The 144,179-nt window shown below is 44.0% G+C and overlaps 1 long non-coding RNA gene and 1 other non-coding gene across 2 annotated transcripts; one reads left to right on the top strand and one right to left on the bottom strand.

The window, feature by feature from the left end:
- Nucleotides 1-32,467: 32,467 nt before the first annotated feature.
- Nucleotides 32,468-102,935, top strand: LOC139186865 (uncharacterized). The gene is made up of 3 exons (XR_011570473.1): nucleotides 32,468-33,281; nucleotides 96,319-96,473; nucleotides 97,419-102,935. It is a non-coding gene; the product is annotated as an uncharacterized lncRNA (long non-coding RNA).
- Nucleotides 102,936-119,966: 17,031 nt separating this feature from the next.
- Nucleotides 119,967-120,039, bottom strand: TRNAY-AUA (transfer RNA tyrosine (anticodon AUA)). Its single transcript has one exon. It is a non-coding gene; the product is annotated as a tRNA-Tyr (tRNA).
- Nucleotides 120,040-144,179: the final 24,140 nt, after the last annotated feature.

The following is a 144,179-nucleotide window of genomic DNA, read 5'->3' as shown; positions in this document are numbered from 1 at the left end:
CAAAATCAATGTGTTTTCTCTACATTTCTTCACAGTGTGTGTTCTATGAATATGTTACCACGTGCTAGGCATCTAGAACATACTCACGTTATTGCCTAGTTAAAGAATGTAAATAAAAGAAATGTTGCTTGGTTGGGAAGTCCATTTTATTTTTCTCTAGGTGGCTGCAATGTAGTCTAACACATCCTAAGAAACTTTATATGATTTATTTTTTTTATCCAGCATGACTTTCTGACTTTTGACTCTTTGTGACCCCATGGACTATAGCCCACCAGGCTTCTCTGTCCATGGGACGTTTTTTCAGGCAAGAATACTGGAGTGGGTTGGAATTTCCTCCTCCAGGAGATATTACTGGCCCAGGGATCGAACCATCATCTCTTGCATCTCCTGCATTGGCAGGTGGATTCTTCAATACTGAGCCACCTGGGAAGCTTCCGAAGACACTTTGTACAAGTGCAACATCAATTTCCTTTTTCGTCTGCCTAATCCTCACATTTCCTGGACATCACGAGTGTTATCGATTCTTGGCCCTGTGCAAATGTAGATGGGATGTGTCGTACTCTAACGAAATGCCATTTGAGAGAATAGATCAATAAGGCTGATAATTCACGTTACAAAGGAATCCGGAAGAGTGCATTGGAATAATTGGTTGCAGAGAATGAACATCTGTAGAGGGGCAATGTGGTTTGGTGAGAAAAGTCTCAGGCTTCTGATCCAGCTCTGTCTTTCTGTTTGGAGTATCTCTCCACTCTCTTTACACAGTAATGGCAGAAATGGCAGGAGTAGCTGTGGGAGTAGAGATGGTTACAGTGACAATGATGAAGTCAGTTGAAGCTTATGGGTTTGCTTTGTGAAGTAATTGAAATGAATTAAAAAAAAAAAAAAAAAAACAATTGCCCAAACAAAGAATGGAGGTCTAGACCACTCTTGTCATGGAAATAAATAGCAGTGTTATTGTTGTTGCTTAGTTGCTAAGTCACGTCCAAGTCTTTTTGACCTCATGGACTGTAGCCCACCAGGCTCCTTTGTCTATGGGATTTCCCATACTGAAGTGGGCTGCAGTTTCCTCCTCCAGGGAATCTTCCTGACCCAGGGATTGAAACTGCATCTGCTACATTGAAGGCAGATTCTTCACCACAGAGTCTCCAGGGAAACCCCCAAAACAGTATGGATTATAATTATAACTCTGGGAAACCCTCAACCAAGAAGAAAGAGGAAGTGCTTTGAGGAGTAGATATAACATGGGAAGACCTCACCCTTGGAGTGTGAGCCGGGGAAGACTCAAGAGAAAGTATTTGACTTGGAAAATTTTCTTTCCTGTAAATTAGACCCAGGCTCTGGCCATCTTCGCCCCCTTTGGACGCCAGCGCCTTATTCCTGGTGGTCCAGGTAGATGTAAACTTTGGGGGAACACTCTTGGGCCCACCACCCCCTTCTTCTGCCTTTCTTGGACTCACCATTGTCTGAGAGAATCTCCATTCAGTCATTTTCCGACCGCCAGTTCAGGAATGCCAGCTGTGAAACTGCAAGGATCTGAGTCTGTCTGTCCCTGCTGTTGCTCCTTCAGTGGTCCTGATGCCTAACAGGGGCTCCCTAACCATATGTGGGCTGGAAACTAGAGTCCTGGATCCCTTTGGGGCAGCCTCTGCCTCTGTGAGGGACTCCCTGAGTCAGAAGCACTCCTTTAGACTGAGGATTCTCTTAGTCCCTGGAGTCTGAGCCCTGATCCCTATGGGCACTGCCCCAGGGAGCAGCCAAGGGGGCATTTCCTAGGGTTGTTCCACCAGCCAACCCAGCTCAGCAGGCAGAGGTGCAGGCACTCCTTCCGCGCAGCAGTTTTTATAAGAATTACCTTCTCTCTCTTTGCTTGCTTTGATTAAGAAGGGAAAGCATGGCATGAACTGGATCAGCTGGATGGGCCATTATTAATGGCCTTTGCTGTATTTTAGGATCTGTTACTTGCTTTTACACTGCTTCTGGAGTTCTAAAGAGCCAACCAAATCAAATAAAAGAATAAGCAAGGCTTCCCCAGTGGTCCAGTGGTTAAGAATCCACCCTGCAGTGCTGCAATGTAAGGAGATGGGGGTCCAATCCCTGGTCAAGGATCTGAGATCCCACATGTGGTGGGACAATTAGTCCTGGACACTGTAGCTGGAGAGTCCTTATGGGGCAATGAAGATCCCACATGCCAAAACTGAAACCTGATGCAGCAAAATAAAAAATTTTTTTCAAGTAATGCATGATCACTGAAGAGAAAAAAGTCAAAGATGGAAGAGTAAAATGTGAAAAGGAAAAAAAAAACATGTTAGTCTATACCTGTAGGCAACCATCTTTGGTTTCTTCTCAAATAATTTTTTATGCTGTATGAATAGTGGTTTCAATCATACCCTACACTCAAGTTTAAATCATGCTCTTTTTTCCCTTAAAATTAGGCCCTGAGCATTTAATCCCACATCATTGGAAGTGTTAGTCGCTCAGTCATGTCCAACTCTTTGTGACCCCATAGAGTGTAGCCCGCCAGGCTGCTCTTCCCATGGAATTCTCCAGGCAAGAAGAGCAGAGTGGGTAGCCATTCCCTTCTTCAGGGAATTGTGCTGACCCAGGGATCAAACCTGGGTCTCCTGCACTGCAGGAGGATTCTTTACCAGCTGAGCCACCAGGGAAGCCCTTCCACACCATTAGAAATTAATACCAGTTATGGGTCGTGCAAGAGGTACCCTGTGCCGGACTCAACCTACTCCTTTAATTTTCACAGTGGCCACAGGCGCTGAGACATGAGGCAGCAGCTGAAGTGCTGGGCTTTGGCGCGAGGTGTCAATCCCGGGGTTATGGTCCCGGAGCTGCGCGAGTTTGGCAAAGCAGGTATGTTCACCTTCCGTGGGAGCTGTAGCAAATTACGGGGTCTCTTGAAACAACAGAAATGTATTCTCTGACAGTTTTGGCCAAAAGTCTGAAGTCAAGGCAGGCCCATGTTTTGCTGATATCCGTCACTTTGTAAGGTAGTTCAGTTCAGTTGCTCAGTCATATCCGACTCTTTTCGATCCCATGAATCGCAGCACACTAGGCCTCCCTGTCCATCACCAACTCCAGGAGTTCACTCAAATTCACGTCCATCGAGTCAGTGATGCCATCCAGCCATCTCATCCTCTGTCGTCCCCTTCTCCTCCTGCTCCCAATCCCTCCCAGTGTCAGAGTCTTTTCCAATGAGTCAACTCTTCCCATGAGGTGGCCAAAGTACTGGAGTTTCAGCTTTAGCATCATTCCTTCCAAAGAAATCCCAGGGCTGATCTCCTTCAGAATGGACTGGTTGGATCTCCTTGCAGTCCAAGGGACTCTCAAGAGTCTTCTCCAACACCACAGTTCAAAAGCATCAGTTCTTCAGCGCTCAGCCTTCTTCACAGTCCAACTCTCACATCCATACATGACCACAGGGAAAACCATGGCCTTGACTAGACGAACCTTTGTTGGCAAAGTAATATCTCTGCTTTTGAATATGTAGGCGGGGTTTAAATTATTGGGTTGGTCAAAAAGGTCATTTGGGTTTTTCATAAAATCTTATAGGAAGACCCGAATGAAATGTTCGACTAACCCAATATACTGATGTGCTTCCACGATGACCATAAATCTTTCCCTTTTGTTATTTCCTTCCCTCCTCTCTTTTATACATGCTTATTGGCAACCTAAGTAGCTCTGTGAATTCTTATTTTTCAGTATTAATCTTATGGAAGTAAATTGATATTGCTTTACATTAGTTGATTTTCAGTAAGTTCCAATGGTTTTGGAGAGTGTTCATTTCTCTTATTTAAATCTTGTGGTCTCAATGTGCTACATTTCTTGCCAGTTTTCATGAGTGCAGTGCTGGGTCAAGAAGGTAGTTACCAAAAACCTTAGCTGTGATTTTTCCCCAAACCCAAACCCTTTTTTTTTTTCATAGTAGTTAAGTGCTTATTTTGATAAGTTTTGCATTTTTGCATGTTTTACAGTCATTTTACATTCTTTTTTTTTTTTTTTCTTTCCTTGAGACTACTTCAAAAACTGTAAAGTTTAGCAGGTCCTCTCTGTTAAAGAAATTTGACAAAAAGGTAACGTAACTTAGGATAGGGTTTTATGTTTTAATTCTGATAGTCTGCTTTTTAATTTATCTGGAGGTTATTCTGATATGCAGTGAGAGTCCAAGCTCACTTTTCTTCCCAAATACTAAAATCAATCTTTTAATTTCCACTTATTGGTTCACCTTCGCCATCCATACACACACACAGAGACACAGAGACACAAATTCCTGTATATAGTTCTACAGATAAGAACATTGAGACATAGAGAGGCAAAATAATTTTCACAGAGTCCCCTGGTTAAAGGAAAATCTAAGACACCGTCCCATTTCTGAGGATTCCAATTCAGTGCTGTTCCATCCATCCCATAATACTCTGTCTCTTATCTCATTAAACACCACAGTTATGACATCACTTATTTCCACTATCCTTCCAAGTAGACCCATACGGTATGGCAACCACCAATCACATGGAGCTACTGAGGACTTGAAACGTGGCTAGTTCCACCTGGGATTTGCTGCAACGGACAAACATACCCTGGGTTTTAAAGACTAAGTGTGAAAACAATATTGTAAAACGCCTCATTAATAAGCTTTATATCAGTTACCTGTTGAAATGAAAATATATCAGAAATATGGGATTAAAAAATATATCATTAACATTAATTGTACCTATTTCTTTTCACTATTTTAGCAAAAATTTTATCGGAGTGAGTTCATTTGCTCTGCTGTGTTAGTTTCAGGTGTACAGCAAAGTGGATCAGTTATACATATACTCACTTTTCTTTTCTTTTTTAGGTTTTTCTCCCATATAGGCCACTGCGGAGTATTGAGTTCCCTGTGCTGTCCAGTAGGTCCTTTTTATCTATTTTATATATAGCAGTGTGTGTGTGTCAGTCCCAATCTCCCTCCTCCTCCCCATCCCCTGGTAACCGTAGCTTTTTTTCTACATCCATGTCTCTACTTCTGTTTTGTAAATCAGTTCATTTATACCCTCTTTTCATATTTTCAATATGGTTATCAGGAAAATAAAAAATTACATGTGTGACTTGTATTATGTTTCTTTTAGACAGTATTAAGACTAGGTGGTCAACTCTATGCAGGGACTGCATTTTGCTTGCTTTTTCTTACCATCTTATCATGAAACCAAGAAGGATCCTGTGGGGTCTTCCTAGGGACAGACTCCCATCTCTCCTGCCTGCCTCTTGTCTGTAGAAAACTTTTAGCCTCCTAGGTCTCCTCAAGTTCCAAAAAGCAACTTTAATCAGAGCAGTGAGAAAATGCGGAAACAAAGGCAAACAGTTAAGCAAGACAAAGCCATAATCATTTAGCTATAAAACAAAGTCTAGGACCTTCAGTTCCTCCTTAAGGGCTATAGATAATATCCCAAGACACATCCTCAAGTTGTTTTGCAGATAACAAAATCCACACCATGTGGAAGAAGTTAATTGCTGACCACAAGCAGGTGGACTCTAGGTGGGTTGGAACTAGAAAGTTGATGATGCTTACTCTAGAAATACCACCTGGTTAATTCACCACCAATCAGAAGAATGTCCAAGAGCTGATCAGGTACCCTGCAACCCTCTCCTTGCCTTTCAAAACCCTGCACCAAAAGCCACTGGTGTGGAGCATGAGATGTCCATTCTCCTTGCGTAGCCTTGCTTAACACTGTACTTTCCTTCACTACAACCTGGTGTGTATAGTGTGGAAGGCCGGTTTCCCGAGGTGGGGGAGGGCAGTGGGGAAATGCAGAGTTAATGTTTAAGGGGACAGAGTTTCAGTTCTCAAGGATGAAGAGTTCTGATGTGGGTGGTGGTGATCGTTGCACAACAACACAAATGTACTTCATGCCCCTGAACTGTATGCTTAAAAGTGGTTAAGATGGTAAGTTATATTATGTTATATACACTGAACCACAATTTTAGAATTGAAATTAAAGTTAAATAAAGAAGGGGAAAACATAGCATCAAATATTTATCGTATATCTCCAGAGAGTAGGACATCAATAAAGGACCAAGGCACATGGGATCTCTCCAGGGCTGTGCCTACCTTCTCATGGGGAGGACCAATGAATGGGGGAAGCTTTGTGATCCCGGAAGAGAGGTGTTCTTGGACAGACTCCCAGGGGTTGTGCAGACACAGACATCTGATTTTGGGGGTGGTGGTTTTCCTGAAACACCCCCTGATCATCAGCCAGGTGGGGCGGCGGGGCGGGGGTGAATTTGGTTCCAGTAGAGGGCAAAGCGAGCCTAGAGGGTGAAGGATGAGAGAGCCCAGGACACACATGGGAGCTGGAGACAGATGCAGGTGGGCAGTGGAGGAGAGCATGAGAGATGAGGACCGGATGGTGGAGCTGGAAAGTGAGAAGCTGTCAGATCAGCAGGGCTGGGTGAGTCATTTCCTCCAAGGGCACCGGAGAGTTTTTGGGGAGTGACACATTCAAGTGAGCCTTTCTGACAGCAAACTGGGGCAGCAGCACAGAGGATTGGTGAGGTGACAGGAGAAAGATCGGAAACGGAGAGGACGCTCAGGAGTGGCTGCGATGTCAAGGTGGCTCCCTCTGCAGCCGTGGTAGTGTCCACAGAGCCAAGTGAGCAGATGGCAGAGAGACCACGGGTGAAGGACGGAGGAGGAGTCATGGATGGAGCACAGAGGCCTGGCTTGGACAAGTGGGTAGATGGGGAGCTGAATAACTATTGGCTGCCTGGATGTTTGGTGGATGGATGGATGTGTTAATACTGTGATTCCTTTGAAACTCTGCCTTTGAACACATTGTTCACTTCAAAATGTTCTAAATCCTTTTAAGTCCTTGAAAATACATCTCAAGTCTCCTCTGACCCCTTCCTTCCAAGCTCCTTCCTTTAGGTTCCCATGGCATCCTGCAATTTCCTTTTCTAAGCACTCTATTAAACTTGTCAGCTTACGTCTCTGCTTCTATACACTTTAATCAAAAGAGGGACTACATCTCCCTTCTCTGTGCTCCCACTGTCTGCCTAATAGAGGATGTTAATTAATACATGTTGAATGAAAGGACATGTCCCACAAGACTTCCAATCCACCAGATTATAAGCCCCCTGAGAGCAAAGTAGTGCCTGTCTAATTCTCCATCTCATTCTCTAGTCTACCTGCGACTCAAGAAGTATCTGGTCTTGAATATTTGGTCCATTTCAAGGCTGACCGCATGGCGAGGTAGAATATGGATTTTCTTAAAGGATCAGATATGAAAAATGTATGTAAATAAACCTTCGCACCTAGGAAACTTGCCTAATACGGTGTGTGTGTGTGTGTGTGTGTGTGTGTGTGTGTATTAGTTGCTCAGTTGTATCTGACTCTTTGTGATCCCATGGGCTGTAGCCCAGCAGGCTCCTCTGTTCAAGGGATTTCCCAGGCAAGAATACTGGAGTGGGTTTCCATTTACTTCTCCAGGGTTATCTTCCCAACCCAGGGATTGAACCTGGGTCTCCCACACTGCAGGTAGCTGCTTTACGATCTGTGCCAGCAGGGAAGACTTCGTAGTATCATAGGACTACCAATTGTAGCATTCTTTCTCTTTCTTATATGTATCACCTATGAGGAGGAATTTTTCCCTTCAGGGCTTTAGGGCTTAGCACATAAACGTATATACTTTTTCACTCATTCATTCATTCATATAATCATTCACTCATTTATTTATTCTTTCAACAATGTCTTTCGATCTGCTCTGGTCACAAAAGCCTGGAGGCGGGCTTGCTGTTTCTAGGCACTGTTCTTTAACAGTGAAGTGACGCTATGGCAAAGATGAGGATTGTCTTAAGGATGTGGTCCTTGTCCAGATATTAATTAGGAAAAACAAATAGGAGGTCCAAGATCTTTTCCTTCATACTCTAATGACCTATGTGAGATGGAATAGTCTAGATGAGTTATGGGAAGCAGACATCAGCTCCTCAATAAAGTGGCCCAACCCAGCTGGGAGTGGCTTCCTATGAGCTGGGGCCCCTGCTTCCTGTGTGGACAGAGCATCCCAGCGGCTGGGTGTGAACCTGGCTGAGATACTGTGTGGTCCTCTCCCACATGCAGTCACAGACCTGGACAGGTGAACTCCGAATTCCATTTTAAGTTCCTAGAATCCAAAGACTGAGTCCCTTGCCGTCTTACTTTCCTTTAATCCATCCGTGATGTTTTTCCAACTAGTTTGCTCACATCTTGAACAGACGAACCACGTCTCATTAAGCCAGGGCCGTGGCCCCAAATATAGCAGGTTTGAATTTTGCTTGACTGTCCATTAGCTGTGTGACCACAGGATAGCTACATAACCTCCGACTCTCAATGTCCTCCTATAGTAAGGAGCTCTATACCTGCCTCATGGGTTGTCATGGAAATTACATGTGATAGTGTATGTGAAACTCCCAGGACCACCTCTGGTATAGAATGTAGGGAGAGGATCATCATTCATTGCTATTTATTGACAACCAACCCTGTCATTTTTGGCATATGACCTTGGAAAACCATAGAATGTAGGGAGAGGATCATCATTCATTGCTATTTATTGACAACCAACCCTGTCATTTTTGGCATATGACATATGAGGCACAAAGAGCCTCATGTCAACACTCTCATGGCCAAATAGAGCCCGCCTTCATGATTCTGTTAGTTGATAGTTGCAGGGCTCATAGAACAACAGCTGCTATATGTAAAGCACCGACAGCATATAGATGTTAGCAACAGTGATTACTTGTAGGTGCCCTCCAAGCATCCTGCACATCCTCCAGCCTAGTTCTCATTGGAGTGTCTTGTAATCGCCGGTCTTGTCCGCCCCCTGCAGTAGGATCTCCCTGCTCCTGCCCCACCCCGAATCCCACCTCTGAGCAGAGCCTGTGCTCAGTCCCTTCAGTCGTGTCTGACTCTTTGTGGCCCTATGGACTGTAGTCCGCCAGGCTCCTCTGTCCACGGGATTCTTCAGACAAGAATACTAAGTGGGTTGCCCTTCTCCAGGGGATCTTCCCAACCCAGGGATAGAACCCACATCTCTTAGTCTTGTGCATTTTTGGCAGGCGAGTCCTGTATCACGAGTGCTGCCTGGGAAGCTCCAGTGGGTCATAACAAAAGTTCAAGTCATGCATGGAAATGAAAGAATGCAGAGCTCACTGTGGCCTGATGCTTAGATCTGCAGCGCTGTGTTCAGCTCACTGGCTGGATTTCCCAGGAATACTGAGGAGTCCTGCCCCCAGGCCAGGGCTCCACACTGCACAGCGCGGGGGTTCCAAGTACTTTGGCCGATGGCCCCACTGGGCACACTGCGTGTGTATGCTTTCCCTGGGATCTCAGTGTACCAGGGGCACTGGCACGCAACACAGGGCCTGGGTAATTAGCGCTTATCTGTGAGATATGAGGAATTCCTGGGAAGCCATAAACACTTAATCTATGTGTTGATAAAGTATTCCAGGAAAACATAAAGTTCTGGCAGCCATGTCTCATTTCTGACTCTGCACCTAGTGTTAGGACAGATAAGAAAGGGAATGCTTGGGCAGTATCTGGAATTCCAATTAGTTCTGGGCTTCTCCGAGGCTAGACGTCACAACTCAGGACCGAGTCTGTTGTGAAATATTTGGTGACATGAGTGTTGACGTGAGGCTCTTCGTACAGTTTTCCTGCAGGAACCAAGGCCTTAAGGCGGGTCTCAAAAGGGCTATTTCTTCTCCCTCATGTGACATCTCATGCTGGGAAACAGTGGACCTCTTCTGGAAAGAAGCTGTGAAATACACGAAAGAGTGCACATGGCGGTGGGGATGTAGGGTGGGAGGAGGCCATGTATCTGAAGTCATTTGGATTGAATGCAATATAAACAGACCCCAATTTGCTTAATTGAGACTAAAAGAGACCCATTTGTGGGAAGAATCCTGACCAGCTCAGGAATTGAAAGAAGAGTTGAATAACAAAGATGTCCAAAGGAAGCGTCTAGAGTGTTTCAGGACACCGGAGCCCCTGGCGTTCGGGGTTCTGTCAGAGCAGGAGGTGGGCAATCTTTCTCTGTAAATATCTTCTGTTCTGGGAGCCACACTCAACTTCTACTTTGTAGAGCAAAAGCAGCCACAGATCGTATATAAACGAAGGAGCATGCCTGTGTTCCATTATTTTAAAAAGCAAGCACGTGGCAGATCTGATCGTCAAGTAGTACCTGGTGGGTGGGGGGCGTAGGGGGCGTGGCCTGTGAAGCTGTAGAGAGGGGCGTGGCTTTCTCCCCCAACCATTCCCACCTCTAACTCTCCAAGTGTGAGAATACTTGGTTCTCATCCCTGCAAGGCTGATCCTGATTCGTTCAGTACCCCAGGCCTAAGTCAACAAATTCACTGACGCACAGCTGGACCTCAGTGAGTGGGCCAATCAGAGTAGAGCAGGGCTTTTTTGCTCACTGAAAGGAGAGATGGTCCCCCATCTTTCCCTCCATCCTTGCTACTCTACCTTTCCCCTCCTCTGCCTCCTCTTCCTCTCGCCCTCCCTCACCTCTGTACTTTTTCTCTCTCCATATTTTTACTCTCCTTCTCTCTTTTCCTCTATTACTCCTGTACAGAAGCGGATGATACCTATGAAGAAACTTATGGAATTTAAGGTTTCCATTAGCCCAGGATCCAGGAATTTTTCCCCACGTCACTTTCCAGTTCAGGTTAGATCAAATTAAGAAAATTTGGTGTCTGGAGTCATAACTATGTACCAGGCGGTAGTGAGTCCTAGGCCCTGGGGGTAGAGAAATGAATAAGCCATTCCCCACTTATGAATAAGCAAGCTCATGGCTGGTAAGGGGGATGAACACGCAGTCAATAAAATCTCAGTACCATATGATGCAGCAAACATTAACATGAGCACCAGGAACTGTTATTGTGCAGAGGGTGGCTCATGGTTGAGAGAATGCGGAGGGTCCAGGTCAGCAGAGGCCATGTCTAAACAGAGACTGGAGGGATCCAAAGTGTGATGGGGAAATACAAACACACACACAAACGCACACACACATACACAGGGGCAAGCAAATGCAGTCACAGAAAGTAGAGAACCCAGGCGTGTATTGGAGTGAGTGAAGTGAAAGTCACTCAGTCGTGTCCAACTCTTTGTGACCCCATGGACTGTACAGTCCATGAAATTCTCCAGGCCAGAATACTGGAGTGGGTAGGCATTCCCTTCTCCAGGGGATCTTCCCAACCCAGGGATTGAACCCAGGTTCAGCTGAGCCACCAAGAAAGCCCAAGAATGCTGGAGTGCGTAGCCTATCCCTTCTCCAGCAGATCTTCCCAGCCCAGGAATCGAACCAGGGGTCTCCTGCATTGCAGGTGAATTCTTTAACAGCTGAGCTACCAGGGAGTGTATTGGACTCTTCAAATATATCCTCCTCCAACTGCTTCGTGAGACCTGGGCCTCTTTAGAATGATAGATCCCTAGAGGAACCTCAACATCATCACTCAGCAGCTGGTGGAACCCCTAGTTGGCAGAGCAGAGCCCAGAGGTGGCAAAATAAGGAGCTGGCCCTCCAGCACACAGGTCTCCAGGCCTCTCCCTGCACCACTGCCATGCATATCTGCAGCCCCCTGAACCCTTTAATCTGTGGTCTGAAGCTTGATTGAGGTCACATAGACTTGCCTTCCAATTCTGACTTGGAAACTTCCCCCCACTGTACCTCTCTGTGTGTAGTTATCTTGTTTGTTCACTGGATCTATTTTCCAGGAACCATTGTGTGTTTGGCAAGCATGGATATAGAGTGTCTGGCACTTGGTAGGCATTCAGTAGACATAAGACTAACTGTGATATTATCAGTTCAAAAGGCAAGTTCCAGGATGCAAAGGGGACCCATGGAAGCAGAGGATGTTGGAGGTAGGCAGGGATGGAGTGAGAAATGTGGAATGAAAAAATATTGGCACAACCTCAAAGTTGAGAATTATGTTTTATTCAGCAGGCTTACTGAGGACTATAGCCTGAGACGTTTCAGATAGTCCTGAGGGACGGTTACAAAGCATTAAGGGAGGAAACAGGATCTATAGGAGTTTTCTTGAAAATAAAAAAATGTAGTCGAAATCAAAAGATGACTGCTAATTACAAAACCAGACATCTGAAGTTAAAGGTTTTAGTGCTTTTCAGTGTATGAGAAGTTGCACTAGTCTAGGCTCACTGAAATCATTCCTTTGCTGCTGATCTTGACTATCTAAGGCCCGTATCCTGCTTACATCTTGAATGCCCCATGGGGTACAACCTTAGGGGCAGCTGCTGTGGCTGAGTGTTTTATACTCACAATATCCCTTGTTTACTGATATGGTGGGTAATATTCTTTGTCCCACAGAGGATAGACCATGTGGAAAAAAATGGAGACTCCTGTCTACCTCCCTGGGCTGCTCGAGTCATCATCAGTTGACCCAGATGTGCCCTCAACTTGGTGATTTTCTCTTCACAAGTCAGGACCAACCTCTGACATTTGGGCTCCTGCCCATGTCCTTTCACTCACCCGCCCCCCCACCCAGAGGCCTCAGCACTGGAGTTTCACCCACTCACTGTGCCTATCTGTTTAAAAAAGAGATCTGTTTAAAGTTTTTAATTACTCATTATAAGGATATTAATGAACATACTTTTTTTTTTTTTTAAATAAGCCTGATACTAGTTTTAAAAACAGCCTAGAGGGCCCAGGAGGGTCTGTGCTTTGCAGGAAGACTTTGTCAGGCATGATTTGGATGGTAGTTTTCACCAAACTTTAATTTCCTTTTCTTCCCACTGCATCCAGATTGTCAATGAATGGACCCTTGGAGCAGACATGTCTTGAGCCTCTTTGGGCACTGATGGTTTGAGGATCAAGAGCGGTATTTGATGTTTGAAAGAGGAGAGCTCCCAGATGGAGATTTGTTTGCATTGCTGAATCTAACTCCTGCCCTTGTGGGTGATTCATCTTCACAGCTTTAGGCTTCCCAGTAGCCTTTGCAATTGGCAGGCGCCTGTGTTCCTTCTAATGAATGAGCCCAGAAAGGGAACTAGGCCTCAGCTGCCCAGGTGGATTGGAGCAGAGAGAAATATCTTCATCAAAACCTTTGGCTCATCATGGAGGGCTCCCTGGGGAACATTGAGAGAGCCGCCTTGGGTGACCTTGTAAGCAGCCTTCCTTCCCTCCCCAAGTATTTATTCCATGTGCAGAGCCGTAGACAAGGCCCTGGAGACACAGAGAGGAGCCAGCCACAGCCCTTTCTCTTACAGGCCTCTCAGTTCAGTGGTTGCCTTACTTTAGCTCTCTGGGCGTCTGAAAGCCCAGAGTAAAGTCCCCCTGTCCTAAATTAACCAGTGAGATGAATACTCGTGTGGAAAAGATACTCTTTTGGGCACCACTTGTTGTTGTTTAGTCACTAAGATGTGTCTGACTCTTTGTGACCCCGTGGACTGTAGCCCGCCAGTCTCCTCTGTCCATGGGACTCTCCAGGCAAGAATCCTGGAGTGGGTTGCCATTTCCTTCTCCAGGGGATCTTCCCAACCCAGGGATTGAACCAGAGTCTCCTGCATTAGCAGGTGGATTCTTTACTGCTGAATCACCAGGGAAGCCCCCTTTTGGGCATTAAGGCCACAATAAACAAGGTCCACTCCCTGCCCCAGAGGTGCTCCCTTTGCTGGGGCACAGGTGGCCACTGCAAAGGAAGACATTCTCCTGGGAAGGACGAAAACCACCCCTGAGAAGAGAAGCTTTTTGCTGCGACACCTGCTGTGAGCTCAGCTCTGGGTTCAGCCTTTCAGATCTAATTAGTGGTATTAGATGGTTCATAAATGAGGCAGCATCTGATCTAACAACTAGAAGAGCTCTCCAAGAGGTTGTGCAAAATGGAAGGTTTTTATAGGAAGAATGGTGAGGCAAGGGAACTATTAGCATGACAAGAGAAATGAAGTGTGTCTAAGGTCAGAACCCTTGGGGGAGGAGGAACGAACTCCGTATTATTATTATTATTATTATTAATATTTAGTCTTGCAGACTACCTTTTCTTCCTCTAGGGGATGGAAATGTCCACGTGGCAGATTACTTCATTGGTGGTGATTTAGTTGCTAAGTCAGTTGTGTCCGACTCTTGCAACCCCATGGACTATAGCCCACCAGGCTCCTCTGTCCATGGGATTTCCAAGGCAAGAGTACTGGAGTGGATTGCCGTTTCCTTCTCCAACATCATTGGTGCTGAGCAGAAAATTCCAGACTGGCAGATTAAGATTGCATTTCAGGTTCAGGTCAAAACTGCAATGAGTTTAGATATTAAATCTAGGTTTGGTAACATGTAACATAGGCTTTAGCACAGGTGACATCACTTGAGGCCTGTGGTTTCTCTCTTTAACAGGTATCAAGCCAGTGACCACTGGGAGGGCCAGGGGCTCTGTCTGCTCAGGGCCTCTGAGAGGTGGTGTGGAAGGGTGAGGAAGGTTATACAGGGGACCACAAAGGGCTGGATGCCCTTTTAGATGTCTAATCTCCAGAACTGTAAGATGCTCCATTTATGTTGGCTTAAGCTACTATGTTTGTGGTAATGTGTTACAGCCACCATAAGACACCAGGACAGTAGGTGACGCGTCCCATCTGCCTAGTACAAGTCTGGGTTCCCCACATGACAGATGGACGGGCAGATGCTCCAAGGACAGTTCCACTGCAGTGAAGAGAGCCTTGAGTGAGACGGGAAGGTGAACAGAGCCGGGAACTGCAGGAAGCCTTGTAGAAAGTGAACTCTCAACCCTGGGCGCCATGTTCAAGGTCCTTAACCATTTGGCTGAACCTACACTTCCTGTCTTCCTTGTCTCAATCTCCTGCAGTCCCTGTGCTTTGGCTCCGCCTGATCGGCCCTCACTCTCCCAGGCCTGGAATGAGCAGACCGAAAGCTCTGTCCTGCTGGTCCCTCTCCTGGGGGACAGCTTCTACTCAGATGCATCTATTCCCCGGTCTCCACCTACCCTGCCCGTTCTTGCTGTTCAAGGTCAGTGGGGGATGCAGGGGGTTATTGCACATATTGTACAGTGGGGCTCAGTCCTTGGAGAACCTTTGAGCTTCCATCAGTATATGGGGATGTAGAAAAATGTGTTCCTGTCCAGCTACTGTGTTGGCACACACCTGCATTTTTTAAAATTTGTATTTTAATTAGAGTATAATTGCTTTATAATGTTGTGCTCGTTTCTGCTATATATAAAGCGAATCAGCTGTAAATATTGCCTCCCTTTTGAGCCTTTCTCCGACATCCCTGTCCCACCTTTCAGGTCATCACAGAACACTGAGCTGGACTCCCTGTGCTATACGGCAACTTCTCACTAGCTATCTGTTTTACACATGGTAGTGGATATATTGTCAACACTGCTCTCTCAGTTCATCCCATTGTCTCCTTCCACTGCATGTCCACAAGTCTGTTACGCCTGCATTTTAGATTCAAAGTTAGTCTAGGGTCTTCGCAGCCAGGGTGGCAGGCAGCTAGGAGGGAGTGCGAAAAAGAAGGAACTCGCTTTCATTGAGTACAATCTTCCTGCAGACACTGCAGGAACCCTTTTCCTTTTTATTCCTCAGAGCCACGAGGCCTTTCCAGTGTTTCCAAGTGTGAAGTCCAGAACCAGAAAGCTCAGGTTCAGATTCAGGATTTGTCAGCTTCTAGCTATGTAACCGTGGTCAATACCTTAAAATCTCTATTCCTCCATCGCTTGGTCTGGAACACGGGGAGAATAGCAGCAGAGGCCTCGTGAAGGTGCATTTTTCGCATTCCTAGATGGTCTTTGGCACCTGGAAAAAGTGACAGAGGTGCTGGTTGTTATTAGAACAATCGTCAACTTCACAGCATCCTCATTTTTCACTCCTCTAAAGATGTTTCTTCTCCTCTCTGTTTTGCGGCAGGTAATACAGGCTCATAGAGGCTGGGCACACGTCCAGAGTCGCACGGAGGGCCTGGCAGGGCTGAATTTCAAAGCCAGAGCCCTCTGTGCATTGTGACACAGACCACTCAGGCTGTCTGTTCCCCGAGTCCAGCTCCTGTGCCCTCGGGCTCTGTCAGTTCAGATTCCCCGCTTTGCTCCCGCTCTCGCTTCCATAATGAGCTCTCTGTCAATTACCAGCTCCTGCCCCGGCTGTCTCCAGGGCAGTGCAACCTGATTGTTCTGTCAGGCCGGGCTCTGGGCAGGGCGTCTCAATTTGGGCAGCTATTCAGTGGTCAATCACCATCTAAAACAGAGACAGCAGGGTGGCCTTCCATCCAGGGATTTCTGGAAAGCAGCCAGCCCCTCTCCCCAATAAGGCACTCAATTTCTCAGCATGGAGTTTCCATCAGACATTTCATGCTAAGCCAGGCTAGTCCTAATTATAATTGGTTCTGGCGAATTTTTGTCGGAGCTATTAAATTCTTTATTTGCCCACCCTCTGAGGCTGTTTTTGACGTTGGGGAGAGAGCCCCGTGTGTCCCTGAAAAAAGGTGTTCTCCCCCAATCTTTGCTAAATCTCACTTTTGCTCCACTTCACTCCGGCCATCAGCAGTCTCTTTAAGTGGACTTTTTTTTTTTTAATTTTCTAGAATATTAGTGCTGGTTATTGCTGCAGTAGTTGGATGGTTTGTCTCCTGATTTCCTTGATAGACTTAAAAAAAAAAAAGTTACTCAGTCATGTCCAACGGTTCTCTGTAGGGAATGAAAGAAAAGTAAAAGAGAAAGTGAAGTCGCTAAGTCATGTCCGACTCTTTGTGACCCCATGGACTGTAGCCTACCAGGCTCCTCCATCCATGGGATTTTCCAGGCAAGAGTACTGGCTGCTACTGCTGCTAAGCCACTTCAGTCATGTCCGACTCTGTGTGACCCCACAGACAGCAGCCCACCAGGCTCCCCCATCCCTGGGATTCTCCAGGCAAGAACACTAGAGTGGGTTTCCATTTCTTTCTCCTATGCATGAAAGTGAAAATTAAAAGGGAAGTCGTTCAGTCATGTCCGACTCTGAGTGACCCCATGGACTGCAGCCCACCAGGCTCCTCCGTCCATGGGATTTTCCAGGCAAGAGTACTGGAGGGACTGGTAAATCAACCTTCTCTTCAATAAGGACTAGCCAGTGGAAGTCCTGACAAATTATCCTTGTGGTTTCTAAATACAAATTTAATCGGAAGTTTATGGGGTTCAACATGTGCCGTCACCACGTTTAAATGTGTTGATTTAGGGTCTACCTTTAGCTGGCTATGGTTTGTCATCAGCCAGCATTTTAGCTTCCATGGGGTAGCGGGGAGGGTAGGCGGGGGCAGGGCACATCCATTATTCTTTTTGGTCCCGAAAGCAAATCTAAAAACTGAAGATTATCATTTTCTCTGTCTACCGGATGAAGAAATGAGGCTCAGAGTGGTTAAGTACTTTGCCCCAGGCCACACAGCTGGCACAGGCCCAGGATACGAATCTCATGTCAGTTGGGTGACAAGCCTCTTTTCCTTTTGCCCACTTTCAGTTGTTTATTCATTTATTCCAAACCTATTTATTGGGAGCTTGCCAGACAGTAATCTAGGCATTTGGGAATCCAGCAGCAATGAATCGCTTCTTGCCCTGGGGGGAGACAGCCACCAACAACAAACACTCCTGAAAAGTGGTGATTGCTCTGCAGAGGATTAAACTGAAATGAGGCTGGTGGAAGTGTGACCTGGGATGACTTCTATGGAGGGCAAGGAAGAGTAGCTATGAAAATGTAAAATGCACATTCCCTTTGACTGCTGGTTTGATCCCTGGGTTGGGAAGATCCCCTGGTGGAAGAAATGGAAACTCACTCCAATATTCCTGCCTGGGAAATCCCATGGACAGAGGAAATTGGCAGGCTACAGTCCATGGGGTTGCAGAGAGTCAGACACAACTGAGCACGCACGCACAATTTATCCCACAGGCATGTTAGTGCTTATGGAAAACAAGGATATTCATGGCATCATCGAGCTAGCAGATGAGTGGAAACAACTTATATGTCCACCAATAGAGTGATGATTAAATAGAATGGTGTGTGTCCCGACAGTGGAGCATTTTGTAGCCATTAAAAAGAGGGAGACGGTTTACAGATGAATGATTGACAGATGCCTAGATAGCTAGTAGGTGAAATGGCATCGAAGATATTTTGTCAAGTGAAAAAAGCAGCTTGTAGGGGAGTACATTTAGTGTGCTCCCATGGAATTATGGGAAAAAATCAAACAAAAGAATATGTGTTCTTAACTGCATAGGGAAAGTAGGAACAACAGTTACCTCCAGGGAAACTGAGTTGGCTGCAGAAAAGGAAGAAAACTTTTCTCTTTTTTCCGCTGTAGAGACTTTTGATTCATTTAATGTACATATTCACATATTCTGGAAACTATTTTATTTTTAATTATTTTTAAAGATGTTTGTTTGTTTTTGATGTGGCCCATTTTTAAAGTCTTTACTGAATTTGTTACAATATTGCTTGTTTCAGGTTTTACCTTACTGGCCTCGAAGCATGCAAGATCTTAGTTTCCTGACCAGGTATTGAACTTGCACCCCTTGCACTGGAAGGCAAAGTCTCAACCAGTGGACTTCCAGGAAAGCCCCGGGAAAATATTTTAAATTTAAAAAGGAGCTATGTGAGAGTGAAGAGTGGTTAGTCAGTTAAAGTCTCCAGGTAGAGTCTCTATTTAAGCAGAGGTGATTTGGTTACCTATAGCAATACTGAATTGCTTGGATGTAGGTCAAGGAATAGGTGAAGAGGGGAATTGATGGCCAGGTAAGAATGATGGGTGGGGAGGAAGACATTAATACTGCCCTCAGGAAGGGATTTCTTTCTTTCTTTCTTTTATAAATTTATTTATTTTAATTGGAAGCTAGTTACTTTAAAATATTGCAGTGGTTTTGACATACACTGATATGAATCAGCCATGGGTGTACATGTGTTCCCCATCCTGAACCCCCCTCCCACCTGCCTCCCCATCCCATCCCTCCGGGTCATCCCAATGCACCAGCCCCGAGCATCCTGTATCATGCATTGAACCTGGACTGGCGATTCATTTCACATATAATAATATACATGTTTCAATGTCATTCTCCCAAATTATCCCACCCTAGCCCTCTCCCACAGAGTCCAAAAGACTGTTCTATACATCTGGGTCTCTTTTGCTGTCTCACATACAGGGTCATCGTTACCATCTTTCTAAATTCCGTATGTGTGTTAGTATACTGTATTGGTGTTTTTCTTTCTGGCTTACTTCACTCTGTATAATAGGCTCCAGTTTCATCCACCTCATTAGAACTGATTCAAATGTATTCTTTTTAATGGCTGAGTAATACTCCATTGTGTATATGTACCACAGCTTTCTTATCCATTCATCTGCTGATGGACATCTAGGTTGCTTCCATGCCCTGGCTATTATAAACAGTGCTGCGATGAACATTGGGGTACATGTGTCTCTTTCAATTCTGGTTTCCTCAGTGTTTATGCCCAGCAGTGGGATTGCTGGGTCATATGGCAGTTCTATTTCCAGTTTTTTAAGGAATCTCCACACTGTTCTCCATAGTGGCTGTACTAGTTTGCATTCCCACCAACAGTGTAAGAGGGTTCCCTTTTCTCCACACCCTCTCCAGCATTTATTGTTTGTAGACTTTTGGATCGGAGAAGGCAATGGCAACCCACTCCAGTACTCTTGCCTGGAAAATCCCACGGATGGAGGAGCCTGGTGGGCTGCAGTCTATGGGGTCACTAAGAGTCGGACATGACTGAGCAACTTCACTTTCACTTTTCACTTTCATGCATTGGAGAAGGAAATGGCAACCCACTCCAGTACTCTTGCCTGGAGAATCCCAGGGACGGAGGAGCCCGGTGGGCTGCCATCTATGGGGTCGCACAGAGTCCGACATGACTGAAGCGACTTAGCAGCAGCAGCAGCAGCAGCAGCAGCAGCAGCAGCAGCAGACTTTTGGATAGCAGCCATTCTGACTGGCGTGAGATGGTACCTCATTACGGTTTTGATTTGCATTTCTCTGATAATGAGTGATGTTGAGCATCTTTTCAAGTGTTTGTTAGCCATCTGTATGTCTTCTTTGGAGAAAGGTCTGTTTAGCTCTTTGGCCCATTTTTTGATTGGGTGGTTTATTTTTCTGGAATTGAGCTGCAGGAGTTGCTGTATATTTTTGAGATTAATTCTTTGTCAGTTGCTTCGTTTGCTATTATTTTCTCCCATTCTGAAGGCTGTCTTTTCACCTTGCTTATAGTTTCTTTCATTGTGCAAAAGCTTTTAATTTTAATTAGGTCCCATTTGTTTATTTTTGCTTTTATTTCCATTACTCTGGGAGGAGGGTCATAGAGGATCTTGCTATGATTCATGTCAGAAAGTGTTTTGCCTATATTTTCCTCTAGGAGTTTTATAGTTTCTGGTCTTAAGTTTAGATCTTTAATCCATTTTGAAACCTGGAAAATCCCATGGATGGAGGAGCCTGGTGGGCTGCAGTCCGTGGGGTCGCTAAGAGTCGGACACAACTGAGCGACTTCACTTTCACTTTTTACTTTCATGCATTGGAGAAGGAAATGGCAACCCACTCCAGTACTCTTGCCTGGAGAATCCCAGGGACAGGGGAGCCTGGTGGGCTGCCATCTATGGGGTCGCACAGAGTCGGACACGACTGAAGTGACTTAGCAGCAGCAGCAGCAGCAGCAGCATGGTGTTAGAAAGTGTTCTAGTTTCATTCTTTTACACATGGACAAGGAAGGGATTTCAATGATGAACCAGAGTCCTTAAGGTGGGAAAGAGGAAGGTGTAAGACAATACAAGGTAACACTGTTGCTAAGTCGCTTCAGTCGTGTCCGACTCTGTGCGACCCCATAGATGGCAGCCCACCAGGCTCCCCTGTCCCTGGGATTCTCCAGGCAAGAGCACTGGAGTGGGTTGCCATTGCCTTCTCCAATGCATGAAAGTAAAAAATTAAAGTGAAGTTGCTCAGAGGACAATTAATCATGATGCAGATTTCCAAGGAACTGAGAGTTTTGAACATGAATTTTAAAGATACTGAAGAAATAGTTAGGGAGCAAAGAGGACACCTGCCCCACCTCTCAGAACTACGTGAAATACTAAAGAGCATGGCAAAAATATTGCCTGGCCTCTTGGGGCTTACAGTCTAGTATGATTTACACAGAACTGGAAATTACTAGACTGTTGACTGTTCCAAACCACAGGGTGCCATAAAGGGTTGTAACAAGGGCACCTGTGCTTGACTCAGTTTTGACCTTCAGTATTTGTTAAATGGATGGGCTTCCCTGGTGGCTCAGGTGGTAAAGAATCCGCCTGCAACGCAGGAGACCCAGGTTAGACCTCTGGGTCGGGAAGATCCCCCGGAGAAGGGAACGGCTACCCACTGCAGTATTCTTGCTTAGAGAATTCTATGGACAGAAGAACCTGGCAAGCTACAGTCCATGGGGTCGAAAGAGTCAGACATGACTGAGAAACTAACACATTCACTTTTCACTTCATTTGTTAAATGGATACTTCTTAGCCTTTTATTGCAAACTCTCTTATCTTATCTCATTGATTCATGCGTATTTTTCTTCCTTCTCCAATAAAATAGAAAGCTCTTTAAGGGTGGGGAAAGTATGGATATGATTTTGGTTTCCCTACAGAGCCAAGTGTACTGTGAACCATGGTGAAGTGTGAACTTTGGTGTTGGAGAAGACTCTTGAGAGTCCCTTGAACTGCAAGGAAATCAAACCAAGCAACACTAAAGGAAATCAGTCCTGAATATTCATTGGAAGGACTGATGCTGAAGTTGAAACTCCAATACTTTGGCCACCTGATGTGGAGAACTGACTCATTGGGAAAGACCCTGAGGCTGGGAAAGATTGTAGGCAGGAAGAGAAGGGGATGACAGAGGATGAGATGGTTGGATGGCCTCATCTACTCGATGAACATGAATTTGAGCAAGCCCTGGGAGTTGGTGATGGACAGGGAAGCCAAGTGTGCTGCAGTCCATGGGGTGGCAAGTAGTCGGACACGACTGAGCTACTGAACTGAACTAACAGAGCCAAACCCCACAGGTTCAGGTATAAAGGCATATTTTAAATTGGTTTATTAACCATGATTTTGGTTGCAATTGACAGAAAGCTAACTCCATCTGCCTTAAATGAAAAATGGAATTAACTTCCCCAGAAGACCAGAAATTTCACAGGGTGAACCTGGTTCCTGGCACACCTGTATCCTTGGGTTCTTTACGACTTTCCCTGGGATTCTGTCTGTGCTGCTCTCTCCGTCCACTTTGTCCATGCTGGAGCATTGCCAGATAGCTCCTCCTGAGTGGATGCAAAGGCCATGGCAGCTCTAGGCTGCGGCATCCTTGACCACAGTGAGAGGAATACCCTCTTCCGTGGAATTCCCATGGTGGACGTGATTCATCTGCCTTGGGTCCACATGTCACGCCAGACTAGAGAGAGGGGCTTCTTTAATGGGCTGTGTCATGAGCTGATTTTGGAGCCAGGGAAGGGGTCAAGCCTATTAAATCTCATAAATAGACCATGGAAGAACCACATTTTCTCAAAGGAAAGTTGGGATGCTGTTACTGAAGAAAGCAGAGGAGTCTGGCTGGGCAGGCGAAAACGCCAAGGATCTAAACACCTGGGGAGTGCACCAGAAGCTGCTCACCAGGTTATTGGGAAGATTAAATGAGATCCAGTGTATAAAGACCTGCCATGGTGCTAAGTAGGGGTGCACTACATTTATATTCTCTGTAATGCTCGTGTTGTATTTTGGGCTCTGACTATGCCTTGTTGTGTGACGGCAGATAAAATCTCTGACCTCTCGGGGTCCATGAGATCTGAGGATGTTTCTTTGTCTGAGGTTCCTCGTGGTCCATCTCAACAAAAATGGCCACAGTTGTTCTCTCTCTATCACACTCCTTGCCATGTGACTGGCAGCTCCTTCCATCAGAAGTACTGTCTACTCTCACACATCTTGAATTGAGGTGGTGACATGTTTTGACAGCGGAAAGTGGCAGAAGGAACAGTACGTCATTCCGAGCTGGGCCTCACCTTTCCTGTGCCGTGGATCCTGAGCCTGCACTAGCCTGCTAGAGGGTTTCCCTGGTGGTTCAGTGGTAAAGCATCCGTCTGCCAATGCAGCAAGTGCTGGTTTGATCCCTGGGTCAGGAAGATCCCCTGGAGAAGGAAATGGCAACCCACTCCAGTATTCTTGCCTGAGAAATCCCCTGGAAAGAGGAGTCTGGCGGGCTGCAGTCCATGGGGTTACAAAAGAGTCGGACATGACCTAGTGACTAAACAACAAAAACAGCAAAGCCTGCTGGAGCTTGAGACCACATGGACACACTGTTCCCAGCCAAGGCTCATCCTAGACTAGCCAGATCCCAGCTGACCTGCCATCCATGCAGACTCTGAATCAAGCTGGGATCCGTAGGACTGCCCAAGTGGACCCACAGACAAGTGAGCTAGATAAACGACTGTGACCTTATGCCAGTAAACCTTGGGGTGGTTTGTTCTGCTGAAAAACAATTCCACATGAAAGTGAAGGCGCTCAGTCGTGTCCGACTTTGCGATCCCATGGACTGTAGCCTACCAGGCTCCTCTGTCCATGGGATTTTCCCGGCAATAGTACTGGAGTGGATTGCCATTTCCTTCTCCAGGGGATCTTCCCGACCCAGGGATCGAACCTGGGTCTTCCGCATTGTAGACAGACGCTTTACCGTCTGAGCCACCTTTGTAGCCCAGGTCTTCTGTATATTCAAATCTTGTTAAATGCTACTTTCTGCTCACTCCCTGAATATATTTGGGGAGATAAAGACCCTTTGCTCCCTGCAAAGCTGAGCCCCTCTGCATATTAAACAGCTCTCTTTCCATAGCTTCCATTCCCAGGGTTTAGATCGACAAGTGTTGGGCAGAAGTCTCTGCCCAACACAAGCAGTTTCAAAGATGCTGCTCTTGATCATGTCAGCTCCATGTCCAGAAGGATGTTTTTCTGGCCTTCCCACGGTGTATGAGAAAACCAAGCCTCTGAGAAGCGCTGTGACTTTGTGGCATGTTGACTTTCCTTGTTTGCTGAAGTCGTGCGTGTTTTAATGAGGAAGCCTATCCTTTCCCCTGGTTGCTGTATGGTTCCTGTCTGTGGTTTTTAGAAGTTTACTCTTTTACACCTTTGTTTTCAATGCTTTGCTAAACAAGCCTTTGGCGTCAGACATCAGAAGACGCAGGCTGAGTCCCCTTGAGCAGATCTGCTCCGAGGTTTCCTCAGGGGCAGCTTTAGAGGTCGTCGGGATTGACCTCAGAGGACTTCAGAAATGATGAAATAGAACCAAATGCCTGAAGGTGTTAGCACAGAGTTTGACATGTGGAAGGGGCTTGACACACAAATAGTTCTTTTCCTTCCTAAAGCTTGTCATCCTCATGAAGTCCCTGCCAAGTGACAGGTCCCGTGATGATAGCTAGGGATACAGTGACAAAGAGGGTGTCAAAGAGGCTATGTTTTAATTAGGGTGATTATTTTTTAAAAAACATGGTAAAGAAACAGCCTGGGCTTTTCAGGTTGCTCAGTGGTAAAGAATCTGCCTGCCGATGCAGGAGGCACAGGAGATGTGATTTCAATCCCTGGGTTAGGTAGATCCCCTGGAAAAGGAAATGGCAACCCACTCCAGGATTCTTGCCTGGAAAATTCCATGGACAGAGAAGCCTGGCAGGCTACAATCCACGGGGAGGCAAAGAGTTGGACATGACTGAGTGACCGAGCCCAGAGGATAAGGGAGCACGTAGGAGGATATTTACTCTCCTCTGTAGTGTGGAATGGCCGTGGAGGAAAAATCTCAGATCTGCCTGTTGGGTGGTGCTCAGGAACGAGGACTTAGGCTTGGTCGGCATGCCTGGTTTCAAAGCCTCAGATCAGATCAGATCAGATCAGTCACTCAGTCATGTCCGACTCTTTGCGACCCCATGAATCGCAGCACACCAGGCCTCCCTGTCCATTACCAACTCCCAGAGTTCACTCAGACTCACGTCCATTGAGTCAGTGATGCCGTCCAGCCATCTCATTCTCTGCCGTCCCCTTCTCCTCCTGCCCCCAATCCCTCCCAGCATCAGAGTCTTTTCCAATGAGTCAACTCTTCACAGGAGGTGGCCAAAGTACTGGAGTTTCAGCTTTAGCATCATTCCTTCCAAAGAAATCCCAGGGCTGATCTCCTTCAGAATGGACTGGTTGGATCTCCTTGCAGTCCAAGGGACTCTTAAGAGTCTTCTCCAATACCACAGTTCAAAAGCATCAATTCTTCAGCGCTCAGCCTTCTTCACAGTCCAACTCTCACATCCATACATGACCACAGGAAAACCATAGCCTTGACTAGACGGACCTTTGTTGGCAAAGTAATGTCTCTGCTTTTGAATATGCTATCTAGGTTGGTCATAACTCTCCTTCCAAGGAGTAAGCGTCTTTTAATTTCATGGCTGCAATCAACATCTGCAGTGATTTTGGAGCCCAGAAAAATAAAAGCCTAGTTTTACAATTTATGACAGGTGTGACTTCATGTAAATGACTTCAACTGCACTAAGCCCCAGCTTCTTCATCTCCAAAAATAGTGAAATGATGCTACCCAGTTCACGGGGATTTTGTAGCAGTGAAATGAGAGGAAGTGGTCACCTCTGAGCAGAATGCCTGCTCCATGTCCAGAAGGATGTTTTTCTGGCCTTCCCACGGTGTATGAGAAAACCAAGCCTCTGAGAAGCGCTGTGACTTGCTGAGTTTGTGCTGACATGGAAGGGCAGGGCCAGGCCTCCCGGTTCCCAGATCAAATTTTTTTTTTCAAATGCCACACTCATTGTAAGTTTAAATAAGTGGTTATTGGAGTGGAAATCTTCCAGGGTATAAAATGACAAAACAGATTCTCAGAAGGGAGAAAGGCTTTCTTCCAATTTCTAAATCAAATAGTTATTTTTCAAGTTTTGAAAGAGAGTTGATTTTCTTTCTTTTTTTTTTTTTTAATTTTGAAAAAGAACAAGTTAAAAGGTAGCACTTTATTTTCTTTTTAAAAAATTTTTTTAATTGAAGGATAATTGCTTTACAGAATTTTGATTTCTATCAAACCTCAACATGTATCAGCCACAGGTGTACATATGTCCCCTCCTTTTGAAACTCCCTCCCATCTCCCACCCCATCCCACCCCTCTAGGTTGATACAGAGCCCCTGTTTGAGTTTCCTGAGCCATACAGTGAATTCCTGTTGGCTGTCTATTTTACATGTGGTAATGTAAGTCTCCATGTGACTCTCTCCATACATCTCACCCTCTCATCCCCTCTGCCCGTGTCCATAAGTCTGTTCTCTTTGTCTGTTTCTCCATTGCTGCCCTGTAAGTAAATTCTTCAGTCAATTTTCTGAGTTTAAGAAAATTGATTACAAATTAAGCCAGTAAACCATCAGAGCTTTTAGGGAGTTTAGAAAACAGCCTGTTAGCCAGAGGGATTGATTTGGTTCCTGGGATGGGCCTGCTATCCTGTTACACCAGGCACCGTGGAGAAGGTAGGAAAGCGAACACCTAGGAGCCTCCATCCAGCTCACACGAAGAAGAGTGTCGAGAAGCGAGGGGCTGCGTGGGGGTGGCGTAAGACAGACAGGGCACTGGAAGTGAAGGGAGCAGGACAAGCTCCGTGTATTCCAGGAGGCTTCCACCAGAAGTTCATCCACCTGGTGACAGCCAGGCCTAGAAAGGCCAGACTGAATTAGCAAATCAGACAACATACATACAGGCTGAGCAAGGCAGCTTCTGGGTGGTACCAATACAGAACAAGTACTTAAAGGAACAAGAGTGAACTTCATCAGACGCTGTCTTTTTTTTTTTTTTTGTAATATTTATTTATTTGACTGTGCTGGGTCCCAGTTACAGCATTTGACCTCTTAGTTGAACATGCACATTCTTAGTTGCAGCATATGGGATTTGTTTCCCTGACCAGGGATCAAACCCAGGCCCCCTGTATTGAGAGCTCACAGTCTTAGCCACTGGACCACCAAGCAAGTCCATGACCTCTTTTCCTGAGGTGAATGAATTCCCTTGTTATTGGGAAAATCCTATTTTATAAACACAACCATTAGGTTGTGTAGCTGTGTTGATTAGGGTGACTAATGTCAGTTGTTATAGCAAACAACCCCATAATTTCAGTGGCTTAACACAATCAAAATTTGTTTCTTCCAACATAAAGTTCAGTGGGGTTGGATTGCTTGATTTCCTAAGTCCAGATGACTCAGTAATCCAGGTGCCATTCGGTCAAGGCCCCAGATGTCTGCAGAACATCAGAGTCCCTCTGTAGGCTCAGAATTCGATATGAGAAATTTTACATTCAGGTAGCACATAATCAATAAGAAAGAGTAGAATAGTTGATAGTTTGGAAGCAGCCATGAGATTAGGATCACAGAGTCTGGGAAATACAGCTTGACTGTGTGCTCAGAAAGAGGAAGGTGGGTCTGGTGACCACTTGGCCAGATGCTGCCTTAATATCAGAGGCAAGAGCAGCAGTTGGATGAACTGGGAGGGTGCATTCACGTCACCTGTGTGTCCTTTCTTCAATCCAGAGTGCTTTGGTCTCTTCCTTCTTCTTAAATAACTCCAGCTCTTAAGGAAAGTGAATAGAATAGAAAACTTCAGGTGTGTTTAAAGCTGGCTTCATCCTCTATTTGGTTTTGTGCCAGACGCAGGGGGCAAAGGGAAGAATGACAATGGGGTGCTGATGTTCACAGCTAACAGAGGACACAGGCTCTTGTTTCAGCATATGTGCTAAGTCACTTGAGTCATGTCCAACTCTTTGCCACCTTATGGACTGTAGCCCACCAGGCTTCTCTGTCCATGGGATTCTCCAGGCAAGAATACTGGAATGGGTTGCCTTGCCCTCCTGCAGGGGATCTTCCCAACCTCGGGAGCAAACCCTTGTCTCTTAGTTCTGCTCTGGCAGGCAGATTCTTTACCACTAGCCCCACCTGGGAATCCAGTTTCAGAATAATCCACGAAAGAATCCATGTACATATCAGACACTAAGACTTTGGTTTCCTTGTCTAGCCACTTGCTGGGTTGGTCCAGGCACAATTGGTCTGTTATTCCTGGTAGTGTGAGTGCATCTTTAAGATCTTCAAACTTTCCTGGGGGGAAAAAACGTGCTGTACAAGGCAAAGTTTAGGAGGGCAAGAGAGATAATTAGGGGTATGTGAAATAGGAAAAGGAGTACGTCAAGGCTGTATATTGTCACCCTGCTTATTTAACTTCTATGCAGACTACATCATGAGAAACGCTGGGCTGGAAGAAGCACAAGCTGGAATCAAGATTGCTGGGAGAAATATCAATAACCTCAGATATGCAGATGACACCACCCTTATGGCAGAAAGTGAAGAGGAACTCAAAAGCCTCTTGATGAAAGTGAAAGTGGAGAGTGAAAAAGTTGGCTTAAAGCTCAACATTCAGAAAACAAAGATCATGGCATCTGGTCCCATCACTTCATGGGAAATAGATGGGGAAACAGTGGAAACAGTGTCAGACTTTATTTTTCTGGGCTCCAAAATCACTGCAGATGGTGATTGCAGCCATGAAATTAAAGGACGCTTACTCCTTGGAAGGAAAGTTATGACCAACCTAGATAGCATATTGAAAAACAGAGACATTACTTTGTCAACAAAGGTCCGTCTAGTCAAGGCTATGGTTTTTCCTGTGGTCATGTATGGATGTGAGAGTTAGACTGTGAAGAAAGCTGAGAGCCGAAGAATTGATGCTTTTGAACTGTGGTGTTGGAGAAGACTCTTGAGAGTCCCTTGGACTGCAAGGAGATCCAGCCAGTCCATTCTAAAGGAGATCAGCCCTGGGATTTCTTTGGAAGGAATGACGCTAAAGCTGAAACTTCAGTACTTTGGCCACCTCATGGGAAGAGTTGACTCATTGGAAAAGACTCTGATGCTGGAAGGGATTGGGGGCAGGAGGAGAAGGGGACGACAGAGGATGAGATGGCTGGATGGCATCACTGACTCAATGGACGTGAGTCTGAGTGAACTCTTGGAGTTGGTAATGGACAGGGAGGCCTGGAGTGCTGCAATTCATGGGGTCACAAAGAGTTGGACACGACTGAGCGACTGAACTGAACTGAACTGATGGAGGGTAAAGGTCTCTTCTCTTGTGTTGTTGGAAGAGGGTGTTTGTTATGACCAGTGCATTTTCTTGGCAAAACTGTTAGTCTTTGCTCTGCTTCATTCCGTATTCCAAGGCCAAATTTGCCTGTTACTCCAGGTGTTTCTTTACTTCCTACTTTTGCATTCCAGTCACCTATAATGAAAAGGACATCATTTCTGGGTGTTAGTTCTAAAAGGTCTTGTAGGTCTTCATAGAACTGTTCAACTTCAGCTTCTTCAGCATTAGTGGTTGGGGCATAGACTTGGATTACTGTGATACTGAATGGTTTGCCTTGGAAACGAACAGAGATCATTCTGTCGTTTTTGAGATTGCATCCAAGTACTGCATTTCAGACTCCTTTGTTGACCATGATGGCTACTCCATTTCTTGTGAGGGATTCCTGCCCACAGTAGTAGATATAATGGTCATCTGAGTTAAATTCACCCATTCCAGTCCATTTGAGTTTGCTGATTCCTAGAATGTCGACATTCACTCTTGTCATCTCTTGTTTGACCACTTCCAATTTGCCTTGATTCATGGACCTGAGCTATTCCAAATCCTGAAAGATGATGCTGTGAAAGTGCTGCACTCAATATGCCAGCAAATTTGGAAAACTCAGCAGTGGCCACAGGACTGGAAAAGGTCAGTTTTCATTCCAATCCCAAAGAAAGGCAATGCTAAAGAATGCTCAAACTACCTCACAATTGCACTCATCTCACATGCTAGTAAAGTAATGCTCAAAATTCTCCAAGCCAGGCTTCAGCAATATGTGAACCGTGAACTTCCTGATGTTCAAGCTGGTTTTAGAAAAGGCAGAGGAACCAGAGGTCAAATTGCCAACATCCGCTGGATCATGGAAAAAGCAAGAGAGTTCCAGAAAAACATCTATTTCTGCTTTATTGACTATGCCAAAGCCTTTGAGTGTGTGGATCACAATAAACTGTGGAAAATTCTGAAAGAGATGGGAATACCAGACCACCTGATCTGCCTCTTGAGAAATCTGTATGCAGGTCAGGAAGCAACAGTTAGAACTGGACATGGAACAACAGACTGGTTCCAAATAAGGAAAAGGAGTATATCAAGGCTGTATATTGTCACCCTGCTTATTTAACTTCTATGCAGACTACATCATGAGAAACGCTGGGCTGAAAGAAGCACAAGCTGGAATCAAGATTGCTGGGAGAAATATCAATAACCTCAGATATGCAGATGACACCACCCTTATGGCAGAAAGTGAAGAGGAACTCAAAAGCCTCTTGATGAAAGTGAAAGTGGAGAGTGAAAAAGTTGGCTTAAAGCTCAACATTCAGAAAACGAAGATCATGGCATCTGGTCCCATCACTTCATGGGAAATAGATGGGGAAACAGTGGAAACAGTGTCAGACTTTATTTTTCTGGGCTCCAAAACCACTGCAGATGGTGACTGCAGCCATGAAATTAAAAGACGCTTACTCCTTGGAAGGAAAGTTATGACCAACCTAGACAGCATATTCAAAAGCAGAGATATTACTTTGCCAACAAAGGTTCGTCAAGGCTATGGTTTTTCCTGTGGTCATGTATGCGTGTGAGAGTTGGAGTGTGAAGAAGGCTGAGCGCTGAAGAATTGATGCTTTTGAACTGTGGTGTTGGAGAAGACTCTTGAGAGTCCCTTGGTCTGCAAGGAGATCCAACCAGTCCATTCTGAAGGAGATCAGCCCTGGGATTTCTTTGGAGGGAATGATGCTGAAGATGAAACTCCAGTACTTTGGCCACCTCATGGGAAGGGTTGACTCATTGGAAAAGACTCTGATGCTGGGAGGGATTTGGGGCAGGAGGAGAAGGGGAAGACAGAGGATGAGATGGCTGGATGACATCACTGATTTGATGGACGTGAGTCTGAGTGAACTCCGGGAGTTGGTGATGGACAGGGAGGCCTGGCGTGCTGGGATTCATGGGGTCACAAAGAGTCGGACAGGACTGAGTGACTGATCTGATCTGAAAGTTCTCTTATCAGTCAGTGGGAGAGGGAGATTTGAAACTGAGCTTTATTCTTTATCAATTGAGCTCTGTTAGCCTAAATTAATTATTTCTACAGTTTATCTTCTCATTCACATGCTTATCTTAAAGTCCAACAGCTCTTTATTCAAATTCATTCTTTTATGCTTTGAGCTGTTTGACTTTTGGAAACCCCTTTAACCATTTTAAACTTCTATTTTCGTATTTCTAAGTTGGATTTGATAATTTCTAAAACCACTCTGGACTCTCATCTTTTATGTTTCTCTTTTGGAAAATCCAAAAGGGAAGAAATGGAGGTGAATGGCTAAGAGTCCCGGTATCCATCTTCATTGAGATCTCAGATTTCCTCTCTGAGATTCTGGTAGGTGTTTCACAAATATTCTCACAACTTACAAGAGAGGTATAATTATTACCATTACATAGCTGTAATCATTACAATTCTGCTAGGCTCAGTAACTAGACCCAGACTGAATTGTTTGTAAGTGGTGGAGAAGAGATTCAAATTCACTTCTGCTTACACCAAATACCATGGGCTTGTCACTCTGACTCTCCTGTAGGGAGGAGCTGATTAAACATGCAGACAAAGAGTAGTCTCAGACAATAGAGTTTATTTAGATATCCACATTGTTGAAAGGAAATACCATCAAAGATAGGATATCCGGGAAAGGGGTTATTGTTAGAGGAAAGAAAAAGATGGGGAGACAACAAGCAAATAAAAACAACCTAACAACAACAAAACAAGCGCAACTTGCAAACAGCACTTTTGCTGGATGGAAAAACTGAGAGTTGGCTGGGTTTCCCAGGTAGTCCAGTGGTAAAGAATCTGCCTGCCAGTGCAGGAGATGCAAGAGATCTGTGTTTGATCCCTCACTCAGGAAGATCCCCTGGAGGACAAAATGCAACCCACTCCAGTGTTCTTGCCTGAAACAACATTCCATGGACAGAGGAGCCTGGCCGGCTACAATCCATGGGTTCGCAAAGAGTCAGACTGAGTGACTGAGTACACACACACGCAAGAGTTAGCTAAGGTTTATTTTGTGTTTAACATATGATTGGGTCTTTCTGGTGCATGTAATAGTAGCACACTGGAACTAATGTGTTACAAGGATATAGTCGTACAGAGCTCAAGGTCATGGATTTAGCAACCCACTGAATTTGATTTAGCAACCCACTGAATTTGGCAACCCACTCCAGTACTCTTGCCTGGAAAATCCCATGGACAGAGGAGCGTGGTAGGGTACAGTCCATGGGGTCGCAAAGAGTTGGACACGACTGAGCAACATCACTCACTCACTTAAGAGGTTTGGAAGTGGGGATCCGAAGGGTCTCAGGCTTCTAACTATTGTCTCTACTTCTCTCTTCTGGTTTATTTTAACCTTTTATTCCTCCATGACAGACAGGCTTCCCCTGATCTACAGTCTTTAGGGTAGGACCTGGCTGTCCCATGAGTTCCTGGTTGGCATGCTTCACAGAGACCCAGCCACCCACAGAGGCTGACTTTCTCTCTTAACTCCCACTTACTGCCACGTCCAAGTTCCTCCAAAGACAGTGATTGGCCTGGTGTATTAAGGAAGCTGTCCACTTGGTCCAGTCAATCCTGGGTCTCCACTGTTTTGAAGCAGAGAGCAAGCAGTGACAGGCTGTAGAGGTTAGGAGCCTGGGAGGGCCCTGTGGTGTCCTGCCCAGGTGTCTGACCAGGAGTTGAAAATCTATCAGCCCTCTTCTGACACTGCCTTGCCTGCAATATTTTCCATTTTATAGGAGGAACATAGGACCTCTCGAGCCGATACGGTCTTCAGACAGGGCATGTCCACCTTCCCCCATCTAGGACATGTCTGAAGATCCTCTTGGCTCCTGACGTCCTTTTGGGCTGGTGTTGGCCTGTTTGGGGCTTGAATCACAGCTTAACTTCTTCCTCTTCTCTATTCTACATCCTTCCCATCTACCCTGCAAAGTTACCCTTCATTAAATTTTCTGTGTCCAAATTTCCATTTGCATCTGCTTCCTGGAGAACAGAACACATGGCAGCTGGCTCCCTGAGGTGCCTAGGAAAGAAGATGCTAAGGTGAGATTTGGAACTGCTTATCGGTGATGAGGTCTCCATCCTCATCCTCTGGGGTTCAGAGGAGCACAGAGGCCTGCAGCACCAGGCAAGAGAAGATTCACTGCTGGTAAGCTCGGATGGCTATTGCTGGGAGGGGACGCATTCATTGGTGTCATGTATCAGACGTCTTGTAAATATGGGGCAAAGAGTAAATAGAAGGGCAATGAAATAGAGTGACCATTGCTAAGCTCAAGAGATACTCTGGAAAACCATGGTGAAAAGGAAAGAGTGACTAAATTGGCAAATAAGAGCTAAGAAAGCAGGGATCTCCTGATCAGCATTGCAAAGAGGCTTTCAAGTACACAACAATAAAGCAGAGAAAGCTGAAGACATGTCAGAATTCTTGAAAGAAAAAGTAACAGATATTGTATATTAATGCACACATGTGGAACCTAGAAAAATGGTATAGGTGATCTTTTTTTAGCTTTTTCTTTTGTATTGGGGTATAGCCAATTAATAAACAATGTTGTGATAGTTTCAGATGGACAGTATCTATTCTCCTCTAAACCCCCCTCCCATCCAGGCTGCCACAGAACATTGAGCAGAGTTCCATGTGCTATCCAGTAGGTCCTCGTGATCCATTTTAAATATAGCAGTGTGTTCATGTCCATCCCAAACTCCCTAAGTATTTCGTGCCCCCTCCTTCCCCTTGGCAACCATAAATCCACTCTCTAACTCTGTGAGTCTCTTTCTGTTTTGTAAGTTAGTTCATTTGCATCATTTATTTTTAGATTCCACAGAAAAAGGAAGTCATAATGATATTTCTCCTTCTCTGTTTCACTTACTTCACTTGGTATGTTAGCTTCTGGGTTTATCCACGTTGCTGTAAATGGCATGATTTCATTCTTTTTAGTGGCTGAGTAATATTGCATTGAATATATGTACCACATCTTCTTTATCCATTCCTCTGTCGATGGGCATTTAGGCTGCTCTCATGTTCTGGCTATTGTAAACACTGCGGCAATGAACACTGTGGTGCATGGATCCTTTGGGATCATGTTTTTCTCCTGATAACATGCCCAGAAGTGGGATTGCAGGTCATATGGTAGCTCTATTTTTAAGTTTTCTTTTTTTTAAAGGAACCTCCATACTGTTCTCAACAGTTGCTGCGTTAGGGTACACTGGGTACCTTAATTTTTATTTCAAGGTCTGTTGCTAGGGTAACCATCATGCTACAGACCCCATCCTCCTGATGGGCAGAAGACCCCAGAATATAGTTACTGGACATCTACTCCCTAGACTCTCTCTCTATATACAGCCTGGAAGAGCAAATGATTTTCCTGAACCATATTAACAGTGCCACCAAGTTTCAGATGCAACTTCGTCTATCTTCAAAGCCATTGTTCTTCCTTTTATATCCCGCTGTTTTCCTATTTAATGCATATTTTTTAAATAATCAGTCTGTTGGCAAAGTGTCTAGATTTACAGGCAGAGAAAAACCAAGCTGATAGACAACAACTGCAGCGTGTAGCTGGAAACAGTTGGAACACTGTGTGTAAGACAATGAGCTGAGTGTTTGTGATTTGTTCATTCATTCTTTGATTTATTATCTAACAAGCCTTTATTAAGCCCTTACACCATGCCAGGCCCTAGGCTAGGTACTGCAGATACAGCAAGGATTAAAGCTTAGATTCTGAGTCCAAAAGTTTATGATCCAGCAGAACAGAATGGCTTGTAAACAAGTTAAGTGCAATAAATCATTTAAAGGCAGATAAAGGAAGGTGAAAGCTTCCATTTATAACCTATGAGAATAACCGAGCACCGTGTTTTGAAGTTGGAAGCCTGCAGGACTACTGTGCCCACCAGGATCAGGTAAATGCTGGAATTATCTGGTACAGAACAGGCGATTAAACTGATAACCCTCTTTCCCTTGTGCAACTGATCCCGGTGTGAGCCCGAATACCAGGAGGCATCCGGTGCCCCATGTTACAGAAAATCACAGCCAGGGCTTTGTGTGGGGTAGCTCGAGCAGGTGTGGCCCACTGACAACTTTTGAGCGACACAGAATGTGTTGGCAACATCGCCACTTTAATTTCTCCATTCGATGATGATTTCTAGTGCCAAGCATCATTTTTTTGAAGTCAGAAGCCTGCAGGACTACTGTGCCCACCAGGATCAGTTAAATGCTGGCATTATCTGGTATCCTTCCACTCAACGTTGGAAAGAGCACTGTTGTGTTAGGTGCTAATAAAACAAGAACACATGATCCACTTTTTTTTTTCTAGCACTGATTTCTGTATGTCCTGTGTTTCTATGTTTCTATATGCCCCACAAACATATGTGAATGTTTCTATAGTCTACAGCCGCTCTCCTACTTACTGGGCACCTATCAGAGCTTCCAATAGTAAAAGTTCAGGAAAGAAGAGCTGTTGGTTGCGTGGCAGGGTCCTCATGGAGAAAAGTCAAAGCATCCATATGCCCTCCCTTCCGTTCCACCTCCCCCACCCATACAGGTGGCTGGATGATGAGTTCAGGCTCCACTGTGCACAGCTCCAGCACGCCAGCTCCCTGGGCTCCATCCCCCTCCAGTGTGCATCCTCCATGCAGCCAGAGGTTGATAGGCGCAAGCTTTAGATTTCAGTTGGTGCAGGATTCCTCTTGGCCTCAGATGGCCCATCTATGCTGTTACTGTAGCATTCTGCATTCGTGACAGGGCCTCAACTTCTAAATCAAGTGATACTTTGCCTTTCATTCTGCTATCGTGTCTTGTATTTTGAACTTTTAATTTTGTATTGGGTATAGCCGATTAACAATCTTGTGATAGTTTCAGGTGAGCAGCAAGGGGACTCAGACATGCATATATGCACATCCATTCTCTCCCATACCCCGATCCCATCCAGGCTGCATGTAACATTAAGCAGAGTTCCATGTGCTATACAGTAAGTCCTCGTTGGTTATCCATTTAAAATGCATCTGCTATTATGTGTTTTTTTTTTTTAATTTTAATTGGAGGCTAATTACTGTACAATATTGTAGGGGTTTTTGCCAAACACTGACATGAATCCGCCATGGGTATACATGTGTCCCCATCCTGAACCCCTCTCCCATCTCCCTCCCCATCCCATCCCTCAGGGTCAACCCAGTGCACCAGCCCCGAGCACCCTGCCTCATGCATCGAACCTGGACTGGCAATCTATTTCACATATAATATTATACATGTTTCAATGCCATTCTCTCAAATCATCCCACCCTTGCCCTCTCCCACAGAGTCCAACAATCTGTTCTTTACATCTGTGTCTCATTTGCTATCTCTCATACAGGGTTATTGTTACCATCTTTCTAAATTCCATATATATGCGTTAGTATACTGTATTGGTGTTTTTCTTTCTGGCTTACTTCACTCTGTATAATAGGCTCCAGTTTCATCCACCTCATTAGAACTGATTCAGGTGTATTCTTTTTAATGGCTGAGTAACATTCTGTTGTGTATATGTACCACAGCTTTCTTATCCATTCGTCTGCTTTTGGACATCTAGGTTGCTTCCATGTCTTGGCTATTATAAACAGTGCTGTGATGAACATTGTGGTACACGTGTCTCTTTGAATTCTGGTTTCCTCGGTGTTTATGCCCAGCAGTAGGATTGCTGGGTCATATGGCAGTTCTATTTCCAGTTTTTTAAGGAATCTCCACACTGTTCTCCATAGTGGCTGTACTAGTTTGCATTCCCACCAACAGTGTAAGAGGGTTCCCTTTTCACCACACCCTCTCCAGAATTTATTGCTTGTAGACTTTTGGAGAGCAGCCATTCTGACCAGTGTGAGATGGTACCTCATTGTGGCTTTGATTTGCATTTATTATGTGTTGTGTCTACAAATTTTTTAGAATCCAAGGGAGAAAGAGGGGTCACTGGCGGGGCAGAAATCAGGTACTAATGCCTGAGTGCTCTTAGTACTACAGAAACAATTTCATTCTTGCAGCCAAGGCAAGAGCACATGAGTTGAGGGGGGAAACAGGCATGCTTCATCAAAACTGCTCCACATGCCAAGACAGGCATGCCAAACGCTCACATCCACCAACAGGCACTGGGCTCTGTGCCGGCCTGGGCACACTCACGAACCTCTAGCCTGGATGGACTTGTCCTTGTTATAGCCAAGACTGCATGGGTCTTACTGCCATGCTTGGCACAAATTCACTCCCAAATAAACAAAAGTGTTGATGCTTAATGTGGTTTAAGAATGGATACTCAGTAGACTGTCCCAAAAAGGATGATCACATATGTGACTCAGATGGATCCTCTATCATTCTCTGGGGGCTTCCCTCGTAGCTCAGTTGGTAAAGAATCTGCCTCCAATGCAGGAGACCCCAGTTCGATTCCTGGGTTGGGAAGATCCGAAGGAGAAGGGATAAGCTCCCACTCCAGTATGCTTGGGCTTGCCTTGTGGCTCAGCTGGTAAAGAATCCGCCTGCAATGTGGAGACCTGGGTTCGATCCCTGGGTTGGGAAGATCCCCTGGAGAAGGGAAAGGCTACCCACTCCAGTATTCTGGCCTGGAGAATTCCATGGACCATACAGTCCATGGGGTCACAAAGAGTCGGACACGACTGAGTGACTTTCACTTTCACTTATTCTCTGTGTGTGTTTTCACACATGTGCACACACACACATGTATCTGAGGTTTCCAGCAGAAGGGAATTACTCCTGCAGAGAAGGAGGCTGGCATTGGCATTTCTGTGAGTCCTGGGCTATCAAGAGAAGTACCAATTTGGAAAAAGGTCTAGAAATATCCTCTAAGAACAAGCTAGAAGAAGTTCCATGCAAAGAGGGGAGTAAGGGTCCATCACTGGGAAAGCTGAGCCCTGCTTCCTCCAGCCTCAGCCTCCTGCCATCTGGCCTCGCCCACCGCAGTGGCTCTGCCCACGGACCTGTGTATCTCCCATACCCGACTCCTCTGTCTTTCCTTGGCTCATGCCATCTCCCTTCCTGGAAAGCTGCCATATAGCCTCGCCTCAATTTGACGAGGGCCCCCTCCCCTGTGCTCCAGAGGCTGTGGGTGCCCCCCGGTCCCATCCCATCTCAGCTCGTCTGCAGCAGCAATAAGCAGCCACACCTGCTTCCAGCCACCGGCCCTTCCCTCCTGCTGCTTCTCTGCCCCACGGCTGCTTTTGGCAGAAGCCAGCTTCACAGAGCACAGGGCAGGTGTGAAGACTTCACACCTCCCGGAACAAACCCCAGTCAGCAAGGGGAAAGAGCATGTGAACATATGCCCAGCTTCCTGGGCCCTTGAGAGGACAATTCTGGGATGCATTTTACACAGTTGTCACCTGTGGGTACAGGGTCACCTGCCCACGAATGCCTCTTGAGTGGCTTTTGTTCCTCTGGAATCACCTTCCCCTGGATCTCACTTCCTCAGGGTCAGCTGGGTTGGGGGAAGTCCTGAGATGCCAGGTAAGATCTTCAAATTCCTCACAGCCTTAGCTGGTGGTGGCACCTGACAACTGGTGAGGGTCCTCTCCTCCAGGTGCTTCCCAGGCGATGCTAGGGGTGAAGAACTCACCTGTCAACGCAGGAGGCATAAGGGATGTGAGTTTGAACCCTGGGTCAAGAAGATCCCCTGGAGGAGGGCATGGCAACCCATTCCAATGTTCTTGCCTGGAGAATCCCATGGACAGAGGAGCCTGGAGGGCTACAGTCCACGGGTCACAAAGAGTTGGACAAGACTGAAGAGACTTAGCAGGCAGGCCTTTCTCAGAGCACTGCCCATCACAGCACGTAGCTCCATGCATCACAATGCCCTGTTTCCTGCCCTGCCCTCCCCGCTTCCCCAGACCCTGCGTTCCTGGCGGGGAGGCAGCTATGTCTTTGTCCCTTTAGACTCCCAGTACTTGGCAGATAGGAAAATCTAGTAAATATTTGTTTTTTAACTCAAGGATTCACCAACCACAAGGCTTAATTACTTCCTTTACAAACACGCCTATAATCCCCCTGACCTTTAAGAGTTTCCGAGAGGACAACAGGGTCTCATAAAGCTCCAGGCACAAGGGGATGTCCTGACATATTATGACCACGTGTTATGGCCTGAACCGCACCCCCTCCCCAGATGTGTATGCTGACGCCTAAGCCCCAGCATCTCAGAATGTGACTGTATTTGTGGACAAGGCCTTGAAAGAGATGTATTTAAGGTAGAAGGAGGTCACAAGCTGGGCCCTAACCCAATGTGACTGTTCTCCTCAGAAGAAGAGGAAATGGGAGCACAGAGTGCCACCAGGCACGGACGCAGAGAAGACAGCCGTCACTGCAAGCCCAGGCCAGCCGCCTCGGGAGAAACCAACCCTGCCCGCATCTAATCCCGGATTTCCAGTGTCCAGAGTCATGAGAAGACAAATCTGTTATTTAGGCCATCCAGTCTGTGATATATTCCTACCGCTGCCCTGGGAGACTAATACACTGGTTATCTGAGGTTATAATCTTAGATGCGGGAAGAGTGTATCCCAGAACCAGAAGAGCTGGCTTACATTTCTTAGATATAGGGGCTTTGATCTTGCTCAGATTTTTTAGTGATCTTTTCGTATAAATGCTGCTTCCAAGGCAGGATTAAGATGCGATTAAAAACAATCTGGGTCATAATACATAAACACACACATGCTGGGTCTGCCTTCCTGATCCTAAAACCCTTTTCCCAGACTCACGGGCCAAGTAGTGTAGCTGTAACCCAAGTGAGCACCCCCACTGCCGCTCAGGGGAGTGGCGACAAGGCCAAGATGCAGCCAGATCAAAGCTCGAAGACAAGCCGTGGCGACAGGGACAGAGGGCACCTTACCCAACGCAGTGCCCTCCTGTGATCCATCCAACCAGCCCCCCGCCCCCCAGCATCATGGTTCTCCCAGGAAGAAGCCTGGTTTCCAGCCCCGTGTTCACCCTCATCCAGGAGAGAAAGAGCAGCTAGATTCATCGACACCACCTCACAGATCTTTAATGTGTATCCAGGTTCAGGGCCAGTTATATTTTACAAATAGATTTCTTGCAGCATTAAATTGCATGCCACAACACCCATCCATTTTAAGTGTACAGGTCAGTGATTTTTCACAAGTATATTTACAAATTTATGCAGCCATCACCTCATTATAATTTTTGAACATCTTCATCCCTCCAAGAAGAATCATCATGGTCATTCATGGTCCTCTTCCACCCTCTTCCATCCCTCCTTCCACTCAAGGTAAACATGAATTGACTTTCTGTCTCTGTAGATTTTCCTTCCCTGGACATTTCTTATCAATGGAATCAGGCAGCCTGTGGTCTTTTGCATTTGGCTTCTTTCACGGAGCATCACGGCTCTGAGGTTTATCCATGTTGGAGCATGCATCAGTACTTTGTCCTTTTTAATTGCTAAACTGTATATAATTAATTGCATACAGTAATCAGAGCTTACTGCTTTAAGTTATATTGTGTGTGTGTGTGTGTGTGTGTGTGTAGGGCTAATAGGAGTTGCGGACATGTGGGGTGGGTGGGGGTGGCTTGCTCTATATTAAGTTATTTTAGTGTCTGTCCATTCCTAAGACTTACGTGACCCTTTTATGGGGCTCTAAGCTGGGGCTGGACAGGGAATCTAGCTGGTGGCTGCTTCTATCGTGAAGGCAAGGGCTGGCCAGAACAACCTGTTTTTCCCTCCTTCCCAAGCCTTTGGCACAGTTCCTCTGAAATCAATAGGATTCCCGATTGCTCAAGGAGTAGGACCTTCTCCCTCATAACTGAATTCTTTTCATGCTTGACTTGTCTTATTTCAAAAGTTGATCTCCTCATTCTCTTCAAGACTAAGGTCAAGGTCATAATGACCTCATTAGCCTTTGTCCCATGAGGAAAGATCTGGGGCTTGAGTTGATAGGGAGCTCGGCAAAACGCCACCTTGAGAAGCACCTGCCAGAATCCTCCTGCCCTGTGGTTGGCCTCATGGGATGTGTTAAGTGGTACCCAGCCCAGGCTCCGTGCCGACCTCAGCGAGAGGATCCAGGCACTGCCCAGAGGGATGCTGACAAGCTGGAGCTTATCCCAGTGCTGTTGTTGTTTAGTTGCTAAATCCTGTCCAACTTTCTGCGACCCCATGGACTGTAGCCCACCAGGCGCCTCTGTCCATGGGATTTCCCGGGTAAGAATACTGGAGTGGGTTATCATTTCCTTCTCTGGGGATCTTCCTGATCCAGGGATCAAACCCATGTCTCCTACATCTCCTGCAAGGGCAGGCAGATTCTTTATTGCTGAGCCACCAGGGAAGCCCTTATTCCAAAGAGGCCAGCCTAGTAGGCAGAGTATCTACCATACTCATGCAGCATGTTCGTACTTGTGTTCAAGAAGGGCCATCATATGGGAGGAATGAGCTGGGAGCTCCTCTCTGAGTGTCCAGAAGGCTAGGAAAATCCTGTGTGTGTGAGTCACAGTGTGTGGGCCATGGGAGGGTGACCGGGAGGAGTCCCGTGGGCCAGGGGCTTGCGGTCCGGCTGGGACACCAGTCCCGATAGGTGGTGTGGATCCCCATTCGGAGTTTAGATAGAATTCTGGTTGTGTCAGCTGGGAAACTCAGCTTGGGCTGGGAGGGGAAAGCTGCCATCTGTGCCTCGGACTCTCTTCTGCTGAAGGCATGGGGATGCCAGCATCCTGCCTGCCCTTGGCCAGGACTGTTGAGTTTCTGGGCATGGCTGACCCTTCTCAAGAAGAGCCTCTGGGTACTGCCGAGCGGGTAATTTCTTTTTTGTCACTGTAGGCTTTTTCCCGTTTTCTGGAGCTCTGGGCTTTGGGGTTAAATGGCAGGGGTTAAGTAATGAGAAAGAAGAAAATCCATGAGGGATTCCCATGTAGCCTATTGTCCCCAGTAAGTCCTCCTTAATATTCCCAGAGTTACTGAGGCAGTTTAATGGCTCCTGTATTTAAGAGGGACAGCGAACTCACCCAGCAGACATTTTTTATAAAATCCTTTATGAATCGCAACAATGTCCACATTATGATTTTACATCCCGCTTTAATAAGGATCGAATTGCCACGGGCGATTTTGAATGAGAGGGTCTTGTCTTCTAACTGCAGTAGGTCTTCTGGCAACAGGCCTGATTTACTTCCTGGCTCCGCACCAGATTAAATTAACTTTCTCCACAGTTCATCTCTTAACCCTCTTTGGGCAGCAATCTACATGGACAGATCAAATTTTACAGAATTTCTGGCTCTCAGGGGGCCTTAGAAGCTTCTCAACAAAGCGTAGGCATCCAGGAAATAGCAGGACAGATCAGTGAAGGGTCCAATCTCTGCAGGATAATGTCAAGGGTGGGCTTTCCCTTTATAGCAGTGGGCAGTTCTTGTGTTCAGTGATTCCACAGAAATTCCTACTGAGCAGAGAAACGTACACCAGGCAAAGTGGTCTTGGAAGCAAAAAGATCTGAGTTCTGTCTGAATGCAATGGTTAATTTTATGTTACTTGACTGGGCTGAGAGATGCCCAGATTAACAGGTAAAATATTATTCCAGGTGAGCTGATGGGTGTTCATTGGAAGGACTGATGTTGAAGCTGAAACTCCAATACTTTGGCCACCTGATGTGAAGAGCTGACTCATTTGAAAAGACCCTGATGCTAGGAAAGATTGAAGGCAGGAGGAGAAGGGGATGATAGAGGATGGGATGGTTGGATGGCATCACCGACACAATGGACATGGGTTTGGGGTGGACTCCGGGAGTTGGTGATGGACAGGGAGGCCTGGCGTGCTGCAGTTCATGGGGTCGCAAAGAGTCGGACAAGACTGAGTGACTGAACTGAACTGAACTGAGCTGATAAGGATGCTTCTGGAAGAGACTAACACTTGAATTGGTAGGCGGTAAAGAAGATTGCCCTCTCAGTGTGGATGGACACTGACCTGTTGGGGGCCTGCATAGAACAATAGGGTGGAGGAAACATGAATTTGCTCTCTGCTTGAAATGGGACAGCATTTTTTCTTGCCTTTGAACAATACCACTCCTGGTTCTTGGGCCTTTGGACTTGGACTTATAACTTTGGCGCTCTGGGTCCTTTTATCCACAAACCATACTTCATGGATAGATGTGCTGGTTGTTGCTTGTGTGTGTGTGTGTGTGTATGCTCAGTTGTGTCTGACTCTTTGGGACCTCCATGGACTGTAGCCCACCAGGCCCCTCTGTGGTTTTCCCAGACAAGAATACTGGAATGGGTTGCCATCTCCTTCTCCAGGGCATCTTCCAAACCCAGGGATCAAATTGGCATCTTCTGCGTCTCCTGCATTGGCAGGACGATTCTTCACCACTGAGCCACTTGGGAAACCCCAGTTCTCACTTACTAGGTGAATAAACCAAGGCTCAGAGAGGTTGGCCAACTTCCCTAAGGCCCCACAGCTAAGACATGATATATCCAGGACACAAATCCAGATTTGTTGAATTCTAATTTGTATTTTCTCCATGCATTAGTACACTCTGCACCTTCTGTTCTTTAGCAGATGCTGAGTTAAAATTATTACAGGTATGTGTATATCTTTAAAAGATCCAAAACCAGTAAATAGAAAATTAATTTGAAATTATTTTTAAAGATATTTCTCAGCTAAAGAATAAAATTCCTGCCTTGAAAATTGAAGTCATAGAGTAATTACAGGGGCACTCACAAAGCCCTTCTGTATTTGGTCCTGAACTTGAACGGGAGAATCTATTGAGAGCTGGTGTAAATTCCTGAAAAGGTGACCTGGGGTCTGAGATTAGCCCAAAGCAGATAAGGATAAATGTTTTCTTCAAAGCTGTTAGTGCTGGTGGGCTACGTACGTGTCTCTAGTGGTAAAGAATCCAACTGCCAATGCAGAAGACGCAAGAGACATGGGTTCGATCCCTGAGTTGGGAAGATCTCCTGCCATAGGAAGTGGCAACCCACTCCAGTATTCTTGCCTGGGAAATCTCATGGACAGAGGAGCCTAGTGGGCTATAGTCCATGGATTTGCAAAGAGTTGGACCTGACTGAGTGACCAAGGACACACCACACACACACACACACACACACCTACATACACACACAATGTATGTAGGTCAATCCCGATCTTCCAATTTATCTCTTCCCCCTGGCTTATCCTCTAGTAACCATAAGTTTGTTTCCCCATCTGTGACTCTATTTATGTTCTTATCATCTTACCTGAACATCTTTAGGCAAGAAATGCAATATTTCTCAATTTTTTCATTTACCAAAGTAAGAATAAGGACATCTATCTATTTACAAAGATAATTTGATGAGATCACTTACATCAATGCCAGGCACATAGTAGACAATAAATGCTTATTATAAATAACTGAGAGGCTTCCCCAGAGCCTCACCAGTAAAGAATCCACCTGCAATGTAGGAGATGCCGGTTTGATCCCTGGGTCCTGAAGATCCCCTGGAGGAGGGCACAGCAACCCACTCCAGTATTCTTGCCTGGAGAATCCCATGCAGGAGCCTGGCGGGCTACTGTCCATGGGTTGCAAAGAGTCGGACACGACTGGAGCGACTTAGCATGTATGCCTCAATAACTGAACTAACTTTGTAATGTGAGTCTCCAAGAATTTACAGAGGAAAAGAAAGAAGAAAGGAAGACAGCATCAAGAAGTACCCCCCACCCCCCACCACACACACACACACACACACACACACACACACACACAAACACATCCCTGACACCTAATGCTTTCCCCACATTTCCCATCGCTTTCTAAAGCCAGTCACATCCAGGAGAGATAGGTTTTCTTGCAGTGGACAGTTCCCAGATATTTTCAACTGTGACTTAAACATCAAGAGATGCTGAGTTTGTGAAGCTGCATGTGTATCCAGCTGTGCTGCCTCCCAACAGACAGTGAACAAGTGCCTGCTTTCTGCCTCTGCCTTGGATCTGGTACCCTCAGCTCCACCACGTGTAGCCCAGAGTAGGTGCCATGTGCTGGTCTGAGCTCGGGAGCAAGAAAGAGAAGAAGCGAAGGGAGAAAGCGAGGGAGGAAGGGGAGAGAGGTTGGTGTACGTGTCCATACACATCCAGGCACATCTCCCACCAGGCGTGGGTGGCAGGAGAGTGTGGTTCTTGGGTAGGTGTCAGAGCACTCGCTGTTTGAAAGCACCGTCACACTTCTAATTTACCGTGAATACCATGGCATGCCCCCAGATGTTGGCTCGGGATGGTTCCATGTGGCCTGCTCTGCTGAAATGTTGATCCTGCAGCTGTTGCTGAAGTACCAGGGGATTGTGGTCACTGGTAAGTTCAACACTTGCCAGATTCTGTTAATAGATGCAAGAATTCGATGATCTTCTAACATATGGTGATCTAACAAAGGGTAAGAAGTATTTCCAAGTGGCATTAATGGTAAAGAATTCTGCTAATGCAGAAGACACAAGTTCCATCCCTGGGTCAGGAAGATTCCTTGGAGAAGGAAATGGCACCCCATTGCCTGGAAAATCCGATGGACAGAGGACCCCTGAGGGTTACCACTCCCTGGGGTTGCAAAGAGTTGGGCATGACTCAGCATGTGTGCACACTAACACAATGGCAGCTTTTGCCTTTGCACAGCACTCTGGAGTTGAACACTTTCTCTGTAGACCACTGCCCTCTATGCCCCAGGTCTCTGTCTTGACCCTCCTCCTACACCACCCAGCTTGTCAACTGATAAAGCTGTTGGCCCCTGGAATTTAGAAGTCATTCCAGAGCAGTTGGTTTCAGGCTGACCTGGATTCAGATCCTAGCTCTGCCCCTTGTCAGCTGTGTGACCTTGAGCAAATGACCTAACCTTTCTGAGCCTCAAACGTTCCCATATGCAAAATGGGAAAGAATGGACCTTACTCATTCATAGTTGTTGCAAGAATGGTAAAGGGTGATGCTTGCAAAAGGTCCAGTCTCGTAGATATGAGATGATCCGTGAGTCTTCTCCCTCCTCTTCTCATCTATGGATGTGTCCCAGAAATGTATAAAACATTCCGGGGTGGCCATTTTTCTTTGTGTTTCTCTCAGGATCCTAGCACATAATAGGGCAGCAGTTCTCAAACCTCTGTCCATCAGTGTGAGCTGGGGCTTGTTACAGACACAGGTTCTCAGGCCTGTGTGTAATGATGCTAATGTTGCAAGGTTGCAGAGCCTAGGAGTCTGCTTCTAAAGAGGAGCCTTGGGGGATATAGGAATGTCCCCTTGAGAAAACCTCATATTCCATAAAGACCCAGGGTTTCACTGAAGCTCACCTGACAGGCTGTGGGTCTGTGAGGCAGAGGAAAAAGGAAAAGGGGGATTGAATTACCACCTCACACCCATCGGAATGACCATTATCAAAGAATGTCCAAGTGATAAGTGCTGGAGAGGGTGTGGAGAAAAGGGAACCCTCTGGCACTACTGGTGGGAATGCCAATTGATACAGCCATTAAGGAGAACAGTATGGAGAGTCCTTAAAAAACTAGGAATAAAACTGCCACATGACCCAACTATCCCACTATTGGGCACATACCCTGAGGAAACCGCAATTGAAAAAGATACCTGTACCCCAACATTCATTGCATCACTATTTACAATAGCTAGGACATGGAAGGGAGAAGGCAATGGCACCCCACTCCAGTACTCTTGCCTGGCAAATCCCATGGATGGAGGAGCCTGGGAGGCTGCAGTCCATGGGGTCACTAAGAGTTGGGCACGACTGAACGACTTCACTTTCACTTTTCACTTTCATGCATTGGAGAAGGAAATGGCAACCCACTCCAGCGTTCTTGCCTGGAGAATCCCAGGGACAGAGGAGCCTAGCGGGCTGCCGTCTGTGGGGTTGCACAGAGTTGGATACGACTGAAGCGACTTAGCAGCAGTAGCAGCAGGACATGGAAGTAACCTAGAGGCCAGAGGACAGAGGAATGGATGAGGAAGTTGTGGTACATATACACAGTGGATTATTAGCCATAAAAAAGAAACGCATTTGAGTCAGTTCTAATGAGGTGGATGAACCTAGAGCCTATTACACAGAGTGAAGTCAGTCAGAAAGAGAAAAATAAATACGGTATATTAACACATACACGTGGAGTCGAGAAAGATGGCACTGATGACCTATTTGCAGGGCGGCAGTGGAGACGCACACAGAGAACAGACTCGTGGGCGCAGGGGAGTGTGAGAGGACGGGACGAATCGAGAGACTGGTGCTGAAACGTACACATGACCATGTGTAACCATGGATTGTCAGTGGAAACCTGCCGTGTGATGCGCGGAACTCAAACCTGGTGCTCTGTGACGACCCAGGGAGGTGTGATGGGGTGGGAGGGAAGTTCAAGAGGACGTGTGTCTACCTACGGCTCATTCATGCTGCTGTATGGCAGAAGCCGACACAGTACTGTAAAGCAATTGTGCACCAATTAAAAATAACTAAATTTTAAAAAGAAAGAATGCATTTCTGTTGCTTTAAGCCAAAAAAAGGGGGTGTTTTCAAAGATTGAGGACAGAGAGGGAGGGACCCTTCACAGCCATCTTTCTCTAGATGGGGAAGGTTTACAAAGCTCTGTCTCTTGTTGCCCATAAAACAGCTATTGTGCTTAAATTGGCAATGTTTAGCAAAAGAGGAATGCCACCTTGGCTCCAAGTGACTGTAATCACAGCACTTAATTAAAGGCTGCCGGCGGGAAGGCCTTCTTGGCATCAGAAAACTCCCTCTGGGGCAGCCGCCCAAATGCCAGCAGTTGGTAGCTGGAACTCTGGGAGGATGGCTCCCTGGGGGTTCCTAAGGAACTTAGTTCTGAAAGCGTCTTTGCACCTCCCCATCAGCATCAGGGAACCATAGTGGGGAGACCAAGTGTTTTTCAGCATCAAGATCCACCTGGTCTTCAACGACTTGTGATGCCGAGAGAATGAATTACTCCCATTTCTCCTCCTCTCTTCTGCTTTCACCTGAAGACAGTTTTCAGGAGGGGAATAAAGTGGTCCAGGGGGGTGAATCAGAGGTGAGGGCTGCAGACACCAGTCCCCAAGCCCAGGGCTCAGTTTGGTTCCTGCCCTTGTTTCAGCAATTTTGTTCTTTCATGAGCCTGATGAAAGTGACCGCAAAGTCCAACAGGCGATTTCATTGGCTGCCTGTTTCAAAGTTATTTCACAGAAGGCTTCCAGAGAGGGTAAAGTTTTAAAATAAGAAACTAAGCCAGCCTCTTTGAAACCTCAGGAAAAATAATCTAGTAAAATATATACATATGCAAAGAAATATATGTACCTGTAGAAGAAATGGAACTACACTGGTTTTCTTGAATCCACGTGTAAGCTGAAACAACTCAATTCAAGGGCAAAAAGAAAAATGAGGTTTAGGGAATATTCAAGAAGGGAATAAGCCACTTCTGAGCTAGATTGCGGTGTAATAGAAAAGCTAATTTGAGAACTTAACTTCTATGAAAACAATCTAATTAAAATACCAGTTGTTTTGTACATGTCAGAAGAGTTCTGACTCCTCGGTTAAATAGCAAATGGACATTCTATTTCTGAATGGCCAGAATGGCCACATTCTCTGGATGTGTGTCCAGAGAGTAAGACGGAGGCATTGGACTGTCTAATTCCTCAAAACGTCCCTCTGTGGAAATAAAATGGATTGCAGTATCTGCCCTGGCTAAACATATGTCATTTATGTTATTGTATGTTGGACCTGTTAAAGAAATGAGCCAAGATGTTGGCTCATCTGAGAGTACTTTTAAAATTTTCTCATTGCTATCACTTTTTTTAATCGGCATGATATTGAGAAAATAAATGTAATATGCGAGGTGCCAGGCTTTAAAAAAAGGAGAGGTTTGGGAGTGGGAGAGCTGGGGTTGTGGTCCAAGGCTGCACACGCGTTTTCCAAGGCTGCTGTAGGCGCGGTCCACGGCCGTCACCCCTTCATCCAGACTATCCCCGCCTGTGACACGGCGCTACCCTCTCCTGGAGTTTGGGTAGAGATGAATCATCCTTCCTCTCTTCCAGCAGCACAACTCCAGCCATAACAATTAATCACCAAGAAACATAAACTAAAGCAGGAGAATATACATGTGTGATTCCTTTCCATCTGGGCCTCAGTTGCTGTATAAAGAGAGGTCTTGTGTGCATTTCTGATTCCATCTCCTGGATGGTCCCACACCTGAAGAGCAGGATGGGAGGCCCACTTTCAAGATTCCTAACTCTACCTTGAACACCTCCCTAAGTGGTAAGACACACAAAGGCTTTTTAAAAAATAATTTGTCATTTATTTTTAAAATTAAGATATAATTGACATATAACTTGGTATGAGTTTTAGGTGTACAACATAATGCTTTGTTATATGTATATATTATGACATGAATACCATGACCAGTCTAGTTAATATCTATCATGCATGATTATAATTTTTTTTCCTCCTAAGAACTTTTAAGATCTCCTCTCTTGGCAACTTTTAAATATGCAATACTGTGTCATCACCCTGCTGTACATTATGTCCCTAGGACTTGTTCATTTTATGAAAGGAAGTACATGTCTTTTGATTACTTTCACCCATTCATTATAAACGCTTTTTAGTTTCATTTATTATATAACTATATCTTAAGTGTTAGTCGCTCAGTTGTGTCTGACTCTGAGATCCCAAGGACTGTAGCCCACTAGGCTCCTCTGTCCATGGAATTCTCCAGACAACAACACTGGAGTGGGTAGGCATTCCCCTTCTCCAGGGGATCTTCCCAACCCAGGGGTCGAACCCGGGTCTCCTGCATTACAGGCAGATTCTTTATGGTCTGAGCCACCAGGGAAGCCCCCTTGATCCTAAGGCTCAATGTAAATATACACATGTACATGTATGTGTGTATATACATGTATAAGCCCATGCATACATACTTACATGCATATTCTAATAAATAGAAACACAGGGATATATATTTTATATACATATATACATATACACACAGGCACTTATACCTATATACACATACTCATAGACATGTATATAACATTCACCCACTACGTGTACACATATGCACACAAGCACATACACGTGCACACACATATATGCACATATGATCAGTATGTGATGGGGAGTCCAGCTGTTCCTCAGGTGTCTAGAGGGGTCAGCAGGGCTCCTGGGCTCTCTGAATTCTAGGCCATCACCTGGTGAACCTCTGAAGTGTCCCTGTCCCCGCTGGCCTCCTGGCTTCTGCCCGGCCCCCTAGTCCCTTCACCTCACCTGAAGCTGCTCCCTTCAGGCCCACAGAGCTTGGCGGGAGACCAGCACGGCCCCTTCTCAGTTGCTCCTGACCTTGGTGAGACCTCACAGCAGAGCTGCCTGGGCTCCGGGAGACTCTAGCTTTTCTCCCAGCCTGTCAGGGGCAGGTAAGGTGAGCTGATGTGTGCCTCTGTCCCCGCCAGGCCGGGCCCTGCTGAAACCCTCACCACAGGGCCCCTTGGCCTCCTGCCGTGCCCTCTCCCCCGTCCCCCAAACATGCAGCATCACAGGTCTCCATGAAGGCCTGGAGGTATCTAGATCCCGACTTAGCATCTGTTGTTGGTTTTTTCCCTGGGCTTTCTCTTGGCCTCCACATCCATAGCACAGGGAAGTGGAACCTGGCAGAGATACAGGGAGGATGGGAGCCAAGGATGCAGGGGCCAGGCAGAGCGTGCGGCACATAAAGTGGGGATGGCGCTGTCCTGAGTGAGCCGCTGGTGGTGAAGAATCATCGGGAGTGATGTGCCCCACGTCACCCTGCTGAGCAAGTGGGACACGGAGAGCCCAGGATGCCGGCCTGACTCAGAGGCCTGTGGTCTCTGCTCAGCCTGGCCCCGCCGTGCAGGGGCAGGGCCGGGGGACCCACTGATTCCCGTGGCTCCAGGCCCAGTGTTCTCTGTGCAATTCAGAGTTGAAACCAGAGATCAGAAGTACAAAGTCTGCAGGGTCCAGAAAGCCGATGGTATCTGAGGCCCAAGAGACCACAAGTGAGGAACAGGAGCTGAGACCAGCCCTGGGGAGTGGACGGAGCCTGGCCGGCTGCAGACACATACCCCACCTGAAGGGAGAGCTTCCCCTCGACCCCCGGCCCATGGACCTGCTGGGAAGAGGGCCCAGAGTTGCCAAATCTGCCGAAGCCTTTAAATATAGGGGATTTTAGGAAAATCTCCCAAGGGTCAGCAGCTAATTCACATAAATGGCTCAAGATAGCATATATGTTCACAGAACCTTGCCGGCAAGCTACCCCTTGGCCTATGCTAGCAATCATTTTACAATTTAATGAAGGCATTTTTTAAGTTTTTTTCTGATGCAGATGACCCTAACATACCTATTCCAGCTTCTGCAGACCTTTTCTGACCAGCCTCAAGCTTTCAGTCAGGCATACCAAGGCCAAAGCCTCCGGGGTTATTACTGAGAAAGATCGGGGTAAGGAATTGGGGGCTGGGGGACACTCCATCGGCCGAACCTCATCTGTGCAGACTGAGCTCCTAGGTGGAGTGGGTTAGGAGTTCAGCTTCCTCCTCCGTAACCTGGAGAGCGCCAGGCTTGTGAGACCAAAGAGACATCCTCTGCTGGATTGGTGTTTGTGAAGTCCCTAGGTGGCTCCTGGGACAGAGGGAACTCAATAGATGGTAGTCACAGGACCAGCGTAGTTTGTGCGACCCCATGCAAAATAAAGATGTGAGATCAGATTTTGGAAAACTTATTCAGAGTTTCAGTATAGTGACAGTAGAATAGGAAGGGCTTCGCTGGTGGCTCCGTGGGAAAGAATCCGCCTGCCAACGCAGAAGACACAGGAGAAGCAGATTTGATCCCTGGGTCGGGGAGGTCCACTAGAGAAGGAAATGGCAACCCGCTCCAGTGTTCTTGCCTGGGAATCCCACGTGCAGAGGAGCCTGATGGGCTACAGTCCGTGGGGTTGCAAAGAGTTGGACTTGACTTAGTGACTAAATAACAAGGATATGAAACCAAGCCAGGGCTCTGCTAAGCGCTCGGCCCTACGAGGCCATACGAGGCTCCTAGACCCATGCCGTCATCAGACCTAACACTTGAGAACGTACTGGGTACTGGGTACCATTCTAAGTGCTTGTCATGTTTATGTGGAATCCTCAAAGTGGATTAGCTACATTCCCATTTAACAGGTGAGGAAAATGAGGCACAGAGGGGCTAAGCCACTTGTCCACCATCACGCAGCTCGAGAGAGGCAGAGCTGGAGTTGGCTGTCTGGTCCTGAAGCTGTCCTATTTTCATCCTCCTTCTTCTGGACTTGAACTGGGAGCTCTGTCCAACTGGGATGGAGTATCCAGAACTCCCCGGGCCCATGCACAGTGGCCAGGACCAGAATCTTCTCCCACAGTTGGACACAGGTGGCAGGACAGGTCCTCCCAGACACACTGCCAGCTGCGCTGAGGTCTGGGACCCAGAGGGGAAGGGACCGGAGTTCACCTGAGGACACTCAGAGCCGAGGCCTCCACGAGGCTGAAAGCACTGGGCTTTATTCTTTGATCCAAACTGTGGATCAGGGCTGATCGGCCTTAGGGTCATTACTCACATTACAGCTGCGGGCTGACTCAGCACTTTCCGAACCCACCCTGATAACAGATCCTCCCCATCCAATGCCACTTAGAGTTTCCAGGGCATGGGGCTGGGGCGGCTTAGGCAACTTGAGGCTGCAGCAAATTCCCTGGTCTGCCTCTGAGTCACAATGGTGCTTTTCTGTGGCTTCTCCTCCTGCCAGGGGGCAGCACCTGAGTGGTCCCGCTTGTCCAAGTCATCCCAAGAATTCAGGATTTTACACTGTAACACAAAGGATGACATGTCAGTAATATCTGTGAAAATGAGAAAAATGGAGCAAAGATATATCCCACTGTGAACGATTCTCTGAGTCATGGTTTTATTTTTGGTCCATGAAGTAAAAATGATGACAATAATAGTAATAACTAACATATTGTTGTTATTGCTGTTTAGTTGCTAGGTTGTGTCTGACTCTTTGCAATCCCGTAGACTGTAACCAGCAGGCTCCTCTGTCCATGGGATTTCCCAGGCAGGAATACTAGAGTGGGTTGCCATTTTCTTTTCCAGGGGATCTTCCCAACCCAGAGATCTAACCCACATCTCCTGCAGATGGATTGCAGGATCCATCATTGGCAGATGGATTCTTTACTACTGAGCCACCAGGGAGGCCAATAACTAACATATATTGAGCCCTTAAAATGTCCCAGGCACTGTGCTAAATGCTTTACTCGAATTATCTCACCCACACATACCTACTTGACAAAGGTGTGATTCTGCTGTCCAAACCACTTACGATCTTTTTTTTTTCCAGTCACACTAAATTACAGCTCAGGAAATTTACATGCAATTAATCTCCTTAATTGAACCTTTATGGTTGGATAATATAACCATGGCGTAGATGAGGAGTAATTCATCCAGCTCCTGTGCTCAAGTTGGAGCTTGTCTGTTCCAAGGGGAATGTGTGCAAGGATGTGGAAGGGAGGGAGGAAGAGGAGGCGTGGCCGGGATGTTGACCAACTGATAGGGACCACCCATCCGCCCTGCTCCATCCACACTGTCTTCTTTTGTCTCTCTTGGCTCCTTAAATTCCTTATGTTCTTCAGGGTCCTTGCAAATACTGTTGTCTTTGCCCAAATACTGTTCTCTTCCTTTTTTTTTTTTGTATTTAATTTTTAAAATGTAGTTTTGACTGCACTGGGTCTTGGTTGCAGCAGGTGGGCTTTCTCTAGTTGTGGTGAACTTTCATTTCAGTGAGCAGGGGCTAGTCTCTAGTTGTGATGTTCAGATTTCTCATTTTTCTGACTTGCAGTGACTTCTCTTGTTGCAGAGCATGGGATCTAGGGACCTCGAGCTTATTCATTGTGGTAGTTGGGTTTAGTTGCCCCGTGGCATGTGGAATATTCCTGGACCAGGGATCAAACCCATGTCCCCTGCACTGGCAGGTGAATTCTTAACCATTTGGCCACCAGGGAAGTCCTGTTCTAGCCCCTTTGTGGAAGGAACACCCACTCATCCTTCAGACCCTCAGCTTGCCTCTCATGGACCCGGGGTCCTGGCTGCTCTGTCTAGTCTTCCTTCGGCCTCCTTGCTGAAGCTACAGATGGACATTTACTTGGGGTCTTATCTGGTGATGCTTCTCATGCATTAGGGCCTTCCCAGGTGGCTTTAGTGGTAAAGAACCCGCTTGCCACTGCAGGAGACATAAGAGACTCAGTTTTGATCCCTGGGTTGCATAGATCCCTGGAGGAGGGCATGGAAACTCACTCCAGTATTCTTCCTGGGAAAACCCATGGACAGAGGAGCCTGGCAGGTGACAGTCCATAGGGTCACATAGAGTCGGACATGACTGACGTGACTGAGCATGCAGGCACACTGATGCATTCGACTCTTCATACCATTAGGACAGAGACACTCCTGTCTTCTTCATTGTTTATTAGTGCATCCTTCCCACCTAACACACAGTGTGGATTCGGCAAAGGCTTGTTCAAAAACAGGAATGAATAGACAGGGTGTTTCGTTCAGATCATAGGTGGATACGGGTTCAGCTCCGTGGATGTGGGTGGTAACTTCATTCTGAGTTGGACCCTAGTTCTTACTTAGGGTGTGGGCTAGAGTGTGGTGGTGGAAGGGGAGAGGAGCTTCCAGAATGTGGGGTGTCAGGCTTCCTCGGCCATCAGGCTAATGGTCCCCCACTGACCCCAGGTTCTCTCCTACCTGATGCAGAATCACGGAGCCCTCCAGGTCTGTACTAGGGACTGGCAAACATCCTCTGTAAATGCCATTACCCTTGTGGGCCTCAGGGTCTCTGCTGCAGCTGCTCATCTTGGCCATCATCTCACGGAAGCCACCACAAACAGTGCGGGAATGAATGGGGATGACGTGTTCCAACAACATTTAACTTAGGATCACTGAAAAGGGAATTTCACACCCTTTCATGTGTCACACCTACTTTCCTTCTTTTGATTTTTTTTTCTTTTCTCTGGCCATTAAACAACGTGAAAACCATTCTTCGCTCATACAATACAATATACAAATTCGCTTAGTTGTGTCCAACTCTTTGCGACCCCATGGACTGTAGACTACCAGGCTCCTCGGTCCATGGGATTTTCCAGGAAAGAATATTGGAGTGGATTGCCATTTCTTTCTCCAGGGGATCTTTCCAACCCAGGGATTGAACCCAGGTCTCCCACATTGTAGGCAGATGCTTTACCATCTGAGCTACTAGGAAAGCCCCACAAATTCCTTAACATAGCTTCAAGGGCTCTTCAAATCTGGTCCTTACTTATCTCTCCAGTGTCATCTCTCTGGCACTGCCTGATTCATCCATAGGTACTCTTTGAGTTCCTCCAAGCAATCTAAGCTCCCTAAGCATATCTCTTGTCTTTATTACAGGTCTGGTAAACTCTACCCGTTCTCTTCACAAAGCTAAGTACTATTCACCCTTTAGATTTCAACCTAAGATGAAGAAGTCACTGGAATAAATTTTCCTCAGTTCAGTTGCTCAGTCGCGTCTAATGCTTTGTGACCCCACGGACTGCAGCATGCCAGGCTTTCCTCGCCATCACCAACTCCTGGAGCTTGCTCAAACTTGTATCCATCCAGTTGGTGATGCCATCCAACCATCTCATCCTCTGTCGTCCCTTGCTCCTCCTGCCCTCAATCTTTCCCAGCATCAGGGTCTTTTCAAATGAGTCAGTTCTTTGCATCAGGTGGCCAAAGTATTGGAGCTCATAGATCTGTGCAAAAACAGGCGGCTGGTTGGATTTGGTTCCTAGGCTGTGGTTCGCCAACCCCTAGGCTATACTCTTGTTTCAGATCCCACAGTGTTTTCTCTGCTGTTTTCCTAGAAGGTGTTTCCTGCTGGCTGGGCTCAAGTCTCGACTCTGTCTTTTAAACCTTGCATGGCATACGGGGTGCCAGTCATCTCTCGGGGCCCAGGATCCTCACTGGTTGGGCAATAAAACTAGGGGGTCCCTGCTCATGGCCCTGCAGGCAGTTGGGGGCTCCCCAGGAAGCTTCATTTGGGTTTGAAGAAGACTCTGAGTGTCAGAGTACATCATTATATGCAGAGCACATCATGAGAAACACTGGGCTGGAGGAAGCACAAGCTGGAATCAAGATTGCCAGGAGAAATATCAATAACCTCAGCTATGCAGATGACACCACCCTTTATGGCAGAAAGCAAAGAAGAACTAAAGAGCCTCTTGATGAAAGTGAAGAGGAGAGTGAAAAAGTTGCCTTAAAGCTCAACATTCGGAAAACTAAGATCATGGCATCCAGTCCCATCACTTCATGGGAAATGGATGGGGAAACAGTGAGAGACTTTATTTTTCTGGGCTCCAAAATTACTGCAGATGGTGACTGCAGCCATGAAATTAAAAGATGCTTGCTCCTTGGAAGGAAAGTTATGACCAACCTAGACAGCCTATTCAAAAGCAGAGACATTACTTTGCCAACAAAGGTCTGTCTAGTCAAGGCTATGGTTTTTTCAGTAGTCATATATGGATATGAGTTGGACTATAAAGAAAGCTGAGCACCAAAGACTTGATGCTTTTGAACTGTGGTGTTGGAGAAGACTCTTGAGAGTCCCTTGGACTGCAAGGAGATCCAACCAGTCCATCCTAAAGGAGATCAGTCCTGGGTGTTCATTGGAAGGACTGATGTTGAAGCTGAAACTCCAATACTTTGGCCACCTGATGCGAAGAGCTGACCCATTTGGAAAGACCCTGATGCTGGGAAAGATTGAAGGCGGGAAGAGAAGGGGATGAGATGGTTGAATGGCATCACCAACTCAATTAACATGAGTTTGAGTAAACTCTGGGAGTTGGTGATGGACAGGGAAGCTTGGCATGCCTGCAGTCCATGGGGTCTCAAAGAGTCGGACACAGCTGAGGGACTGAACTGAACTGAACTGGGGGTTAGAGTAGAACCAGAGACATAGGGAACTATCAGTGCTGTAGAAGCAGATACCAGCTCCTAGGGCTCTGGGTACCACCTGGGGTCTGGCTGTCCTCTCGTTCATCCGGAAAGCCTCATAGTCATGCTTACAGTTGAGTCTGAGCCACACACTCATTCATTTTTCCCCTGTATAAAAACTAAGCAAGATCATGGGGGATCCATCCTTCCCTTCACACACTTGATTATCACAAAATAGGCTTTGACAGCCCTGAAGGCTTTGGAGATAAAACTCTGGACAAGATAAGGGGTAGGGTTGCCTTATGTGGTGTGTGGATAAACATCACAGATCACAGCTCTAATTTAAAAAAACAGAAAAAAAAAAAAAAAAAACCTAACCAACCTGTTCTTTTCTCTTATAACCTGTTCTCATAAATGACCCTGGAATATTTTCAACTCAGAAACCTGAGCAACCTTGGAATCCATCCTTCCTCCCACGAAATTAATCATGGATGTCTGTGCACTTTTCCCAGGACCAAACATCCTGGATATCTGTTACCTTTGGACAGCAATTTGATCTTTTAGAATAATCTGCCTGCTTTTAGATATTCTCTGGTTTCATTTTTTTTTTTCCATAAAAGACATATTCAATCATATCACTTACCTGACAGACTTTTTTGCTCACTCTTCAAAAATCTTATTATTGGAATATAATTCCTTTACAAGATTGTGTTAATTTCTGCTGTATAACAAAGTGAATCAGCTATGTACACACGTATGTCCCCTCCTTCTCGAGTCTACCTCCCACCAGCCCATCCCACCCCTCTAGGTCATCACAGAACACTGAGTTGAGCTCCCTGTGCTGTATAGCAGCTTCCCACTAGCTATCTCTTTTATACATCATCTATTCTAAGTCACTTCGGTTGTGTCTGACTTTTTGCGACCCTATGGGCTGTAGCCTGCCAGGCTCCTCTGTCCATGGAATTTTCCAGGCAAGATTACTGGAGTGGGTTGCCAAGCCCTTCTCTGGGGGATCTTCCTGACCCAGGGATCAAGGTCTCCTGCATTGTCAGGTGGGTTCTTTACCGCCAGCGCCACCTGAGAAGCATGGTAATGAATTTATGGGGATTCCGTAGGTGGCTCAGTGGTAAAGAATCTGCAATGCAGGAAACACAGGATTCAATGCAGGGTTCGACTCTGGGTCAGGAAGATCCCCTGCAGGAGGAAATGCCAACCGACTGCAGGGTTCTTGTCTGGAGAATCCCATGGACAGAGGAGCCTGGTGGGCTGCAGTCCATGAGGTCTCAAGAGCTGCGCTGAGCACAGTCAAGCCACACAGGCACACGGTGTATATATGTCAAAGCTGCTCTCCCAATTATTCCCACCCCCTCCTTCTCAACCTGTGTCCATAAGCCCCTTCTCTGAGTCTGCATCTCTATTCCTGCCCTCAAATAGGTTCATCTGTACCATTTTCTAGATTCCGTATATATGCCTTAATGTACAATGCTTGTTTTCTTTTTATTTTTCCTGACTTACTTCACTCTTATGACAGACTCTAGATTCATTCTCATCAATATAAATGACCCAATGCCATTCCCTTTTATGGCTAAGTAATATTCCACTGTGCATATGTACCACATCTTCTTTATCCATTCACCTTGACAAAAAAATTTTAATGGCTTAGGATGATGAAAAAGTTCTGGACGTAGCGGTGATGATCACTCAACAACATGAATGTGTTTAGTGTCACCAAACTAGACGCTTAAAAATGGCTAAAATGGTAGATTTTAAATTATGTCTTTGTTTCTGTAACACAGAATTCTTTCATGAATCCCCATGAATCTCAGAGTACCCTGCCCAGGTTTGCAGGAACCTCAGAGAACTTCATGACCCCTATCTTGCACGTTTCATTCTCTACCCACTGATCTTAACCTTCACCCACTTACCATCCCCACAGGCTCCTTTTTGTCTCTGTTTCACCTGCCTGAAGCATATTTTGTTTCTTCCTTCTTCCTGAGCAAACTCAACCTTTAAGATCTAGATCAAAAGGAAACAGAATCATCTGTTTCATCAGTCTTTCCCATTGACTTTATTCCTTTCATGCAGGTAGAACTAAATGATTCATTGTTTAATGATAATATCAAATAGTGGAAGAGAGGGGAAAGCAGACTCTCCATAAGCCAAGAGTCAGGTAGAAAGAACCGCCGTAAACTGAACACCTGTGTGCCCACAATTCAGGCTTGTCAATACTGTCATCACCTTTGCAATTTTCTGTGTGTTCCTCCACTTTCAGAAATGACTCCTGCCAGGCATCCTGTATTTGTCATCCCATTTCTTTTCTTTGTACTTTCATCATGCTCGTTTATTTCCTTGAATGATGTAATACCTAGTCACAGCTGATGTTGAACTTTATGTAGACAGAATCATACTGCCTATTCTCCTGAGCTGCCTTTTTCCCCCTCAAAATTACATTTGAGAAGTTAATCCACCCTTTTGCCCTTTTCTGTGATCTGTTCATTTTCACTGCTATATATTTTTCCTTTAGCTGAAAAGAGCACATTAAAAAAAAATCCATTACTGCTGGGGATGGGCATTTCAGTTATTTCCAGTTTTTGCTATTATAAATTGTGAGTGCACACTGCTGCTGCTAAGTCGCTTCAGTCGTGTCCAACTCTGTGCGACCCCATAGACGGCAGCCCACCAGGCTCCCCCATCCCTGGGATTCTCTAGGCAAGAACACTGGAGTGGGTTGCCATTTCCTTCTCCAATGCATGAAAGTGAAAAGTGAAAGTGAAGTCGCTCAGTCGTGTCCAACTCTTAGCGGCCCCATGGACTGTAGCCTACCAGCCTCCTCCGCCCATGGGATTTTCTAGGCAAGAGTACTGGAGTGGGGTGCCATTATTGCTATATTTAAAATGCATAAGCAACAAGGACCTACTGAATAGTACAGGGAACTCTGCTCACTGTTATGTGGCAGTCTGGATGGGAGGGTAGTTTGGGCAAGAGTGAATACATGTTGACTCATTGGAAAAGACTCTGATGCTGGGAGGGATTGGGGGCAAGAGGAGAAGGGGATGACAGAGGATGAGATGGCTGGATGGCATCACTGACTCGATGGACGTGAGTCTCAGTGAACTCTGGGAGTTGGTGATGGACAGGGAGGCCTGGTGTGCTGGGATTCATGGGGTCACAAAGAGTCGGACACGACTGAGCGACTGATCTGATCTGATCTGATCTGATCTGAATACATGTTATATATATGGCTAAATGCCTTTGCTGTCCACCTGAAATGATCACAACATTAATAGGCTACACCTCAATACAGAATAATTTTTTAAAAAAAGAAACAAATGAATTGAACTTGGATAGAAATACAGTGCCAACTGGATTTATCATTCTAGTAAGCTCAATAAGCACTACTTTGTTGCCTTAAAAAAAAAAAAAGAAAGAAATTCTGTTGATGTGGCCAACTCTGTATAGGTTTCTTGGAGCGATTGCAAGATATCACAGGGTGTCTACCCAGAGAGGAATTGCTGGGGCAGACTCACGCAATTCCTCAATGCTTTTCCATGATGCCAAATTGCTATCTACAGTGATTTTATCAAACGACACTCCCATCCGGCATTGGTTGGGGACGGGGACTGATTGTCCCAATTCCTGGCATCATTTGATTGCCAGACTTTAATTTTTGCTAATTTGGCAGATGTGAAATGACATCTCATTGCGGTTTTATTTTATGGTTCCCTGATGACTAGAGAGGTTGGGTGTCTTTTTGTATGTTGATGGTTCATTCATTTTTCCTCTTCTATTGAATAGAATCTGTTTTGCCCATTATTCTACTGTGTTGTTGGTTCTTATTGATTTGTAGTTTATTGCACATTCTGAGAAGTAATTCATTGTCAATTTTCTATGTGCAAATATGTCTTCCTAATTCTGGCTTATCTTCATACTCTTTATGGTCTCTCTTGATAAATTGAAGCTCTTAAATTTAATGTAGACAATTTTGCTGGCTTTTTTCCCCCTTTATTGTATGTGGTTGTTGTGCCTTGTTTAATAAATTGTTTTCTAGCTTGAGTCCATAAAACCATTCTTCTATGTCATCTTCTAAAATTGCTATAGTTTTACCTTTAACCTTAGTATCTCTAAGTTTAAGGTTAGTTGTTGGTCAGAACCAACAACTCAGTAGAATAATGGGCAAAGCAGATTCCATTCAATAGAAGAGGAAAAGTGAATGAGCCATCAACATACAAGTCACCCAACCTCTATAGTTTTATCTTTAACCCTGAAGTCTCTAGGTCTCCTGGAATTAATTTTTGTGTATAATGTGACAAAGGGGTGCTAGTTAAATTATTTTTCTATATGGATGGCCATGATCTCATATTGCTCACTGAACATCTATCTGCCTTTTCCCTGCTGAGGAGTTGTCTGCTTTTCATAGATGGCAGTGCCCTCCCTAAGCTCTCCCTTTAGCCCTTTGTCCATCCCTGTATCCACACCCCACTAACTTCATCCCTAGAGCTTGCGATCAAGTCTAGATATCTAGTAAGTTATGTCACCAATTCATCTTTTGGAAAGTTTTGGCTATTTCTGTTTCTTTGCTTTTTCATTTACATTTTGTGACCAGCTTGTCAAGTTCCATCAAAAAAACAAATAAATAAAACTATCATGATTTTAATCCTATAATTCTCATCATTGTTCTCCAGAAATCTATGCACACTTATTTATTCACAGAATCCACATCTTACCACTAAAGCTTTTCACAGTGCCTGATACATAGCAGATTTCTTGAATGAGTCAAGGATTGACATCCTTCATTTGGTTGAGGTTCACTTTTATATAAAGCCCCAAATTTATAGCACAATTCAATTGTTCATCTTTCGAAAGGATCTTTTACTCCACAGACGATAGGAGAGAAGATCCCTGTCATTGTTTGAGCGCTTACTATGTGCCAGGTATGGTGCCAAGGAGAAAGGGACACAGCCATTCTGGACTCTTATGAAAAGTCAAGAACCCTAAGTGCTTTGAAAATATTCAAAGAATGGCCACTATTTTCCAAAAAACAGGATCTGTAACCATCTTCTCAGGGCCACGTGGCTTGTGGAAGTCTCTTCCCCAGGCTTCTGTATGTGTGGGTTTCATGAGTAACTCCCCAGGCTGGCCTACGTGACAGCTTGTGTTTGAGAACAAGACACTGTCTTGTATTTGAGAATAAGACGTTCCAAAGGTAGAAGTTTCATTAAACAAGGCTTCCAATGGACCAAACACTTAGGCCCTTTTCTAAGGTGCACAAAGAGGGATTCTCTTTCAGGAAGTGGGTGCTTGTTTTTGCCTGTGTAATCTTAGGAGAAAACACACACACAAACAATGTAAAGAAAGGGGAGGAACGTTTATTTTTCTTAATTTACTCATCAAGTGATTTGAAAGGCAGGCTTGCCCTTGAGCTGAAGGTACCAAAGCGTCACTTCTCCAGCTTGGACGCCCATCACATTCTCCTTTGAGAACCATAGTTTTGTTTTTTATGTCTGCAAACCTGTATTATAAATAAGTTCATTTAGATAATTTTTTTGGGTTCCACATAAAGGCTCTGATTTATCTCAGATCTACCTGATGCACCTGCATTTCCTCCTGAGACACAGTAGCATGTGTGCTGTGTGTGCCAGATCGCTTCAGTCATGTCTGAGTCTTTGCAACCCTGTGGACTGCAGCCCACCAGGCTCCTCTGTCCATGGGATTCTCCAGGCAAGAACACTGGAGTGGGTTGCCCTGCCCTCCTCCAGAGGGTCTCCCCGATCTAGGGATCGATCCCACATCTCTTACATCTCCTGCTTTGGCAGGTGTTCTTTGCCACTAGCACCATCTGGGAAGACCATATTACAGTATGTTTGTTCTCATATCTAAAAAGGATCATTGGTAGCAATATACACAAGAGTCCATTCATTCTTTCATTTAGCCACCTATTATTTTTTAAGCTTAATCTTTGTGTCAGGTTCTGCATTAAGCATTCGTGTGTTAGATGCTCAGTTGTGTCCAATTCTTTGAGACTCCGCGGACTATAGCCTGCCAAGCTCCACCATCCATGGACGGGGTTGCCATGTCCTCCCCCAGGAGATCTTCGCAACTCAGGGATTGAACCTGGGTCTTTCGGATTGTAGGCAGACTCTTTACCTAAAGAGTACCTTTAGCCACCAAAGAAGCACTTACATTCGATAGCTTACCTGGTAGAGTAAAGGACTGTAGGTGAAGGTCCTCGGCCATCCTGCGGTTGATGGTTTGATTCTGGCTCAAAGGAGAGGGGCTTCTTTTGGGGTTTTCCTGGTGGCTCAGACAGTAAAGAATCTGTCTGCAATGCGGGGCATGCTAAGTCGGGAAGATCTCCGGAGACGGGAATGGCTACCCACTCCAGTATTCTTGCTTGGAGAATTCAATGGACAGAAGACACTTTCACTTTTCTCACTGAGTTGTGTTAATAGGCCTCATAAAGATAAAGCATTAAACATTTGGAGAATTAAACTTGGAGTTAGTCATGGCCTCCCAAGGAAGACTGATGTGCAAACAGAAATTAAACTGATATGAAACAGCTCTAGTGATTCATAGAAGCTGTCGGGGCCTAAAGGGGGAAATGTTTGCTTGCCTAGAGAAGGGTCTTCTTAGGTGGGGCATTGCCTTTGGGTCATGCAAGATTGGGAGGAGTTCACCAGATGAACAGGGTTTTTAGCTCAGGCTTCCCTTCTCCAAACAAGCTAAGGAAATGCAGGACACCAAAAGCAGCCTGGAGAGTCCTGTTTCTTTCCTTCCCCATGAATTTTCCATGATGCTTATCAGACTAGGGCTGTGCAGGTGCTGATGCAGAGAACAAATTCTCCCACTGGGGTCTCCAAGGAGCTTGTCTGGGGGGAGAAGGAGGAAGGAGGATGACAGAGATGGGAGAAGGTGCTCAAGCCAAGGGCTGTCTAAAAAGTCATTATCGGCTTTTAAGTAAATTCTCAATTATAATTATCCTAATGACTTTAATAAGTCTGCAATTTGGAGCTATGATGTTCTAATGTGTCAGCTGTCGTACGCCTCAGTGAGAACCTCTCTTTCTTTTTTCCTTTGAAAGTCAACATTAGGAGGTAAATTCTACCAATTTCTCACTTCACAGGGGTTGAGACCTCGTACTGTATTTAATCCCAACTCAGCCAACGAGGTGCAGCTAACAGCCCATGATACCCAGAGCTTTCTTCCTGGACTCCACCAAATGTGGGCCTTAAATGACAGGAGCAGAGAATGTTCCAATGGGAATAAACTATTGTGTTAGAGATGGCTCTGGATTCAAATCCTGCTTCTGCCTCATAGCAGCTGGGTCACATTAAGAGAGTCGGTTCTTTTTGGCATGCCTCAGTTTTCTCATCTGCAAAATAGGGATGATCACAATGTCCAGCTCACAGTGTTGCAGGAATTAACTATCCTGTGTGCATAAAAATCCGTTTGCTATATAAGAGATTTTTCCCATTTTTGCCAAACATCATTTTTTTTTCCAGATGAGGAGAAAAATATAAATTAGTTGTTCCATGTCACTTAGCAACAAAACTGGTCCCTTGGTGAACCAGCAGGATGTGGCCACAGGACCCCAGGAAGAGCTCTTTTGGGAGTCAGAAAGAGCTGGATCGAATCTTGACTTGGCCCCTTGTCCTGTGTGACTCTCGGGTCACAGGGTTCTTTCACGTGCTTTCCCACCTGAGAGTTCTTCCCTGTAGAGTCTCATTTTTTTCAAGACAGTTCTTCAAGCCTCTGCTCATCATGACCTGTGCCATCTGGTGTAGCTTATTGTCTGTCTTCTCCTGTCAGGACCCGCTTCCCTGGTGGTTCAGATGGTAAAGAATCTGCCTGCAGTGTGGGAGACCCAGCTTCAGTCCTGGGTTGGGAAGACTTCCTGGAGAAGGAAAGGGCTACCCACTCCAGTATTCATGCCTGGAGAATCCCATGGACAGAGGAGCCTGGCGGGCTACAGTCCATAGGGCTGCAAAGGGTTGGACACAGCTGAGTGACTAACAGTTCCTCCAGTTGGAAGGGAAGCTCTCCGGGAACAGATAATTATCTTTAATTTACTGCTGTGCTTCCACATCCTGGGTCAGCAGATGGCACAGACTGGGTGCATAACACTGTTTGCTGCATAAAGGTTGAATGAACTTGTATTAATTTCTCTAAGCTTTCTGCCTCTTCCCAGGAAGAGAAACCACACCCTCCTAGGGCTACATGCAGACAGCTTATATTAAGTGCCTAGCCTGGGACACAGCGTGTGGGAGAATGTCAGTCAACAGCTGTGATCATAATGATCCATCCCATTCGGATCCCCATGGCTGGGGCAGGACTTCAGAGCTGACCCTGCTGCTAAAGCCCTTTGCCAACAGAGAATGATTTGAGTCAATGTTTCCCAAATCTGGCTACGGATCAGAATCACCCGGGGAGCTTTGAAAAAACACAGCTGTCCAGGCGGTGCTGTGGTAGTTCTAATCCAGATCTCTGGACTGGGTTGAGGAATCTGTGCATTTGAAATGTTGGAGTGGCCACTGCATTTCCGTTCAGGACTTAGAAAGGATGTGGCTTTGGAGAGAGATGCTGTGATGCCAGCACTCCACGAAAGGGTCATTTCATGATCGTAAAAGCTTCTTGAATAGGGTAAGGACTCCATAGAAAAATGAGGGAAGGGGAGTGAACTACTGAACAGAGAGAACTTGCTAGCAAGGAGCTGGCACCTCCTGCAGCCCCATTCATGCCTGGTGGGGGCATTTCTGCAGGTGAAGCCCACGAAGGTGATGTGATACTTGCATTTCTGCTTTTCAACCTTGGCAACATTGTGTAGCAGGTAGGCAGGGAATGCTGGTGAGACTGCGTTTCTGAGTGTTTAGTCTTTCAATTATGACTCTTGGAGTTTTTACAGCGCAGTGCTAATAAGCCAATACATGGCCTCTTTCTTGAACTTAATTTCGTGCGCCGAGTGTTTTCATAACTGTGACTCCCTGCAGTGCAAAATACTGGGGCCAAGAGTTAAGCCCATTGTGTAAACAAACTGAAGTCCGTCCACATTTACAATAAAATAAGTGTATGCCTAAGCCACTGGGCGGATATTTTCTTAGTAATTACCTAGGCTTGTGTTGTCCAGTCCTGTTCCCATTAGTCACATAGGGCTATATAAATTTAATTAAAAATTCCACTCCTCGGTTGTGCTAGCCAGATTTCAAGTGCATATTAGCCTTTCAAGACCAGGGCTGTGGTATTGAGCAACACAAACAGAGATCATTTCCACCATTGCAGAAGCTTCTAGCAAATAGTCCTGAAGTACTTTTTCTAAGAGTATATGCTTCAAGCAGATGACAGCTAGTGTCTGGAAATCTACCAGATCAAGTCTGTGCCCGATGAGTACTAATGACCCAAAAAAGGGCAGAATCAAAAAGGTGTGTCACTGAGCCTCCTTCCAAGTTTTTTTAACTTTTAAAAATTATCTTGGATATTTAAGAAGAAGCTGTAAATTATTGATAGGAAAGCACCAACAATTTGTTGAGCAGATAATTAAAGGAAAAGCAACTTTGGACAAATTTGGGAAGTTTTATCCCCCAAGATGACTTGCCTTGTGCAGGAAGTGGGAAGGTGAGACCCTGAATCTCCATCACCTCCCACGTGAAGATGGTTGTTCTGCTCACAGCCTCTCTGGATAGATTTGAGAAGTTTTCTCCACCAAGATAACTTGCGTTGTGCAGGAAGTGGGAAGCTGAGACCCTGAATCTGCATCACCTCCCACGTGAAGACGGTTGTTCTGCTCACAGCCCCTCCTGGAGTGCGAGCAGAGTGGGGAGCACACGGTTTTGGATTCCTATCTGTACTGCTCTTCCCTAAGAATAACAGCCATATTGAACTTGAGAACAATGATTTCCTGTACTCACACTTTCTCTCCACTTCCCCCATGAAAGATAAGCTGGGGTCTTCCAAGGAGAACAGTTACGTCTGACTCTTTGCAACCCCGTAGAATATAGCCTGCCAGTCTCCTCTGTCCATGAGATTCTACAGGCAAGAATACTGGAGTGGGCTGCCATTTCCTTCTCCAAGGGATCTTCCTGACCCAGGGATTGAAACCGCATCTCGTTATATTTTCTGCATTAGCAGATGGGTTCTTTACCACTAGTGCCATCTGGAAAACCCCAAGGAGGACAGTACACTGTGTATTTAAACCTCAGAACCTGGCACCAATAAGACCTTGCTGTGTGACATCGATGGAGTTATCTCACATCTCTGAGCTTCAGTTTTCTCATAAAATAGGGAAAAGAGTATGTCTATCGGATGGAGCTGTTTTTAGAGGAAAATGAGACAATACACGCCAAGCGCTGAATGTACCTCCCACCTCATAAGGCACACATAATAAATCGTTTGTTGTAATGTGCGTACGTGCATTTGTGGGTCAGGCAGTCCTAGGCACCAGTCCCAGCTTTGCTATTCATCAACTGCTTGCTTCGCTACATCTATTAACGTGTTTTGTGTTGATTTCCTCATCCGTAAATTATGAACGCTGCTGTTTCTATGTAAGTTTGTTAGGAGGCGTAAATGAAACGAAAACAGGGAGTAGCAGTGACATGGCCTGACCCATCTCTGGGGCTCCATCAGTGCTGTTGCTTCCCTTCATCTAAGAGGCATCCTTGGGTGCAGAACCTTTCTGCTTCCCGAGCTAGTTCAGTTTCCCTGTTAAGGTCAAGACCTAGCTGGGCCATATACTACTGCAAGTGAGTTTCCCTTCCACCAAGAGCTGTGTTTTGTCCAAGCATCCTTTTTACCCCTTGGAGGATGCAGCAGAGAGCTCAATGCTGTAGCAGAGGGTCCCTGGGTGGCTAAGAATACCTGTGAAATGCAGGCAGGTCTGTGGGAAGGAACAGAAAATGTGAGTGGGACTGGCTGCTTGATTCTTGCCTTACTTTAAAGGGCTTTGGCTTAGCATGAAGGAGCGGGGAGGTATAACAGCAGGACAGCCCGCAGCATGGCTATTCTTCCTTCCACCCCTAGAGGACCAGCCCTCATGGGATTTTCATGATCCACTTGATGTCCTAACATCCTGGGCAAGCGGGCAAGCAGGCCCCAGGGCATCTCCTAGCTCCACAGACCAGGGTGGGACACTGACCACAGAAAGGAGGAAAACATTTCAGAAAGGCATAGTTGCTCAGAGGTCAAGCTGGGATGAGGGCCCATGGTGTTGGAATCCTGGTTTTGCTTTCCTTTTTTTTTTTTTTCCCCCTCACATTTTAGCTTCCTTTACACTGTTTTAGAGTTCTCTATTCTTTTCCATCTCTCCCACCCCTCCCCAGTCCAACCCAAGCTGGCCTTTATTCACAGCACCTCTTCCTCCTCAAATAACTTTCATCTTCACAGTGTAACTGAAAGAGATGTAATTGGATCAAAATAATTCTCTCTAAAGGCTTAATGACTAATATTTACCAGGTTTTGAAAGAAAAGGTTGGTTTATTCTACTAATCAGATCCATTTCATGAGTTTCTCATCTGTGAATTTCAGATAAGACACTTAAAAACACAGATCCTATGTCTACGAGCATATCAGGAGGCATTGCTCTGCCACCTCTTGGCCGTGACCTTGAGTTGGTGTCTTAAACCTGAGTCTCAGTCTTCTTGTGTATGAAATGGGGTCATTCAACCCTGTGTCTCCAGATAATCTTCCCAGCTCTAAGCTTCTGAGCCCCTTTGCAATGAAAGGATGCATTTGAAACTTATAGGAGGAGATTATCTAGGTCCATCCTCTTCCCTTCACTTGGCATAGGATGCTTCTGCATTTGGTCTTGGAGGCAGTTACAGACACAGCATGATCAGTTGTTACACATTTTGTAACAACTCAGTCTGGGGAGTTCTGGGCGAGCAGAGCCCAAGAGTCTTCCCTTATTAGAAATTCCTAAGAATTCTCCCTCTTTCTTTAGTCTCCTAGGGATCATCCTTTTATGGACCAGTTCCAGAGATTCTTCAGGAAACACAGGAGATGCAGGTTCCATCCCTGGGTTGGGAAGATTCCCCTGGAGAAGTAAATGGCAACCCACTCCAGTATTCTTGCCTGGAAAATCCCATGAACAAGGAGCCTGGAGGGCTACAGTCCACAGGGTTACAAAGAGTCAGATACAACTGAGCGACTACACTTTCCCTTTCTTTCCAAAGATTTTCTACTGTGAAATCCTGAACATTTGTCTCCAGACACCTTCCTTCTGCAAAGAGGCTGTGTGATTCCCCTCAAAGCCAGGAGACCTAGTGACTTTTGTGTCCAGAGTTTCTTCGGGCTTTGCCCCTACCACAGATGAAAGCTTGAGGCATGGAAATCAGACTGTAATGGGAAGACCACACTACTTGTAACGGGGAGGATGAAATACACATGAATTCTTCAGTCCTGCCATCCACCTGCATATGGACATGTCAGCCAGGGGCTAACGAGCACAGTTCAGCACACTTCAAACTTTCACTGAGTACCTCCCATGCTCAATGCGTATTTGCAAATTGCTTCATGGTTTACAGAGCACAGTTCATGGACTGAATTAGTCATGGTTCTGTGGCTGGCAAAAATGTAAGACCAGGTTGCTTAACTCAGTTTTCAGAAAAAGTATGTGTACATGCACAAACATGAGGGGGAGAGAGAGAGACAGAGAGAGACAGAGGGAGGGCTTGGTACAGGGTGGGTAGAGCCTGGGGTTCTTTGAAGTAGTCAGGATCGATAAGCTGGGTAAGAAGAAACCATTTCTAAGTCTCTCAAAGGGAGGGTATTTGTGACATTTAAGAAACATATATTTGGTCTCGGTCTCTGTCTCTGGTGCCTGACACAAAGCTCTGAATCCCAGGGATTTCCTGGGGTTTTGTTCTAACGAGGTGTCTCTGGGTAGGTTCTCGGACAACTTCAAGATGGAGGCTGATCACAGAAGCCATGAGTGGTAGCTTGGAACTTTCAACCCCTTCCCCCATCCTCTGGGAAGAAGGGAGGGACTGGAGACTGAGTTAATAATTGATATGCCTATGTGATGAAGCCTCTGTAAACATCCCTAAACTATGGGATGCAGAGAGCATCTGGGCTGGTGAACACATCTATGTGCTGGGAGACTGGTGTTTCTCAGCCCCGTGAGCACAGAAAGCTCCTGTCCTCAGGGCTCTTCCAGGCTTTACAGTGGGTGCCTCTGCATCTGGCTGGTCATCTGTATCCTTTAACGTGCGTGCTGTGTTCAGCCGCTTCAGTCATGTCGGACTCTCTGTGACCCACTGGACTGCAGCCTGTCAGGTTGTTGGGCCTTTGGGATTCTCTAGGCATGAGTACTTGAGTGGGTTGCCATGTCCTCCTCCAGGAGATCTTCCAGACCCAGGGATCGAACCCACATCTCCTGCGTTGCAGGCAGATTCTCTACTGCTGAGCCACCGGGGAAGCTCATATCCTTTAATATCTCCTTTATAATAAATCTTTCCATAAGTGTTTCCCTACATTTTGTAAGCTGTTATAGCAAATGATCAAATCTGGGGGAGTTGTGGAACCCCTGATTTGTAGCTTAAGTTGGACAGAAATGCTGGAAAGCCTGTGATTGGCATCTGGAGTGGGTGACAGTCTTGTGGGAATAAACCCTTCACCTGCAGAGTCTGCACTCACTCTAAGCATTGAGCGTCAGAGTTGAGTTAACTTATAGAACGCTTAGTTGGTGTCCCCAGGGAACTGGAGAATCAGTTGGTGTGGAGGAACAGTTCAGTTCAATTCAGTCCCTCAGTCGTGTCCAACTATTTGTGACCCCATGGACTGCAGCACGCCAGGCTTCCCTGTCCATCACCAACTCCCAGACCTTACTCAAACTCATGTCCATTAAGTTGGTGATGCCATCCAACCATCTCATCCTCTGTCGTCCCCTTCTCCTCCCACCTTCAATCTTTCCCAGCATTAGGGTCTTTTCAAATGAGTCAGCTCTTCACATCATGTGACCAATATATTGGAGCTTCAGCTTCAACATCAGTCCTTCCAATGAATATTCAGGACTGATATCCTTTAGGATGGACTGGTTGGATCTCCTTGCAGTCCAAGGGATCTCAAGAGTCTTATTCAACACCACAGTTCAAAAGCATCAAGTCTTTGGTGCTCAGCTTTCTTTATAGTCCAACTCTCACATCCATACATGACTACTGGAAAAACCATAGCCTTGACTAGACGGACCTTTGTTGGCAAAGTAATGTCTCTGCTTTTTAATATGCTGCCTAGGTTGGCCATACCTTTTCTTCCAAGGAGCAAGCATATTTTAATTTCATGGCTGCAGTCACCATCTGCAGTTATTTTGGAGCCCCCAAAAATAAAGTCTCTCACTGCTTCCATTGTTTCCCCATCTATGCCATGAAGTGATGGGACAGGATGCCATGATCTTAGTTTCCTGAATGTTGAGTTTTAAGCCAGATTTTTTACTCTCCTCTTCCACTTTCCTCAAGAAAAAAGTGAACAGTGGCTTCTGGAATTTTTCACTCTCCTCTTTCACTTTCATCAAGAAAGGAGAAACATTGGCTTCTGGTTAATTCTATGACCGAATTAGCTCATGGGAGGTTTCAGCTTGGTCAGTGAGAACTTCCCCATCTCATTGAATAAGATTGTTCTGATGTAAAAGATCACCCAGAGCAACCTGCACTATGTGGGAAAATGAGATCAATATCCAATCTGTGAAATATCAGCATGGAATGGGGGCCAGGGGAAAATTGTTTCTTGGGGGAAAAAGTCTTACCTTTTTTGTGGATAAAGCATAGATATTCATACAGTATATAAACAGCAAGAGTACAACTTTGGTATTAAAATCTCATGATGAGGAGGTAGAGACTAGGAACAATATCAGCTCAGTTCAGTCACTCAGTCGTGTCCAACTCTGCGACCCCATGAACCGCAGCACACCAGGCCTCCCTATCCATCACCAACTCCCGCAATTCACACAAACCCATGTCCATCGAGTCGGTGGTGCTATCCAACCATCTCATCCTCTGTCATCCCCTTCTCCTCCTGCCTTCAGTCTTTCCCAGCATCAGGGTCTTTTCAAATGTGTCAGCTCTCTGCATCAGGTGGCCAAAGTATTGGAGCTTCAGCTTCAACATCAAGAACAATATATTTATATCTAAAAGGCTCGTTAGAAGGCGATAGTGAAAGTCCCCTGGTCTCTCTGGAAAGCCTTCTGTTGCTCAGCAGACATCCCCAAGGGGCTGGGGGAAAGGCTGGGGGGACGGGAGCTTAGTTAGCTTCTGGAGCCTGGCGGGCTGCAGTCCATGGGGTCCCAAAGAGTTGGACACAACTTAGTGACTAAACAGCTGAAGGACACACCAGGTCGGTTGGGCCTGGCTTGGGCTTTGAAATTAGATCGAAGCAGCTTAGCATCCGAGCTCTATTATCTCCTAAGCACGTGACCTTGAGACGCTGCTTTATTTCTCTGGACCTCAGTTTCTTCCACTCTGCCTTGAGGGAGGTGATTTCTCTCAGAAGATGCACAGGAATTCAGAGCAGTAAAGCCTACAGGCCATAGTAACTGGCCCGTCTTCGCTGCTCTATGAATGGGGCTCATACCAACCCTATTTCATTCAAGACTTGGGTCTTGGAGTCTTTTTCTCCAATCCTGATTTTCACTTCATGCCCTCACCCATCCCCTGACCCCTTCCTCCTGCTCAGGTGCCTGGTGCTTTCCCTGGATCAGATTGTCCTTCAGTAATTAAGACCCACCCTCCCGGTATTCACCAAGTGTGCAACTTGCTTTGGATGCCTTTGGAGGGTGGACCAGCCTGTCTTGTCTGTCCCTGAGGCCTGTCCGCTCATCCTCAGCCCTAGCGTCAAAGCCATCAGCAGTCAGTTCCATGCCCCAGCTCACAGGAGCAGTTGTCCTGGGTGCTCAGGGACCTTCCTCCCTGGGCAACCTCAGAGCCTGATGCTGCAGAGCTGACGTCTGGCTCCTAACCCACGTGGAATGACACTGCTGTCCCCCTCCTCTGCCCTGGGGCTGACCTCCCTCTGCAGTTATGAATGGGTGGCTGAGAAAGGATGCCCTGGCATCATGCTTGGCAAACACTCGAGAGTTGCCCCCTTTTCAGATGCCAGCTTGGTCTCCGTTCACCCCCAGCCCTGCTTCTCGGCCCCTTGGGATTTGTTTTTATTCATTCATTCATTCATCCACTCACTCATTTAGTCACTCAGCAAACATTTGTTTTCTGACTTTTAAAGGAGTATTCATTTTTTCAAACTTTTTATTTTGTTTGGATATAGCTGATTAACAATGTTGTGATGGTTTCTGGTGAACAGCAAAGGGACACAGCCACACATATACATGTGTCCATTCTCTCCTAAAGTTCCCTCCCATCTAGGCTTCCATGTGACATTGAGCAGAGTTCCCTGTGCTCTACAGTAGGTCCCTGTTGGTTATCTGTTTTAAATATAGCAGTGTGTACATGTCCGTCCCAGACTCCTTAACTCTCCCATTCCTCTATTCTCCCCTCCCCCAATCCTGGCAAACATAAACTCAGAATATAAAAAGAAATGATACAAAGGAACTTACAAAACAGAAAGAGACTCACAGATTTTGTGAACGAGCAAACATTTATTAATCACCCACTATATTAGTTTCCTGGGGCTGTTGAAACCAAGCACCAAAAAAATAAGTGGCTTGTAATAACAAAAATGTATTCTCTCACAGTTCTGGAGGCTGGAAGTCCAAAATCAAGGTGTGAGCAGGGCTGTGGCCCCTCTGAAGGCTCCAGGCAAGAATTCTTCCTTGACACGTGGTTGCCAGTAATCCCTAGAATCTTTGACCTGTCAACACATCCACGGGTGTACGCCTCCACCCTCACACGGCTGTCTCCCCTGTGTGTCCATCTCAACACCAAGTTTTTCTCTCTGTGCATCTATGTTCAATGCTTTTCACTTTATGAGGACACAAGTTGTTAAATTGGGGTCCCCTCTAATCCAGTATGACCCCATCTCAGCATGATTTTATCCGGCAAGATCCTATTTTTGAGTAAGGGCACCTTCATGTACGCAGGCAGAGTGATCAGCAAGTCCAGATATCTTTACAGGAACACAAATCACCCAACTCTGTGCTAAGCACCACTGCCCAATTTTTAGTGTTGGCTTGATGAGTCCTCACCTTCAAGGAACTTTCAAGCCCCCAGGGGTCATCAAACAAATTCTTTGATTTTCTTGGTTATAATCCTCAGCCATAGCCGCCTGGAACTTGAACTTTCTCTTTTCTCTAGAGCTAAATTTCCCAGGGCATTTTATTTTATTTTATATTTTCAATCACCACAATATCTGTGTCTAATCCCTAGGAAACAGAAAGTTTACCTCAGTGGGATGTCTGTGCAAATATGTGCCTTGTGAGATGGAGCTGCTCACTCAGGGTTAAATAAGAAGAAATAGGGAAAGGAATTGAATTAAAGGGAGCAAGAATGATCACCTGTCTCAGGTTCTCTTACGGGGAAAAAAAAAAAAAAAAACGATTTCAATCATTTTCAGGGGAATCTCTCTCCCAATTCAACAACTCTACCTCATTTTCCCTTCAGACTCTGGCAGATTCAACAGCTTTCCAGAAAAATGGATTACAAGAATAAATGGCAAACTTTCTTTTACTGAAAAGGGCCAGAGAGTCAATATTTTCATCTTTGGGGCCACAGAGGTTTGGTCACCACCGCAGAACTAAGCATTAATTCTGCGGGGTGAGTGAGAAAGCAACCCCAGGCTGCTTCTAGGGCATCACCCTAGAGGGGCCCAGCGCAGCCGTCCTAGGGCTGGACTTTTTCTCTTCCAGGTTCAAGGTTTACTTCTTCTCCCTTTTCAGGTGACCCTTGACTTCAGATAGGAAAAGCAGGGAAACTCACCTGGGAGAGAGAGGTGATTGGCTTCTGGGGGGCATGAGCTTCTGGGGAACAGGGGAGATTGCATGCTGCCCTCATGGGCTTGCTGTCAATAGAAGCAAGGGAAATAGAAGCTATTTGCCCCCATGGTGCCTGGCACTTGGCTGGTCCTGCAGCATCCCTCATACTGGTGCAGGCATGAGGCATCCTGGTGCAACAGGTGTGTGAGCCACGTGGCTCGTGCCCGCTGATGTTGCACCCGCCTGGTCTCAGGTGGTCCACCTCTTCTGTCTCATGAGAGACGCCTGCTCATCTTTTCCAGCCTGATGACTTACTGGTTGTGACCCAGCTCGGGATGGGTGGTTCCAGCCAAACACCAGCAATACACAGGATTCATTTTCAACAGACACAGGGCTCTCCTATAAATGACATGACCTTGGGCTAAACATCAATGTCCTTCTGGGACCCACCCCTGGAGCACGTCACACACTCCATAGGGCGTCTCCTCCTGTCACTGATACCTCCCAGCAGCATCAGGTTTGTTGAGTCACCTGGTTCATCAGGCAGCTTCTTGCACTGCAGCCTGAACCTATCACAGAGCCCTCTGAGCTCTGATGCCCACTCAAAGCTGGCAGCTTGTCATGTCATTCCATCCATGTGTCTAAATATTATCCTGCATGTGCCAAGTGCTCCAATAAGAACCGGGAGAGGCCAATCAGACACTGTGATCCCTGTTTGAGGAGGGAGATGGAATATGAAATAATTTCCCTTTTACTTTGAAGATGACGTCTAGGCATGCCCTTAGCCACCACTGAACAGTCTCTGTATGTGACAGAGCCTGAATCTCCACAGGGTTTCTCTGTCACCCTCTGATAATTTCATGGATGGAGGAGCCTGGCAGGCTGCAGTCCATGGGGTCACAAAGAGTCAGACACGACTGAGCGACTGAACTGATCTGAACTGAGGAACCCAGTCAATATCTGTTAAATAAGTGAATGAGTAGCAGTCTCCAGGGGATTTGGTCAGATCAGATCAGATCAGTCACTCAGTCGTGTCTGACTCTTTTCCACCCCATGAATCTCAGCATGCCAGGCCTCCCTGTCCATCACCAACTCCTGGAGTTCACTCAAACTCACGTCCATCGAGTCAGTGATGTCATCCAGCCATCTCATCCTCTGTCGTCCCCTTCTCCTCCTGCCCCCAATCCCTCCCAGCATCAGAGTCTTTTCCAATGAGTCAACTCTTCGCATGAGGTGGCCAAAGTACTGGAGTTTCAGCTTCAGCATCATTCCCTCCAAAGAAATCCCAGGGCTGATCTCCTTCAGAATGGACTGGTTGGATCTCCTTGCAGTCCAAGGGACTCTCAAGAGTCTTCTCTAACACCACAGTTCAAAAGCATCAATTGTTCGGCACTCAGCCTTCTTCACAGTCCAACTCTCACATCCATACATGACCACAGGAAAAACCATAGCCTTGACTAGACGAACCTTTGTTGGCAAAGTAATGTCTCTGCTTTTCAATATGCTATCTAGGTTGGTCATAAATTTCCTTCCAAGGAGTTAAGCGTCTTTTAATTTCATGGCTGCAGTCACCATCTGCAGTGATTTTGGAGCCCAGAAAAATAAAGTCTGACACTGTTTCCACTGTTTCCCCATCTATTTCCCATGAAGTGTTGGGACCGGATGACATGATCTTTGTTTTCTGAATGTTGAGCTTTAAGTCAACTTTTTCACTCTCCACTTTCACTTTCATCAAGAGGCTTTTGAGTTCCTCTTCACTTTCTGCCATAAGGGTAGGTCAACTGCATATCTGAGGTTATTGATATTTCTCCCAGCAATCTTGATTCCAGCTTGTGTTTCTTCCAGTCCAGCGTTTCTCATGATGTACTCTGCATATAAATAAGCAGGGTGACAATATACAGCCTTGATGTACTCCTTTTCCTATTTGGAACCAGTCTGTTGTTCCATGTCCAGTTCTAAATGTTGCTTCCTGACCTGCATACAAATTTCTCAAGAGGCAGATCAGGTGGTCTGGTATTCCCATCTCTTTCAGAATTTTCCACAGTTTATTGTGATCCACACAGTCAAAGGCTTTGGCATAGTCAATAAAGCAGAAATAGATGTTTTTCTGGAACTCTCTTGCTTTTTCCATGATCCAGCAGATGCTGGCAATTTGATCTCTGGTTCCTCTGCCTTTTCTAAAACCAGCTTGAACATCAGGAAGTTCACGGTTCACATATTGCTGAAGCCTGGCTTGGAGAATTTTGAGCATTACTTTACTAGCATGTGAAATGAGTGAAAGTGTACGGTAGTTTGAGCATTCTTTGGCATTGCCTTTCTTTGGGATTGGAATGAAAACTTGCTAATTCTTGAAATACTAGTCAAACAGGATTCTGAGTTGAAGATTAGTAAAGTTAGTGAAGTTGCTCAGTCGTGTCCAACTCTTTGTGACCCCATGGACTGTAGTCTACCAGGCTTCTCTGTCCATGGGATTCTCCAGGCAATAGTCCTGGAGTGGATTGCCATTTCCTTCTCCAGGGGATCTTCCCAACCCAGGGCTTGAACCTGGGTCTCCCGCATTGTAGACAGTCGCTTTACCGTCTGAGCCAAAGAAGATTTCACCTTTGTGTTTGCAAAGGAAGTACACACAGCCCCTTTTTTCTTATCCCTCAGTGTATTACACACAATTCAGTTCTTAATTGTATACCTTTAAAAAGTCATATCGCAATTGTTGCCTGTATAATTATACATTTCAAGCTAGACTAGTGTGGCCTCTTTTTAAAATTTAATTTTTAATGTGTCAACATTTTGGAAGATTTGCATAACTTTGTGAGCCAGTGTTTTCAAAATGAACAAAGAGCATTACAAAATCATGCATGGGTAAAAGGTGCATAAAAAAAAAAAAAAAAAAGAAACAAAATAGAGAAACCAAAAGCAGACCCACACAAATATGACCAATTAATTTAGGACAAAGAAGCAAAATTAACTCAATGAGAGAGGAAATGTAGTTGAGGTTTGTTTTTAAGTCATTAAGGAGAGTTTGCTTCCTATTAATATAATATAAATCATTAACATTTATTTTTATAACTTGTTTTTGACTTATTTATACTAAGTTAAGGGTTCTTTCTTATATATCCTATTTTAAATGTTATTAGTGGATGGTTTTACTTCTTAAAAAATACTTCAAAAATATTTCTTTTTGCAAAATCTAAAACAAGAAATTAATTTTAGAGTTTCCTTATGCATATAGGTTAAATAATTTGTCCTTTTCCTCCTGGTTTCCAATAATGGCTTGCTTAAGAGAGATTATGATAGATTGACTCATTATTTTAATATTCTATATATTCCCTATTAACAATCATTTTGTACATGTATCTGTTGTTGTCCCATGCTTAAGATTGATATTAAGTCGATATGATCATTACCAATTCTTTTATATGAGTTTTATCCATCCTTTTTAAAGATTTCTCTGAATCTTTACCTATTCACAAATGCCTTCCCTTTGCTTAAACAAATGAAAATAACTGACTTTGATTCACAAATTTTATCAAATAAAGTTTAAAAAATTTAAAAAATAAATAAATAAAATAAAATTTAATTTTTATTTTATATTGGAGTATAGTTGATTTACAATGTTGTGTTAGTTTCAAGGGTAGAGCAAAGTGATTCAGTTATACATATATTTATTATTTTTCAGGTTCTTTTCCCATATAGGTTATTACAGAATATCGAGTAGAGTTCCCTGTGCTTTATGGTAGGTTCTTACTGATTATCTATTTTATATGTGTGCTGTGCCTATTCACTCAGTCATGTCTGACTGTTTATGACCCCATGGACTGTAGCCTACACAGTTCTTTGTTCATGGGAATTCTCCAGGCAAGAATACTGGAGTGGGTTGCTATGCTCTCCTCCAGGAGATCTTCCCCACCCAGGAATCAAACTAAAAAATGTTAATGTCTCCTATATTGGCAGGTGGGTTCTTTACTTCTAGTGCCACCCAAGAACCTACAGATGATCATACCAAGTGAAATTAGTCAGACAGAAAAAGCCAAATATCATATGAAATCTATTATGTGTGAAATCTAAAACAAAACTTATTTACAAAACAGACTCACAGACATCAAAAGCAAACTTTTGGTTACTAAAGGGGAAAGGTGTGAGGGAGGGATTATGGACCCCCCTGGAGAACAAATCCTCAGGCCATTTTCTCAAGGCAAAACACTGGGAGCCATTGAATGGGTGATGGGAGGCAGCCTGAGGAGACTCTGAGGTTGATGTGCAATGATTAATGAGATAAACTTAAAGCTGGTTTGTATGATGCAGGAAGTTCATTTACACGTGCAGGCTGTCTGCATTCAGAGTCCATGCCCTTTGGCGACAACTAGAGATTTCAGACAGGGGGAAATAATATGGTCAATGGGAATGATATCTATGGGGACCTCCACAGGACCATCCTTGGAATGGACCATGCAAACCCTATGGCGAGGGGAGCTTAGAATTCTCCATGCAGAGACAAAAGCACATTAGTGATCACACCCATGGTCATCTCCTCTTTCTAAAGGAGTTTAATTCAAGTGCAGAGGTCCTCCTAGCCATCATCGACAGACCTCCCACGAGGTGGACTCAAGGAAAGAAATCGAGTCGAGAATTGTCCTTCATATTTGCTGAGAATAAGTGAGAGAGAGAGAAAAGCATACAGCTGTGAAAGGTTAATTAGCATTTAAACACACAATTATGTTTTCTATTTGGTCTGACTGGGAAAATAAATTATGTTTTTTCAAAGCAGAGACTTGCAGGCTATAATTGAAAATGGGCATTTTGAGGGCATCTCAGCCAATGCAGCAGAAGAAACCAAAGAGAAATAAATGGAAGCAAGCAGAGGCATCCTCCCTAGCCCCAGCTGGGGGCTGAGTGGCAAGGGTGGGAGGGATGCAGGGGGACAGAGAGAGCTGGCTGCTTACTTTGCCCTGTTCCGGATGCTTTCCCCCTGGTCACTTTGTGATACTTTGCTTATCTGAACCTCTAGATTCTCTGTAAAATAGAGTTAGTAGTATTTTCCCATGTGTTGCTAGGAGGTAAAATTTAGGAGAGAAACTGGCATGATGCCAGGCACAGAACAAGAGTTCAATAAACACATGTTTCCAGCAAATGCTTGGTGAACCTACCTTAATCTCCCTCTTCTCTGAATTGCTATGATATTTCTCTAAAAGCCAGGAAAACCAGCCCTTAATGAAATGGCGTCTTCTATTGTGTCCTAATTTTATCGTGTTTAGATTGCCAATACAATCCAATTTCATTTCATTTTCTTCAATTAAGGAATATGTGTTGAGAAATGACCATGTTTCTTGTGCAATACTAAGGAATCCAAACATGCAAAAGAACCAGCACTTATCCTCCAAGGGTTTAAACCAAGCTGAGAGAAATACAAAATGTATCTGAGGGCGCTCCCATCAGTACTTGGACACTTATTATTGAATGGCTGAGAGCTCCTACTAGGAGGTGATCATGTCCTCTACGGCATATGGTTTTCACAGTAAGCTGGTGATTTCTTCATATGAGTACATTGACGCTCAGAGAAGATAGCAGACTTGTTCACGGTTGCTCAGGACGGAGGACAGAGTGGAGCTTGACTCCATACTGCTCACCTGAGCCCACGCTGTGCTTTGGTTTTCCCCATGGTCTGCCCCCTCCCCCGGCCCCACGCCCGCCTGGCCTGGCTCACCTCTCACCTTCTAGTGTTCAGTTGTGTCTGCGTGTTAAAGCTCAGCCACTGATAATCATTCATGTTAAACCCATGGGGAGAAGACAAGTGTCATGTAAACGCTAAGGACAGTGGAATTGAGAGTCTCATCAAGAAGACTTTCTTGGGACTTCCCTGACGGGCCAGTGATTAAGAGTTGGTGCTTCCAATGCAAGGGGCATGGTGTTCAATCTCTGGTCAGGGCACTAAGATCCTGCATGCCATGCAGTGTTGAAAAAAATGAGGACTTAAAAAAAAAAAAGATTTTCCTTCTCCATGAGCTGCAGGCCCTATATATGGTTTATGTGTACATATTTCTAGAAAGAAAATCTGAAGTAGGTGTCTCTGCATTGTTGCAAATAACCAGAGTTACTGTAAGAACACACTTTGATTTAAATGGATAAATCCACATGGCTAGAGACTTTTCTGTCTTGTTCTCTCTTACATCATCAATGCATAAAACAGGGCTTTCCCAGTGTAGGTATGCAATACATATTCTCCGTGTGATGATGAATATTTTTATCCTTTCTGTTGTTCATACTTATGTCCAATATTCACACGCAGCTAATCATTTTTCTAACAAGTTCTAAATGTATTCTTCATCTCAGTCATTTTCAAGAGGCACAAATTATCTCAGACACTTTCCATATTAAATGCTTGGTATCTTTCTTGTTGTCATTTTCAATTCTACCACCTTAAAAACACAAAACAGTCATTACCATTAATGTATAAATGGTTAAAAATGTTTAGCCATTTATTTTGCCAGTTTCTGTGTTCGCTTTCATTTTCTCCATCCCTACCATCCTCCTGCAGATTTCATTTTCCACTGAAAGCCAATGGCTAGCAGATGCTTTGGCTGTCTGAACGTCCGTATTTCACTCTCATGAAATGATTGTACTGCTGAATACAGACCTCCAGGACGCCATACTAAGTGCTCAAGAGTTGATAGCTATCATTTATTTTTCTTTTTATTAGATTTTCAGTCATTTGCCTCAACGCTTTCAAGATGATACTTCCCCTTTCCTGGTGTCTATTGTTGGGAAGTAAAGTCTATTGTTAAGTCTAATTGCCATTCCTTTGTAGGTAAGCTATCTTTTTCTCTGATGACTCCTAATATTACCTAGTTTGAACTTTGCTGTGTCACCCAGAAAACCCAATGGTGTCAGTTCCTGCCTGAAAGCCAGCAGTCTTGAGACTCAGGATGGTTTTGATTCAATTCCAAAGACAGTCCCAGCTCAAAGTGGGACTTGTCACCATTGGCTTCTCTGGGTGACAACTTCAGATCTTGAGATTCCCCAGCCTCCAAGATCATGTGGGCCAGTTCCTTATAGTAAACCTTTATATCTTACTCTCTCCAACCTGTTGGTCCCCTTTCCCTGAAGAATCCTGACTAACACAGGTATCTTTTCTGCTTCTGTCTTGAACTGACTTTAAAGTGCCCCTCTGACCCCATCTCCCAGTTTTCATGTTCTTATATAATCCCTTCTCCAGCCAGGGCTTGTGATAACTTGTAACTGATAGAATATGGCAAAGGTGTTGCTATATTGCTTCCATGATAACAAGACATCATATGATCCTATGAGTCTCTTTAATTATTCACCTAGAACCTATTATCGCTAATGATCCTATGACAAGTGATACAGTAACTACTCCTAAAGATTATTTTTTGAGAGAATAAATAAACTTTGGGTCCCCAATTTATCTCATCAGTCTATGATAGTATGTTATTCAATGCCTGTTCTTCTTTGTGTGTGTGTGTGTGTGTATTTAAGAGCTACAATCCAGCCTAGAGCCCCATCTACACCATTTTCCTCCCAACAGATACCAGCTTCCCTCTGTGATTCTGGAAGAAGCATCAGGCACTCCAAACATGAGTAAGGATTCCGCAGTCCAAGCCTGCAGTGTATGGGCCTCTTTCAGGGGCAAAACTCTAGGGCTCCTAGTCAACAGAAAGTCTGTAGCCTCAGCAACTGTCCCTGGGGGATGCGATTTTATGCAGGAGTGAAAGTCAGGTTGTAGCTGAACAAAAAAACAATATTAAATGATGCCTTCATGCCCGTGAACCCTGCACCTGTGGCTGGAAGAAAAGAGAAAACCGGAAGCTTCTCTCTGCCTGTCTGGTCCACAATCCATCTCTAACCCGAGTCAGCTGTTCCAATCCCATCCCAGCCAGTAGGGAATGGATGCCTATTATGCATGGTGATGATAGAAAGTATAAGGACTTCGGATTCTGATGGATAGGAGTTTAAATCCAAGTTTTGTCTCTCACAAACTGTGAATTCTTGGGCCATACATCTAACTCCTCTCTGCTTTGGGTTTATCTGCTAACTTGGATGTCAATAGCTCCCCTTCTGGGTCAGTGTGAGACACTGTCAAGCTTCATAAAGTGGTTATTTATCTCACAATGTCTGTCCCTTCATGGAGCTACTGCTGCAAACCTGGATGATTGTTAACCATCAATCTTTGTTCCCCTATTTCCCATGCCTCCTCCCTCCAACTTGGTGCTACTAGATTCATCTTCTTAGGGTTCAGTTTTAACAATGTGGGTCACCTGCTGAAAAATACGCTTTAGTCCCGTCTTGCCTCCTTGGTGGTGGTGGTTAGTCATTAAGTCATGTCTGACTCTTTGCAATCCCATGGACTGTAGCCCACCAGGCTCCTCTGTCCATGGGATTTCCTAGGCAAGAGTACTGGAGTGGATTCCCATTTCGCTCTACATGAGCTCTTTCTAACCCAGGGATGGAACATGTGTCTTCTACATTTCAATCTGTCTACTATATTATAGGGGAATTCTTTACTTCTGAGACACCAGTAAAGCCTTCTTACCTCCTTGGTAATGTTCATATTGTCCAGCATAACTCACAAGCTGTCTGGGAGATTTGTCTTTCCTGAGGCTGTCCCTAAACCCAACTAAAGAGAAATAGCCTCTAAGCCCACAGTCTCTGGGCCCAGCTAGTGGGGTCTGTCTCTTAACTCTTGTACTTAGTAGCTCTGGGATTTGGACACATTGTTAAATAATGATGCCACTTTGGAAAGAGCATTTTGACAATTGAGTGAATTAGCTTTAAGTAAAGCACTTAGGGCACAGGAGCCAAGATGGCGGAGGAGTAGGACGGGGAGAACACTTTCTCCCCCACAAATTCATCAAAAGAGCATTTAAACGTCAAGTAAATTCCACAAAACAACTTCTGAATGCCGGCAGAGGACATCAGGCACCCAGAAAAGCAACCCAACTCTTCGAAAGGAGGTAGGAAAAAATATTAAAAACAAAAAAAAAAGAGACAAAAGAGGGAGGGATGGAGTTCCGTCCCGGGAAGGGAATCTTAAAAAGAGAGAAGTTTCCAAACATCAGGAAACCTTCTCACTGCCGAATCTGCGCCGAGCTTTGGAAGCACAGAGGGCAATATAACAGGGAGAAAAAATAAATAAACAATTTAAAACTCGCAGATTGCGAGCCCTACGGTAACTCCCCCAGCAGAGAAGCAGCGCAGACGCCTGCATCCGCCATTAGCAAGCCGGGGCTGGGCAGGGAGGCGCGGCGCGGGCTGCATCGCTGAGAGTAAGAATCTGGCCTGAATACCCTGAGCGCTATCTGAGCGAAATAATTTGGGCTAGCAAACCAGACTGTGGGATACCTACCACGCGAAAAGCCAGCCCTAACCTAAGACCGCCAGGCCCGCGCACGGAACAAAGGACTGAACAGAGATAGCCGGCTGCAGACCTTGCCCCTCCGGTGACAGGCAGCCAGAGCCGGAAGGGGGCAATCGCAGCCCCAGAGAGACATTATTTATAAAACTGTAAGCAGGCTTCTTTGCTAACTAAAACTTCTTGGGGGTCTGGACGGTCAACATCTGCCTGAGAAGGTGCGCCGGTTTTACATCCAGATACCCGAGTGGCGGGGAGGCGATAAGTCGCAGCATTGGCGCTCGCCTGGGAAGAGCAAATTGGCGCTCGGACCTGGGAAGAGCACAAAACGCAGGCCCAACTGAGTCTGCGCCTCTGAGGACTACCCGAGTGCCTGAACCTGAGCGGCTTGGACCTGGGAGGTGCATGCAGCCCAGGGCCAGCCTCGGATTGTTCCCGGCGGAACAACCTAGAGTCCGAGCAGTGTGGACAGGGAGGCTACACGCGCCGTGAGCGGGGGCAGACCCAGGGTGGCTGAGGCACTGCGAGCCCACGCCAGTGTTATTTGTTTGCAGCATCCCTCCCTCCCTCCCCACAGCGCGACTGAACAAGTAAGCCTAAAAAAAAAAAAAAAAAAAAAGTGTCCTCCACCGTGCCCTTTGAGTCAGGGCGGAAACCAGATACTGAAGAGACTAGCAAACAGAAGAAGATATAACAGAGGGAAACGCCTTGGAAGCTACAGGCAATAGATCAAAACCCTGTGGTTACTACGGACTACATAGGAAGGGGCCTATAGATCTTGAGAAATATAAATCTGACCAAGGAACTAGCCAAAAATGAACTGAACCCACAACACCCACAAAAAAAAAAAACCCAAAAAAGCCCTAGATATATTTTTATTATTTTTACGATCATTCTTTCTTTTTTTTTTTTTAATAAAAAAAAAAAAAATTTTAAGTCCTCTATTGTTCCTTTAATTTTCACTTTTATAACCTATTACTTTGCAAAAAAAAAAAAAAAAAGACCCTATTTTTTTTCTTCTTCAGCAAACTTCATATATATATATTTTATAATTTTTTGACCTTGTTTTTTTTTTTTGTTTGTTTGTTTTTTTTCTTCTTTTCTTTAACACTGTATTTTTGAAATTCCAAACTCTACTCTAGATTTTTAATTTTCGCTTTTTGGTATATGTTATCAATTTTGTACCTATAGTTTTTTTTTTATATAATTTCTGTGACTTTTTTTTTTTTTTTCTTCTTCTCTGTTTCTTTCTCTTCTTCTTTTATATAACATTGTATATCTGAAATTCCAAACTTTACTCTAGATTTTTAATTTATGCTTTTTGGTATTTGATATCAATTTTGTACCTGTATTTTCTTTATAATTTTTGTGACATTGTTTGTATTTGTTTGTTTGTTTTCTCTCTTTATTTTTCTTCTCTTCTTCTTTTTTTTTTTTTAACATTGTATTTTTGAAATTCCAAACTCTACTCTAGATTTTTAATTTTTGCTTTCTGGTATTAGTTATCAATTTTGTACCTGTACTTTCTTTATAATTTTTGCGACCTTGTTTGTTTTTGTTTGTTCGTTTTTTCTTTCTTTTCCTTCTTCTTTTCTTTGACATCGTATTTTTGAAATTCCAAACTCTACTCTAGATTTTTAATTTTCGCTTTCTGGTATTAGTTATCAATTTTGTACCTGTACTTTCTTTATAATTTTCACGACCTTGTTTGTTTTTGTTTGTTCGTTCTTTCTCTCTTTCTTTTCCTTCTTCTTTTCTTTAACATCGTATTTTTGAAATTCCAAACTCTACTCTAGATTTTTAATTTTTGCTTTTATGTATTTGTTACCAATTTTGTACCTTTAAGGACCCAATCTTCAGGACCCATTTTTCACTAGGGAGTGAGATTACTGGCTTGACTGCTCTCTCTCCCTTTGGACCCTCCTTTTTCTCCACCAGGTTGCCTGTGTCTCCTCCCTAACCCCTCTCTACTCTACCCAACTCTGTGAATTTCTGTGTGTTCCAGACGGTGGAGAACACTTAGGGAACTGATTACTGGCTGGATCTGTCTCCCTCCTTTTCATTCCCCCCTTTTATCCTTCTGGCCACCTCTGTTACCTTCCTCCTTCTTCTCTTCTCTGTATAACCCCGTGAACATCTCTGAGTGGTCGAGTTGTGGAGTGCACATAAGGAAGTGACTACTGGCTAGCCCACTCTCTCCACTATTGATTCACCTCATCTCATTTGGGTCACCTCTAACTCCCTCCTCCCTCTTCTCTTCTCCATGTAACCCTGTGAACCTCTCTGAGTGACCCTCACTGTAGAGAAACTTATCATCTTTAATGTAGATGTTTTATCAGTGGTGCTGTATAGAAGGAGAAGTTTTGAAACTACTGTAAAAATAAGACCAATAATCGGAAGCAGGAGACTTAAGTCCAAACCCTGACTCCAGGGAACTCCTGACTCCAAGGAACATTCATTGACAGGAGCTCATCAATTGCCTCCATACCGACACTGAAACCAAGCACCACACAAGGGCCAATAAGTTCCAGGGCAAGACATACCAAGCTAATTCTCCAGCAACAAAGGAACACAGCCCTGAGCTTCAAGATACAGGCTGCCCAAAGTCACCCCAAAACTATAGACATCTCATAACTCATTACTGGACATTTCATTGCACTCCAGAGAGAAGAAATACAGCTCCACCCACCAGAACACCGACACAAGCTTCCCTAACCAGGAAACCTTGACAAGCCACCTGTACAAACCCACACACAGTGAGGAAACACCATAATAAAGAGAACTCCACAAACTGCCAGAATACAGAAAGGACACCCCAAACTCAGCAATTTAAACAAGATGAAGAGACAGAGGAATACTCAGCAGATAAAGGAACAGGATAAATGCCCACCAAACCAAACAAAAGAGGAAGAGATAGGGAATCTACCTGATAAAGAATTCCGAATAATGATAGTGAAATTGATCCAAAATCTTGAAACTAAAATGGAATCACAGATAAATAGCATGGAGACAAGGCTTGAGAAGATGCAAGAAAGGTTTAACAAGGACCTAGAAGAAATAAAAAAGAGTCAATATATAATGAATAATGCAATAAGTGAAATTAAAAACACTCTGGAGGCAACAAATAGTAGAATAACAGAGGCAGAAGACAGGATTAGTGAATTAGAAGATAGAATGGTAGAAATAAATGAATCAGAGAGGATAAAAGAAAAACGAATTAAAAGAAATGAGGACAATCTCAGAGACCTCCAGGACAATATTAAACGCTACAACATTCGAATCATAGGGGTTCCAGAAGAAGAAGACAAAAAGAAAGACCATGAGAAAATACTTGAGGAGATAATAGTGGAAAACTTCCCTAAAATGGGGAAGGAAATAATCACCCAAGTCCAAGAAACCCAGAGAGTACCAAACAGGATAAACCCAAGGAGAAACACCCCAAGACACATATTAATCAAATTAACAAAGATCAAACACAAAGAACAAATATTAAAAGCAGCAAGGGAAAAACAACAAATAACACACAAGGGAATTCCCATAAGGATAACAGCTGATCTTTCAATAGAAACTCTTCAAGCCAGGAGGGAATGGCAAGACATACTTAAAATGATGAAAGAAAATAACCTACAGCCCAGATTATTGTACCCAGCAAGGATCTCATTCAAGTATGAAGGAGAAATCAAAAGCTTTTCAGACAAGCAAAGGCTGAGAGAATTCTGCACCACCAAACCAGCTCTCCAACAAATACTAAAGGATATTCTCTAGACAGGAAACACAAAAACGGTGTATAAACTCGAACCCAAAACAATAAAGTAAATGGCAACGGGAACATACTTATCAGTAATTACCTTAAATGTAAATGGGTTGAATGCCCCAACCAAAAGACAAAGACTGGCTGAATGGATACAAAAACAAGACCCCTACATATGTTGTCTACAAGAGACCCACCTCAAAACAGGGGACACATACAGACTAAAAGTGAAGGGCTGGAAAAAGATTTTCCATGCAAATAGGGACCAAAAGAAAGCAGGAGTAGCAATACTCATATCAGATAAAATAGACTTTAAAACAAAGGCTGTGAAAAGAGACAAAGAAGGTCACTACATAATGATCAAAGGATCAATCCAAGAAGAAGATATAACAATTATAAATATATATGCACCCAACACGGGAGCACCACAGTACGTAAGACAAATGCTAACAAGTATGAAAGGAGAAATTAACAATAACACAATAATAGTGGGAGACTTTAATACCCCACTTACACCTATGGATAGATCAACTAAACAGAAAATTAACAAGGAAACACAAACTTTAAACGATACAATAGACCAGTTAGACCTAATTGATATCTATAGGTCATTTCATCCCAAAACAATGAATTTCACCTTTTTCTCAAGCGCACATGGAACCTTCTCCAGGATAGATCACATCCTGGGCCATAAAGCTAGCCTTGGTAAATTCAAAAAAATAGAAATCATTCCAAGCATTTTTTCTGACCACAATGCAGTAAGATTAGATCTCAATTACAGGAGAAAAACTATTAAAAATGCCAACATATGGAGGCTGAACAACACGCTGCTGAATAACCAACAAATCACAGAAGAAATCAAAAAAGAAATCAAAATTTGCATAGAAACGAATGAAAATGAAAACACAACAACCCAAAACCTGTGGGACACGGTAAAAGCAGTCCTAAGGGGAAAGTTCATAGCAATACAGGCACACCTCAAGAAACAAGAAAAAAGTCAAATAAATAACCTAACTCTACACCTAAAGCAACTAGAAAAGGAAGAAATGAAGAACCCCAGGGTTAGTAGAAGGAAAGAAATCTTAAAAATTAGAGCAGAAATAAATGCAAAAGAAACAAAAGAGACCATAGCAAAAATCAACAAAACCAAAAGCTGGTTCTTTGAAAGGATAAATAAAATTGACAAACCATTAGCCAGACTCATCAAGAAACAAAGAGAGAAAAATCAAATCAACAAAATTAGAAACGAAAATGGAGAGATCACAACAGACAACACAGAAATACAAAGGATCATAAGAGACTACTATCAACAATTATATGCCAATAAAATGGACAACGTGGAAGAAATGGACAAATTCTTAGAAAAGTACAACTTTCCAAAACTGGACCAGGAAGAAATAGAAAATCTTAACAGACCCATCACAAGCATGGAAATTGAAACTGTAATCAAAAATCTTCCAGCAAACAAAAGCCCCGGTCCAGACGGCTTCACAGCTGAATTCTACCAAAAATTTAGAGAAGAGCTAACACCTATCCTGCTCAAACTCTTCCAGAAAATTGCAGAGGAAGGTAAACTTCCAAACTCATTCTATGAGGCCACCATCACCCTAATACCAAAACCTGACAAAGATCCCACAAAAAAAGAAAACTACAGGCCAATATCACTGATGAACATAGATGCAAAAATCCTTAACAAAATTCTAGCAATCAGAATCCAACAACACATTAAAAAGATCATACACCATGATCAAGTGGGCTTTATCCCAGGGATGCAAGGATTCTTCAATATCCGCAAATCAATCAATGTAATACACCACATTAACAAATTGAAAAATAAAAACCATATGATTATCTCAATAGATGCAGAGAAAGCCTTTGACAAAATTCAACATCCATTTATGATAAAAACTCTCCAGAAAGCAGGAATAGAAGGAACATACCTCAACATAATAAAAGCTATATATGACAAACCCACAGCAAACATTATCCTCAATGGTGAAAAGTTGAAAGCATTTCCTCTAAAGTCAGGAACAAGACAAGGGTGCCCACTTTCACCATTACTATTCAACATAGTTTTGGAAGTTTTGGCCACAGCAATCAGAGCAGAAAAAGAAATAAAAGGAATCCAAATTGGAAAAGAAGAAGTAAAACTCTCACTATTTGCAGATGACATGATCCTCTACATAGAAAACCCTAAAGAGTCCACCAGAAAATTACTAGAAATAATCAATGACTACAGTAAAGTTGCAGGATATAAAATCAACACACAGAAATCCCTTGCATTCCTATACACTAATAATGAGAAAACAGAAAGAGAAATTAAGGAAACAATTCCATTCACCATTGCAACGGAAAGAATAAAATACTTAGGAATATATCTACCTAAAGAAACTAAAGACCTATATATAGAAAACTATAAAACACTGGTGAAAGAAATCAAAGAGGACACTAATAGATGGAGAAATATACCATGTTCATGGATTGGAAGAATCAATATAGTGAAAATGAGTATACTACCCAAAGCAATTTATAGATTCAACGCAATCCCTATCAAGCTACCAACAGTATTCTTCACAGAGCTAGAACAAATAATTTCACAATTTGTATGGAAATACAAAAAACCTCGAATAGCCAAAGCGATCTTGAGAAAGAAGAATGGAACTGGAGGAATCAACCTACCTGACTTCAGGCTCTACTACAAAGCCACAGTTATCAAGACAGTATGGTACTGGCACAAAGACAGAAATATTGATCAATGGAATAAAATAGAAAGCCCAGAGATAAATCCACGCACATATGGACACCTTATCTTCGACAAAGGAGGCAAGAATATACAATGGATTAAAGACAACCTCTTTAACAAGTGGTGCTGGGAAATCTGGTCAACCACTTGTAAAAGAATGAAACTGGACCACTTTCTAACACCATACACAAAAATAAACTCAAAATGGATTAAAGATCTAAACGTAAGACGAGAAACTATAAAACTCCTAGAGGAGAACATAGGCAAAACACTCTCCGACATACATCACAGCAGGATCCTCTATGACCCACCTCCCAGAATATTGGAAATAAAAGCAAAAATAAACAAATGGGACCTAATTAACCTTAAAAGCTTCTGCACATCAAAGGAAACTATTAGCAAGGTGAAAAGACAGCCTTCAGAATGGGAGAAAATAATAGCAAATGAAGCAACCGACAAACAACTAATCTCAAAAATATACAAGCAACTCCTACAGCTCAACTCCAGAAAAATAAACGACCCAATCAAAAAATGGGCCAAAGAACTAAATAGACATTTCTCCAAAAAAGACATACAGATGGCTAACAAACACATGAAAAGATGCTCAACATCACTCATTATCAGAGAAATGCAAATCAAAACCACTATGAGGTACCATTTCACACCAGTCAGAATGGCTGCGATCCAAAAGTCTACAAATAATAAATGCTGGAGAGGGTGTGGAGAAAAGGGAACCCTCTTACACTGTTGGTGGGAATGCAAACTAGTACAGCCACTATGGAGAACAGTGTGGAGATTCCTTAAAAAACTGGAAATAGAACTGCCTTATGATCCAGCAATCCCACTGCTGGGCATACACACTGAGGAAACCAGAAGGGAAAGAGACACGTGTACCCCAATGTTCATCGCAGCACTGTTTATAATAGCCAAGACATGGAAGCAACCTAGATGTCCATCAGCGGATGAATGGATAGGAAAGCTGTGGTACATATACACAATGGAGTATTACTCAGCCATTAAAAAGAATACATTTGAATCAGTTCTAATGAGGTGGATGAAACTGGAGCCTATTGTACAGAGTGAAGTAAGCCAGAAGGAAAAACATAAATACAGTATACTAACGCATATATATGGAATTTAGAAAGATGGTAACAATAACCTGGTGTACGAGACAGCTAAAGAGACACTGATGTATAGAACAGTCTTATGGACTCTGTGGGAGAGGGAGAGGGTGGGAAGATTTGGGAGAATGGCAATGAAATATATAAAATATCATGTAGGAAACGAGTTGCCAGTCCAGGTTCGATGCATGATGCTGGATGCTTGGGGCTGGTGCACTGGGACGGCCCAGAGGGATGGTATGGGGAGGGAGGAGGGAGGAGGGTTCGGGATGGGGAGCGCATGTATACCTGTGGCGGATTCATTTTGATGTTTGGCAAAACTAATACAATTATGTGAAGTTTAAAAATAAAATAAAATTGTAAGAAAAAAAAAAAAAAAAAAGAAAAAAAAGCACTTAGAACAGTGCCTGGCACATACTAAGACCTGTACAATGCTCGCTACATGCTTGTCTTTTTGCTTTGAAGTCTTTGGACACAATTTATAATAGACTTTTTTCTTTTAACTTTATGCCTGATATTCTAGATAATTGTATATGTTTCAACATCTTCTCTTCTTGACTCTAAATTCTTGGAACAATATCTTGTTTATCCTCTACAGCACCTCAAATAAAGGCTCAGACCAAGACAGTATTCAGTGAATGTCATTGAAATTCCATTACTTACTGTATTAGTTTTCTAGGGTTGCCATAACAAAGTTTCACAGAATAGGTGGCTCAAACAACAGAGATTTATCTTCTTACAGCTCTGGAAGGTGATAAGTCTGAGATCAAGGTGTTGGCTAGGTTCATTTCTTCTGAAGCCTTTCTTCTTGGCTTGTAGGTGGCCACCTTCTCTTTGCGTCTTTGTGTGATTTTTCCTCCATGTGTGTACTAATCTCTTCTTATGACATGCCAGTCAGATTGGATTAGGGCCTAAATGTATGACCTCATCTTAATTACCTCTTTAAAGACCGTATCTGCAAACAGTCACATTCTGAAGTACTGGGGGTTAAGGGGATTTTGGAGGGATGCAACTCAGTTATTTCCATAACACGTATCAAAAGACAATCTGAAAAGTATATGTTCAGTTCTATCTGGTAAGTCGCTTCAGTCGTGTCCGACTCTGTGTGACCCGATAGACGGCAGCCCACCAGGCTCCCCCGTCCCTGGGATTCTCCAGGCAAGAACACCGGAGTGGATTGCCATTTCCTTCTCCAATACATGAAAGTGAAAAGTGAAAGTGAAGTTGCTCAGTCGTGTCCGATTCTTCGTGACCCCATGGACTGCAGCCCACCAGGCTCCTCCGTCCATGGGATTTTCCAGGCAAGAGTACTGGAGAGGGGTGCCATTGCCTTCTCAGTTCTATCAGGCTGTGCTAAAAGCCCATTCAGATTAGTCAGCCTTTTTTATTAGCTCAACCACTCTGCCCCTGGTTGTACTGTTGGAGAAATCCATGTGATCTTCATAGAAATGTTAGGAATAACTGAGGGCTTGGAGTCAGAAATTTCCAGAACACTGGGGCTCATGAGTCTGCAGAGAAGTTTGAATCCACACCCCAGATGCAGCTAGGACACCAGAGCCCAGAAATTCCAGTAGTTGATACAGGACTGTGTTTCTGTCTAAAACAGAGCACAGAAGAGTGAAGCAGCAGATTATCTGCCTGCTGCAAGGATTCTAGAATGTTATAAAAGGAAGTCGCCCCATTTATACAAGACATGGCTGTCATCCCCCTGAGTGGTTGGAAATTAGATATCCATCCTGGCTGTATGACCCTGAACTTGCTCTTTCCGTATCATGAGTCCTATTTTATTAACTCTTTTTTTTTTTTTTTTAACTTTTATGAAGTTTAGGATAAAAGAACCCTTTTATTCAGTGCAAATCAAAACCATGATGCCACCCATAACTAGCACAGTTCAGATGCTGACCTGAATGTTGGTGGGCTGTGAATTTGAACAGCTGTTTTGGAAAGCAACTTGACAATATTCATCAGGAAGCTTCAAGATCTCAATTATTTTGTTCCAGTAACTTTACTCTGAGAAATTTACCCAAGGGAAAAGAGAAAAAATGTGGACAGGATACATTTATACTTGAGCATATATATGCGCATGTGTTCGGGGGATAAGTGATAACAGCAAAATTTGACAACAATCTACTTCAAAAGTGTGCCATTAAAATAATGATAATATGTTCAGAAAGGAATATAACACAGTCACTGAAAATGACAATTGTAATGAATGTTTAATGATGTGGAAAAATTATGGCAATGTGACATTAAGTGAAAAGGCAAAATACAGCATTGTATATGTATTTGGATCTCATTTAAGTTTTTTGATATGTGCAATTGTTTAAAATTTTTTTTTGCTGAGAGAACGGGAGTTAGAATACTATGGATTCAGGTCAGTGGTTCTCACTGGGGGTGATTTCTCTCCCTCCAGGGATATTTTGCAGTATCTAGAAACATTTTTGATTGCCATGCTCTGGGGAGGGGGTTGTGACTGGCATTGATTGGGGAGGGGTCAGGGGTCCTGCCAAGTGTGCTGCCAATCACAGAACATCCCCCAGTGCCAAACTAATAATTATCCAGCCCACATGTCAGCAGTCAGGTAAAAAATCCAGCTCTAAGTTCTCATCTTCATTCTGCCTCTTTCTAACTTGAGCAAATTTCCTCCCTCCCTCTCTCTCTCTCTTCTTTTCTTTCTCTTTATAACACTTACTGAGGCTTTGGTACATGTCAGAAACTGTTACAAGTATTTTCTGTCTATTGACTAATGTTGACACAGAACAATTCCATGAGGTAAGTACTAATACTGTCACCGTAGGTGAAAAAAATCACTTCTGTTTTGAGGTTTCAAAAAAAAGTTCATCAAAAGTGCTTCTTACAGAGCCTAACATGCAGATAAATGAAAAGAAGTTTAGACAGACAACGATGTGTATGCATATATATATACACACACATGATTACTGTGTATGCCGTCTGTATATGTTACAGTGGAGTTGTTAGTCACTCAATTGTGTCGGGCTTCCCTGGTCGCTCAGCTGGTAAAGAATCTGCCTGCAATGCAGGAGACCTGGGTTGGATCCCTGGGTTGGGAAGATCCCCTGAAGAAGGGAAAGGCTACCCACTCCAGTATTCTGGACTGGAGAATTCCATGGACTGTATAGTCCATGGGCTCACAAAGAGTCGGACACGACTGAGCAACTTTCTCTTTCACTTTCATAGTCGTGTCTGACTCTTTGTGACCCCAGGACTGTAGCTTGCCAGGCTCTTCTGCTCATTGGATTTTCCAAGCAAGAATACTGGAGCCGGTTGCCATGCCCTCCTCCAGGGGATCGTCCTCACCCAGAAATCGAACCCGAGTCTCCTGCATTGCAGGTGGACTCTTTACTGCCTGAGCCAACAGGGAAGCAAGTGTATTACAGTGAGCCTGTAAAAATGGCTGGCTTTATATGATGGAATTAGAGGAAAGTTTCATACTTTTTCTTTATACTTTCCTTAATATTCCATATTTATACTTATCTATGTTTCTTTTTTTTTTGATATATATCAATCACTTTTGTTACCAAAACAACCTAATATGATATTAAAGCCCCTGGAGAACTGCAGGGCTGGCTATGAACACAGTCCCTGTTACATGAGAAAGTCTACAGAAAATATTCCCATTTAGCGATGTGACACATTTTACTGAAACAGAGCGCTGGATCTCCTTGCCAAAGCCAAACTTCAGTTCTGATCCAGTACAGTCAAAATTAGTGCCGCAGACCCTGCATGTACTGGCCAATATGCTAGCCCTAGTTTACTGTGGCTAGCTCCCTCGGGATTAATTATTTCCCATTGATCTTACTAGGAAATAGACAGCCGTTTCATTTTCCCTTGGAATGACCCTTCTCATTTCCTCTTACACCAGTGATACTGTTCTAGGGAAGACATTTTTAATCCAGTGGGTTTTGTATCAGATTTATCTGAGGAGCTCTTAGGAGATATTAGCAAATGACCCATGGCCATCCTGAGAAATTCTGATTTGTCTTGCCTGGAGCTGGTTATCATTTTTTAAGGTTCCCCAGAGTTTTAAACAGGGAGCCAGATTTAAGAACCACTGCCCTAGGCAGAATCATGTGCACAGTCCTTGAACTGGTCCGAGGAGGGGCTGAACTGGTCAGCCTTCTTCAGCTGTAGCCTGTGTCAGGGCAGCAGGGTGACTGTGGAGGCCACGTACCTGCAAATCCTCCATCTCCCACTCATGTTTGAGTTATGTCAGAAGCATCCCATTTTCAGGCAGGCCTGACGGTGGGAAGCTCTTCGCCCAAGTGCAAGCCTTGAGGCTTGGAATGTCTTCCGTGTACCAGCCCACCAGCTAATTGGAGCACCTGCAGTTTTAGCGTGCCAACAGCTTCCAATCAGGGCATCTCTGAAAGCCTTCCCTTTTTTCTTCTGTTATGAAGCTTTTCCTCGCCTCAGTCTGCTTATGTTTATTCTCATTTGCGTGGTGTTTATTTGTTTTCATACAGCATATTGAAGACGTCTGATGGGGTGAGCACCGAAATGCATTCCTGTGATAGCAGCACCAGAGAAGTGCAGATGTCAACGTCCTGCTTTCCTTTCCAAGGCAGAAGTTACATGATGCCGATGCACCAGCCTCGTGCACGTTCTGGAGCATCATTAGGTCTGTCTCTCTTGCCTTCAGTTCTTCCAGCATGCGGTCAGAACCCCACCCTCCACCGACTGCCTCATGTCTATAGGATGCCTAAGAAATTCAAGACTAGTTTACTGCTTTGTTATTTTTCAGACTTAGGCCAAAGACTGCTGCCGACAATGCAGCTTTTGTCCTTTTAAATAACTTGGGAATAGAGCAGTTTTCACGGCTCAATGAATATGAACCTTTGAAATACATAACATAAATAGAATGGAAACTTAGCCCATCAGATTTGGCAGCTTCACAAAACTGACCTAGACTTTCTCGTGACTCTTGGATTCTGGTTTTCAGCTTGAGGCGGGGAACGAGACACTCTGATGTACCTAATACTCATGAGAACCGCTGGAGGGTAGGAAAGGGAACCCAGAGGGAAAGGGCCAATGAAGAAAGAGGAGGTGAGGAGGGGACTCTCGCTGCCCTCTGGAATTTAACGTTCAGATGAAGACTGATTTTTAGTTTGGAGCTATTCTGTGTTTCTTCGTAAGACATACTAAAGAAAGAGGTTTCAGTTGCAGGGTTCAGGATTCCCTGAAAGATAAGAGTGAAATGCTCGCTTGTATTTGCTCCCTCTGTCTACCTGGCTGCTACACACCCCCACTTCCACAACCAAGGCAGCGGTCACAGGATCTCTCTGGGGTCCCTCAGGTGGCCATCACCTGGCCTTAACCTCTCTACCTGGAGCAAGTAAATCCCCTCTTTCATCCTCCAAGGCTGTGTGGAGATTTGTTCTCTAAGGAAGAACAAATCTGACTGTATTGAATCTGTTTCTTTTACTTTAACCTTTGTATTCTATTGTTTTTTCTAGAAGTTAAGCACTAAAGGAATGTTGCCCATAGCTTAAACTGTACTTAGTGGCTCTTCTCTGGGAACCCTGCCTCCCATGTCTGATCATTAATCTAAAATACCTTTGTTTAGTTCACAGGAAACATCCTGATCAGGCCCACCTGTGGATGGCTGCAGGAAAGAAGAAATTAGCATACCCTTTGTGGTGCTGGAGAAGACTCTTGAGAGTCCTCTGGACTGCACGGAGATCAAACCAGGCAATCCTAAAGGAAATCAACCCTAAGTATTCAGTGGAAGGACTGATGCTGAAGCTCCAATACTTTGGCCACCTAATGCAAACAGCCGGCTCATAGAAAAGAGCTTTATGCTGGGAAAGATTGAGGGCAGGAGAAGAAGGCGGGCAGCAGAGGAGGAGACGGTTAGGTAGCATCGCCAACTCAATGAACATGAGCTTGAGCAAACTCCAGGAGACAGTGAAGGACATGGAAGCCTGGCATGCTACTGTCCATGTGGTCGCAAAGAGTAGGACACGACTCAGGGACTGAACAACAACTCTGGAGTCTGGGCAGAGCTAGGAAACGTTTGCAACAACTAATCACCTTTTTTACTTTATCTCCTCACCTCCTTCTCTCTTTGCTCCATAAAAGAAGCTAGCATCCAAACCCGAGCAAGATGGTTCTCTGGGACTTTAGTCTACCATCTTCTTAGCCTGCTGGCTTTCTGAATAAAGTCACTCTTCTCTGCCCCAACAATTGGTGTCTCGATTTATTGGCCTGGCGTATACAGCGAGCAGTGTGAGCTTAGACTCAGAAACACATGGACGGAGCGAAATGAAGACTCCTCGACCTGGTACCAAGGTTTCCCAAACTGTGACCACCCCCATCTGACACCCCATCACAGCTTCAGCTTCTTGCTAACAGGCATTAGCAAATCAGCTTTCCTCTCAGCATCTGTGCTCTCTTAAGAATGGAGACATAGAATTACTGTGAGAATCAAAGGCTTATAATAGATATAAGCATGTGTAGATTGCCAAGTGCTAAAACAAATTGCTGTGGTTACTATTATTATTACAAGAACTCAATGATACATGTGAAAATGAGTTTCTTGGTTGTATAGTTAAACACTGATATTATAAAAATTACTTAAGAGACACATGGAACCTCTTTGAATGGATCATAAAATCAACCACCTAGAAAAGACCCACAGTGGTGAGTACAAACTTCACCATGAACCCTGGCTCTATGGCGAGTTTCAACACCTTGGTGTTAAGAACAGTGCTCATGTTTATTTTATGGCTGCATGGAACATAACGGAAGCTAGAGATCCTTCGGTTTGATCCTAATGATTCATGGATGGAAAATAGAGCCCCTTGGCCTCCTAAGGCTGAATGGTTTGCCCAAGGTTGTTCCGCTAGAGAAAGCAGAAGTACAACTAATAATAATAGTACGAGGATGTGCACCTTACAGCGGAAATGTTGGTCGTATATAAACCTATCCAGGCTTTAGAACCATTCAGGAATGGACAATATCTGCCTCCCCAGTGTTCATCAAGGACTAATTTTTCAAGCTGGGCTCTGAAGATAGGTTTCAGGGGTTCTCAATAAAAAACAACTATTATAGTTATTTTCTCCCATCAAACAATGAATATTTAAATGCTTTAGGAACCCATTTATTGCTTTCATCCATTTTATAGGTTGAAGTATTAGTAAAGATTTTCTTTGAAAAAAAAAAAGCATTCTGCTACTGAAAATGCTTTTTAAAAAACCCATTGACCTAGAAGAAAAATAAAATGCTGAAAGAGCGAGAATAAAATTGAACATGGATGTGTTTGGGTGGATAAGTGGAGCTGTGGAGTGTATTAGGATGGGAGTAAAGGAAAAGCAAATCCCTTCATCAAATTCTCTAGTAACTCAATGTACAGGGATCACCCATGGGAAATGGGCTCTCTGATTCTCCCAGAGTCTGCCAGGAGAGCTTTACTATATCACTCTCCTTTACTAGAAATCTCTCTGAAGGCAAGGATCCCTGTCTTTCTAAAACAGTCATCTCCAGAATGCACATGGTTCTATTCATGGGGATGTGTGTGCTCAGTTGCTCAGTCATGTCTGACTCTTTGTAAGCAGCCTGTCAGGCTGCTAGGTCCATGGAATTTTTCAGGCAAGAATATTGGAGAGGGTCCCATTTCCCCCAGGGAATCTTCCCAACCCAGGGATCAAACCAGTATCTCCTGCACTGGCAGGCATATTCTTTACGACTGAGCTACCTGGGAAGTGATTCTTTGGGGACAGATTACTCCAAACCTTGAGGAGGGGCTGTGAACACAGGTTGATCTCTGTGTTCCCAAGGACAATGCAGCTGAAGTGGTCTTATGGGGAAACATGACACGGAGTCCTTTTGTTTTATTTTACTTCTATATGTTTTATTTTACTTTATTTCATTATTGTAAGGGGCTTCATAGGAAGAGAAAAAACAGAGAGTTGTAGATAGTACTAGTCAGTTGGGCTTCAGTGAGTTTGATAAAGAAGGGTTCACGACAGTGCTTTTTAAACTATCCTGTCCCATGACTTACAGTAAAAGATACATTTGAAATCATGCTCCAATATGCATGCACATATGCAAACACAATAAAAATACATACAACTGTATAAATATATTACACGGCACTTAGCCTGACTGCATGCAATGCACTCATTTTCTTTCCTATCCTATCCTATCATAAGAATGGATAAATTGACTATTCAGAAGGCAAGATTAATGGGCCTTTTTGACTGGATTTGACAGGTGAAGGAGAAGGACAGATAAAGATAACTCCCTGACTTCTGACCTGGGTACCAGCCTTGTGTGGCTTCTATTTCCTGCATTAGGTGACAATGGACACTGGAAGAGATGCTGAGGGTAAGGAACAAAGAGTCCTGTGCACAGTATGCAGAGTGTGAGATGCTAATGGGAATGCTTTGAGTCTGAGAAACCCAACAGGAAAGTTGATATGCAAGGGACTGAAGTCAGACAGGAGCTTTAGACTCAGCATTCACTGGCATGCCAGTGGTAAATAAAGGTAAACTCCTTTTTTTTTTTTTTTAAAGGAGTTTAAAAAAAAAAAAAAAACTCCTTTTTTAAAAAAGGAGTCCCATCATTTGGAGAGGAGAGAGATAAGAAGAGGCTTCCCAAGTGGTGCTAGTGGTAAAGAACCCACATGCCAATGCAGGAGATGTAAGAGACATGAGTTCAATCCCTGGGTTGGGGAGATCCCCTGGAGGAGAGCACAGCAACCCACTCCAGTATTCTTACCTGGAGAATTCCATCGACAGAGGAATCTGGTGGGCTACAGTCCACCAGGGGTCGCAAAGAGTCGGACATAATTGAAGTGACTTAGTATGCATGCAAGCATAAGAAGTCCAAGAATAGCATCCTGTGACTCATCAACCTTGAGCGGGTAAGCAGAGAAGCTTAAGTGCAGTGAGAAGGAGGAGGAACAGTCCCAGAGCTACAAATCTAGCCAGGAGAGTGAGGTCCCAAAAGCTGAGGGAATAGGGATTAAAAAACATAAACTGGGAAACCATGAGATCTTAAGGGTCTTTTCTACCATCCATGCTCACGTAGGTTGCGTTCCTGAAATTCTTCCCGTGGGAGAACTTGTGATTAAGAAGACATGTACAATTGAAGAGGCAAAGTCCTGAGTGAAAGTTTGACATCACTAGAGGTTTTATTTTAGCATCTACCAACTTGGTTTGGTGAAAGTCGTTCAGTTGTGTCTGACTGTTTGTGACCCCATGGACTATACAGTTCATGGAATTCTCCAGGCCAGAATACTGGAATGGGTAGCCGTTCCCTTCTCCAGGGGATCTTTCCAACCCAGGGATCGAACCTAGGTCTTCCACATTGCAGGCAGATTCTTTACCAGCTGAGCCACAGGGGAAACCCAATGAAACAGCATTTTACTTAAAATAATTTGCATCTTGTATTAGCAACAATAATGTAAATTTGATCACTTTTTCCTGTTCCATGAAAAATATTATGTACTGTCATGTATTAAATGATATTAATGATCTCATTCAATACTTAAAGTAACTCTGTGGGGCAAATATTATTTTATGTTTGCTTTCAAATGAAACACACACGCACACACTGACATACACGTGCCACCAGAGGCTTGAAATAGTTAAGTGCCCAAGGCCATGAATAAGTAAGTTACAGAGCCAGAGTTCTAACAAGGGTTTGTCTACCATGAACTTGGACTGGCAGCTATTGCCCTGGGCAGTATCAAATCCACCTTGCGTAAATATTTAGCTACAAATCCTTCTGTCACTAGGAACTCTTCAGGATGTACATGTCTCTGAGTCATAATAAGATGCTTATGCATTCCATTCACTGCAGAGAACATGCAAACTAATATCTAAGCTTTAGCTTTTGGTTTTCTGACTACTGAATACCTTTTGAGCTTCACCATTCATGGTTCTGTATTTTTCATCCTAAGAGACCTCAGGGAATGCCATGACATTTGCATAAATTTAATCCCAAATGCTTAAATAAACAGAAAGTCATCTGTAAAGGCTACAATTACATATGAGAGGTATTTGAAGACAAGGAGGGGTTGCAATATGTTCTTATTTTCAAGTATAATCATGAATCCGTCTTGTGGGGAGGAAAAGACCCAGTTGCATCATCCTACAGTAAAGATAATTATATTTTGGAGCTATCATCTCCTAGAAGTGGAGCACACAGATTACAGTCTTTCTCCTCCGTATGAACATTGTCAGAAAGTAGAAAAGACAAACCTATTCCTTGTGGTTGGCTTGTAGGTGTTCTCTCTGATCCCTCTTCAGGTTGATAAGAAATGGAGAAGCAGATCCCTTGACCTCATTTTTTAGAAAGAGGGAAAAGATTATATCTTTTTACAATGTCTGTCAGCTTGAAAAAGCCATGAATCACGGCAAAACAGCATCTTATATTTAGTAATTCGTTTCCCATTCAGATCAAGGTGACAGATCTTGTGCAAAATAGCTCCCCGTGACTCACGTCAGCTTTCTGAGGTTTTGGTAACAAAGTTTGACGCATCGTTATCAATCCAGCTTCGAGGGTGTACACGATTCGTCTCGGTTATTAATAAGATAATCAGTCTCCATCTGACTCAGAATGCAATGATTATTTCTTCCCCCCGGCATACCTCTCACCAAAAGAGAGAAGATGTATTCCAGACTTGAGAGGGGGCTTTTGCGCCGTCCCCAAAGCAATGCTGCTTGATTCTGCCATATCTAGAAATCTCAGGATGGATTTGAGACAAAAGACGAAGCTGAGACATGCACGCAGAGTTTATTAATATCAAAATTTATATAACAGGTGAAAAAGGTTAAAGAGCTGCTAGTAGTATAGATATCGTATAGTTGTCATACTTAACATGGTGTTTTTGTTGCTGTTTCCCCACTAGAATAAAAGGTCCATGACGTTGAGAACTGTGTTTTGTTCACTGTGGCATCCCTAATGTTTAGATGAGCACCTGACATCACATTTGATGAATAAATAATGGAATGTAATACAACACAATTTGACACAATATAATACAACATAAAATAAAATAATGTATCATAATTGCAATTTTTGTCTCTTCAGCCTTTACTACCATAGAATAAACAGGCTTTTGTGTTGAGCTCTGGATCCGTGTCTTGTATTGTTGCTGGACACAGCAAGTCCTCACCCAACCTTTGATGAATGAATGAAAGAATGAATGAGAGACTGGAAGAAGGAGGCTGTGCTTCAAGGTGCTAATTGGGTGAACAAGTGTGGGATGGTCCGCTGGCACAGCCGGGGCCTTGCAAACCTCTTTGGAGGTCCTGCGTGAGGAGCCTCCCCAGGCAGCTTGGAAAGCCTGCACTGGGCTTGTTGTTATAGGTCCCCTGCCCATGATGCCAAGCCACCCAGCATTGCTGCCTGTAGGAGGGCAGCCCTCCTGTTAGACATCAGGGTGCTGGCTTAGATATGTGTAGTGATGTGTGCAGCCCGGGCATTGCCAGTCCTCACCACTCAGCTGCTCACCACGTCTTTAGCAGGAGCTCAGCCTTTCTGGAACCTTCGTCCCTACTTCTCAGAGGGTACTTTCCGTGGATACCTGCACACCTGTCCTCCATCCTCCCAGCTGAGGGATTCCGTCCCCACTCCCAGTCGACATGCATCACATGCTCTGTTCTCCCAGCTGTTGAGAGCAAATGGGATCATTTTATGCAGCAAGAGACATCACAGTGCGGGTTGGGGGCATGGAGGGGGAGACCCTGGACCTGAGATTTGAAAGTCCAGCCGTGTGAGGGCAGAGGGAGGTGGAGAGAACACTCTGGCATGTATTAGGGGGCAGATAGATGTCTCTGCATTGATTGTTCCTGGAAAATCATTACATCTACATTGGTGGTGTTTTCACCCTTATTTAGTGTGTGTGTTTCCCCAGCATCTTCTCCCACCAGATCCTTCAAGACAGATATTTGGATCCTGCCTGAAATGTGCCCACCACGCCTGCCCAAAGGGGTTTGAGATGATTCCCCAGGTCTAGAAGACACCTCTGTCCGCACTGCTTGTCTGTCAGTGGCTCAGGGTTCATCTCAGCTTCCCTCTCTCCCCTCTTCTTCCCCGACCTCTTCACCCTGGATCCCTCTGCTTTCCCACAAGATTTCTAAATGTTCCCATCCCTTTCGTCTTTCTCGTCTCCATCTTGTGCATGCCTCTGTCCTGTCCCTCTCTGGGTCCTCCGTTCTCAGTACCTATTCTTATCTTTCCCAGTTCCCTCACTGTCATATGCTTCTTTCCCTGTGATATCTTTTCTCTTCTATCCTATTCCTGGATTCTCCCTTAGTCTCTGGTTGCCTTTATTTCATTTATTTACTCATTAAGGGATTCATGGACTAGATCTCCATGTAGAGCCCATGATGGGTCATATACTCCAGCAGACCCTGGAACATAGCAGAACTTAACACATAACTGGAAAAACAGTTACTGCTCTCTCATCAGCACTCCTTCAGCACTCACTTATCAGCACTCCATCTCCCCTCCTTCCAGCTCAGGAGATGAGTTCCCTTTGGTCCACATGGAATAATGATCCTCAGTCACAAAGACCTGAATTTGAGTGCTGGCCTGATTGCTCAGCTGGTAAAGAATCCGCCTGCAATGCAGGAGACCCGGGTTCAGTCCCTGGGTTGGGAAGATCCCCTGGAGAAGGGAAAGGCTACCCACTCCAGTGTTCTGGCCTGGAGAATTCCATGGGGTCGCAAAGCATTGGACACTATTGACCCACTGTCACTTTCACTTGCCTCGCTCAAAAAGTATAAACCTAGGCAAGGCCGTTGATCTCTCTGAACTTCTCTCAAGTCTGTGCTTAAAGTACTTGGAATATTGTGGGTGCTCAATAAATCTAAGTCACCATTCCTTCCCTTCATCTCCACTCCAATTCAGTTCTGCAAAGACTATCTCAGCACCTGCATTATGACAGACATTGTGCTAAACATTATCCATCAAACAAAGTTACATTTTACTTTCCAGGATCTTACACCCTGGTGGAAAGGACAGATTGTGTGTAAATTATGCTATCATTTGAGTAGGATCTGTGTCCTAGATGGTCCAGCTCCTATATGTGGTCACAGTGAAGGGAGCCCAGTCCAGCCATGAAATATTTTCAAAAAGCAATGGCAGTGACTTCCCTGGTGCTCCAGTGGAGAAGACTTCACCTTCCAGTGCAGGGAGTGCAGGTTCAATCCCTGGTCAAGGAGCTAAGATTTCACATGCCTGTGGCCAAAACAACAACAACAAAAAACATAAAACAGAAGCAATACTGTAACAAATTCTGCTGCTGCTGCTGCTAAGTCACTTTAGTCATGTCTGACTCTGTGCAACCCCATAGACGGCAGCCTACCAGGCTCCCCCATCCCTGGATTTCTCTAGGCAAGAACACTGGAGTGGGTTGCCATTTCCTTCTCCAATGCATGAAAGTGAAAAGTGAAAGTGAAGTCACTCAGTCATGTCCAACTCTTAGCGACCCCATGGACTGTAGCCCACCAGGCTCCTCCCTAAAAATAATCCACATTAAAAAAAAATCTTAAAAAGAAAGCAGTGACAAAGTTTTCTTATTCAATCACTAAGCAGTGTCCGACTCTTTGCAACCCCATGGACTGCAGAACACCAGGCTTCCCTGTCCTTCACTATCACCTGGAGTTTTCTCAAACTCACGTCCATTGAGTCATTGATGCCATCCAACTGTCTCATCCTCTGTTGCCCCCTTTACCTCCTGCCCTCAGCCTTTCCCAACCAGCATCAGGGTCTTTCCCGATGAGCTGGCTCTTCACATCAGGGGGTCAAAGTATTGGAGCTTCAGCTTCAGCACCAGTGAGGGACTTTGACCAGGACCCAATGTGTAATTCCCACCAGCCATTCCTAAATCTTCCTTGAACCCCTGTGCATTCAGATTTTACACCTGATCCAGACTCTCTCTCTCATGCCACCCCCCCCATTCCCAAATCTCCTTTAAGCTCCCAAGCCATCTAGCTTTTCCCTTCTCCTTCTCTTTATCCCCAAACTCATCAGTATGCAAACTGACTCAGCCTCTTTGGCTGAGATCTCTCCCCTTTCCTCTGGTCTCTCTTGTTGAGATTTTATCCGTTCTTCTTACCTGATGTTAACATTTACTTGTAATGAATCTTGTGTGAGGACAAGGAACACATACATTAGTGACTCCAGTCACTGGGATAATGATGATGCAATGCACGTGTTGATGATCATATCTAATAGTTAGTAACTTCCCAGAATGTATCACCTTATACCATCCTTCAAGCTCACAGAACTCCTGCAAACTAAGTGTGGTGAACTGAGCCATAAACATTCACCTCTTCCTTTGCACAGAACTGAATGAACCCATTCAAACTCTAGAAGACTACCATGGGAAAGAAGCGGATTCTTCTCGCTCTGCCACTGGAGATGAACAAGGGAGCACGTGGCTTTAGCTGTCAAGGAAAAATTTTCCCCTAAGCAAGTAGGCATTGAAAGGAAAGCAGAAAATCACCATGAAATGAGCAGAAACTAATCACCCCATGCCCAGGCTCACATTTCCTCTTGACTTCCTGTCCAGAAATGTGCTTATTTTTCAGTTCACTTTAAGTCAGAACCCCAGGGATGTGATAACAGCAGTTAACTGTAAGCTTTGGGGTGATTTAAATTTCTTCTTGACAAAATGTGTATTTTTCATATTTCCAGCATGAAGCATGTGGGTTTAAAAAAAATAATAAAGCCAGGGAAAACATATTTGTAAGAAAGAAGCAATTTTTTTTCACAACTTGAAATCTGGAAAAACATCTGAGGGCGGGCTGCGGCTGACTTCATCTCGGCCGGTCACAGGGAACTGACATCACCGTTGACTTTGGAACACGTTCGAGGCTACAGAAAAGAAAGTATCTCCACCAAAGAATTCTGGGATTTAAAAATGACCACAGGCCATCGTTTCCTTTGGAGTAAAGTTTGGAGCAAATTCACTCATCTTATAATCAAACTAGATGAGAGGGTGAAAGGCTGGCTGAGCAGAGGGTCCTCGTGGGATCTATTTACCAATGGGTCTGAGGAATAATTGAGCAACTGGTTGGCCTGAAAGAAGAGCAACGATAAACACACATGTTTGGTTTTATGAAAACGCTCCTGAGTTAGAGAGGGGGTGTGACAGTCAGCAGACCTTCGGGTAATCCCTATGTCTTCTGCACTGATCTGAGGGTTGTGAGGGTTAGTGCCCCAAGACTTTGAGATCCTGGAAGCATGAAGAAAGTCTGCTTTAAGAGCACTGCAGTGGGGTACCAGGTTTTCCTGGGATGCAGAGAACACCTAACAGCTTTGTGGAAGCTGCTAGTTACATCGGGGATGGATGACTTCTTTCGTCAGCCAATGGCAGGTTTTAGCCATGGGATCCCAAGCAACAGAAAGATAAAACCACAACGAGTAAAGTAACTGAGGGCCCAGCTTTATAACATCTGGGTGACTCTGTCCCTCACCGCTCTCTCAGAACTGGCTGGAAATCCTGGTCACGGGAGAGATTGAAATTCCTGACTGGTGGTCTCTTTTCACTCTGCAGGAGGGAAATCCCGGGTGAAACTCAGGTTAAAAATATAAACACACACACACAAAAAATATATATATAAACACACTTTTCCCAATTCAATAAAAATATTAGGCACCATCTAACTGTGTGAGTTTCACCTGTGTGGTTGCATGTAGCAACAGTCCATTCATTCCCATGAGTGTCTCTTGCTTCCCATTGTAGGGGCATAAGGATCTTCCCAGATGGCTCAGTGGTAAAGAATCTGCTTGCTAATCCAAGAGACGTGGATTTGATCCCTGGATTGGAAATATTCCCTGGGTCAGGAAGATCCCCTGGAGGAGGAAATGGCAACCCACTGTAGTATTATTGCCTGGAAAATCCCATGGATAGAGGAGCCTGGCAGGCTACAGTCCATAGGGTTGCAAAGAGTCAGACACGACTGAGTGACTGAGCATGCATATACATAACATGATTTATTGATCTACTTTTCTATAATGGACATTTAAGGAGTGTATTAGGGTTCTCCATAAAAAAAAAAAAAAAACTGATAGGAAAGGGAGAGAAAGATAATTGATAGATAAATAGGAAGAGGAAATTTATTTACAGGAATCAATTCACCTGATTATGGGGACCAAGAAGTCCCAGAATCTGCTGTCTGCAAGCTGGAAAGAACCAAGAAAGCAGGCCAGTGGTGTAATTCAGTTCAAATCTGACAACCTGAGAATCAGGGGAGTGGAGGGAGTAAGCCCCCATTCGAGCCCAAAAGTCCAAGAATTGGATCAGGGAGCTGGTGCTGTAAGTTTCCCTGCAAGTCTGAATGCCCAAGAACTCAGAGTGCTCATGATATCTTTCTTGTTCTACTGAGGCCTTCAACTAACTAATGAGACCCATTCACACTGGTGAGGACCAACATTACTCAGTCTACCAGTTCAAATGCTGACATGGTTCAGAGACACCCTACAGACCCACCCAGAAGTAAGGCCAGTAGCTTCTTGGGCATCTCTCAGTCCAGTCAAATTGACACATGAAATTAATCATCAGAGGTGGCTTTCAGTTTGAAACCTGTCATAGGCAAGTTTCCTAGGAGCAAGAGACAAGAATTCTTGGACAAGTATTAATAATTCATTAAGGAGTGCTCTTAGGAGAAACCAAAAAGGAGGTAAGGGAAAAAGTATGGGGAAAGCTCTGGGTCAGAGACAGAAGCTAAGCAAGAATGTGGGCTCAGGATCCAGAGTCTGATCCTGGGGGGAGCTCTGAAGCATAAATTGAACACTGTACTGCATAGAAGTACTTTATCAGATAAATGACTTTCATTATGTTCTCCAACTATGTGGCTCCTCTTTTCATTCTCTCAACATTGTCTTTCACAGAGCAAAGCTTTTCAATTTTAATTAAGTCCAATGAATCCATTTTTGTTTCCTGATAAAGTTAACTTTTCAATTTGACAATAATGCTTGGTATTGAATCTGAAAGCTCATCACTAAACCCAAGGTGATACAGATATTTTCCAATGGTTTCCTCTAGAAGTTTTATACTTTTGCATTTTTACATTTAGGTCCATCATCTCTTTCCAGTTAATTAGAAGCTTTTCTCTTAAGCTCTTACATTTGGATCTAAAAACCTCATAGAATTGCTTTTTCTTTGGGAGACAAAATAGGGGTCAGGATCAGATTTTTTTCCCCCATGTGAACCTCAGTGGATGCAACAGTATTTATTGAAAAGATTGTCTATTAGTCACTCCTCGGCGGTGGCACCTGTGTCATAAATGAAGTGTCCTTATTTGACTGGGTCTATTTCTGGGCTCTCTTCAGGCCCACTGATATATTTGTCTGCCCTTGCTCCAAGGCCACATTGCCTTAATTAATGTAGCTTTATAAGAAGCATTTATATTGGGTAGCATAAATCCTTCAACTTTGTTCTTCTTTTTTAAAACCACCTTGCCTATTTTTTGTCTCTTTGTATTTCCATGTAAATGAGAGAATCAGCTTGAAATTTCCGTTAAAAATTTTTGAAATTCTTACTAGAGTAGCATGAAATCCATAGATCAACTATCGGTAATGCAATATTAGCTTAATGGTGTTAATTCTTTCAAACCTGGGACATGAAACAGCCGACTCTTGAACAACATGGATTTGAACTGCAGGAGGCTACTTACATGTGGATTTTTCTTAGTAAATATGTGTTACAGTACTACATGATCTGTAGCAGTACTGTAGTACTCTATGGTGTAGTACTATATCCATTGTATATATTGGCTATATGCTGTATATATATTGGCTATAGGCACAGATGCAGAGGCATGGATATGGAGGGACCACTGTAGTTACACAGGGATTGTCACTGTGCAAGAGGTTGGCAGCCCTAACCACTGAGTTGTTTGAGTGTCAAGTATATATTCCTCCATTCTTCGGGGTCTTCTTTCAGTTCAGTTTAGTCGCTCAGTCATATCCAACTCTTTGTGACCCCATGGACTGCAGCACGCCAGGCCTCCCTGTCCATCACCAACTCCTGGAGTTTACTCAAACTCATGTCCATTGAGTCAATGATGCCATCCAACCATTTCATCCTCTGTCATCCCCTTCTTCTCCTGCCTTCAATCTTTCCCAACATCACGGTCTTTTCAAATGAGTCAGTTCTTCACATTAGGTGGCCAAAGTATTGGAGTTTCAGCTTCAACATCAGTCCTTCTGATGAACACTTAGGACTGATCTCCCGTAGGATGATTTGACTCTCAAGAGTCTTCTCCAACACTACAGTTCAAAAGCATCAATTCTTTAGCACTCAGCTTTCTTTATAGTCCAACTCTTACATTCATACATGACTACTGGAAAAAACATAGCCTTGACTAGATGGGCCTATGCTTGACTAGATGGACATATGCTGTCTAGGTTGGTCATAACTTTCCTTTCAAGGAGTAAACATCTTTTAATTTCATGGCTGCAGTCACCATCTGCAGTGATTTTGGAGCCCCCCAAAATAAATCTCTCACTGTTTCCCCATCTATTTGCCACAAAGTGATGTGACTGGATGCCATGATCTTAGTTTTCTGAATGTTGAGCTTTAAGCCAACTTTTTCACTCTCCTCTTTCAATTTCATCAAGAGGCTCTTTAGTTATTCTTCATTTTCTGCCATAAGGGTGGTGTCATCTGCATATCTGAGGTTATTGATATTTCTCCCGGCAATCTTGATTCCAGCTTGTGCTTCCTCCAGCCCAGTGTTTTTCATGATGTACTCTGAATATAAGTTAAATAAGCAGGGTGACAATATACAGCCTTGACATACTCCTTTTCCTATTTGGAACCAGTCTGTTGTTCCATGTCCAATTCTAACTGTTGCTTCCTGACCTGCATACAGATTTCTCAAGAGGCAGGTCAGGTGGTCTGGTATTCTCATTACTTTCAGAATTTTCCACAGTTTGCTGTGATCCACACAGTCAAAGGCTTTGAAATAGTCAATAAAGCAGAGATAGATGTTTTTCTGGAACTCTTTTGCTTTTTCAATGATCCAGTGTATGTTGGCAATTTGATCTCTGGTTCCTCTGCCTTTTCTAAAACCAGCTTGAACATCTGGAAGTTCACGGTTCACATATTGCTGAAGCCTGTCTTGGAGAATTTTGAGCATTACTTAACTAGCATGTGAGATGAGTGCAATTGTGCAGTAGTTTGACCATTCTTTGGCATTGCCTTTCTTTGGGATTGGAATGAAAAGCTTTTCCAGTCCTGTGGCCACTGCTGAGTTTTCCGAATTTGCTGGCATATTGAGTGCAGCACTTTCACAGCATCGTCTTTTAGGATTTGAAATAGCTCCACTGGACTTCCATCACCTCCATTAGCTTTGTTCGTAGTGATGCTTCCTAAAGCCCATTTGACGTCACATTCCAAGATGTCTTGCTCTGGGTGAGTGATCACACTATCGTGATTATCTGGGTCATGAAGATCTTTTTTCTATAGTTCTTCTGTGTATTCTTGCCACCTTTTCTTAATATCTTCTGCTTCTGTTAGGTCCAAACCTTTTGTGTCCTTTATTGTGTCCATCTTTGCATGACATGTTCCCTTGGTATCTCTAATTTTCTTGAAGAGATCTCTAGTCTTTCCCATTCTATTGTTTTCCTCTACTTCTTTGCACTGATCACTGAGGAAGGCTTTCTTATCTCTCCTTGCTATTCTTTGGAACTCTGCATTCACATGGGTATATCTTTCCTTTTCTCCTTTGCTTTTTGCTTCTCTTCTTTTCACAGCTATTTGTAAGGCCTCCTCAGATAGCCATTTTGCTTTTTTGCATTTCTTTTTCTTGGCAATGGTCTTGATCCCTGTCTCCTGTACAATAATCAATAACCTCCATCCATAGTTCATCAGGCACTCTATCAGACCTAGTCCCTTAAATCTATTTCTCACTTCCACTGTATAATCATAAGGTATTTGATTTAGGTCATACCTGAGTGGTCTAGTGGTTTTCCCTATTTTCTTAAATGTAAGTCTGAATTTTGCAACAAGGAGTTCATGATCTGAGTCACAGTCAGCTCCCAATCTTGTTTTTGCTGACTGTATAGTTTCTGCATCTTTGGCTGCAAAGAATATAATCAATCTGAACTCAGTGTTGACCATCTGGTGATGTCCATGTGTAGAGTCTTCTCTTGTGTTGTTGAAAGAGGGTGTTTGCTATGACCAGTGCGTTCTCTTGGCAAAACTCTATTACCCTTTGCCCTGCTTCATTCTGTACTCCAAGGCCAAATTTGCCTATTACTCCAGGTGTTCCTTGACTTTCTACTTTTGCATTACAGTACCCTATGAAAAAGACATATTTTTTGAGTGTTAGTTCTAAAAGGTCTTGTAGGTCTTCATAGAACCATTCAACTTCAGCTTCTTCAGCGTTACTTGGATTACTGTGATATTGAATGGTTTGCCTTGGAAACAAACAGAGATCATTCTGTCATTTTTGAGATTAGGTCTTCTTTAGATCATCTCAATAATGCTTTATGGTTTTGTGCGCAGAGGCATCTTCCATTTTTAACTAGATTTATTTCTGTGTATTTGAAGTTGTTTGGTTATTATATATGTTTACATGTTTCTAAAGGTCTGTCTAGTCAAGGCTATGGTTTTTTCAGTGGTCATGTATAGATGTGAGAGTTGGACTGTGAAGAAAGCTGAGCGCCAAAGAATTGATGCTTTTGAACTGTGGTGTTGGAGAAGACTCTTGAGAGTCCCTTGGACTGCAAAGAGATCCAACCAGTCCATTCTGAAGGAGATGAGCCGTGGGATTTCTTTGGAAGGACTGATGCTAAAGCTGAAACTCCAGTACTTTGGCCACCTCATGGGAAGAGTTGACTCATTGGAAAAGACTCTGATGCTGGGAAGGATTGGGGACAGGAGGAGAAGGGGACGACAGAGGATGAGGTGGCTGGATGGCATCACTGACTCGATGGACGTGAGTCTGAGTGAACTCTGGGAGTTGGTGATGGACAGGGAGGCCTGGCGTGCTGCGATTCATGGGGTCGCAAAGAGTCGGACACGACTGAGCCACTGAACTGAACTGAACTGGACTGATTTAGTTTTTGCTTGCTTATTGCTGGTATATAGAAATATAACTGACTTAAAAAATACTGATTCCTAGTTAATGAATAATTATAACAGTTTCCTGCATTCTTTATTTGGGCCCCAGGCGGAATATCTCCTGTTTGTCTCTCTAGTTACAAGCAACTGTTCTCCAGACTGATCTATGCCCTAATGGGTTGCATATCAAAGGCTCTAAAGCCTCTGAACTTCTTCTGGGTTTGGGCAATGAGTCCCATAGGAGAGGTCTGTTTTCTTGTCTGGTTCCATTCCTTTGAGATTGCCTCTGGCTGATGGTCTCTCAGCAGAAAGTCATGGCTCCTCTCAAAATGGTTGATTCTGCAGGGGTTAGTCTCCCAGTTTTCATCCCATTCCTTCCTTGAGCTTACCAGTGATAAAAGCTCTAGTGCTGTTGGCCCTGAGTTCCATCACCATCCCCTGTGGCTCTGCTAGACTTTGCCTACAGTGGTGTAAGAGTTGCCTTGTAAATAAGCTCCACTAGAACTATCTCCATCTGTGTGTGCTGTGTCTGTTGGGATCTTGACGGAAACAGGTAGAGAGAATTTTAAACAGCAGAAGCCTTCATTGAAGGATGGGAAAGCCAAAATTTGTATAGCAAATCTTTAGGAAAATTAGAACTGTATTATTTCCACATTGGTCCTTTAGTTGTCCCTACCTCATTTTATTGTCAATGAGAAAAGTAGTGCCAAAGATATGGTTCAGAGCATATATCACATACACAAGAAACCTCCCATCCTTACAAAATGTTGTCTCCATGATGCTGCCAAGGTTGAGCTATCAATAGAACCCCTGCCCCTTTATATGAGCCTCCCTGGTGGCTTCGATGATAAAGAATCTGCCCACTTTGTGGGAGACCTGGGTTTGATCCCTGGGCTGGGAAGATCCCCTGGAGGAGAGCATGGCAACCCATTCCAGTATTCTTTCCTGGAGAATCCCATGGACAGAGGAGCCTGGCAGGCTACAGTCCAAGGGGGTGCAAAGAGTCGGGCACAACTGAGGTGACTAAGCACAGCACAGTAGTACTTGCTTTGGGGCAATTAGGGTCATTATAAAGCAGTAAATCTCAAAGGCCTCCCTGCACTGAACTGTCTCATTGCAGTAGCAATTGTTCATTAGTTTGAGGCACCAGACCAGTGCACAAAGTACCTGGTAAGTTTACAGACTAGGTAAGCATCAGAGATGGGTAAAGCAAAGTCAGATCTAAATAGGCATCAATTCCAGTAAGGACAAATTCCTGCCTCATCAAAATGAATGCAATTTATTTTCATTCACCAAGGCTGGCTGATCCTTTCAAGGAATGGTGCCGTAAGAAGCCTCAGGGTTGGTTGTTGCTTCTGCAATGAGTGATGGAAGAAGTTGGGCCAACCCAGGTGAAGAGAAGCCATGCTTTTAAGAATGATTCCTGTCCATGCTGCTGTGGACATCTGTCCACAGCCCGTTGAGTAAGCACATGTCTTGTTAGAAGAGGAGGCTGATTATTATTTGTTAAAACCCTAGCCGCGTGATTACCAAGGGCCTTTTACACAGAAGGTCATATTGGTGAGTCTTTTCAAGAGACAAAATTCAAGTCTTTGTTATTATTGCAAGCAAGACACAGACTTGATTCGCGTATGCAAAAATAATTTATTGGAGACCTATGAGGTAGTTTACTTAATCGAAGGGGATGTCCAGGCATCAGAAGATGTCTGACTGTGGGAACTGGGATGATAGTGTGGCTATATAATTCATCATTTCAACCATGACACTTTGGAGAGTGAAAGGGAGTGTTATTAACAATTATGTTGGGACAACCGGTATTCATCCCAGCATGTGGTCCCATGGGGATAGTCTCTCTGGACTTTACCATTAGGATGTTTTAGCTCCAGCTGTCTCTCATTTTTTTTGCCTCTCCACTTAAATTTCAAACTCTGGGGAGAGAGAGAGACAAATTGCAGAACTTGAGTCACACGTCCATGCCTGGGACGGGGGAGTGTGGGAAAACTTGACTAACGGTCTCACCAGACCTTAGCCCAAGAGCAGAGGAGTATCCTAAAGGGAAGTCAGAAATCTCTTATCAGATTAAAAAAAAAAAAAAAAAATCCTAGGCAGGCAAAACAGCAAATGTCTACTCCCCCTAAAGAGACATATTAAGAATAATTGAGACCCGAAATGACATGTTTTCCTGTAGACAATACTTGAAATTTCCACTGTGCAGTGTCAGGCATTGAAAAGAACATGGTCATTTGGAGCCAGGGGACCTGGATTGAAGCCTGACTCCGTCACTTTTCAGCTGTTGTCACTTGGTGCAAGGGCTCTTTTTAGACTCTGCCACTTCACCTCGAACACTGGGATCAAGATCCATGGAGGTGGAGGAAACAGAATGTTCTGAACACGGAAGGAAATAATATATGCAAATGCCTACTGAAGGCTGGCTCGCTTAGATTCTCAATGACTCATCCCTCCACCACCCCTACCTGATTCTTTTCTTTAAAATAAAAAAGAAAGAATAAGCTAGTGAGAAGTTGCTGTACAGCACAGGGAGCTCAGTCTGGTGCTCTGTAACAACCTAGAAGGGTAGGGGAGAGGCGGGGGTGTTGGAGGGAGGGGATATATGCATATTTGGGCTTCACTGGTTGGTCAGATGGTAAAGAATCTGTCTGCAATGTAGGAGACCAGTGTTCAATCCTGGAAAGATCCCCTGGAGAAGATCCTGGCAAGAATCCCCAGTATTCCTGCCTGGAGAATCTCATGGACAGAGGAGCCTGGTGGGCTATGGTCCCTGGAGTTGCAAAGAGTTGGACACGACTGAACGGCTAACACTTTCACTTTTTACATGGCTGATTCATGCTGTTGTAGGACAGAAACCAACACAACATTGTAAAACAATTATCCTCCAATTTAAAAAAAAAATTAAAGCAAATAAAAATAAAAAAGTCAATGTTCCTGCAATTGGAATGGAATAGTTCGGTCACCTGACCTGCCTCTTGAGAAACCTATATGCAGGTCAAGAAGCAACAATTAAAACTGGACACAGAACAACAGACTGGTTCCAAATAGGAAAAGGAATACGTCAAGACTGTATACTGTCACCCTGCTTACTTAACATCTATGTGGAGTACATCATGAGAAATGCTGGGCTGGAAGAAGCATAAGCTGGAATCAAGATTTCCAGGAGAAATATCAATAACCTCAGATATGCAGATGACACCACCCTTATGGCAGAAAGTGAAGAGGAACTAAAAAGCCTTTTGATGAAAGTGAAAGAGGAGAGTGAAAAAGTTGGCTTGAAGCTCAACATTCAGAAAACGAAGATCATGGCATCTGGTCAAGATCACTTCATGGGAAATAGAGTGGGAAGCAGTGGAAACAGTGTCAGACTTTGTTTTTTGGGGCTCCAACATCACTGCAGATGGTGATTGCAGCCATGAAATTAAAAGACGCTTACTCCTTGGAAGGAAAGTTATGACCAACCTAGATAGCATATTGAAAAACAGAGACATTACTTTGCCAACAAAGGTCCATGTAGTTAAGGCTATGGTTTTTCCAGTGGTCATGTGTGGATGTGAGAGTTGGACTGTGAAGAAAGCTGAGCGCCAAAGAATTGATGCTTTTGAACTATGGTGTTGGAGAAGACTCTTGAGAGTCCCTTGGACTGCAAGGAGTTCCAACCAGTCCATTCTGAAGGAGATCAGCCCTGGGATTTCTTTGGAAAGACTGATGCTAAAGCTGAAACTCCAATACTTTGGGCACCTCATGTGAAGAGTTGACTCATTGGAAAAGACTCTGATGCTGGGAGGGATTGAGGGCAGGAGGAGAAGGGGATGACAGAGGATGAGATAACATCACCGACTCGATGGATGTGAGTTTGAGTGAACTCTGGGAGTTGGTGATGGACAGGGAGGCCTGGCGAGCTGTGATTCATTGGCTTGCAAACAGTTGGACACAACTGAGTAACTGAACTGAACTGAACTAATGGAGATGGATGAAGCTGGGTTTTATTTCTGATGCCACCATTTAGAGCTATAGGGCTTTGGGTAAGTTTTGTAACTTTGCCAAGCTTTAATTTCTTTAAAAGAGAGAAGAATATCCACTCCAGGGTGTTTTAAGAGGCTTAAATGGGATGAGAGTTTTCAAAGAGCCTGGCACCCTCGCCAGCATCAGTGGGTGCTCAATGAACACGGTAGAATTGGCATGTTCTGTTCCGGCTCATCAGAGCTGCTCAGTGTTTCTGAGATAAACAAGAACCCCTGCAGCAAAATAAAATGTTCTCAAACTGCAGAGCAAATAAGCAATTTGTTAGGAAGTTCATGAGATAAGAAGGCATGAATAATTTCCAGGGTGCCCTCCAAGGTAGAACAGCAGTCTCTGGCGGTTCTGGAAGAGTCTGTCAAAATCGGCTTCCAGAAGGAGCATGCATCCGAAGAAAGAAATTCCTTCTGTTTTTGGACAAAACTCCAAAATCTACTAGACTTGTTCCTCCCACTCCCATTTTACTCCGGTTGTCATTGTTAACTGTGGAGCTTGGGGAACAAAAGCAAACTTAGAAAGTGGAACTGGAAAGGCAGTGAGAGTTTTATTTCCACATCTTCCATTTTGTACTTGAATTTAGAAAATAATTACCTATCTCTAATACCAATACTTGCATTTGTAAGAGAAAATAGGGCTTCAGAGCATTGGCAAGTACCATGGGGCCATATCTCTCCACCACCCCAGTCCATGTTACATCATGAATGCAGCTGGACAGTTTCCTGCTGAGCCCAGAGGGGCTTCAAAACCCTACTCTAGGGGCCGCTGCAAATTAGTCAATATGAGTCTTGAAATAAATTATGTTTACTGTAGTGAACATGATTTTTTTGTTGATCACTTAGTCGTGTCCAACTCTTCACGACCCCATGGACTGTGGCCTACCAGGCACCTCTGTCCGTGGAATTTCCCAGACAAGAACACTGGAGTGGGTTGCCATTTCCTTCTCCAAGGGATCTTCCTCACCCAAGGATCAAGCCTGGTCTCCTGCATTGCAAGCAGATTCTTTACTGACTGAGCCACCAGGGAAGTCCTGTAGCAGTGATCAAGACAGTTAATGCTGTCTCAGGGTTTACTGTGTGCTTTATATACTATACTCACAATAGTACTAACTCTTATTATTTCTACTTTATAGGTGGGAAAACAGTAAGACAAAGTGATTATGAGAAAGGCATTGATACGAAAGCCCTTCTTCTCTCTTCTTAGTCTTGACTGAGAGCAAAAAGGAGGGAATTCCTGCTGTGAAGGCTTCTGCCTTCTTAGAAAAGCCCTAGAAAATATGTTTCTGCCCTCATCTTCCTCTCTAGAGCCAGGTACCTTTGTCTGGTAGAGAGGAGAATGTTGGCCTCCATTTGGCCACGCAGCATGGAAAATCTTAGTTCTTGGACTAGGGATCAAACCCCGCCCTTTAATTGGAAGTGTGGAGTCTTGTCCATTGGACCTCAAGGGAAGTGCCCAGAGCTAGGTTTTAAAGCTAGGTTTTCAACTCTAAAATGTATAGAATGGAAGGGAAAAAAAAAAAATAGCGCTTACCAGACCCTCAGAGAGGGAGTCAGCAGGGTGGACAGGAAAAAATGCTGGTCTAGGGGTTAACAGGCAGGAAGTGGTGTCCTGACTCAGCAGCTGACTTCAGCAAGTCACTCAGCCCTCTCAGCCTTCTCTCTATCCATCTGTTTGTTTAAAATGTTGACATTGACCCTTGGCCTTCCTTCGTGCCATGAGGACACAGCTGACTCTGTGCAGAGACAGGAGGTGATGTCATCAGCCTCTATCATCGTTCCCATCCCTGGGCTGCTGCTCCTTCATTATTCATCTGCCTTGACCTCTATCTTGCTCTCCGTCCCCACCCCCTCCACCCAGGCTGGTGCCACCTTCTAACAGGTCTGAAACAGGGCAGGATGGGGACACGGAGAAAGCAAGATGCAAGAGTCCCTGAGAGGCCTTGTGGCAAGGGCTCCTTTTCTGACTGCTAAAGGTTTTTTGGGGGAGATGGGTGCATGGGGGTCTTAAGGCAAAGAGCAGGTAGGCTAAAGATCAGGACACTGGCCAAGCAGACTGTGGGCTGGGCCTGGAAGGCACCTGGCAGAGCTCAGTGAGGAAGACTCCTGACCAGGACTGCAGGGTCCCCAGGCTCAGAGGATTACCTTCGGAATCCAGTTACTAGATCGGGGGAGAAAGGTGGCTCCAAGACCCCACCTGTCCTGGTCCCCAGAGCTCTGAGCTAGGGAGGCGAGCCTTCAGAAGGCAGAGGATCTGGGGATAGAATGCAGGCAGGTGCACACGGACACAGCTGACCAACAGGGCTGCCCGCGCAGCCTTCAATTTGCTCAGAAGCCTCCCCTGTCTTGTTTGCCTGAAGTTTGCAAATGGTCAGAGCCAATGGAGGCCATCGCAAGGCTTTGATTCTCTCCTGCCCACGTTCACAGGACAGGATCTGGTCTATCTGTCTGGATCAGTGTGGACCCTGAGTGATGTTCAAACCCGTCTCCTCATGTCTACATTTTGGGTCAAATTTCATAGGGGGTGTAACTTAGGAACCACTCTCAAGTTCCTCTGGAAATGATTTGACTTTTCCAACCTGACTAAGGCAGCCGAATGGGCTTTCAGTGCTAGAAAACACCAAGGAGGAACCAGTCTCCTCCAGGAAGATGAAGGCAGCCCCACCACCTTCCCACATACAGTGAAAGTGAAAGGTGCTCAGTCCTGTCTGACTCTGTGATCCCATGGACTATACAGTCCATGGCATTCTCCAGGCCAGAACACTGGAGTGGGAAGCCTTTCCCTTCTCCAGGGGATCTTCCCAACTCAGAGATCGAACCCAGGTCTCCCGCATTGCAGGCGGATTCTTTACCAGCTAAGCCACAAGCGAAACCCATTCAGAGGCCTCCACTAACTCACAAACGATAACCTCTCCATGGTATAGTATAGTACAGTGAAGTCGCTCAGTCATGTCCAACTCTTTGTGACCCATGGACTGTAGCCTACCAGGCTCCTCCCTCCATGGGATTCTCCAGGCAAGAGTACTGGAGTGGGTTGCCATTTCCTTCTCCAGTGGATCTTCCTGACCCAGGGATTGAACCTGGGTCTCCCGCACTATAGGCAGACGCTTTAACCTCTGAGCCACCAGGGAAGCAGACCTTCCTTCTGCTTTTTTTTCCTGGACAGACCTTTCCAATGGAGTCACGTCAGGTCAAGTTATTTCCAGCTACCTATTCCCTCCAAAGTGATGTTCAATGTCCTTATCTTGGCTTAAAAGACATAAAATCATAATCTGACCCCAGGTATCCTACACTTTTTGCCCTCTTCTGCACACAGCGCTCTCCACAGGCCCAGGTACACTGAAGTCATGTCTGTTCAGCAGACCTGCTGGATCTTTTCATGGTTTTCTGCCTTTGTGTGTTCTTTAATTCCACACATATTTATTAAGCATCTCAGGTGTACCATGCTGTGCTCCAGACCTAGGGAAGAGAGAAAAGGACATTCAAATTTACTAATTCAGAAAGAGAAACAGACATCAAACTAACAAACAAATAAGTATACAAACAGTGGTGGTGGCGGTGGTTTAGTCACTAAGTCGTGTCTGACTCTTGTGACCCGGTGGACTGTAGCCCGCCAGGCTCCTCTGTCCATGGGATTCTCCAGGCAAGAATACTGGAGTAGGTTGCCATTTCCTTCTCCAGGAGATCTTCCTGACCCAGGAATCGAATCCGGTTCTCCTGCACTGCAGGCAGATTCTTTACTAACTGAGCTATGAGGGAAGCCCATACAAATAATGTCAGTGATAAATACTCCTGGGAGAGTTAATGCCAGATAAAGGGATAGGAAGTGATAGAGGCCATAATTTTAAAGCAGGTAAGAAAGGTAACTTAATAAAAGATGTCCAAGCAGAGACTTGAATGAAAGGAAGGAATCAGCCATGAAAATATCAGAAGAAGAAGAAGGGGGTCACTCCCAGGTGGAGCAGTCACAGCGGAACATTGGTGCAGGAGGTCAAGAAATTCCCTCCTCTTACCCAGGTTACGTTGAAGCGGAGGAGATAGACACTCCAGAAATAATCCTGTACTGCCTGGACCCTGCTCTGGATTGCCTCTAATAGTCACTCAAATAAGAGAGAGCAGCGTGGTGTGATGTCTATTATTGCCTATCTGTGTTGGATCAGTTCTCCTAATCATCCAGCTCCAGTTTCTTGGGTCTCCTCATTGCTCCATCGGAGAAGGGTATGGCAACCCACGCCAGTATCCTTGCCTGGAGGATCCCATGGACAGAGGAGCCTGGTGGACTGCAGTCCATGGGGTTGCAAAGAGTCGGGCACGACTGAGTGACTGACACTCATTGCTCCACATCTCTCAGATCTCAGGAGGATGGAATCGTGGTGGTCCTCGAACAGGATATCCTCTGCCCATGTCTTCTTGGAGTCCCAGTAATACCCCAGTGTCTGGTCCTGCCACATATCTACTGTAGGACTCTCTGGGAACAGATCAAGGCATTTTAATTTTAAAGAGTGGGTTTGATAAAAAGTCTCTCCATCCAACATTTCGACATTTTTAATCTAGTATCCTTATGCTTAAACGTTTCTCATGACAGGAGAGTTCATTCCTCCACCCACACAGCCAGTAAGCTCCTGCCCATTTTGAGCAGTTCAACTCATTAGAAATCAGTCCTTTATTGCAGAACACAAACCTAACTCCTAATGATTAGGCAGTTCCAATTAAAGCTGTACAGTAGATGCCCGTGGCCCTTAGAGATATTCTGCTTTATTGCCTGGAGGTTCAATGTTTAACATGGATTATCAGTAATAGAAATAGATTTCACTTATCTGCCTTCGTTTGAAAAATCAGAAGACTTGTCAACAGAGGGTTGGTTTCTACTTCCCTGGTGGCTCAGATGGTAAAGAATCCACCTGCAATGCAGGAGACCCGGATTCTATTCCTGGGTTGGGATGATCCCCTGGAGAAGGAAATGGCAACCCACTCCAGTATTCTTGCCTGGAGAATCCCATGGAGAGAGGAGCCTGGCGGGCAGGCTACAGCCCATAGGGTTGCAAACAGTCAGACACAACTGAGCAACTAACACACTTTGCCCTTTAGCAGTTGTCTTCTGGTTTTAGTTGCACTCTGAGTGAGCCCAACACCTCGTCCACCTTGCTCATTCTCATCATGCTCCCGACCTCCGTAGAGGTTGAATTGAAGACCTCACTTTCCTGTCTCTGCTTCTGGGAAGGTTAACAGTCCTCCATTATCCTCCATCTGACAACCGACCCTGCTCTGGATTCAGGGACCATCACTCTCTCGAGTTTCTCAAGCCCAACATCCTCGCAGTGTTCAACTCCCTGGCAGGATCAGGCTTCCAAACTCTCTGCGGTCTTGGTTTCTCCTCTAGATTCTTCAGTTTGTTAAGATTCCCCCCGACCCGAGAAGCAGCATTCACCTGTTGGATGGCCAGTATAGCCGATGCACGTTGCATTTTTCAGGTTTGTTTCCTCCCTGGAAACTCTGGGTTTGTACTTGTTCAGATTTCTCCCAGTCCTCCCACCACCGTTCTTGTTTCATTTGATTCAATGCACCTTTGACATTTTAATTTTACCCTGCTTTCATTTGTCTGCCGCCTGCCCAATTCTCCCACGCATCATTCAAGATTTTATTAAGAGATTATTGCTTACCTACGAAATAAATCTCCTCAGATCTCAGTAGCTGCCAGTTCAGGTTCACTTAATAATGTCCTCCTTGATCTTTTGCAAACAGTTTCACACTTGATTAAGAATCTTGGTAAATCTTTCCAACATACACACATGCATATGCACTTACCCACACTAATATGCAGCTGCTGCTGCTGCTGCTGCTAAGTCGCTTCAGTCGTGTCCGACTCTGTGTGACCCCAGAGATGGCAGCCCACCAGGCTTCCCCGTCCCTGGGATTCTCCAGGCAAGAACACTGGAATGGGTTGCCATTTCCTTCTCCAATGCATGAAAGTGAAAAGTGAAAGTGAAGTCGCTCAGTCACGTCCAACTCCTAGCGACCCCATGGGCTGCAGCCCAACAGGCCCCTCCATCCATGGGATTTTCCAGGCAAGAGTACTGGAGTGGGGTGCCATTGCCTTCTCCATCTTATTGGGAAGGAGCATTTTATAAGTGACCTAGGAATGCAGTGACCTGAGAATTGACTGCCAAAGTTACCTGGGAAGGTAATAGAAGAATTTAGTAAAGCTGCCATCTTTTCAGAGTAGACATTGCCAACTCAGACAGTTTAATTGTTTTGAACATGAAGGAAATTAATTTAGTATTCTCTAAACATGCCTCCAGTTAGCTTGGGACCACTAGCCCTGAAAAGAAGAAAAGCAAAACTGATGAACCAAAAGGAAGTGAGAAATAGATTTCCTTTTACACAAAATTAAATTGCTTCTTGGTTTCCACGATTTTCTTTGTTACCCTGATGCAATAAGAGTGCCGTTAGGACTATGATGGAGTAGTAATTGAGCACTTACTGTATATGAGTACCAACTAGTCATCTTCTTATTGGATCCTCATAGCGGCTCCGTGCAAGGAGGAGACAGAGGCTCAGGGCGGGACATGACTCACCGAGGTTGTCTGTCTGCTTCTGCGTCTTGCCAGGTGTAGGCAGTGGAGAGCAAGGAGGAGGTGTCTCTTCTCTTCGCTGAACTGTTTTATTTTAGGGCAGCTTCTCTCTCCTCAGCACTAGGTTTCCTCCTGGAGCACGTTAGCTGTTATTATTTAAGGCGATAGGGGAATTCAGAGATGAGGAGAAAGAATGCATATAGTACAGGTCTTAACACATAGTATATACTCAATAAATGGGCTTTCCGGGTAGCTCAGACAGTAAAGAGTCTGCCTGAAACGTGGGAGACCTGGGTTCAATCCCTGGGTTGAGAAGATCCCCTGGAGAAGGGAACAGCTGCCCACTCCAGTATTCTGGCCTGAAGAATTCCATGGACAGAGGAGGCTGGTGGGCTACGGTCCAGGGGGTCACAAAAAGTCAGACACAACTGAGTGACTAACACACACACATACACACATACACACATACACACATACTCAGGAAATATCATAGAAAAGAGCATAGAGTTCAGGGCAATAGATCCACCCTCTTAATGGTCATATAGGATAAGGTCAAACAGAGATGTTTGCTCATTCAAAAAATATTTCTTGAAAAAGTAAAACATTCTAGGCAGAAACAAACTGAGAAGAAGGGAATTGCCTAGTGCAAAGTCCTTGATATAGCTTTAGCAGCTTGACTCTATACTCTTTTTCTAGAGAAGAAAATAGACCTAAAGCAAGCTAGTAACTTAAGATCAAGTGACTGGTTCCTGGAAGAGACTGAGGTCCAGTCTACATTTGCTCAATTTTCTAAATGCTTGCTGATTCTGCTGAATCATTCCACTTCTTCTTGGGGAAGGTTTCAGATTTCTGTCACCTGATTGGGAAGCTGCAGGGTGGGAAAGTGAGAGCAGGAGTGAAAGGGAATGAGTGGAGGGTGGCGGAGAGAGGGGTCAAGGCAGAGACCTCTTATACTTACAGACCAGTGCCCCAGGCTTGGCAGGGATCCAAGCCAGACCAAAGAGAAGCTTCTGAGGCTTGAGAAATCATGGAGCATCTCTTAGGACTCAGCTTACCTCCCTCTCCTCCACTGAGGCCTCATCACTGTACTGCCTGTTCTGCAATGAAAAACAGCACTCCATCTCCTGAGCCAGTGAAGACATGAAAACCTAAGGACCAGAAATTCAACTTGCGAACTAATGTAATCCTGAGAGTGGGAACCCCATTTTGAGGTCAGTTTTTATGAGACACAAGTGGCCTAAATAACATCTTAAAAGCCCGGCCGGAGGGAGTGGTACTAATCTGAAGGTCACTGACCTGTAACCGCAGGGAAGGCTCTGACCTGACCCCTTTCCTCTGTCCCTGAGTTCTGTACTCACCTGTGTCGCTTGTGGGAGGTGGCCTAGTGTTGTGTAAAGAATGGGGGTTTGGAAACAGGTTCAAATGATGGTTCTCCATTTACCTGTCAAATGGCACACGGCTTTTTGAGGGCAGGTGTTGCAAACATCAGCAAGACAGCTAGATTTAGCTGAGGCACAGAAAGAGATTGCTGGACATCACCCTGGGGAACCGAGCCTTGGAGAAAATCACAAGTATGGGAGCTGCCAGGTCTCTCTTTCATCTTCTGCCCCTGCATCTGGGTTTCATACAACCCTCCTGTAAATAAGCTCCTGCCAGGGACAATGCATTATGAACCTCGAAGAACCTCGGAGCTCACAGGTTGACCACCAGAGAGAGATTAGCATGCTCTCCATAGTATCAATTCAAATGTCCCATAAAAAGAGTTTGGTAGGTTCAACACAGGTCACGTGCTTACCCCTGGACCAATTTACTGTCCAGATGAGCAAAATTATCAATGGTAGCATATGGAATGTGGGAATAACTTCCCCCAAAGGATTATGGGATTTCCAGTAAAAGGGAGTGAGATCAGAGAAAAAAACAAAACAGATATCCCTATCTTTTGAAGGAATTCTACTGAACTTCAATTTTACCATTAATAGAATTGGAGTAATAGTTATCTTACAAGTTTATTATAAAGATTAACTTCAACAAAATGAGAATATAGCACCTACTGTAAACACAATGAGCTTTTATTATTCACAAATTGAACAGCTTTTATCTTTCCTACACTTTTATTATTTCTCCCATGACTAATGTAAGCATAAAGTAAAGCTCATTACTGAGAATATGGAAAGTGAAAATATGAGTGGAACAAGTCTCCCGTATTCTATATTGATGTTCGTGTAACTTTCTACACAATTATCTAAAATATCTTCACCCACTCATTTCACTTAGTGTAATTCACAGATATGTTTTGACATGTTTTTGTAGAAGAGGGTATAGATTGAACTTGGTATGTAACTACTCATGGGTCAGGTATGTCTAGTGAGAGAGGGAGAATATATATATTCTCCACCGTATGTTGTCACGTGCTGCTTTGCAGGTAAAAAACCTCAGTTGCTGAGAAGGGAAACAATGAGTGTGCAGATGGCCTGGTCGTGTTTGTGGAGGCCACGTGGACTTACACTTGAACTTGGAGAAAAGACCTTCAGTTAATTTGGAATGGATTCTTAGAACTTCATGAAAAGGATGATTTCTCCACCTTCTTTCAGAAATAAGAGAGGAATTTCCTAGTGGTCCAATGCTTAGGACTTCTCCTCCAACGCAGTGGGTACAGGTTTAATCCCTAGTCAGGGAGTAGGATCCCACATACCTCGTGGCCAAAAAATCAAAACATAAACAGAAGTGATATTGGAACAAATTCAGAAAGACCTAAAAACGGTCCATATTGAAAAAAAAAAAAAAAAAGAAATCTTAAGAGAAATACAATGAGATCTTGACGACTTGCAACGGCATGGTCCTTGCTTTTCTCTGGTACCAGGAGGACTGTGATTTCAGAAGCATCAGAGACAACTGTCTTGGGACAGGCTTGTGAATCGTGCACCCAATAGCAGAAATTTTGAAGGTAGTGGTCATCGGCAAAAACTCAGGCAGGGAAAACAGAAGCAGAAAGAGAATGCCACTTCAGGGCTTCAGGTACAGACCACCCTCAGACCCCACTGCTACCCCATGCACTCCGTGAGACATTCTCCTTTGATGATATTCAGAAATAACTGGGTGAGACTTCTTAAACAGATGAAGGCAAAAGCTAATGACTTCTGACAAAATACTATATATGCTCAGGTGAGGTGTAGGGGGATTCATTATGAACTCTAAGCAAGCATCAGTTGTACATCTTTGTGTCTACATAGCTGCTATTCTATCAGAGATGCACTAGAACTTCTTTATTCATTCCCTGATTGTTTACTATTTGGATGGCTCCCAGATGATCCTTATAATAAAATCTGTGATAATGAACAGTGACCCACTAAGCCCTTGGTTGGGCTCATGATAATTTTTAAATGTAATATGGATGAAAGAAAATAGATTTTTCGGCCCCCTAAGAAGAAAAGAATAAGATCATTTGCAGTGATTGATCAGAGTACAAATTATAGAGCGAAGTAATTAAAGTGGATCAAGAGAGTTATTGCCCTAAATATACTATGATGTATTTTAACTCAATAGTTATATAAGAAGAAAGAAATGTTACAGTTCATGTAATGTGTGTGTGCATGCTTAGTCATGTCCAACTCTTTTTCAACCCCCTGGACTGCAGTCCACCAGGCTCTTCTGTCCATGGGATTTCCCAGGCAAGAAAACTGGAGTGGGTTGTCGTTTCCTCCTCCAGGGAATCGTCCCCACCCAGAGACTGAACCTGCATCTCCTGTGTTTCCTGCATCAGCTGCTGCTGCTGCTGCTAAGTTGCTTCAGTCGTGTCCGACTCTGTGCAACCCCATAGACGGCAGCCCACCAGGCTCCCCTGTCCCTGGGATTCTCCAGGTAAGAACACTGGAGTGGGTTGCCATTTTCTTCTCCAATGCATGAAAGTGAAAAGTGAAAGTGAAGTCACTCAGTTGTGTCCGACTCCTAGTGACCCCATGGACTGCAGCCTACCAGGCTCCTCCGTCCATGGGATTTTCTGGGCAAGAGTACTGGATTGGGGTGCCATTGCCTCCTCCGTCCTGCATCAGCAGGTGGATTCTTTACCACTGAACCACCTGGGAAACCAATAGTGTATATACATATGCATACATAGCTGCATGCTGTGCTGTATTTAGCTACTCAGTCGCATCTGACTCTTTATGACACCATCAACTGTAGCCCACCAGGCTGTTCTTTCCATGGAATTCTCAGGCAAGAACACTGGTGTGTTAGCCATTCCCTTCTGCAGAGGATCTTCCCCACCCAGGGATCAAACATGGGTCCCCTACATTGCAGGCAGATCCTTTACCATCTAGGGCCGCCAGGGAAGCCCTATAAACACTCATTAAAGGCAATGTTAGAAGGGTGTTTTGCTGGATCTTGGGACATCTTTTGTCCTTGTGTTACCCAAACTAAGGAAGAGTTTGCTTCTTATTGGCCTTAATCATGAGCGGTCACTACTATGGATCTGGTGTCAGAGGTTTCCTTTTCTGTCTAATCAAATTCCAATTCCTTAAGCTAACTAATCCATGTGAGTCAGGATCCCAGTTCAGTTCAGTTCAGTAGCTCAGTCGTGTCCGACTCTTTGCGACCCTATGAATCGCAGCACGCCAGGCCCCCCTGTCCATCACCAACTCCCGGAGTTCACCCAAACTCATGTCCATCGAGTCGGTGATGCCATCCAGCCATCTCATCCTCTGTCATCCCCTTCTCCTCCTGCCCCCAATCCCTCCCAGCATCAGAGTCTTTTCCAATGAGTCAACTCTTCACACGAGGTGGCCAAAGTACTGGAGTTTCAGCTTTAGCATCATTCCTTCCAGTGAACACCCAGGACTGATCTCCTTCAGAATGGACTGGTTGGATCTCCTTGCAGTCCAAGGGACTCTCAAGAGTCTTCTCCAACACCACAGTTCAAAAGCATCAATTCTTCGGCACTTAGCTTTCTTCACAGTCCAACTCTCACATCCATACATGACCACTGGAAAAAACATGGCCTTGACTAGACGGACCTTTGTTGGCAAAGTAATGTCTCTGCTTTTCAATATGCTATCTAGGTTGGTCATAACTTTCCTTCCAAGGAGTAAGCGTCTTTTAATTTCATGGCTGCAGTCACCATTTGGAGTGATTTTGGAGCCCAGAAAAATAAAGTCAGCCACTGTTTCCACTGTTTCCCCATCTATATGCCATGAAGTGATGGGACCAGATGCCATGATCTTAGTTTTCTGAATGTTGAGCTTTAAGCCAACTTTTTTACTCTCCTCTTTCACTTTCATCAAGGGGCTCTTTAGTTCCTCTTCACTTTCTGCCATAAGGGTGGTGTCATCTGCATATCTGAGGTTATTGATATTTCTCTCAGCAATCTTGATTCCAGCTTGTGCTTCTTCCAGCCCAGCGTTTCTCATGATGTAGTCTGCATAGAAGTTAAATAAGCAGGATGACAATATACAGCCTTGATGTACTCCTTTTCCTAGTTGGAACCAGTCTGTTGTTCCATGTCCAGTTTTAACTGCTGCTTCCTGACCTGCACATAGGTTTCTCAAGAGGCAGGTCAGGTGGTCTGGTATTCCCATCTCTTTCAGAATGTTCCACAGTTTATTGTGATCCACACAGTCAAAGGCTTTGGCATAGTCAATAAAGCAGAAATAGATGTTTTTCTGGAACTCTCTTGCTTTTTCCATGATCCAGCAGATGTTGGCAATTTGATCTCTGGTTCCTCTGCCTTTTCTAAAACCAGCTTGAACATCTGGAAGTTCACGGTTCACGTATTGCTGAAGCCTGGCTTAGAGAATTTTGAGCATTACTTAACTAGCATGTGAGATGAGTGCAACTGGGTGATAGTTTGAGCTTTCTTTGGCATTGCCTTTCTTTGAGATTGGAATGAAAACTGACCTTTTCCAGTCCTGTGGCCACTGCTGAGTTTTCCAAATTTGCTGGCATATTGAGTCCAGCACTTTCACAGCATCATTTTTTAGGATTTGAAATAGCTCAACTGCAATTCCATCACCTCCACTAGCCTTGTTTATAGTGATGCTTTCTAAGGCCCACTTGACTTCACATTCAAGGATGTCTGGCTCTAGGTGAGTGATCACACCATCATGATTATCTGAGTCATGAAGATCTTTTTGGTACAGTTTTCTGTGTATTCTTGCCACCTCTTCTTAATATCTTCTGCTTCTGTGAGGTCCATACCTTTTCTATCCTTTATCGAGCCTATCTTTGCATGAAATGTTCCCTTGGTATCTCTAATTTTCTTGAAAAGATCTCTAGTCTTTCCCATTCTGTTGTTTTCCTCTATTTCTTTGCACTGATCACCGAGGAAGGCTTTCTTATCTGTCCTTGCTATTGTTTGGAACTCTGCATTCAGATGCTTATATCTTTCCTTTTCTCCTTTGCTTTTTGCTTCTCTTCTTTTCACAGCTATTTGTAAGGCCTCCTTAGGTAGCCATTTTGCTTTTTTGCATTTCTTTTCCATGGGGATGGTCTTGATCCCTGTCTCCTGTACAATGTCACGAACCTCTGTCCATAGTTCATCAGGCACTCTATCTATCATTTCTAGACCCTTAAATCTATTTCTCACTTCCACTTATAATCATAAGGGATTTGATTTAGGTCATACCTGAATGGTCTAGTGGTTTTCCCCACTTTCTTCAAGTTCAGTCTGAGTTTGGCAATAAGGAGTTCATGATCTGAGCCACAGTCAGCTCCCGGTTGTTTTTGCTGACTGTATAGAGCTTCTCCATCTTTGGCTGCAAAGAATATAATCAATCTGATCTCAGTGTTGACCATCTGGTGATGTCCATGTGTAGAGTCTTTTGTTCTGTTGTTGGAAGAGGGTGTTTGCTATGACCAGTGTGTTCTCTTGGCAAAACTCTATTAGCCATTGCCCTGCTTCATTCTGTACTCCAAGGCCAAATTTGCCTGTTACTCAGGTGTTTCTTGACTTCCTAGTTTTGCATTCCAGTCCCCTATAATGAAAATGACATCTTTTTTGGGTGTTAGTTCTAAAAGGTCTTGTAGGTCTTCATAGAACAGTTCAACTTCAGCTTCTTCAGCGTTACTGGTTGGGACATAGGCTTGAATTACTGTGATATTGAATGGTTTGCCTTGGAAACAAACAGAGATCATTCTGTCATTTTTGAGATTGCATCCAAGTATTGCATTTCAGACTCTTTTGTTGACCATGAATGCTACTCCATTTCTTCTACGGGATTCCTGCCCACAGTAGTAGATATAATGGTCATCTGAGTTAAATTCACCCATTCTAGCCCATTTTAGTTCACTGATTCCTAGAATGTCAACATTTACTCTTGCCATCTCCTTTTTGACCACTTCCAATTTGCCTTGATTCATAGACCTGACATTCCAGGTTCCTATGCAATATTGCTCTTTACAGCATCGGACCTTGCTTCTATCACCAGTCACATCCACAACTGGGTATTGTTTTTGCTTTGGCTCCATCCCTTCATTCTTCCTGGAGTTATTTCTCCACTGATTTCCAGTAGCATATTGGGCACCTACTGACCTGGGGAGTTCCTCTTTCAGTGTCCTATCATTTTGCCTTTTCATACTGTTCATGGGGTTCTCAAGGCAAGAAAACTGAAATGGTTTGCCATTCCCTTCTCCAGTGGACCACATTCTGTCAGACCTTTCCACCATGACCCTCCCATCTTGGGTGGCCTGTCCCCAATATTCCAAATGCGTATACATACATATACATAAAGATAATAGATACTCCATATAAATATACATGGTATATATATAATCTATATAAATACAGATATATATTTGTACATAGGCTAACTGTGGAAAGCCAATCATTTGAATCAGAGAGAGAAGCATTCCAACTTATTGACTGTAAAGATGATTTCAGTAAGTGGGCAATTGTTTCTGTAAAATGCCTATGATGGCCATTACAGCGTTTTGAGCAGATAAATGACATGATCTGACTCATGTTTTGAAAGAATCACCCTGGTTGTTCTGTTGAAGAAAAAAACAATTGTAGGTCGAGACTACAGGAAGAGTTGTGAGGATGCTGTTTAAGGAATCTGGGGGAGAGGGTGTGGTGTCTCTGAGCAGAGGTGACAGTATGGGGTATGAGAAGGTGAGAAGCAGTGAAGAGCTGGATGTAATCTGATGGTGGAGCCCACAGGAGTTCTTGTTGGATCAGATGCTGGATCTGAGAAAAAGGGAAGGAGTCAGAGATGACTTGAGGGTTTGGGTTTGAGAATCTGGAAGGATAGAGTTTCCTTCAACTGAGTTGGAGAGGGTTGTGCGGTGGGCAATCTGGGGTAGGGGGGCAACTGCAGATATATCGCCAAGAAGGGAATGTAGACAGAGCAGATCGAAAATATGGTTCCAGACCACTATGATATTAAAATTTGAGGACAGGAAGAGAAATCAGCAAAGAAGACTGAAAAGGGGATGCCATGTTATAAGAGAGAACTCAGGAAGCAGTGAGAGCATGTCAGGGACTTGAGGACTATGGGAAACCTCGAATGCTGCTGCTGTCTGTCACAGGTCAGTGTCCTAGGGAAAAGACATAGAGACAGAGATGTCCAAGAAGGTGGTGTGTGGATTGGGACACCCGAGAGGTAGTGAGGGAGGCAGGACTGGGTAGAGGAAGAAGAGAAGAAAGCAATATGTTTGCAAGGAAGGCTTCAGCCACACTCGATATGAACTCTGGAGCAGAAGGTGGCCATTCAGATATTATCTTAAATTCAAATAAAGCCTTGGTGGCCTGGCACAGACTAGTCACTGGATGAAGCCCCCACAAAATACTGCATACAATCCCTTAGGGGAAATTCCTGGGAGAGACTCAGCTGTGAGCAGCCAACACTCCTGGCAGCTTCAGGAATGAATGGTTTAACCTTGAAAGGGGAACCTGGGTGGCATGCTACAGCACCCATCTTTGGGAGAGATTAAATTGACCAAAGGCTTCCAAAGCATGGAGGTCATCTGTGATCTTCATATGAGCATTTTGGGTGGAATGGTAGCTGGCTTGGAGTGTGGTAAGAGTAAATGGGTGGGGAGAGCCTGATGAACTATTCAATACAAATACATAACAACCACCACGTTAAAGTATTTTGAGGCAAAGAAGAGCAAAGATAAAGAGCTGTGGTGTTGGAGGAGAAAGTGAGGTCAGGAAAAGGGATGTTCTATTTGTAAGTCAATGGTCCTGATCAGAGGGGTAGAAGATCATTGTGATTTAAGGGCCAGGTTTAGAATTGCTGGAGCAAAAACCCTGAGGATTCTTTTACAAAGTGTTTTAGATTATTTTTTTAAATTTTATGTTGCATTCCATTTGCAAGAACCTACAAAAATATTGAAAATTGATGGAGCTAATGGTCATCTCCTCTTGTGCTTCATTTTAAGAGAAACAGCTTCAGAGTTTCACTTTTTGAGAATGATGTTTGAGAGGAGATTTTTATAAATAATAAACTATTATATGATCAGTCCCTCGATCATGCCCAAATCTTGTGACTTCATAGTCTGTAGCCTGCCAGACTCCTCTGTCCACGGCATTTCACAGGCAAGAATACTGGGGTGGGTTGCCATTTCCTACTCTGGGCGATCTTCCCCACCCAGGGATTGAACCCACGTCTCTTGCGTCTCCTGCATTGGAGGCGGGTTCTTTGCCACTAGTGCCTCCTGGGAAGCCCAATGAAACTAGGTAACAGTTCATTTTTCTAATATTATTTTTCTTAGCTATAATTGTAATAGCTACTGAATTTTATTGAATTTCTTTCCAGCATCTGATCCTGTGTTCTTCCCCTACCTCCTTCCTGCTCCTAACATGCAGCTCTGCAGTAAAGGGGTTAAGAGCAGGACTGAGAAGCAGTACTTCCCAGGTGAGGCTCCCAGCCCTACCACTTTGCTCTGTGTGATCATGGAAGTTTAACTTATCTTCTTAATGCCTTATGTTTCTTATCTTCAAAATTCACTGCTAATTGTTAACCAAACAGGATTACAGTGATAGAGGAATTGAGCTAATGCATGTAAATCATTTAGCAGATTATCTGGTGCAGAGTTCTTGCTGAAACCACACTGGCCTTGAACATTTTATTATTCCCATTTTAAGAGGTTTCCTGATAGAGTATCTTTGAAAAAACCCTACCAGATCATAGTACATTAGTTAATGTTAAAATTGTGGCCTCCCATATGATAAAGAAGGTTTTTGTAATTATTTTTCTATTTTTTTATATTTTTATAATTATTTTGTAATTATTGCCATTGTTTTCTTTTTTAAAGAATTTTTCATCTAAGAGTTTTATAGTTTTCGGTCTTATGTTTAGATCTTTAATCCATTTTGAGTTTATTTTTGTGTATGGTGTTAGAAAGTGTTCTAGTTTCATTCTTTTACAAGTGGTTGACCAGTTTTCCCAGCACCACTTGTTAAAGAGATTGTCTTTTCTTCATTGAGGAGAACATAGGCAAAACACTCTCTGACATAAATCACAGCAGGATCCTCTATGACCCATCTCCCAGAATATTGGAAATAAAAGGAAAAATAAACAATTGGGACCTAATTAAAATTAAAAGCTTCTGAACAACAAAGGAAACTCTAAGCAAGGTGAAAAGACAGCCTTCAGAATGGGAGAAAATAATAGCAAATGAAGCAACTGGCAAAGAACTAATCTCAAAAATATACAAGCAACTCCTGCAGCTCAATTCCAGAAAAATAAATGACCCAATCAAAAAATGGGCCAAAGAGCTAAACAGACCTTTCTCCAAAGAAGACATACAGATGGCTAACAAACACATGAAAAGATGCTCAACATCACTCATTATTAGAGAAATCCAAATCCAAACCACAATGAGGTACCATCTCACACCAGTCAGAATGGCTGCTATCCAAAAGTCTACAAGCAATAAGTGCTGGAGAGGGTGTGGAGAAAAGGGAACCCTCTTACACTGTTGGTGGGAATGCAAACTAGTACAGCCACTATGGAGAACAGTGTGGAGATTCCTTAAAAAACTGGAAATAGAACTGTCTTATGACCCAGCAATCCCACTGCTGGGCATACACACCAAGGAAACCAGAACTGAAAGAGACACGTGTACCTACCCCAATGTTCATCGCAGCACAGTTTATAATAGCCAGGACATGGAAGCAACCTGGGTGTCCATCAGCAGGTGAATGGATAAGAAAGCTGTGGTACATATATACAATGGAGTATTACTCAGCCATTAAAAAGAATACATTTGAATCAGTTCTAGTGAGGTGGAGGAAACTGGAGCCTATTATACAGAGTGAAGTAAGCCAGAAAGAAAAACACCAATACAGTATAAGAAAGAAAGAAAGTGAAGTCGCTCAGTCGTGACCGACTCTTTGCGACCGCATAGATAGTAGCCTGCACCAAGCTCCTCCATCCATGGGATTTTCAAGGCAAGAGTACTGGAGTGGGTTGCCATTTCCTTCTCCAGGGAATCTTCCCAACCCAGGTCTCTCACATTGTAAACAGACACTTTACCATCTGAGCCATCAGGGAAGTCCCCAATACAGTATACTAACGGATATATATGGAATTTAGAAAGATGGTAACAATAACCTGTATGCAAGACAGCAAAAGAGACACAGATGCATAGAACAGTCTTTTGGACTCTGTGGGAGAGGGAGAGGCTGGGATGATTTGGGGGAATGGCATGGAAACATGAATAATATCATATAAGAAATGAATCGTCCATCTGGGTTCGATATAGGATCCTTGGGGCTGGTGCACTGGGATGACCTGGAGGGATGGTACAGGGAGGGAGGTGGGAGGAGGATTCAGGACGGGGAACACGTGTATGCCTGTGGTGGATGCATGTTGATGTGTAGCAGAACCAATACAATATTGTAAAGTAATTAGAGTCCAATTAAAATAAATAAATTTAAATTAAAAAATTTTTTTCTGTACTTAATGTTAACACTAACCTTAGTATCAAGGTTATGTTGGCTACACAGTTATTTTAAAAGTTGAGCTTTCAGGTCTTATTGTATTGTCAAAAGTTTTGAAATAACACTGGGAATAAGCCATCTGGTCCTCAGACCAAATCTCTAATCACTTTTCCAATCCTCTTTTTTTTTTAATAATTAATCTGTTTCTTTCTTCCAAAAGTTTGTACTTTGATTGGAAGATTTCCATTTTTCTGGGTTTGTTTACATGTTTATTTATTTGCCATGAATGTATACATATTATTAACTTGTCATTCTTAAAAATCTCTTTTATATGTGTTTACACCTCCCATTTCATTTTGAACCATGAATATTTTACTATTTGTCTTTTTTCATTAGTCAGCTTCAGAAGGCATTTATTTATATCATTAATCTTTTTGAAGAATCAGATTTTTTATATATTTATCCTAAAATATATTCCTTTTTATATATTTCATTAATTTGAGCTTTTGTTTGAATAAATCTTTCTTCATTGAGACCTTTTGGGTTATTCTTGGTTCTTATTTCCTAAAAAGAAGCTTAATTTCCTTTATATTTTGTCTTCCTTCTTATAAAACAATGCCATTACTCTGTATTTTTCTCTCTATATTGATTTGTTGTGCCCCCAGGGTTTTGAGTCTTGCCTGGAAAATTTCATGGATGGAGCAGCCTGGTGGGCTGCAGTCCATGGGGTCGCTAAGAGTCGGACACGACTGAGTGACTTCACTTTGACTTCTCACTTTCATGCATTGGAGAAGGAAATGGCAACCCACTCCAGTATTCTTGCCTAGAGAATCCCAGGGATGGGGGAGCCTGGTGGGCTGCTGTCTATGGGGTCGCACAGAGTCGGACATGACTGAAGCGACTTAGCAGCAGCAGCAGCAGCAGCAGCAAGGTTTTGATATAAAGTTCTCTCTTTTTCGTGTTCTTTAGATGGTTTGTAATTTCACTTGCAATTATAGGTTTTTTAAAATTCCAAGTAGTTAATAATTTGGGATGATATTTTATCAATTGTTTAAGATCAATCATGATGATTTTGATCACAGCATATAATCTATCAAATTTCTATTTTTGAATTTCTTAAGCTTTTTCCTAGTCATAAATATGATCAATTTTTGAAAATTTTTGCTAGACATATTTAAAAATGTATAATATATATTCAAAGAACAGGGCAATATATATATATATATACACACATACAATTTAAATATGCACAATATGTGAATTAATTCCAGTGTATGTAATACTAATGTTGCTGTTTTGACCTTTTAATTGTATGCTTGGTATATTTTTATGCATCTTTTTCTTTTCAGTTTTCTCTATTACTTTGTCTTAAATTCATTTGTGTCAACCATATGGAGACAGGTTTTATTTTTAAGTAAGTTTGGCAGTCTTTGTCATTCACATAAATTATAAAGAACAACTATAAGGATTTTCAGTCTCTTGGACTGCAAGGAGATAAAAGCAGACAATTCTAAAGGAAATCAGTCCTGAATATTCGTTAGAAGGACTGATGCTAACACTGAAACTCAAATACTTTGGCCACCTGATACGAACTGACTCACTGGAAAAGACCCTGATTCTGGGAAAGATTGAAGGTAGGAGGAGAACGGGACGACAGAGGATAAATTAGCTGGATGGCATCACCGACTCGATGGACGTGAGTTTGAGCAAGCTACGGGAGTTGGTGATGGACAGGGAAGCCGGGCCTGCTGCAGTCCATGGGGCAGCAAAGAGTTGGACACGACTGAGGGACTGAACTGATAGAGGATTTGTTTTCATATTCTATTGACTATTTATTGCATATTGTTATTTCCAGGTTTTTCCTTTTATTTCTTGTGGCTGGTCTCTTCTAGTTACTATACATCTCTGTTTATCCCTTTATTAGTTTACAAATTATGTTTTCCTTTTTGATACCACCACCAATTACCTCCCCTTTCTCAGAATTCTTCTATTGTATTAACATAAGGTACCAGTTATTACTCGTAGGCAAGATTTTTAACCCACCTGCCCATTGCTAGTTTCTTACTTCAGCATAATAAGAATTTAAAAAATATTTTTACTTCTACTTTCTGGTCTATCACACATCTTTAAGGTTTTATTCACAGAAGGAGTTTGGTTCTTCTATTTTTAGACATTTTGTCTTATAGAATGTGACTTTTATTTTAGGAATTCTTCTTTGGTATGTATGCAATGCCTTCCAAGACTTTCAATAATTATGTAATCTCTATCTCTGCTCTTGGGGCTTTTCTGGTGACTCAGTGGAAAAGAATCTGCCTGCCAATGCAGGAGACTCAGTTTCAATTCCTAGGACAGGAAGATCCCCTGGAGAAGAAAATGGCAACCCACTCCAGTATGCTTGCTCGGGAAATCCCACGGACAGGGGGCTATAGTTTGTGGTGTCTTAGAAAGAGTCAAACACAACCTAGAAACTGAACAATGACAACCTGGACTCTTACTTTTATTTACTTCTCCCCCTTCCATCCCATCTTCTCCTGTCTTGAGATCCCTCATTTGATTCCTTTCTTGTTTGATTAGAGTCTGTACTTCAGTATTTTCTTCTGTGAGGTGTAGGTAATACATTCCCTGAATCCTTAAATACCTGCAAACTTCTTTTACAACAGCAGATAAATATCATCTTAGTTGGAGGTAGAAATCTTGGGTGAAAATTCATTCTCAGCATTCTCACAATGCTATTCCATTATCTTCTACTTTGGGACTGTGGATACGAATTTCCATGCCAGTTTGATCCTTTTTTATCTTTGTAAATTATTGTTCTTTCTGTATGGTAGCTTTAAATGTTTTCTCTTTATCCCTGAGATTCAAAAACAAAGTACCTTGTCTGACTTTGGCTTGGTGTGTCTTGTCTAATATCAGTCTTGCCTAGATCGTATGAGACTTTCAGGATTCAGACTCCAGCCTTTCTTTAACTCAATGCATTTTTAATGTATTAACTGTTTTTTTTATATCCCTTTATCTATTGTTATCTGTTCACCTGTTAAGTATAATGTTAATGGTACATATTACCGTATGTAATAGCTAAAGTATCCTTAAACACAAACACATGTAAAACAAAGCTATATATTGATAGGCTAATGAAAATGCTGTGGTTAGAAGCTTGTAGGAACCTGACCCTTATTTCCCCAAAGAGCAATAGTTCAACATTTGCTAATTGAGTGTTTGCAGCGTTATGTATAAAATGACAGCCATGAATAATGAAAACTGACATTATCTGGTTCTCTGAAGTCCTTTTTTTTTTTTGCATATTGTAATGTAATCTTAAGTGTTATTATTTTGTTTGTTGAGGCTGCCAGATTCTCCAGCATTTTCCCTCTGTGTCTGTTAGATTCCTTTTGTACAGACTGCAAATTTCCATTGCCCATTCAGTGGGGCTCAAGTTCAGCTACCAGGCTATCTTAGCATCAGTTCTCAAAGATGAGATAGACATGTTAGTCTCTGTCCTGCTGCTGTTGCTGCTACTAAGTCGCTTCTGTCGTGTCCGACTCTGTGTGACCCCATAGACGGCAGCCCACCAGGCTCCCTGTCCCTGGGATTCTCCAGGCAAGAACACTGGAGTGGGTTGCCATTTCCTTCTCCAATGCATGAAAGTGAGAAGTCAAAGTGAAGTCACTCAGTTGTGTCCGACCCTCAGTGACCCCACAGACTGGAGCCCACCAGGCCCCTCCGTCCATGGGATTTTCCAGGCAAGAGTACTGGAGTAGGGTGCCATTGCCTAACAAACTACAAGATTCAGCTCACCAAATGACTCTTTAGTTCCTGGAAAGCTGCTCTGAAATCAAGGTCAACAGGTTTTCCTAGGAATATCTTTTTCAGTCTCTGAACCCTTTGGGAGCCCAAGATCTTTTCATGTCCTACTCTTCCTACTGCTGCTATGTTTTACTTCTTACTCTAGGATTCTCTGCATTGGTTCTGAGGCTTTCATCTGATCTAGGGAGCAGAAATCCTTAGCAGCATTTTATGTCTGGTTTTCTGCATGTCCCAAGGCTTTGCTTTCTTTCACCAGGTCTCACATGTCCACTGACTTCAAATTCATAGAGGTGGTTGGCAGGAGGAGTTGAGAAGTGGATGCAGAAATATGATAAAGTAGCCATCCTTCTAGAATTGGATTCTGAAGCATATTATACACCAGTGAATGCCACCAGATTCGAGGGACACTGTCTTTCTCTACAAAGTCACATTATTTGGAGGTCTTGAACTAAATGCAAACCTCCTTTTTACTCCACGTGTTGTCACAGGAGACATCCCTCTCTCAATGGCTATTGTTTCTAACACGGCTGCTCATAATGCCATGGCAGGTTGGTTTGTCTCTTCTTTTACTTATTGGCAAGTTGCTTCCATCACATGGAAGCAGCTGAACTCTAATTATGAGCACTGAAGGGAAAGAATTTCCATAAATGCCATATGTTTTACCAGTGCTGTCTCAGATGAGGCTTACCCAGGAGTTTTTGACTTTACACTTGTGATAACAAATCTATTATTGTACAGATGATTATTTCCAGGATGAGGAAAATGAAGATACGTTTTCTAGTCCACTAACTTACCAGCACACCAAAAATCAGTAGCTTCTCTTGCTATACAGACACTGCCTTCAAGACGACCAACTTCAAGCAGTTTCCGTCAACAGTTTTTATATCCATTCGGGTGTCTCTGTTTTAACTGATGTCAGTGTGGGCACACTCCACCACCTGTTTATTAGCATGTTTTTGTTCATGAAGGACTTAAACAATGTTTGTTTCACTTAAACGCAGTGCTTATAACTCATTACTCTTGTAACATTTTTGTTAATTAACTTCAGGGTGGCCCTTATTTCAGTATCATTTTTTTTTTTAATTTTATTTTGTTTTTAAACTTTATATAATTGTATTAGTTTTGCCAAATATCAAAATGAATCCATCACAGGTATACATGTGCTCCCCATCCTGAACCCTCCTCCCTCCTCCCTCCCCATACCATCCCTCTGGGTCGTCCCAGTGCACTCATTTTTTCTTTTAACATTTATGCTCCAATTTGAACATTTCAGAAGCATCATTCCATGCAGGCTAAACCTGATTTTTGGTAAATATTCACGATTTCTGTTGAAGTGTGTTCTATTGGATAAATTTTTGATACTATAAAAGAGTATTGGATTTAAAAGCAAAAAGTTTAGGTTTAAATCTTTCTCCTATTGGACAGGGAGGCCTGGCGTGCTGCGATTCATGGGGTCGCAGAGTCGGACACGACTGAGCGACTGATCTGATCTGATCTGATTGGGAAGTTAGTTTATTCTTGATTTATGTGCCTGCATTCTTTAACCTCTATGAACTTTGATCTTCTCCCTTTAAATGGGGATGAGAATACCAACCTTACAGAGTTCTCCTAACTGAGTCAAGTGTGTGAAAGGGGTGGATTCATAATAAATACTCAAGGAAACATTAGTTGAAATTGAAAGTCTGAGGAAAAGTCTTAAACATGTAATGAGTATTATTAAATACAATTTGCAAGGAAAAAGTTTAACCTGCCTAAGTCCAAGAACAAATACTTTGGACCATTTAAAGAAACCCAGTTTATAACCAAACTGGGTTTGTGAGTGATGTGTTCACTCACATCATCAATTTTATACATTATATTATGTCTGACTTATCTCTTTCAGAAAAATTTTATTCCATTTTGCTACTTCTTCTGTGTTTTTTCTAAATAATACAATAACTTCCCTTTAAAATAATCCTATAATTCAGACTTTTGACTAAATTAGATTTCCCTTTGCCTCAAATTGGAGATATCTGAATAAAATTTCTTTATTTTTAATGTCATAAAAAAGGCAACTCAGAATCAGAATACTGGGGAAAATATTTCAATACTATAAAATTAATGAAATGTACATATGTAAAGATATTTATGTGTGTATTTTTATATATACATATATATACACAACTGGCCAATGCAAATGTCCAAATAGAAAAGTGGTTAAAACAGCAATAGTACTATGTTTCATGTCAGTCTCAGCCTATCGATAATTAATGTTTGGGCTGTGCCAGCCCTTGTGGTTCTTATTATGATTGGAAGATGTACATAGCAGTAATCATCAGTAAACTAGGATGGTGACTGCAGCCATGAAATTAAAAGACACTTGCTCTTTGGAAGGAACAGTATGACAAACTTAGCATATTAAAAAGCAGAGATATCATTTTTTCAACAAAGGTCCAAGATAGTTAAAGCCATGATTTTTCCAGTCGTCATGTACAAATGTGAGTGTTAGACCATAAAGAAGACTGAGTGCTAAAAAATTGATGCTTTTGAATTGTGGTGCTAGAGAAGACTTGTGAGAGTCCCTTGACAGGGAAGGAGATCAAGCCAGTAAATCCTAAAGGAAATCAGTTCTGAATATTCATTAGAAGGATCGATGCCGAAGCTGAAGCTCCAATACTTTGGTCACCTGATGGGAAGAGCCAACTCACTGGAAAAGATCCTGATGCTGGGAAAGACTGAGGGCAGGAGGAGAAGGGGGCAACAGAGAATGAGATGGTTGAATGGCATCACCAACTCCATGGACATGAGTTTGAGAAAATTCCAGGAGATAGATAGCGAAGGACAGGAAAGCCTGGCATGCTGCAGTCCATGGGGTGGCAAAGAGTCAGACATGACTTTTCGACTGAAGAAAAGTGAATGATGGACGTTGAACTCAAGGCTTTAACATTCACCATCACTGAGTAGTTGTCAGTCTCTATTTATGTATCTGTATTTATTTACTATTTTCTTGCCTGCCTATCTATCTACTTTTACTATACTTTTATCCCTTGCCTCATTTAACAAATGATTGAAGTGAATTAATGTTTACTTTATTTAGTCTTAGGGCTTCCCTTATAGCTCAGTCAGTAAAGAATCTGCCTGCAAAGCAGGAGACCCCAGTTTGATTCCTGGGTTGGGAAGATCTGCTGGAGAAGGGACAGGCTACCCACTCCAGTATCCTCGGGCTTCCCTTGTGGCTCAGCTGGTAAAGAATCTGCCTGCAATGTGGGAGACCTGGGTTCGATCTGGGTTCAATCCCTGGGTTGGAAAGATCCCCTGGAGAAAGGAAAGGCAACCTACTCCAGTATTCTGGCCTGGAGAATTATGGACTGTATAGTCCATGGGGTTGCAAAGAGTCAGACACAACTGAGTGACTTTCACTTCACTTCACGTCACTATTTAGTTTTAAAACCCTTTGGGGAAGAAAATACTATTATTATCCATTTTACATATGAAATAACATATTGGAAATTAGCTTTCATTTTCATTAGCTTTCATACTGGAAATTAGCTTTCATTTTTCACTTTTCATTAAAATTTTATAAAATTGAGATTCAAAAATGGCATAATTTTGATAAATCTCTTTGCTCTGGTCTTCATTTTCATTTCTGAACGTCTATTCCTAACCCACACCCTGAAACAGCCTGAGTCTGATTCATAATGGAGCTCTGCCTATCTGGCTGGTCTAAATCTCCAATATCTTATTATCAACCCTCGTGTGACTTGACAGGTTTGAATAATAGGAGGCTGCACCAAAAGAATGGAAACTATATTGGAGAGAGAGCCTCCTGTTCTTTCCTAAAATCCTAATGATTATAGATTTTATTTTGGAGCCCTGGACCCAGGTCCAGCTGGGGATAACAAATGAATTTCTGAGGCTGTAAATGAAAACTGAAGGTTGTGTGTTTGAAAGAAGGCCCCTAAAGAGGGGCTACACACTCCAGTTTGTGCACCTGGCACTGCTTATACAATTGCACTTCCATTTTTCATCATTATGCCTTGAAAAAACCTGAGTGCGTGCATGCTCAGTCCCTTCAGCAGTGTCCGACTCTTTGCAACCCCATGGATTGTAGCCCGCCAAGCTCCTTTGTCCATGCAATTCTCCAGACAAGAATAATGGAGTGTGTTGCCATGCCCTCCTCCAGGGGATCTTCCCAACCCACGGATCAAACCCATATCGCCTTGTCTCCTGCACTGCAGGCAGATTCTTTACCCAGAGCCACCTGGGAAGCCTGTGTCCCTTACACAGACTGCATCAGCCTCCCTCTACCTTCTGGCTTGACTGAGGCAGTAACTACAGGCTGTACTCAGAGTGGGGGCAAGATATCCTATGGGTCAAATTAGGCTTTTTGTTAGCATAATATTAAACTTGATCTTGTGGATTCCACTGTGTAAAAAAAAGCCAGTGATCACCCATTTGCAAATCTGGGGAGATGCTGGCCAAGAATGACCAAGGTTGCATGTGGCAAAGTGCTTTCTGAAACATGATTCACCATGGTATAGCTGGGGTATTCAAAGATGCTGTTACAAATACAGCTTCTGAAAGGCACAGATTCTGTTTTTACTTGGCTACTCCTGCTCTGAAATTGTCGCTTTAATTAATTCAGTTAATAATTTCTTAAATCCTTTGGGACACTGTTGGGACACTGATGAATGTGGAGTTCACATCACGTCAGTGTGGGGTGACCATGACCGTGTGGACAGTGAGACCTCATCCTCTTTTCCTTCACTTCCTGTGTTAAGTTGTTGCAGGACCAGGGTGACAGAGTGCTTAGATCACCAGGCTGGAGGTCAAGGATACCCTCTCCAGAGGCTGAGAGAGCTTTGCTGTTTAACAGTGTGACACTGATCTCATCAGTGCAGTAGAGAATGGTCCATAGAGGACTGAGATTGTTCAGTCTCCACCCTGCATGGCTTTGTGACTCAAATGGACTCATTGGACCGATTAAACCCCAGGGTCTTACATTTGTCATTGAGGTCAGTGAACCCATAGAGGAGAA

Source organism: Bos indicus, chromosome 14, assembly GCF_029378745.1.
Source record: "Bos indicus isolate NIAB-ARS_2022 breed Sahiwal x Tharparkar chromosome 14, NIAB-ARS_B.indTharparkar_mat_pri_1.0, whole genome shotgun sequence".
Classification (NCBI taxonomy): domain Eukaryota; kingdom Metazoa; phylum Chordata; class Mammalia; order Artiodactyla; family Bovidae; genus Bos; species Bos indicus.
This window is presented reverse-complemented; position numbering and strand designations above follow the sequence as displayed.